The 144,179-nt window shown below is 37.1% G+C and overlaps 1 protein-coding gene and 3 pseudogenes across 2 annotated transcripts; 3 read left to right on the forward strand and 1 right to left on the reverse strand.

Annotated features, from left to right (window-relative positions):
• Positions 1–13,008: 13,008 nt before the first annotated feature.
• LOC119524119 lies at positions 13,009–94,652 on the forward strand (annotated as a pseudogene).
• Positions 88,133–88,232, reverse strand: LOC119524333 (annotated as a pseudogene).
• Positions 94,653–110,940: 16,288 nt separating the features above from the next.
• On the forward strand, positions 110,941–133,699 carry LOC119524158 (zinc finger X-chromosomal protein-like). 2 transcript variants are annotated; one of them, XM_037822799.1, is made up of 7 exons: positions 110,941–111,007; positions 115,864–116,433; positions 129,939–130,088; positions 130,328–130,471; positions 130,800–130,958; positions 131,470–131,610; positions 132,387–133,699. In XM_037822799.1, the coding sequence occupies exons 1-7, from the start codon at positions 110,947–110,949 to the stop codon at positions 133,568–133,570; spliced, it is 2,409 nt and encodes an 802-aa protein (XP_037678727.1). In that variant the 5' UTR covers positions 110,941–110,946; the 3' UTR covers positions 133,571–133,699. The 2 variants fall into 2 exon arrangements, with proteins under 2 accessions (XP_037678727.1, XP_037678726.1); XM_037822798.1 differs by lacking the exon at positions 130,800–130,958 and having other exon boundaries at positions 110,947–111,007.
• A 7,408-nt stretch (positions 133,700–141,107) lies between these two features.
• On the forward strand, positions 141,108–141,823 carry LOC119524120 (annotated as a pseudogene).
• Positions 141,824–144,179: the final 2,356 nt, after the last annotated feature.

The raw sequence follows: 144,179 nt of genomic DNA on the forward strand, positions 1-144,179 counted from the left end.
CTACCTTAGTCTTTACTGATGGTTCAGCAAATGGAACCGCAGCATATGTCATCCAGGGTCAAGCATTTTCTGTGCGCTCTCCCTATACTTCAGCTCAACTCGTCGAGCTCTATGCAGTCCTGCAGGTTTTCTCCCACCTTCAAAACCAACCTTTTAATTTATACACTGATAGTGCATACATAGCTCAGTCTGTACCACTATTAGAAACAACTCCATTTATCAAACCTTCCTCCAATGCAGTCCCCTTATTCTCACAACTACAAAAGCTAATTCTCAAACGACAGCACCCCTTTTTCGTGGGGGCACCTCCGTGCCCACCAAAATCTAACCAGGTTCTCTAGCAAAAGGCAATGCGCTAGCAGACGCTGCCACTCAGTTAATATGCCCCAATCTCTGTGATTCTCTAACCTTAGCTTCCCAAGCCCATGCTCAACACCACTTAAATGCAAACACCCTCCGCTTAAAATTCAATATTACAAGGGAACAAGCAAGGGGCATTGTTAAAGCCTGCAAAAACTGTGTAACCCAACTGCCAGTCCCTCATTTGGGAGTCAATCCAAAAGGACTCATCCCAAATGAAATCTGGCAAATGGATGTCACCCATTTTGCTGGTTTTGGGTGACTTAAATATATCCATGTTTGTGTTGACACATATAGTGGATTCATTCAAGCTAGTTTGCAAACAGGAGAAGCTTCAAAACATGTTATCTCTCATTTACTACATTGCTTCACTATTTTAGGCCAACCTAAAATCATCAAAACAGACAATGGACCTGGATACACTGGCAAAAATTTTCAAAACTCTGGATAATGAAGGACAATCTGCAGCTGACAGACATTGGCATCCCAAAGCACAGATGCAGCAAGCCACTGTTATGTGGCGTGACCCCTTAACGTTAGAATGGAATGGCCTGACCCCATTATCATTTGGGGATGAGGCTCTGCCTGCATATATGACCAACAAAAGGAAGGCCCTCGCTGGCTTCCAGAAAGACTAATAAGACATGTTAATCCTCCACTATCAAAACAAGCCCCCAAATCCCCCCTTCCCTTTAACAATAACCTTTCCAGGGAACAAACCCCTCCCTGAGAAAAAATTTTTCTTTTTCTCTTCCAGCACGTCGCCAACCTTGCTGTAGCCTGCCCAGAATACGTCCAACCTACGTGCAGCCGGCAACCGAGAGAAGCCCAACTTACAGGTTTGCCCCATCACTGAGGCCACATGAACTATTGGCTCTTACTAATTGGCTCTCTGGCCTTGCTGTTTGCAGCTGGATTGGCAGCTGTTGCCCCAAAACATTGGAGCCCGTTAGAACGCCTCCTGCTTGCTATAACATACTTGTGCGTTGTAGGGTGTATCACTCTGCTAGCTTGCTTTCCTTAACAGAACAAAAAACCTATAACCCCTATTAGTATGGCCTTGTTAAGCCTACTGCCATTTAAGGTTGCCACCTTACATTTTCTCCTGCAGAGTGTGCTTAATGACCCAGGTACCGCTATCCACAGTCCCAATCCCCACCAACCTTGGAAATGCACCTTAGCACAATGGGAAGATTCCCAGATTGTGCAAACCCACGTTACCGCAGGACATCCTTCCTTTGTTGTTTACGCCTGTGACCTAATCCTGTTCCCGGAGGGCACACCTTGCCTTAACCAGGCCCAATATTACATGTGCCCATGCTCAAACCCCGGGAAACAGTACTGCAATGCTCCCAACCAATACTACTGTGCATACTGGGGGTGTGAAACATTAGCCACTACTTGGAAGCCTCACGCCCCTGATCATTACCTAACTTTAAAATGGGCCCCTTTTGGCTGCAAGCCCCGTGACCATTCCATCAATCCTTATTACGATAAATATAATTGTCAAAAACTAAATCTCACTGTACAGCTCCATACTGATCCCTCTTGGCTAATCGGTCGAGCCTGGGGCTTCAGAGTCTATTTGGAAGGAGCTGACCCAGGGAGTCTTATGATAAAAAAGGAAGCGGTACAGCAAAAACCATTCGCCATTGGGCCAAATGTAGTGCTAGCTCCCCCGTCCCCAACATCTCCTCCTCGCAAAACTGCCAGTTATTCCTCCACTACCAACCCAACACTGTCACCCTCAAGCTCTTTCATAGAGCCAATCTATAACTCACTTTGGTCAATACTCCAAGCCACCTTTCTCTCCCTAAACTCCTCCCAGCCTAACCTTACTCGCAGTTGTAGGCTATGTTTCTCTGTCAATCCCCCTTTTTATGACGCTATAGCCCTTAAAACCTCATTTAATATTTCTAACGAAGACAATCCTCCCCAATGTCCTTGGAATACAACAAAAATCGGCTTCACCATGCAATCCGTTATTCACTCTGGGCATTGTATTGGTAACATTTCCCCTTCCTTAAAAAAGGTCTGTGCACAGTCGTCCTTTCCATCGCAGGGTAAATTCTATATTCCCCCAACAGGGGCAAAATGGCTGTGCTCTTCCACGGGGCTTACTCCTTGCGTATCAGCAAGAGCCCTCACTGAAACAAAAGAAATGTGCATCTTGGTGACTGTGTTGCCCCATATCCTTTTCCGTCCTAAGGAGGACCTCTATCACTATTGGGATGCACAGCTCCCAACTGCACACAGAGAAAAACGAGAAATTATTACTGCTGTTACCATTGCTTCTCTTTTAGGTTTTGCTGGCCTAGGCACCAGAATCGCCTCGCTTACCCTCCAACAACAGGGCCTCTCTAACCTCAGAGCTGCAGTAGACGAAAACTTAGCCCGTATTGAAACCTCTATCACCCATCTTGAAAAATCCCTTACATCTCTATCAGAGGTTGTTCTCCAAAATAGAAGAGGCTTAGACCTACTTTTTCTTAAACAGGGAGGGCTTTGTGCTGCATTAGGCAAGGAATGTTGCTTTTACACTGATTATTCTGGAATAGTTAGAGATTCCATGACCAAGCTTAGAGAAGGAATTGCAGACCGCAAGCGTGAACGGGAGGCCCAAGGAGGTCCCTCCTGGGGGTTCAATGGAATCCTCCCTTACCTCCTCCCTATATTAGGCCCCTTAATAACCATAATCCTTATAATATCTTTTGCTCCTTGGGCCATAAAAAGAATAATACAGCTAGTTAAGGATCAACTTGATTCTGCCCTAGGCAGGCCTATTCAAGTGCATTACCACCGGCTCCACCTCGCTGACCAAGGCATGAATCTAGACTACTTGAATGCTACCCACCCTGACGGGTAAAAATCCCCCTCCTACGGGAGCAGCATATAACTCAAAAGTATGCTTCTAGCTTATGCTATGATTGGTACCGCTGGGTGCAAGGCAAAGCACTGCAAAGGAGGGCCAAAACAATCAAAGGCCGTTTTTGAGCTCCTTGAGAAGTATGCCTCATTTGCATAGGGGTTTGCTCTGCACTAATCCCCCTCCCCAGAAAAACAGAGCCACAAACAACTTGGGGAATGAGGCCTCTATTTCCCCCAGCAGGTTAATGCCAAAGGAATGCTCAATCAGCATTCTTCCTCCATCCTTTTGAAAAACAAAGGGAGGAGATATTGGGGACAATTAAGGTAGCATATATAATATTCACCTTCGGTGATACCGGTAACATGCAACATGGCCGCCAGGGCTGATGCAAGAACAGCCTAAGCTATAATTAGCCTTCTTCAAGGAAGTAACAGTAGTTCCCACCTAAGCAGTAGCTAGTTCACGCCTAAACAGTAGCTGCCCATTGGCCATCCACCCCAGCAACAGCTTCCACCAATCCCAGACCCCCAGCAACAGCAACCGCCAATCCCCCCACGTTTGCCTTCCACCCTAGCAACAGCAGCAGCCAATCCTAGATCGCCACCCGTCCTTACTAGCCACTCCCTCCACCCTTAGAGTATATATACCCTGCCTCTTCAATAAAATTTTGCAGCTTGATCAGAAACCTGTCTTGCTGTCATTCCTCGTGTCTCTTGTCCCATACCATTCCTCCCTCACAGGACTCGGAGCCTCTGGTGAATGTCCCACGGGCCGGGACATACAGTACTACAAAATTTTAAAGTGAAATATGTAACGATAGTTTGTTTTTGAAAAAAAGAAAAATGTATTGTTGAAAGAGAACAGAGGAACATGCTATTATGAATCAAGATAGCTCCCCTTTTTAGCTTATGTATTTCAGTTTCAGCTTTTGAATAATGTATTTTCCAACTTCATCTCTTGCATTGGCTTTTAGTCTCTAGTAAAACTAAACTCCTCAGCAGTCCTCCATGCATAGTGTATTATTTTGCTCTATCATTTGCTTATACCAAACACTTATCTGGAATAACTCCCTCCTTTATCTTATCCTGGGTCTCCCACATCCTTCTTCCCCCACCCCAAGTGAATTCCTACTAAGACTTGAAGATTCAGTCTGGACTTAATCTTCTTTGATCTCTTTGATTTTTTTCACACCCCTTGCAGTTTGGGGTACCTTAGTATACACTTGTGGATATCTTTATCATTATACCCTCCAGGTTACCCTACAATTATCTTTGTGTGAGTCAATCAGCTCCAAAATACTGCATTCATCTAAGGATAGGGACATCTTATCTCTTTGTCCCCACTGCCCCGCATGTTGCTGATGGTCAATAAGTATTTGTAGAATGAATGAATGGGAGTGTGTCAGGGAATGGTAGGGAAGGCAGTGTGAGATTTGGAGAGAATGAAAGGGAAGGAAGATCTAGTGAATTGATTCAATCCTTTTTAATGATTCAATCCTTCAAAGGATTGAAATGATTCAATCCTTTTTAAATATAATGAAACATCTTTATGTGATGACCTATCCAGGCATACTCTCATTTTATTGCACTTTACTTAACTGGGCATATAGATTTGTATTTTTTTTTTACCAACTGAAGGTCTGTGGCAACCCTGAGTCAAGCACGTCCATCTGCACCATTTCCCAACAGCATGTGGTCACTTCATGTCTCTGTGTCCCATTTTTAAAATTCTCGTATTTAAAACTTTTTCATTATTATGAAATGTGGTCACTTCATGTCTCTGTGTTCCATTTTTTTTAATTCTCATATTTAAAACTTTTTCATTATTATTGTATCTGTTATGTTGATCTGTGATTCGTGATCTAAGTAATTTTCTGGTGTGCCAAGAAATGCCTCCATATAAGACAGTGAACTTAACTATGTTGTATGTGTTCTAACTACTCCAATGACTGACCATCCCCCTGCTTCTCAGGCCTCACTATTCCCTGAAACACAGCAATATTGAAGTTGGGCCCATAAGACTATAATGGCATCTAAGCTTTCATGTTTCAAGGAAGAGTAACATCTCTCTCACTTCATGTAAAAAGCTAGAAATGATTAAGTTTTGTGAGGAAGACATGTCAAAAGCTGAGAAAAGCCAAAAGCTAGGCCTCTTGTGTCAAACAGTTCACAAAACTGTGCATGCAAAGGAAGAGTAACTGGAGGAAATTAAAAATATTACTTCAAGGAACACAAAAATGATAAGAACGTTAAACAGCCTTATGGCTGGTACAGAGAAAGTTTTCGTGGTCTGAACAGATCATCAAACCAGTCACTACATTCTGTTAAGATTACGTCTAATCCATAGCAAGGCCCCAACTCTCTCCAATTCTATGAATGCTGAGAAAGTGAGAAAGCTGCAGAAGAAAAGCCTAAATATAGAAACGGTTGGTTCATGAGGTTAAAGGAAAGAAGCTGTCTCCATAACATCAAGGTGCAAAGTGAAGCAGCAACTTTTATGCTGACATAAAAGTTGCAACAACTTATCAAGAAGATCTAGCTAAGACAATCGATGAATATGGCTAGACTAAATAACAGATTTTCAATGAAATAGCCTTCAATTGGATGAAGAGGCCATCTAGGACTTTTCTAGCTAGAGAGAAGTCAATGCCTGGCTTCAAATCTTTAAAGGACAGTTTGACTCTCTTGTTAGGGACTAAAGCAGCTGGCATCTTTAAGATGAAGCCAATGCTCCTTTGCCATTATGAAAAGTCCTAGGACCCTTAAGAATCATGCTAAATCTACTCTGCCTGTGCTCTATAAATGGAACAACAAAGCCTCGCTAGGAAGAACATCCGTTTACAGCATGGTTTACTGAATAATTTAAGTCTACTGTTGAGACCCAAGTCTCAAAAAAGATTCCTTTCAAAAGATTACTGTTCAATGCACTGGGTCACCCAAGAGTTTCTGCTGGGATGTACAATGAGATAGATGTTTTCATGCCTGGTAAAACAACATTCTACTGACCATGGATCAAGGAGTAATTTTCACTTTTGAGTTTTACTGTTTAAGATACACATTTTGTTAATTGCCATGGATAGTAATTCGTCCACTGGATCTAGGCAAAGTAAACTGAAAAACTTCTGGAAAGGATTCACCATTCCACATGCCATTAAGAACATTCATTGATTCATGAGAGGAAGTAAAAATATTGATACTAACAGGAGTTTGGAAGAAGTTGATTCCAACCTTAATGGATGACTTTGAGGTATTGAAGAATTCAGTGGAGGAATTATCTGCAGGTGTGCTGGAAACAGCAAGAGAAATAGATTTAGAAGTGGAGCCTGAAGATGTATCTGAATTGCTGCAATCTCATGATAAAACCTGAAAGGATGAGGAGTCACTTTTTATACATAAGCAAAGAACGCGTTTTCTTGAGATGCAATATACTCGTGGATATTGTTGAAATTGCAACAAAGGATTTAGCTGATGACATAAACTTAGTTGATAAAGCAGCTTTGGGGTTTGAGAGGATTGACTCCAATTTTAATAGAAGTTCTATTGTAGGTAAAATGCTATCATACAGCATTGCAAGCTAAAGGAATTCTTCATGAAAGGAAGAGACAATTGATGAGGCAAACTTCACTGGTATCTTATTTTAAGAAATTGTCACAGCCATCCCAGTCTTCAGCAACCACCACCTGGGTCTATCAGAATCTATCAACATTGAGGCAAGATCCTCCACCAGAAAAAAGATTGTGACTCCCTGAAAGGTCCGATAATGGTCAACAGTTTTTAGCAATATTGTATTTTTAATTAAGGATGTACAGTGTTTTTTTAAAGACATAACAGTATCGCACACTTATTAGACTATAGCATGGAATAAACATAACTTTTATATGCACTGGGAAACCAAGAATTTAGTGTTATTCTCTTTATTATGATTTTTGCTTTATTATAGTGGTCTGAAACTGATAATTATCCCTGAGAATATGACTGGGCCTCATGCAATCAGTTGAACACCTTAAAAAACAAAAATCAAGGATATCCAGAAAATAACAAATGCTGCCTCAATACTGTCACTTAAAACTCCTGCCTGAGTTATCAGCCTGCTAGCCTGCCCTATACTTTTCAGACTGTAATCTGCAAAATGACCTTCTGCCTGAATTTCTGATTTGATGGCCTGCTAATTGGATTTTGGACTTGCCCACTGCTACACTTTCTCCCCTCCTCATGTATATGCAAGATTTTATATATATTATAATCTGTATGTTATATATATTATAATCTGTATGTTATGAATGTTTATGATCTATTCAGCTGCTTTTCTGGAGAACTCAGACTGATGCAAATGTGATGTGCTACAGGAAATAATACAGAAGGGAGAGCAGATTAGGAGTGTCAGTGGAGGAGATAGTCCAATTTTAACTGGAATGATCAAGGTAAGTGGTTATCACTTGTGCATCAACTTGAATGAAATGAGGGCCCAGACCATATAAAGCCTTAAAAGCCGTTGTAAGGACTTTAGCCTTTGAGAAATGGGATCCACTGGAAGGTTCTGAGGAGAAAAATTTGCTACTGTGTTTATACTAGAATTTAGACAGTTAATGATGGAAGCAGGGAGATTGTTGGGGGGGGTGGTTTGCAACAATTCAGATAAGATGATGCTGGCAACAGTGGGAACAGTGATAAGTGGCCAGACTCTGGAAATATTCTGAAGGTAGAGGCAACAGGACTTCCTGGATATATGTTGAGAATGAAGTCAAGTTTCTTACTTAGCAACCAGAAGGATGGAGTTGCCATTTTTTGCGAATAGAAAAACTGCAAGAGGAGCACAATGAAGGGAGTGAGTGAAATCAGGCTTTCAGTTAGGACTATGTCAAGACTGAGATACCTATTAAGTATCCAAGTGGAATGCTGAGTAGGCATTTGAACACGTGAGTCAAAGATCAGAGGTGGATCTATAAACATTTGGGGATCATTAGCATACAGATTTTTTTTTTCTACATTATGATGGTCTGAGCATAAATAGAGAAAAAGAGAAGGTGCACGTACAGGTCCCTGGGGAATGCCACAGTTAGGCAGCCATTCAGGATAATATTGGAGACCAGAAAAAGCACGTGATGTGCTAGCTATATAGAAAGCTACCATAGTTGCTATGACACAAAGCCCCTTTGTAAATGAAAAAAGTAGAAGAACAAACCCCCAAAATACTATTTTTATTCTTTTTATGGACAAAAGTACATGTGTACATTCTAGGGGTCAGGTTCTTAGTGTTCAAGTGACTGCAGGCAACAAAGAGCTGTTATATGGTATCTGTGACATCAAAAAAATGTGGAAATGCCCCCAGTACTTTCTGTTACCAGAAGCACAACTTTAGGGTTTAGAATTTAAAACTCTAAACTAAGTTTTAAAAATAAGTTCTTAAAAACAGTGAGAGCCTACCTAACTATCTTGGAAAACATTTTTCTGAATAAAGGGCAGAGAGGTAGCTTAAGTAACTAAGTTCTGGCCTCTTCTGCTTTGGGTGGGAGTACCTTAACAAGATGAAAGGAACAGTTTCACACAGGAACAGGGGCGGGGTGCAGGACTGGCTGATAGAGAGCTGAGTCATGCTGCCCAGTGACTTGGGAGCAGAAGCAGCACTGCCTGGAATGAGATATGTTAGAATGTTAAAGCATAGAGTAATGCAGTACAGCATAATGGTTACCAGCATAAGTTCTCAACTCTGGTTTCTTTGCTATGAATTCCAGCTGCACTATTTACTAGCAGTGGAACTTTGGCAAGTTAATCATCTGGGTCTGTTTCTGCTCCAAAAAACGGGAATCTATCTCAATATATAGCTATGAGGTAAAAGAAATCAATAGTTTAAGAAAATTATGACACTATCAAAATGATAGTAGTCAGTTACTCTTATTTAGCTTCATTAACATTTTTTTTTTTTTTTTTACTTTTTTTTTTCCATTTTTATTGAGATTGTTCAGATACCATACAATTATCCAAAGATCCAAAGTGTACAATCACTTGCCCCTGGGTACCCTCATACAGCTGTGCATCCATCACACTTAATTTTTGTTCAATTTTTAGAAACTTTTCATTACTCCAGACAAGAAATAAAGTGAAAGATGAAAAAAGAAAAAAAGAAAAGGAAACTCTAAACCTCCCCTATCCCTAACCAACCCCCTCAATTGTTGACTCCTAGTATTGATTTAGTACGTTTGTTACTGTTTATGAAAAAATGTTGAAATACTACTAACTGTAGTATGTAGTTTGTAATAGGTATATAGTTCTTCCCTATATGCCCCTCTATTATTAACTTCTAATTGTATTGTCATACATTTGCTCTGGTTCATGGAAGCGATTTCTAGTATTTGTACAGTTGATCCTGGACATTGCCCACTATAGGATTCAGTTTTACACATTTCTATCTTTTGACCTCCAACTTTCCTTCTGGTGACATATATGACTCTGAGCTTCCCCTTTCCACCTCATTCACACACCATTCGGCGCTGTTAGTTATTCTCACATCTTGCTACCAACACCCCTGTTCATTTCCAAACATTTAAGTTCATCCTAATTGAACATTCTGCTCATACTAAACAAGAGCATCTACATTTCTTCCACAAGGCAGGAGGGAGAGTCAAAGAAGGTAGAGAGGCAAAAGAAAGAGGAAGCAAAAAAATGACAGCTAGGAAGCAGCAAAAGGAAAAATAACCTTAAATCAAAGTAGAATAAAGAATCAAACAATACCACCAATGTCAAGTGTCTAACATGCCTCCCCTATCCCCCCCTCGTATCTGCATTCACCTTGGTGTATCACCTTGTTACATTAAAGGAAGCATAATACAATGATTCTATTAGTTACAGTCTCTAGTTTATGCTGATTGCATCCCTCCCCCAATGCCTCCCCATTTTTAACACCTTGCAAGGTTGACATTTGCTTGTTCTCCCTCGTAAAAGAACATATTTGTACATTTTATCACAATTGTTGAATACTCTACATTTCACCAAGTTACACAGTCCCGGTCGTTATCTTTCCTCCTTTCTTGTGGTGTCTCACATGCTCCCCACCTTCCTCTCTCAACCGTATTCATAGTTACCTTTGTTCAGTGTACTTACATTGTTGTGCTACCATCTCCCAAAATTGTGTTCCAAACCACACACTCCTGTCTTCTATCACCCTGTAGTGCTCCCTTTAGTATTTCCTGTAGGGCAGGTGTCTTGTTCACAAAATCTCTCATTGTCTGTTTGTCAGAAAATATTTTGGGCTCTCCCTCATATTTGAAGGACAGCTTTGCTGGATACAGGATTCTTGGTTGGTGGTTTTTCTCTTTCAGCATCTTAAATATATCACACCACTTCCTTCTTGCCTCCATGGTTTCTGCTGAGAGATCCGCACATAGTCTTATTAAGCTTCCTTTGTATGTAATGGATCGCTTTTCTCTTGCTGCTTTCAGGATTCTCTCTTTGTCTTTGACATTTGATAATCTGATTATTAAGTGTCTTGGCGTAGGCCTATTCAGATCTCTTCTGTTTGGAGTACGCTGCGCTTCTTGGATCTGTAATTTTATATCTTTCATAAGAGATGGGAAATTTTCATTAATTATTTCCTCTATTATTGCTTCTGCCCCCTTTCCCTTCTCTTCTCCTTCTGGGACACCAATGATACGTACATTATTGTACCTTGGTTCATCCTTGAGTTCCCAGAGACGTTGCTCATATTTTTTCATTCTTTTCTCCATCTGCTCCTTTGCGTGTAGGCTTTCAGGTGTTTTGTTCTCCAGTTCCTGAGTGTTTTCTTCTGCCTCTTGAGATCTGCTGTTGTATGTTTCCATTGTGTCTTTCATCTCTTGTGTTGTGCCTTTCATTTCCATAGACTCTACTAGTAGGTTTTTTGAACTTTTGATTTCTGCCGTATACATGTCCAGTTCTTCCTTTACAGCCTCTATCTCTTTTGCAATATCTTCTCTAAACTTTTTGAATTGATTTAGCATTAGTTGTTTAAATTCCTGTATCTCAGTTGAAGTGTACGTTTGTTCCTTTGACTGGGCCATAACTTTGTTTTTCTTAGTGTAGGTTGTAATTTTCTGTTGTCTAGGCATGGTTTCCTTGGTTATCCAAATCAGGTTTTCCCAGACCAGAACAGGCTCAGGTCCCAGAGGGAAGAAATATTCAGTATCTGGTTTTCCTGCGGGTGTGTCTTAGAAAATTGCTCCACCCTTTGATGCCTCGGGTCACTGTGCTTTTCTGCCCAGCAGGTGACGCCTGTTAGCCTAGAATTCTTGGCTGGTGTGAGGAGGTGTGGCCGTGTTCCCCCAGGCTCTGGGGTCTGGTTCTGAATGGGAAGGGCCCCACCCCTTTCCTCCTAGAGAAGACAGAGCCCCCAGGTGGAGGTCATTAGCATTTCAGTGGTCTCACTCTCTGCTTGTGCTGTCTCCACCCTTCTCTGCTTCACAGCCCTGGAAACTGAAAATGACTGGGGCTTTCTCCACTGAGCCGAAAAAGAATCAGCTAGCCCCCTTCAGACCCAGTCCAAGGCTCTCCAAGGTCAATCGTCACCCAAAGCCTCTGTCTGTTTTTTGGGGCTGCGTACCTGTAGTGAGCAGTTCACACTCGCTACTTAAAACCCCAGTTGGAGCTCAGCTGAGCTGTATTCGCTTGCTGGGAGAGAGCTTCTCTCTGGCACCACGCGGCTCCGCAGCTCGGGCTATGGGGGAGGGGGTCTCCCGACCTGGTTCCGCAGGTTTTACTTACAGATTTTATGCTGTGTTCTCGGGCATTCCTCCCAATTCAGGTTGGTGTATGATGAATGGATGGTCTCGTTTGTCCCCCCTCAGTTATTCTGGATTATTTACTAGTTGTTTCTGGTTTTTTGTAGTTGTTCCAGGGGGACTACTTAGCTTCCACTCCTCTCTATGCCGCCATCTTGCCCGACTCTCCCATTAACATTTTAAATTATAAACTCATGGTTACAAAAAATGTGTAAAGTATAGAAGTGCTGGCAGAAAAATAATCACTGCAACGTTACTGGAAATAAAACACTTGGCGTCGTTTCATCTCTATTTTTCAAACAGTAGATGGCAAAAGCAGCATAAAAATCTTTAAATTTTATAACTGTGACTTAGTAATCTTTCCATTAAATAAGTGGGTATTCTTGGATCGGTTTTTAAATAACCTTATAACTTTGGTGGCTGTTACGGCACCTTGCTCCTCTCTGACATTAAATTATTTGGAGTGCTGTCTAGCGACACTGTAAGTCACGTCTGTGGCCCCAGAAAACTGTTCCTGGGACTCCTGGCGCGATATCGAACTACCGCCCGAGGTCGCCCACCCCGCTGTCCTCTAAGATACGCGCTGCGCCGTGAGCGTTACACACTAGGCGTACAAATGGAAATGAGGCAAACAATGGCTGTCCCTTTTTATTCCCCTCACATATTCCCAAGCTCCAGGGAACTCTTTCGGCCATAAGCCCCGGAAACGGAAACGGCTTTTTCTTAACCAACGCACGACGCGTCGTTTTGCTGGGAAACTTTACTGGGGCTGCCCGTATAGTTGCCTAAAAATATCCTACATGTCTGCGGTTTTTAAATTCCGAGACCTTTTACGGCTCCTCCTAATAAGTCGGCCGGCACTGAGTAAGCCAAAGCGGGGAAAACTCCAGTCAGTCCCTTCCTTGCATCAGTCATCCGCTGTCCCAAGACCAGGGCCTTCGTCTGCCTTCCCCGCTTCCGTTGCTACGCCTCAAGGGGGCCTGCATTTGGTTAGGCGCGACTTATGGCGTCTTTTGTTTTTTTGGACAAGATGGCGGTGGTCGGGACTGGAGTGAGTCTGGGGCATTCCCATCTTTCTTGCCAGGATCTTGCCAGCTTGGTAAGGTTTTCCTTAGGGGAGTATGTACAGCGAACTCGGCAGTGAGGGTGGCCGAGCCTGCCTGGAAGCCTTGGCGCTGCTCATCTTCGGGAGCTTAATGTTAGGGCGAGCCCCCTGTGCCAGGGCCCTAACGCGCCTGGCGGAACTGATGTGTGAGTGTGCTCTCATAGGACCTAGAGTTCCAGAAAGATTCGAATGGAAAGTCACTGTGCTAAAATTTCATGTTTTTAAACACTTTCATGTCTGTTAAGATCTGTGTTTTCACTTTTACGGGAATGGAGAGTGTCTGCATTCTTGTAGGTGTTGATGCTTTACAAGATTTGGGGCCAAATCTTTTAAGTTAAGGTAGTCTTTTCTGGGATTTATTACAAGTTGAATATTGTTTTTTGTAGTTAGTGGATCTTTAGTCGTCTGTTTTAACGAAGGGCTCTTAGTGTTTCCTACCCCAAAGATTCTGTCTCTGAGATAAAGGCTGCTTTTATGGAAAGGACACTGCCTATAAGTAATAGCCTGCATATGTGGTGGCAAGGTATAGATGGTAAATCCAAAGCCAGAGGAAAAATCCTGATTTCTAGTATTTGCAGTGGTTTCAACCTGTAGTTGTAAAAGCAATTTCTGGAGTAAAATACAATGTTTCATTGCAGGATGTTAACAAGTTGACGCTACTTTCTAATGAAGTTATCGGCAGGCAAGCCACAATTAAAGGTAAAAGTAACTTCGCATAGAGTATGACGTTTTGGAGTCCTCAAGTACCTGAATTCTGGCAGTTAATTTTAATCTCCTATGTAATTAATCTAATAAGTTTTATGGGGATTGAGATAAACAAGTAATTTTGAGTCATTGCGAGAAAAGCACTTGCTAGAAGGCTCCAAAAATGATGCCCATTCCTATCTCACAGGATGGGTGTAAAGAAAAAAAATTACATGAAAAAGGCAGTATGTCCCTTTGCATTCGTAGTAGGAGTTTGAGGAAGAAGTGAAAATTCTTGCTGCTCAAGACTGTAAAAGCAGAGTTTATGAGGGTGTTTTTAATATATCAGGTATTATTAAGTAAAGTATACATTTTTCTTGATTTTCATCCTTAGTAATTTAAAAGAAGCTACATTTATTTATTGTTTGAGAGTGTGGGCCTGTACAGACAGTAAAACATGCAAGTACTGAAAACTTATTAAAAAGTTATAAAACGTGTTCTAACAGCATCACTTTAACTTGGGTTTTCAGATTATTATGGTTTCCTTTGTTGGTATCAGGGATTGTCATCTTTACTTCATTCTGGAAATACTAGTTTATTTTTTAATATCAAATACGGGAATTTATTCTTTTCAGTGCGTGATTATTTTAAGTGAAGGTAGTCTTTTGTGGGATTTTTTTACAAGTTGAATGGCTTTTATTATTGAATATGGTTTTCAGGTAAGGGAGTTACATGGACTTCAGTCATGTCAGAGCAAGTTTTGGAAAGAATAGGTAAGAGGGGAAGTGAAATAGTTTATTATAGATTGACATGGTTACAGTAAGTTATGGCTTTGGTTTTAAAAATAATTGTATTCAGGAAATACTTGGTGTAATTGGATGCACATAAATTGATGTTTTTGTCTTTGGTAGGTACAGTTGGTCATGTTACTCATGGAAAATCCACAGTTATAAAAGCAGTTTCAGGAGTTCACACTGTGAGGTTCAAAAATGAACTGGAAAAAAATATTACAATTAAGCTTGGTTATACTAATACCAAGGTATAGTGTGGAACTGGAAACTATTTTATTTAAATTGTAAAATACACAAATAATAAATTCAGTCTTTTCATTGAAACCTTCAGATTTATAAGCTTGATGAACCAAATTGTCCTCCGCCAGAATGTTATAGATCTTGTGGAAGTAATACACCTGATGAGTTTCCTGTAGACATTCCAGGGATCAAAGGAAACTTCAGATTAGTCAGGTGATCATTTTTTGCTCTAAACACACTTATTTTGTATTGAATTTTTTGAAATACTTGCTATTGAATAATATTGCAATAACCTACTGGACTAACCAGTAAATGTAAATGACCTTTATTCATTAAAGAAAATACATCAGGTAGAGAAATAACAGTAGTGGTAATTATAACACAAATACAGTATTAAGATAGAGTTGACATGGAATTGATCTCTTTCCAGTAAATGCAAATGATATTAATCCACTTATTTGAAAATACTTTTGATTTTAACCACACAGACAGACCAAACTCTATGCTGTAGATGGGAGAGCCAGCACATATGAAACAGGTAATTCAGTAAGGCTAACAATAAAGGAATGGACCAGGGAGTACCAGAAAAATGAAAAGGAAAACTGGGCTTGTGTCCTTGATATCAAACAAAGTAAAATTTAACTCCTGATCATTAAAGGAGCAAAAGAAAGACATTTTAATTTTAAATCCACCATTCACAATAAAAATATAAACCAGAAGATACAAGTATCTGACCACATAGCAACTTTGAAAAGTAGAAACTACAGTAGATTTGATAAGCTATAGATAGATATACAGAAATAATTAAAAATTTTAAAAGTAAAAGTACCAAACCACCATGATCAGCTTACAACAGATAAAATTAACAAAATATAAATAAGAAAGGATTTAGAATACTTAATTACATAATCTCTATGGGGTAGATTATTATAGATTTGTAAATTCAGTATATTCTTTTCATTTGGCCAAAAAATGTAGTCCCTACTTTTTGGAGTGGTGGAACTATTCATTATCTTGGTTATGATGATAAATTCGACATTTGTCAAAGCCATGAAAGTGTATACATAAAGTAGATGATTTTATTGACTATGTATTCCATCTTAACAAAGTTGACATTTTAAAAAGGAATTAGGAAATACAACATTGTGGAAATCTTTATTGTGATGAAGGCAGTGCTAGACACTTTAAATTTACATCTCACATAAAATCTACAAGTTTATATAATCTAAGGAGGATTAAGTAATGTTCTGGAGAACATACTTCTAGAAGGTGTAAGAGCCAGGATATCAACACAGGTATGATTGACACTAAAGAACATGCCCAAATTTAATCTAGGAAAATAGGTAAGACTTCAGGATCCATGATGCAAAAGCTTTTTTTTCCCTTCAAATTTTGAATAACTGAACTAATATTATTTAAAATCTACAATCGAATTCTTAGTGTATTTTATTGTAAGTATCAAACACCTAAAATTACAGGTATTTGCACATACAGTATTTTCTTTCATATTCCAAGAGCACTGATAACATATTTTTCTCATTTTTAATTTTGGAAGAGATCCATAAAAAGTTGCAAAGATGTTATTGAGACTTCTTTGCATGGTTGTTAGCTCGTTTTCGTTCTCTAGTTACAGTACAATATGAAACTATAGACTATCAAAACAAGGAAATTGATGATGGAGTAAAGTTTATGTATTTATTTCTGCTTCATTTTATTACATGTATATTCTTATAACCACTTCTGTATTCTAGATATAGAACTATTGCATCACTGTAAAGATCTCTTGTGATCCATTGATAGTCACACTACCTCCTCAACCTCACCACCTTTTCCTAATCTCTTGCTGTTAGGAAAAGTTATAATAAATAAATATATAGAACCTTCAAGTTTGACTTTTTCTCACTCAGCATAATGCAGTTGAGCCATCTAGATTGTTCAGTTTATAAATAATTCATTTTTATTACCGAGTAATAGTGCATGCCATTGATTTGTTTAACCATTCTCCTTTTGTAGAGTATTTTAGTTGCTTCCAGTTTTTGACTGTTACAAACAAATTAAGATTGTGTACAGGTTTTTATATGGACATAAGTTTTCGGAAACATGATTAAAGAGCTGTATGGTTAGAGTACATTTATTTTTTTAAGAAACTGCCAAATTATTTTCTAAAATGGTTGTCCCATTTTGACCAGCATTGTAGGATATATTTTAGTTTCTCCCATATCACCAACTTTGGTATTGAAGGATGTCTTATTTTAGTAATTCTTGTGGTATTGTAGTTAAACTCATTGTGATCTTAATTTGTATTTCCCTAATGGATAGTGATATTGAACCCAGTGAAAACAATGATGAAAATTTGTGAGCAGCTCATCAGTGCAGAGAGTAATTAATACAACTGAAAACTTACGTTAGAAAAGAGAAAAGACAAATTTATAAACTAAGCACCCAACTGAAGATACTAGAAAAAGGTCACAATTAATAGAAGCAAGCAGGATGCAATAAGTAATAGTGATGAGACAATGAAACAGAAACCAGAAACAATGGAGAAAATCAGTGAAACAAAAAATCTTACTTCCCTAAAAGATCAATAAAACTGACAAACCTCTGGAAAAACATGGGAAAAAAAAGAAAAATGAGAAGACGAATTTATTAGTACTGAGAGTTAAATAGGGTACCATACAGTACCTAATAAAAAGGGAATACCACGAACAGCTCAAAACGCATGAATTGGACAACTTAAATGAAATGGTGGAACTATTAGCAAAAACTAATTAGAAGTAGATAATTTGAATAGTTCTCTAGCTATTAAAAGAATTGAATTCTTAATTAAAAATTTGCCAGAGAACCCTACCACATATTTAAAGAACTCACACCATTGCTATGCCACAGGAGAACCTTACCAGTATACTTCAGTAAGTATCACCCTGATACCAAAAATCAAACAGAGAACAACAAAAAAGAAAGCCATAGCCCATATTCTCTCATAAATAAATATAGATACAATTAGTATTTACAAAGCACTAGCAGATAGGATTCAGTAATTTAGAAAAGAATTATACATCATTATCAACTCAGGTTTATTCCAGTGAAACAAGGCTTGTCCAATATTCAAGTCATTCAGTGTACCGTGATCATAGGTAAACGGAAGAAAATTGTATAATGTAAATTGATGAAGACTAGAACATCTGACAAAATGGAGCACTTAAAACTCTCAGATAACGAGGAATAGAGAAGAATTTCCTCAATTTGATGAACAACCTTTGCAACAAACCTACAGCTAACATCAAAAAGGAGTGCATAGTTTCCTGTAAAATCGGGAACAAGAAAGTGATGCTCTTATTACTGCCATTTTGCATAGTGATACAATTTCATGTCATGGGGCAAGAAAAGGAAATAAAGACATACAGATTGGAAAGATCAGAAAACTATTTACACATGACATGATTGCCTTTGGAGAAAATCCCAAGGGAAATACAAAAACCCTTAAGCAAATTTACCAGGGTTGCAGAATACATAGTCAAGATTCAAAAATCATTGGTAATTCTATATACCACTAATAAACCTGTGGACAGTAAGATTAATATATAAAACCTTTTAGATCTCAGAAAATGACATACTTAAGTGTAAACATGTACAGAACTTGTATGGTGAAACTTATACAATTCTGATGAAAGAAGTCAGGTATCTAAATGGAAAAACCTGTGTTCATGGATTGGAAACACAACAAAGTAAAGATGTAAGTTATGCTCAAATTGATAATTCACATTTAATGAAATTCTTATTAAAATCACAACAAGGTTAATGAAATTTTGAAATAACAGGAGCTACAATGGCTAAAATAATTTTGAAAAATGATAAAATGGGAATCATTCAACCAAATTTCAAGAAATAGCTACTACAATCAAGACAACTGGTACTGGTGAAGGGAAAGATAACAGTAGAATAGAGTAGAATAATCCAGAAATAGACTCACAGATAAGTTTTGATAAAGGTACAAAAAATAATTCAGTGAGGGAAGGATAGTGTTCTTAGTCATATGGCATGGAGTAATTGGATGTTTATAGGCGATTAAATGAGTCCAGTGCTAAGCCTCACCTTATAAGAAAATTAACTCAAACTGGATCAGAAAAACTAAAAAATGTTGAAGAACAAATAGGAGAACATCCTGGGGACACATAACTTTGTAAGGAGTTCTTAACCTTATACCAAAGTGTGATACATGAAAAAAAAATTGGTCAATTGGGCTTCATCAAAATAAAAAAGGTCTTTGTCCTACAAAAGATCCTGTTCAGAAGATCAAAAGACGAGTGTAGACTGGTAGATAATATTTGCAGGTTGCATGTTTATTGTGGTACTCAACATCTAGAATATATAAAGACCTCTCAGAACTCATCTGTGAAAAACAACCCAAATAGGGAATATGCAGAAGACATGAAGAGGGTTTACAGATGAGAAGTACAGTTTTTTATAATTCATTAGGTTTTAGCTTTTATTTCGATGATATTCCTAGTGTAAATTCTGTGAATTCTGTATCTTCATCACTTTGATTGTAATTTGGGGTTATTCAAAGCTTACTAGAGTCTTTTGTCTGTGTAAGTCGTTTCTGCACAGAGCTAATTTCATTTGTTCTGGAATGATTTTCAGTCATTTTATTTTTAGCTGGTAATCTTATTTTATAGTCTTTCAAACACTTTGTAGCAATAGGAATTATTTTAGCAATTTAAATTTTAGGAAATCTATGACTTGCACATTTAAATATTGTTTGATCTGGTTGTTATTTCTCAGTTGTTAGACATGTTTCCTTTGTTGACTGTCCTGGCCTTGATATTTTAATGGTTACTATGCTGAATGGTGCGGCAGTGATGGATGCAGCTCTTCTGTTAATAGGTAAGTAGCATCAGAATTGATCTGAACAGATCATTGTGGAGCAGATCCAAAACAGAATATTTAAAGGGGAATTAGGACCTCTAAGGGCATACCTATTACTTATCTTGGATGACAAAAATGGGAGCTGTAAAATGGTCCAGGATAATCTCTGCCTTCCAACTATTCTTAAAATACCAAAGATAGCCCTATGGGTTTTTTGTGAGAATTCTTGTGGTATAGTATACAAGAAAAAAAAGTTACAGGGCATTTTTAGTTCTACTTACATTAAGTAACAGATGAGGGGATTTATTGTTTTAATTTGAATTTTATGTACGAAAGTATGTTGGGTGATTTTCGTGTCTCTGGGCTGTCTGCTGCATTATTGAAATAATATAATTTTATTTATGGGAAGTGCTAAGTCTAGGCCTCTGTGGTGGTATACAAGGGTAGAATTGTGCTTTCATCCCTAAGTGAGCTCTTCAGAGATTTTGTTGTTAGAGGCTATAATTTTCCCTTTGTGCATAGTAGAATGCACCTGGGGAAGATGATCCTTGGAATGCTAAACAAAACGTTTTCCTTTAAAACACAGTTGGCTGTCCTCCCAGATAGGTGTTTTCCCCCTTGTTAGAGAAGAATTTTGAATTGTATTTGTTATCTATTGTAGTGTAAGACTTTGCTCCCAAAGTGAGTGGCTTAAAACCACAAAAATTAGTATTTTACAGTTTCTGTGTGTCAGGAATTTGGGTGTCTCTGCAGAGATGCGATTATTTCAACACTTTTCTGGTGCTGGAGAATCTGCTTTTATGCTCACTCAGGCCTTTTTTTCCTCTTTATTTAGGCCTTTCCTTAAATTATCAGAGTAATCATCATGGCATGGCAACTGGTGTTTTGGGAGTCTTAGAGCCCTCAGATTGCAAGCTGGTCTTTAACCTAATTTGAGAAATGACTTCCCATCACTTTTGCATACTCTGTTTTGTTAGAAGTGTGTCAGTAGGTTCATCCCACACTTTGGGTGGGGGTAGGGAGGCGTAGTTCATAAGGGAGTAAATATCAAAAGATGAGGTTACTGAGGGCCATTTTAGCAGACTCTCTGGCTCAGTAGACCTGCATGGTTATAATTCATACGGAGTATTAAGCATCTTCCCCTCCTAATCCTTCCACCCTTCAGGAGCTAGACTGGACCTGTACCAAATCATCTGAGAGATTGAATGGAGCTAGAGGGCTATATCTAGTGCCTAAACAAAAGTTGAGGGTATATCTGAGGAGCCAGACTTGTTAATTACAATCATTGTGCTTGGGATCAGGAATGGGAGTAAAAGGCTGGGAGGATCTAGAGAAAATGGTGTTGGAGTACAAGCAGGGACACACAAAGACACTTGGCAGCAGTGTTCCAGAATTTGCCTTGAGTACGGGTAGGATATCCAAAGGTTATTTTACTAGGTGCCAGGTAATTTTCATTACTAATCTTTCTTTTTTTACTTAAAAAATTTTAAATTTTAAATTTAGCTGGTAATGCATCTGGTCCTCACCCTCAGAGTTCTGAGCACCTGGCTGCTATAGAAATCATCAAGCTGAAACATATTTTGATTCTACAAAATAAAATTGATTTGGTAAAAGAAAGTCAAGGTAAAGAACAGTATGAACAGATCCTTGCATTTGTATGAGGTAAGAAACTGTATTATGTATTTTACCTAAGTACTTCGAAAGGCGTGTAATGTAATAGATTATGTAAAACTGAATTTTGGGGTCATATGTCCTACTTACACAATGTTTAACACTTTGTTACTTTTAGCAACGTGATACAAGCAGTAAGATCAGTTTCTGAATTTTATATATTGAAGTATGTTTTAACTAGTAATGAAGTTGTTTTGAAAACTTTATCATTTGAGTTAAAAAAAATCTTTCCAGTGATAGTGAAATGAATGGAACCGTTTTGTTGCTGTTGGCTTGCTTTTTAATTATTCTGTCATTATGTCTTCTCAATGAGTAGCTCTTTTCAGAATTGAAACTGACAATGATTTTTTTTAATCTTTATAGAATTCCTTTCTTTAACAAGAAAAGGTATTCATTTTGGGGAAGGCGTAATGCATGTTATTTTTGACATTTGATTTCTTAGACTTATTTCTTTTTAGATTGACTTTATGAACTCGGTTACATGGTAAAGAAAAGAAGTTATGTGTATAAAATCTCATTATACTTGATCCCATTCCTTTGATCAGTCTGTTAATTAGTAGGGAGCAAATTGTGTATATGTCAGAAGTCTTTGAGAGGAAAGGAATATGTAAATGTGATTTATAATTGATATTCTTGAGGTGTAAATTACGTTACCAGCAATCTTTGCAACTGGCAGAGTCTTTCCTAGTAGTGCTACTATTTATCCCTTTATAAATACTATATATATATATATATATATATATATATACTTTTATTGATTGATTGATGTATTATTTTTTTCTCAAAGAGAAATTATTAATTTTTCTCAAAGAGAATAGTGTTTTTCAGATGGAAAAACAAGAGAGTATTGTGGTCTTTCTAAATTGTCACTTTACACCTGTTGCTGTGATTTGTATAGGAGTGTTGGGGCATCTTAACTATTTTAATAATTTTAACTGGTTTATGTTAACAGATGTATAGAAAAATGTCTCAAACTGAAGAATTTTGATCTTTTTGAATTTTGTTGCAATAGGTACAGTAGCGGAAGGAGCTCCTATTATTCCAATTTCTGCTCAGTTGAAATACAATACTGAAGTTGTCTTTGAGTATATAGTAAAGAAAATTTCAGTACCTCTGAGAGACTTTGTTTCAGAACCCTGACTTATTGGTAAGGACTTTAAACTGTTCTTTAACTATTGACTTTGTCTTTTCTGTACCATTGATTACCTTTTTTTTTTAATGCTATTTTATTGAACTGTATTCACAGACCATATAATCCATCCAAAGTAATAGTCATTGGCTCACAGTATCATCACATAGTTGAACATTCATCACCACAATCAATTTTAGAACATTTTTCATTACTCCAAATATATATATATATATATATATATATATATGTATATATGTTTAAATATCTGTATATATAAAAGAAAAAATAATACCTCAAGTATCCCATACTTTATCCCTCCCAATTACTTATTTATATTTTTCTGTCTTTATTACTCATCTGCCCATTTCCTGGATCCAGGGAATGTCAGTTACAGGGTTTTCATAATCACACATCACGTCATAAAATCTATGTAGATAGTCATCATCAAGAATCAAGGCTACTGCATTACAGTGCAACAGTTTCAGATGTTTCCTTCTAATTATTCTAATACACTAGATACTTAAAGGAATAACTATATAACCTTAAGAATAACCTCCAGATCGACCTCTTGACTCTATTTGAAATCTCTTAGCCGCTGAAACTTTGTTTTATTTTTTTTCTGCTTTTTTGTCAAGAAGGCTTCCTCACTCCCACATTACAGGGCCAGCCAGGCTCATCCCTGGGAGTTGTGTCCCACATTGCTATGGAGACTCACACCCTTGGGGGTCAAGTCTCAACATAGAGTGGATTTGATTTTTTTTAAGAATGTTTCCTATTATTGACTTTGCACAGATAAGATAAAATTACAGTCTCCAAACAATTTTTGAATTTTAAAAAAGAATATTTTATTCAATCCAAGGACAGTATTACATTTAGAATTCATTGGATTGAAATTAGAATTTATATATAAATTGTAATTGATTTACTCTAAGATTGTATTGGCAATGCTAGATTCCACAACTAGATGAGGACGAGAATTAGAATATCGTAGGAATTGTTTATCATTTTGTGCTCAGTGTATGATATGTAATTTGATTAAGATTGGAGTAATACAGTGTCTTTGGAAAATAATAAATGAGGAATAGGATGTTAGTGCTTTTGTGCAAATGAATTCACTGTGCCAATTGAAAGATTTTCATGTTCCTTTCATTTTAATTTGTTTACAGTACCAATATCGAGATAGGTTGATATTGTAAGCATTTGAGTTCTACACAAAAATGTAAAATCATTCTCTGAATGGACATTTGAGACACTCTCGGCCTTCATCCAGGCCTATTATGTGGTTTATGGAAAATATTCTTTTGGGCGATTGTGGTGTGTGTTCCCTTTGTTAAGGATCATGGCTCTCTGCACCAACAAAACACAGAGTTATTTTGTGTGTGCATGTGTTTTAATGTAATTTTATTGAAATATATTCATATACCATACAATCATCCAAAGTGTACAGTTGTTCACAGTTTCATCATATAGTTTTGCATTCCATACCACAATCAATGTTTGAACATTTTCATCACTCCAAAAAATAAAAACGAAAATAAGAATAAAAGTAAGAGAACATTTAAAACATCCTGTACCCCTTCTCCCTCCTCATTTACTTTTCTTTTAATTGAAGTGTATTCACATATAGTACAGTCATCCAGAATGTAAAGAAGTTGTTCATAGTATCATCATAGTGTTGTGCATTCTTTACCACAGTCAATTTTTGAACATTTTTTTTTGTTACTCCAAAAAATAAAAATAAGAATCAAAATAAAGTTGAATGAACACTCTAAATATCCCACATCCCCTTCCTCCATATTATTAATTTACTTTTTTGTCCCCATTTTTTCTACTCGTTTGTCTATACATTGGGTACAGGGAGTGTGAGCGTAAGGTTTCCACAGTCACACAGTCACACCTTATAAGCTATATAGTTATATGCTTGCCTTCAACATATCTCTGATACCAGATTGCAATTCAGCAATTTCAGATAATTCTTTCTAACTATTCTAATAAACCAAAAATGGGTATCTATATGAGTCATCTCCAGAATTACCTCTTGACTCCATTTGAAATCTCACAGCCATTGAAACTTTATTTTGTTTCAGTTCTCGTCCCCCTTTTTGGTCCAAAAGGCTTTCTCAGTCACACTATGCAGGGTCCAGGCTCATTCCTGGGAGTCACGTTCCACATTTCCAGGGAAGTTAATACCTCTGGGAGTCATGTCCCCCTTAGTGGGGAGGATGGTGAATTTACTAGAGGCCACAGCTGAGCAACAAAGGAGGCCCTCTGGGGGTGACTCCTAGGCACAATGTATGAGTAGGATTAGCCTTTCCTTTGTAGTATCAAGTTTTGGAAGGGCAAGCTTCAAGATCGAGGGCTCTGCCCATCAAGCTAGTAGTTGCCAGTGCTTGCGAGAATATGAGGAATTCCCCATGTGGCGAAGTTTAGTATTTCCGTATTTTTCCACAGTCCTTCAAGGGAGCTGTTCTAGTTTGCTAATGCTGCTGGAATGCAAAACACCAGAAATGGATTGACTTTTATAAAAGGCGGTTTATTTGGTTACACGGTTACAGTCTTAAGGCCATAAAGTGTCCAACAGCAAAGGGTACCTTCACTGTAGAAGGGCCATTGCCATCCGAAAAATCTCTGTTAGCTGGGAAGAGATGTGGCTGGCGTCTGCTTGCTCCTGGGTTGTGTTTCAAAATGGTGTTCTCTAAAATGTCTGCATCAGCTTTGAACGGCTGTCTTCAAAATGGCAGTCTCAGCTCCAGCTAGCTATGAGCTGCTCCTGTCTGAGCTTACACAGTGCTCTAATAAACTAAAAAAGTCCCACACTGAATGGGCAGAGCCACACCTCCATGGAAATTATTCAGAGTTATTACCTAAAGTTGGGTGGGTCACATCTCCATTGACACTGAACCAATAGGTTCCAATCCAATCCCTACTAATACGCGCCCCCACAAGAATGCATTAAACAACCTGGCTTTTTCTAGGAGACGTAATATATACAAACTGGTACAGGAGTTTTGTAAAAACTTTTTATTCTCTGTCCAGATTACTCTGGGTTAAATCAGTGGGTCAGGCTTTATGCTCACCTGTACAAACAACAAGGTCTCACTCCCTAGTCAAGGTTCTATACAGTCATGGCATTTGTGTAAACTGACCATACAAGTTAAATTGTACATTGTGCTACATAAAATACAGATTTCGCACCATATAACCATCTCTTCCCTTGGTCCCACACAGAAGTCAAAGTTCCAAAACTTAGTTAGTAACGTCTTGTACCCTTTAGTCTAATCTACCTGAATCTCAGCCCTCCATTTTGTTCACATTTCTGCTTGAAGTCTAATCTCCTTTTCAGCCTCTGTAGCTGTTGATTTCATGGGGCAATGCTGTAACTCACAGCTGCCGAACCATGGCCCCGAGTCCCAGGTGCCACACAGACACCTGAAGCTCCAGGGATGACACTGTCAACACACAGCTCAGAATCCCTCCAATTTAGAATTAACTGTTACAACTCATGAATAAATGTGACTGCTGTAGGAGCTTACCATCTAGGAACCTCCACACAAGCCTTCCCCTTACAGCCCATGCTCCCAGATTCAGTTCTTAGAGTTTACACACTGTTACTAGTCCATATTAGTGAGGCTTTATAATGTTTGTGCTTTCAATTCTGCTTTTACTCAGCCTGCTGTCCTCATAGTCCATTCACCTCACTGCATACCTGACAACTTCATTCTTTCTTGCTGCTCCTTCATGCAAAAACATTGTTATATTTGTACATTTAATCACACATGTTGACCACTCTAAGTTTCCCCAAGTTATATGGTCCCAGTCCTTAACTTCTGTCTTTACTTCTGGTCATACAGATCGCTAACTTTCCTCTTTCAACCATATTCAAAGTCATCTTTTTTCAGTGTACTTACAGTATTGTGCTACCATCACACTGTATTGTTCTATCCATTTTTTAATCTTCATTTTATTGAGAGATACTCACATACCACACAGTCATACAAAACAAATCGTACATTCGATTGTTCACAGTACCATTACATAGTTGTACATTCATCACCTAAATCAATCCCTGACACCTTCATTAGCACACACACAAAAATAACAGTAATAATAATTAAACTGAAAAAGAGCAATTGAAGTGAAAAAGAACACTGGGTACCTTTGTCTGTTTGTTTGTTTGTTTTCTTCCCCTATTTTTCTACTCATCCATCCATAAACTAGACAAAAGGGAGTGTGGTCCTTATGGCTTTCCCAATCCCATTGTCACCCCTTATAAGCTACATTTTTATACAATTGTCTTCAAGATTTATGGGTTCTGGGTTGTAGTTTGATAGTTTCAGGTATCCACCACCAGCTACCCCAATTCTTTAGAACCTAAAAAGGGTTGTCTAAAGTGTGCGTAAGAATGCCCACCAGAGTGACCTCTCAGCTCCTTTTGGAATCTCTCTGCCACTGAAGCTTATTTCATTTCCTTTCACATCCCCCTTTTGGTCAAGAAGATGTTCTCCGTTCCATGATGCCAGGTCTACATTCCTCCCCAGGAGTCATATTCCACATTGCCAGGGAGATTCACTCCCCTGGGTGTCTGATCTCTATCCAGTTTTAAATCTCTGTAATCAATCCTGTAGAACATTCTGTATTCCTTCAACATTGAATGTCCAGTCTCTTCCCTCTGTCTCCTGCTATCTTTATTTCTACACGCTTCTCCAAACCTCTCTCTCCTGTCTTTTCCTGTCTGTCTGTAGCACTCCCTTTAGTATTACCTGTGAAGGAGGTCTCCTGTTCACGAACTCTCTCGGTGTCTGTCTGTAAATATTTTAAACTCTCCCTCATATTTGAAGGACGGTTGTGCTGGTATAGGATTGGCAGATTTTCTCTTTCATTATCTTGAGTATGTCACACTACTGCTTTCTTGCCTTCATGGTTTTTGTTGAGAGATCCATACTTAGTCTTTTCGAGCTTCCCTTGTGTGTTATGGCTTGCTTTTCTCTTGGCTGCTTTTGGAATTCTCTCTTTGTCTTTGACATTTGAAAATCTGATTAGTAAGTGTCTTGGAGTAGGTTTGTTTGGATCAATTCTGTTTGGGGTATGCTGTGCCTCTTGGACCTGTAATTTTATGTCTTTCATAAGAGTTGGGAAATTTTCATTGATCATTTCCTTTATTATTTCTTCTGCTGCTTTTTCCTTCTCTTCTCCTTCTGGGACACCTGTAATGCGTGTATTCATGTACTTTGTGTTGTCTTTCAGTTCCCTGAGACCGTGTTCATATTTTTCCATTCTTTTCCCTATCTTTTCTTCTGTGTGCAGGATTTCAGATGTCCTATCCTCCATCTCACTGATCTTTTCTTCTGCCTTTCTAAGTCGGCTGTTGTATGTCTCCATCTCCTACTATTGTGCCTTTCATTCCCATAAATTCTGCCATTGTTTTTTTGAGCTTACTAACTTCCTTACAATCACCAGTAACTTCTTTATATCCTTTATCTCTTTGTCACATTCTCTATCACCTCATTGATTTGATTTAAAGATTTGTTTAAACATCTGTACTTTTAGTTGTTTCGACTCCTGAATCTCAGTTGAAATGTTAGTTTCTCCCTTTGACTGGGCTTTATCTTCCCATTTCCTGATGCGGTTCGTGATTTTCTGCTCTTCTGACATGGTTTTCTTGAGCGGTTTATTCTGGAGGTTGTTTTCTCTCGTTTGTGTGAGGTTTTCTTGTTGGTTGATTCTGATCTCTATCTTGTCTTTGTTTCTCTCCTGGCCAGTTGTCAGATTCGCTCTGCTCCCCAATTCTTCCCTCCAAAATCAGGTGGCCATTGTGGCCTGCCACTAGGATGGGAGGTAGGCACTGGTCACCCCAGCAAGTTCACTGTGTGTGGTATTACAAATCTGTTGGCTTCCAGTGGTGCTCTGTTTTCTACCAGCTAGTAAGACCTGGGTTTGTTTTGGGTCCCTGCTTAACAGTTGGGTCTTCCCTGTTTCGCAGCCAAACAGTGCTGGTTTTCTGTACAGGGCGTGTGGACCTGCTTCTGTGTTCCTGTGAAAGGGCTGTCCAGCACTTGGCTTTATTGGTAACTTAGTCATCCTCAGAAGCTGTTCTGCCTTGGAGCTCAGCCGCTGACTGCTGCTGCTTTCAAGGATGAAGATGGGCTTTCATACCCTGGGCTGAAAATTCATCTATGTCTGCATTTTTTCAGTCTGTTTACCCTTCACTGATCTGGGCCTTGAATTGTCCTCCCGTCCACCAGGTCTTCAAACATTGAGGGTATTTTTCACTGTTGTGAGGTTTCAAAATCTATGTCCCCTGTGAGAGGGGTCCCATCTGATGCTTCTGTACCTTTTCCGCACAGAAAGACAACTGAGTAGTCTGGGATGGAAAATTCCTACCCAATATTTCTTCTCTTTCTTCAGTTCAGCATTTGCAGGGTCTTACTCAGTTTATGTCCTCCTCCAGCATTTTAAACAATTCAGTTTTGTCCCTTTTTTCCGTTGAATCTCTGAAGAAAAGTTTTCAGTAGCTGTTTATGTCACCATATTGATGATGTCACCTCCTGTTTTGTGTATTTAAAACTAATTTTTTATTCCAAAGGTGATACGATATAAAAATACATAAAGAAAAAAAATCAGTATCCTTGAAGTAAACTGGTATATTATTGCCATACCTCTTTCCCTCTGTTCATGTTCTCATATAAGCATGCATATGCATGTACTTTTCTCTCTCTTGTTTTTCAAATGGTAATGGGATTGTATTTTGGGCATTAATATTGTATGTTAATGTATATACTGCAACATGTTACTTATTGATCAAGTTATTTTCACTTTTCCACTGTAACAGAATAGTAAGCATTGGAATAATAATGATTTACTTTGCTACAAAGTCACCACAAATCTAGTCATTTTGAAAATTGACTTGGAAAAATATTTATTTTAATTAAAAAAATAAAATGAGCTTTAATGTTTGTTTTTTTCCCCCTTTCTGTCCCTCCTTAATCCCAGTTATTAGATTCTTTGATGTAAACAAACCAGGCTGTGAGGTCGATGACCTCAAGGGAGGTGTAGCTGGTGGTAGTATTTTAAAGGGAATACTAAAGGTAAATTTTTTTTAATCTCTTTTCTTCTTAAATAGAAAGAAAAGGTAAAACCAAATGAAACAGTAAAATTCTTTAAAAATGTACTTTTAATTTTAAAATGTATTAAAATATATTTTAAGTAATAAAGTACATTACATTTTTAATAATAGTTTTAAGTATGTCCTCTGTCTAAATGATAGGTTTGTGTTTTTCTTTTTAAAATTTTTATTTTGAAATCATTTCAAACTTCCCTAGTTGCAAAAGCAGTACAAAACACATGCAGAGGACTCTGACCTAAACACCTGTCTCCATATACCCAAATGCCAATTTTAACATTTTGTAACATTTTTTGTATCATTCTTTTTCTTTCCATCCATCCATCCATTTATGTGTTTTCTAAATATTTGACAATAGGTTGTGTACATCATGCTCCTTGAACACATAGTACTTCCATGTACATTTCCTAAGAACGAGTATATTCACTTATGTAAGTACAGTTATGAAGTTCATGAAATTTAATATTGACAAAAAGCTTACAGTCTTATGTGCCAGTGTTTTCATATATTCCAGAAACATCTTATTGGGCCTTTTCTCCTCCATTGTTAGATCCACTCTGGGATCAGATATTGCTTTTAATAGTTATTGTCACTTTAATCTCTCTCTTTTTAACCACTACCAAGCACACCATTCATTAGCAGAACTATCACATCACCCTAAATAGAAACCCCACTATATCCATTACATATTCATTCTCTATTCTGCCTGCTTCCCCAGCCCTGATAAACATATACTATATATCTATGAGTGCATACTCCAGATATTGTGTATAAATGCAGTCATATATAACTGTCCCTTTTTGTCTGTTTTATTTCATGCAGTAGTCTTCAGGTTCATCAATAGTAGTGTGTATCAGAACTGCATTCTTTTTTAAGGCTGAGTAATTCTCTATTATATACACCACAGGTTGTCTGTCTGTTCATTGCTGATGGAAATTTTGTTTCCTTCCACCTTTTGGTTATTATGAACAATGCTGCTGTGAACATTGGTATGCAAATATTTGTCTTTGAGTCCCTGCTTTCAGTTCGTAGTCCTAAGAATGGGATTCCTGGGTTATATGGAAGTTTTTAAGTTTAACTTGGAGGAAATACAGACTTCCCATAGCAGCTGCACCACTTTACATTGTACATTACCATTTGTTTGCCAACAGATTCTTTTTTTGTTTTAATAGACATCCTAGTGGAAATGAGATAGTTTCTCTCTGTGGTTTTGATATCTTTTTTTTTTTTTTTTTTTTGAGAAATGTCTTGTTTACATTCTTGGGCCTTATTTTATCTTTTTTGTTGTTGAGTAGGACTTCTTTAGATATATATTGGATATTAAAACCTTATCAGATACATGATTTCCATATATTTTCTCCTATTCTCTAGGTTATCTTTCTACTTTCTTGATAGTGGCCTTAGATGTGTACATTTCTAAAAATCTGAAGCCCAATTTATCTTTTTTCTTTTGTTCTTGTATTATACATAGTTCTGAGAAAGGTTCCCTATGTTTACTTTTAGCAGTTTTATAGTTTTAACTCTTATGTATAGGTCATTGATACATTTTGAGATAATTTTTATATATGGTATGAGGTATAGGGATTCCCTTTCATTCTTTTGCATATGCATATCTGGTTTTCCTGGGAACATAACATTGAAGAAATGATTCTTTCCCCATTGATCGGAATTGGCACCCTTGTTGAAGATCAGTTGGCCATTCATGTGTGTGTATATTTCTCTCTCAATTCTATTTCTCCCCTTGAGCTGGTGCCACCCTATTTTGATCACTGTAGCTTTGTAATAAGTGTTCAAATCGGGAAATAATGAGTACTACAACTTTGTTCTTTTTCAAAATAATTTTTGCTTCTCAGTATCCCTTGCCCTTTCATATGAATTTGATTATTGACTTTTCCATTTCTATGAAGAAGGCTAATGGAAATTTAATTGGTCTTTTAATTCTGTAAATTGCTCCAGATGGTACTGAAATCTTAACAATATTAAGTCTTCATTTCTTTTGGTCTTTTAAAATTTCTTTCAGTAATGGTTTATATTTTTCTGCATGTTTCTCTCACATATCCTTACTTAAATTTATTCTTAGATTATTTGCTTATGATTTTAGTTATTGTAAATGGAATTTTTTCCTTGATTGCCTTTTCATATTGTTCATTAGTGGTGTGTGGAAACACTTATGATTTTTGTGCATTGATCTTGTATTCTGCCAACTTTGCTGAATATATTTATTAGATCTAGTTGCTTTCCTGTGGATTATTCTGGATTTTCTAAATAAGGGATCATGTCATCTGCTAGTTAAGGGTAGTTTTATTACTTCCTTTTTCATTGCAAAGCTGAAATAAAAGTTGGGTGGCTTTTCTTTCTTACGTGATTGCCCTGTCTAGCACTCCATTACAATGTTGGGGATTAGTGGTGACAGGGAGCATACTTGTTTTGTTCTTGATCTTGGGGGTAAATATTCATTTTTTCACCATTGAGTATCTTATTAGCTGTGGGTTTTTCTACAAGACCTTTTTGTGTTGAGGAAGTCCCCTTTATTATTTGTTTACTAAGGGTTTTTTTTTTTATTTTAACCAAGAAAAGATGGTCAAGATTTGGCAAATGCTTTTACTGTTTCAGTTGAGATGATGATGTGGATTTTTTTTTTTTCCCCTTTCATTAAGACAGGAAGTCCATCACAATGATAGATTTTCCTCTGCTGAAACAAATCAGATTTGTTAAAGTAATTATTTACACTTGGGTGATGGTGGTTCCATAAGTCTTCCACATTTTCGTTTTCTTTGGTTTGTTTTTTTTAATACTTAACGTTTGAAATCATTCTTGCAAGTAAAGGAAGGATTGTCTTTTTAAAAGACGTCTAAGTCTTTGACTGTTACATATAAACAGTAATTGAGTTGTCCCAAATATATTAATTACTCATTTGTATGTTTTAGATGGGCCAGGAGATAGAAGTCAGACCTGGTATTGTTTCCAAAGATAGTGAAGGAAAACTCATATGTAAACCAATCTTTTCCAGAATTGTTTCACTTTTTGCAGAACACAATGATCTTCAGTATCCTACTCCAGGATTTATTGGTAGGAGTTTTATTCTCATCAGTAAGCTTGTATTTGTGGCTCTTCTTGGTACTTTTCATGTAAAATGCATTTCTGAAGATGTGTATAATTTGAGGTTTTAATTCAGTATGGAGTGGGTGAGGGGACATTGGTTAACTGATTTTAGATCGTAGCATGATTTTGCAAGTATGTAAAAAATTACTTTTAGTGTAGAGAATAATACATTTTGGTTTTATGTGTAGAATAACTTCAGCATTAAGAAAGTTTTATGATGTAGTTTTTAAAATCTGTTGCTGTACTTTTATCTATACAGATTTTGCAAAAGAAAATGGTTGCTTTTCAAGTATGTTTTTACCAGTGGCTATATTATCCAGAAATGTCACCTGGATTGTGACAAATCCTTTACATGGGGGATGGGAATAAAGGAAAAGGTAACTTCTGTTTTTAGGAATTATGGGAAGAATTTATGGGCTTTCTAATCCATTACCACTTAGTGTAATCACAATATTTAGAAAAAGACACGATCTTGTGGAGTTAATCAGAGGTGCTTACCATTTTTTTTTAAAGAAAAACACACTTTTATTTTGAAATGATTTTAGATTTATAGAAGAATTGTAAAGATATTACAGAGTATTCCTGTATGGCCTTCACCCAGCTTCCCCTAAAGACTACTTCTTACATAACCATTGAATATTTGTCAAAACCAACAACTTGATATCGGTACAATACAATTAGCTAAACTGCAGACTTTACTGCGATTTCACCAGTTTTTTTCCGGTAATGCCCTTTTTCTGTTCCAGGATTCAATCCACGATACCAGATTGTATTTAGAAGACCTAGTCTTTTTTTTTTTTTAATCATCATTTTATTGAGATATATTCACATACCACGCAGTCATACAAAACAAATCGTGCTTTCGATTGTTTACAGTACCATTACATAGTTGTACATTCATCACCTAAATCAATCCCTGACACCTTCATTAGCACACACACAAAAATAACAAGAATAATAATTAGAGTGAAAAAGAGCAATTGAAGTAAAAAAGAACACTGGGTACCTTTGTCTGTTTGTTTCCTTCCCCTATTTTTCTACTCATCCATCCCTAAACTAGACAAAGTGGAGTGTGGTCCTTATGGCTTTCCCAATCCCATTGTCACCCCTCATAAGCTACATTTTTATACAACTGTCTTCGAGATTCATGGGTTCTGGGTTGTAGTTTGATAGTTTCAGGTATCCACCACCAGCTACCCCAATTCTTTAGAACCTAAAAAGGGTTGTCTAAAGTGTGCGTAAGAGTGCCCACCAGAGCGACCTCTCGGCTCGTTTTGGAATCTCTCTGCCACTGAAGCTTATTTCATTTCCTTTCACATCTCCCTTTTGGTCAAGAAGATGTTCTCCATCCCACGATGCCGGGTCTACGTTCCTCCCCGGGAGTCATATTCTACGTTGCCAGGGAGATTCACTCCCCTGGGTGTCTGATCCCACGTAGGGGGGAAGGCAGTGATTTCACCTTTCAAGTTGGCTTAGCCAGAGAGAGAGGGCCACATCTGAGCAACAAAGAGGCATTCAGGAGGAGACTCTTAGGCACAAATAATAGGGAGGCCTAGCCTCTCCTCCGCAGCAACCGTCTTCCCAAGGGTAAAACTTACGGTAGAGGGCTCAACCCATCAAACCACCAGTCCCCTATGTCTGTGGTCATGTTAGCAACCATGGAGGTGGGACAGGCAAATACCCCTGCATCTCCACAGGCTCCTCAAGGGGGCACTACATCTTTTTTTTTTCCTTGTTTTTCTTTTTTTTTTTTTTTTAACTTTCCCTTCTTTTTTAAAATCAACTGTATGAAAAAAAAAAGTTAAAAAGAAAACAAACATACAATAAAAGAACATTTCAAAGAGACCATAACAAGGGAGTAAGAAAAAGACAACTAACCTAAGATAACTGCTTAACTTCCAACATGTTCCTACTTTACCCCAAGAAAGTTACATAATATAGCAACATTTCTGTGAACTTGTTCCTACTATATCCATCAGAAATTAACAGAGCATAGTCATTTCTGGGCATCCCCAGAACGTTAAATAGCTTATCTGTTCTTCTTGGATTATTGTTCCCCCTTCCTTAATTGCTCTCTACTGCTAGTTCCCCTACATTCTACATTATAAACCATTTGTTTTACATTTTTCAAAGTTCACATTAGTGGTAGCATATAATATTTCTCTTTTTTGTGCCTGGCTTATTTCGCTCAGCGTTATGTCTTCAAGGTTCATCCATGTTGTCGTATGTTTCACGAGATCGTTCCTTCTTACTGCCGCGTAGTATTCCATCGTGTGTATATACCACATTTTATTTATCCACTCATCTGTTGAAGGAGATTTGGGTTGTTTCCATCTCTTGGCAATTGTGAATAATGCTGCTATGAACATTGGCGTGCAGATAACTGTTCGTGTCACTGCTTTCCGATCTTCCGGGTATATACCGAGAAGTGCAATCGCTGGGTCGAATGGTAACTCTATATCTAGTTTTCTAAGGAACTGCCAGACTGACTTCCAGAGTGCCTGAACCATTATACAGTCCCACCAACAGTGAATAAGAGTTCCAATTTCTCCACATCCCCTCCAGCATTTGTAGTTTCCTGTTTGTTTAATGGCAGCCATTCTAACCGGTGTTAGATGGTATCTCATTGTGGTCTTAATTTGCATCTCTCTAATAGCTAGTGAAGCTGAACATTTTTTCATGTGTTTCTTGGCCATTTGTATTTCCTCTTCAGAGAACTGTCTTTTCATATCTTTTGCCCATTTTATAATTGGGCTGTCTGTACTATTGTCATTGAGTTGTAGGATTTCTTTGTATATGCAAGATATCGGTCTTTTGTCAGATACATGGTTTCCAAAAATTTTTTCCCATTGAGTTGGCTGCCTCTTTACCTTTTTGAGAAATTCCTTTGAGGTGCAGAAACTTCTAAGCTTGAGGAGTTCCCATTTATCTATTTTCTCTTTTGTTGCTTGTGCTTTGGGTGTAAAGTCTAGGAAGTGGCCGCCTAATACAAGGTCTTGAAGATGTTTTCCTACATTATCTTCTAGGAGTTTTATGGTACTTTCTTTTATATTGAGATCTTTGGTCCATTTTCAGTTAATTTTTGTGTAGAGGGTGAGGTGTAGGGGTCCTCTTTCATTCTTTTAGATATGGATATCCAACTCTCCCAGCCCCATTTGTTGAAAAGACCATTATGGCTCAGTTCAGTGACTTTGGGGTCCTTATCAAAGATCAGTCGGCCATAGATCTGAGGGTCTGTCTCTGAATTCTCAATTCGATTCCATTGATCTATATGTCTATCTTTGTGCCAGTACCATGCTGTTTTTGCAACTGTGGCTTTAGAATAAGCTTCAAAGTCAGGGAGTGTAAGTCCTCCCACTTCGTTTTTCTTTTTTAGAGTGTCTTTGGCAATTCGAGGCATCTTCCCTTTCCAAATAAATTTGATAACTAGCTTTTCCAAGTCTGCAAAGTAGGTTGTTGGAATTTTGATTGGGATTGCATTGAATCTGTAGATGAGTTTGAGTAGAATTGACATCTTAATGACATTTAGCCTTCCTGTCCATGAACATGGAATATTTTTGCGTCTTTTAAGGTCCCCTTCTATTTCTTTTAGTAGAGTTATGTAGTTTTCTTTGTATAGGTATTTTACATCTTTGGTTAAGTTTATTCCTAGGTACTTGATTTTTTAGTTGCTATTGAAAATGGTATCTTTTTCTTGAGTGTCTCTTCAGTTTGTTCATTTCTAGCATATAGAAACATTACTGACTTATGTGCATTAATCTTGTATCCCGCTACTTTGCTAAATTTGTTTATTAGCTGTAGTAGCTGTATCGTCGATTTCTCAGGGTTTTCTAGATATAAGATCATATCATCTGCAAACAATGACAGTTTTACTTCTTTTTTTCCAATTTGGATGCCTTTTATTTCTTTGTCTTGCCGGATTGCCCTGGCTAGCACTTCCAGCACAATATTGAATAACAGTGGTGACAGCGGGCATCCTTGTCTTGTTCCTGATCTTAGAGGGAAGGCTTTCAGTCTCTCACCATTGAGTACTATGCTGGCTGTGGGTTTTTCATATATGCTCTTTGTCATGTTGAGGAAGTTTCCTTCAATTCCTACCTTTTGAAGTGTTTTTATCAAAAAGGGATGTTGGATTTTGTCAAATGCTTTTTCAGCATCTATTGAGATGATCAATTGATTTTTCCCTTTCGAGTTTTTAATGTGTTGTAATACATTAATTGTTTTTCTTATGTTGAACCATCCTTGCATGCCTAGAATGAACCTCAGTTGGTCATGGTATATGATTTTTTTAATGTGTCTTTGGATTCGATTTGCAAGTATTTTGTTGAGGATTTTTGCATCTATATTCATTAGGGAGATTGGCCGGTAGTTTTCCTTTTTTGTAACATCTTTGCCTGGTTTTGGTATTAGATTGATGTTAGCTTCGTAAAATGAGTTAGGTAGTGTTCCATTTTCTTCAATGTTTTGAAAGAGTTTGAGTAAGATTGGTGTCAGTTCTTTCTGGAAAGTTTGGTAGAATTCCCCTGTGAAGCCATCTGGCCCTGGGCATTTATTTGTGGGAAGATTTTTGATGACTGATTGGATCTCTTTGCTTGTGATGGGTTGGTTGAGGTCTTCTATTTCTTCTCTGGTCAGTCTAGGTTGTTCATATGTTTCCAGGAAATTGTCCATTTCTTCTACGTTATCCAGTTTGTTGCCATACAGTTGTTCATAATATCCTCTTATAATTTTTTAATTGCTTCAGGATCTGCAGTTATGGCACCTTTTTCATTCATTATTTTGTTTATATGGGTCTTCTCTCTTTTTGATTTTGTCAGTCTAGCTAGGGGCTTGTCAATGTTGTTGATCTTCTCAAAGAACCAACTTTTGGTGATATTTATCCTCTATTGTTTTTTTGTTTCTCTATGTCATTTATTTCTGCTTTAATCCTTGTTATTTCTTTTCTTCTACTTGGTTTGGGATTGGTTTGCTGTTCATTTTCTAGCTTCTTCAGTTGATCCATTAGTTCTTTGATTTTGGCTCTTTCTTCCTTTTTAATATATGCATTTAGTGCTATAAATTTCCCCCTTAGCACTGCTTTTGCTGCATCCCATAGGTTTTGGTATGTTGTGTTCTCATTTTCATTCGTCTCTATATATTTAGCAATTTCTCTTGCTATTTCTTCTTTAACCCACTGATTGTTTAGGAGTGTGTTGTTTAACCTCCAGGTATTTGTGAATTTTCTAAGTCTCTGATGGTTATTGACTTCTAATTGTATTCCATTGTGGTCAGAGAATGTGCTTTGAATAATTTCAATCTTTTTAAATTTATTGAGGCTTGTTTTATGTCCCAGCATATGATCTATTCTGGAGAAAGTTCCGTGAGCACTAGAAAAGTATGTGTATCCTGGTGATTTGGGATGTAATGTCCTGTATATGTCTGCTAAATCTAATTCATTTATCAGATTGTTTAGGTGTTCAGTTTCCTTACTGGTCTTCTGTCTGGTTGATCTATCTATAGGAGAGAGTGATGTGTTGAAGTCTCCCACAATTATTGTGGAAACATCAATTGCTTCCTTTAGTTTTGCCAGTGTTTCTCTCATGTAGTTTGTGGCACCTTGATTGGGTTCATAACATTTATGATTGTTATTTCTTCTTGCTGAATTGCCCCTTTTATTAGTATGTAGTGGCCTTCTTTGTCTCTCAAAACATCCCTGCATTTGAAGTCTATTTTATCTGAGATTAATATTGCTACACCTGCTTTCTTTTGGCTGTAGCTTGCATGAAATATTTTTTTCCATCCTTTCACTTTCAGTTTCTTTGTGTCCCTGTGTCTAAGATGAGTCTCTTGTATGCAACATATTGATGGTTCATTTTTTTTGATCCATTCTGTGAATCTATATCTTTTAATTGGGGAGTTTAATCCATTTACATTCAACGTTATAACTGTGAAGGCATTTCTTGAATCGGCCATCTTATCCTTTGGTTTATGTTTGCCATATTTTTCCCTCTCTCTATTAATATCCTTTATTGTACCCATACCGAATCTCTTTAGTACTGAACCTTTCTCCAAGTCTCTCTGTCCTGTCTTTGTTTCTCTGTCTGTAGGGCTCCCTTTAGTATCTCCAGTAGGGCAGGTCTCTTGTTAGCAAATTCTCTCAGCATTTGTTTGTCTGTGAAAAATTTAAGCTCTCCCTCAAATTTGAAGGAGAGCTTTGCTGGATAAAGTATTCTTGGCTGGAAATTTTTCTCACTCAGAATTTTAAATATATCGTGCCACTGCCTTTTTGCCTCCATGGTGGCTGCTGAGTAGTCACTACTTAATCTTATGCTGTTTCCTTTGTATGTGGTGAATTGCTTTTCTCTTGCTGCTTTCAGAACTTGCTCCTTGTCTTCTGTGTTTGACAGTGTGATCAGTATATGTCTCGGAGTGGGTTTATTTGGATTTATTCTATTTGGAGTTCGCTGAGCATTTATGATTTGTTTATTTATGTTGTTTAGAAGATTTGGGAAGTTTTCCCCTACAATTGCTTTGAATACTCTTCCTAGACCTTTCCCTTTTTCTTCCCCTTCTGGGACACCAATGAATCTTATATTTGGACTTTTCATATTATCTATCATATCCCTGGGGTCCATTTCGATTTTTTCAATTTTTTCCCCATTCTTTCTTTTATGCTTTCATTTTCCATTCTGTCATCTTCTAGGTCACTGATTTGTTGTTCACCTTCCTCTAATCTTGTACTATGAGTGTCCAGAATCTTTTTAATTTGGTCAACAGTTTCTTTAATTTCCATAAGATCATCCATTTTTTTATTTAGTCTTGCAATGTCTTCTTTATGCTCTTCTAGAGTCTTCTTGATTTCCTTTATATCCCATACTATGGTCTCACTGTTCATCTTTAGTTCTTTGAGTAGCTGCTCTAGGTGCTGTGTCTATTCTGGTCTTTTGATTTGGGTGCTTGGGCTTGGGTTATCCATATCGTCTGGTTTTTTCATATGCTTTATAATTTTCTGTTGTTTTTGGCCTCGTGGCATTTGCTGAACTTGATAGGGTTCTTTTAGGGTTTGTAGGCCTATTGAAGTCCTTATCTCTAAATTATCAGATCTACAGCTTCGTGGAGTACACTTTCTCTAACTAACCAGCAGGTGGCGTCCACGAGCCACCTGTTCTCCACAAGCAAGTTCTCCCCTGCTTAGCCTTTTTGGTGAGTGGGGGAGTGATCTTGTGGGGCCCAATTGGTGTACCAAGCTTGCGTGTGTATTTGGTGTTGCCTGCCCTGTATGTGGGGCGTGTTTCTGGGCAGTCGGGGAGGGGCGGTGGCCCTAACAATCAAATCTCCCTGGTGATCCTAGAGTTTTAAAGCTGCTGCAATAGTCTAATCCTTCAGTTCAGTCCTGCCACAGTTTGTCTCTGCCACTGACCCACTAGTCCTTGGTATTGGCGTATGGCTCCTGAGACTTGCAAGTGGGCTCCTCTTCCAGGCTGTGCACCCCGGGTCCTCTGTTGAGGGATGATTGTGCTATGTCACAGGTGAGTGCCTTATCCCCCCAGGGCAGTTCTGGGCTGCTGGGCTGTGTAGGGAGGCTCCCAGTCTGCTCAAATGATGGCTGAATGGGGCTTTGTTAATTCACACTGCTCCACCTTCCCAACTCTGGGACAATCTGCTGAGGTTGCAGGGAAGGCTAATGTCCACGCCCGGTTTTGTGGTGTGTACCTGTTATTTGAAGCACTTCCGTCACACTGGGTTGTCTGGGGCATCTCTGGGCTATGGGGCTGGCGATGGGCAGGAGTGTTTCCTGTCCACCAGGATGGTGGCTGTGAGCAGACACCCCCCTTTTCTTGGGAAGTTGTGGTGTTTAGTGAATTTTCTCAGCCACTGGATTATTGCCTTTTGTCTCAGAGCTCTCTTAGTTCTGCTCTTGACTTGACATGCCCAAATTTCAATTCTTTGAAGCTTTCTGTATTGGGCTTCTTAGAGTAATTGTTTTAGAAAAAGAAAAAGATTAAAAAAAAAAAAGGGGGCCCTCCTCAGAGATCTAATGGGTTATTGAAATGCTAACAGACAAAGCAGCCAGGGCCATTAAGGAAAGGTCCACAGGGCAGAGAGATCAGCTTTTCTTCGGGATTTGCATATGCGCCTCAAGGCCTGAGCTCCGCCCTTCCCCTTTCTGTGTTCACCAGAACTCCAAAAATCCTCCACTTTTATTTTGGAGTTTTTCGTGTTGTTTTTTTTTCTATGCCTGTCTCCTGTCTGCTGGGCTGGCTGCTCTCAGATTCTCTGGTGTCTGGTGTCAGTCTATCTATGTTTGGAGTTTGGATCAGTAGAATGAGTTTCCGATAAGGGCTGCCACTGCAGTTCTCCCTTCTCTTTCCCGGAGGTGACAGCCCCTCCTCCCACGGGACTGAGCCTGGCAGGGAGGGGCTCGGGTCCCCTGGCCGCAAAAACTTACAGATTTCGCTGATCTCAGCAGTTCGACATTTTCATGAGTGTTGTATGAAGTATGCCCAAAGACAGATTGCTCTGTGGTGTCCAGTCCACGCAGTTCCTGGCTTTCTACCTACTTTCCTGGAGGAGTAACTAAAACATACAGCTCACCAGTCTGCCATCTTCCCCCGCCTCCGCTTACCTTTTGTATTTGGATTAAAATTCAAAATGTTGGGTGAAGGAATAGTTTGTCTTTTGGTTCTCTACTTTTTCACGTTTCTCTTAGCACTTTGAATAAGTCGTCTTTCTGCACTCTGGCTTTCTCATGGTTTCTGATGAGAAATTAGTTGTTAATTTTATGAGGATCTTTTGTAGACGATGAGTTGCTACTCTTTTGCTTATTTTGACAGTATGAATATGGAGAATTTTAGTGTGCATCCTTGTGAGTTTGTTCTGCTTAGAGTTTGTTGAGCTTCTTGCATGTGTAGATTAATATTTTTAAAACCACATCTGGCAAGTTTTATGCCATTATTTCTTCACATGGTTTTTGTATCATTTTGTCTCATTTGCTATTATTCCCATTGTTTACTTTTTCTGCATTCTTTTTTACTCGCTACAATTCAGAGTGGATTATTGTAAATGACTCATTTTGAAGTTGCTGATTCTTTTAAATGTCTATTGAACTGTCCTATTGTGGTTTTTTTTTTTTCTTATTTCAGTTGTATTGTTTAAAATTGCTGTTGTTTCTGTATATGGGATATACTTCTTGTTTGTCTCTTTGTTTTTGCATATCTTGTAAGTTTTAGTTGAAAACGGAGTGTGAATGAGATTAAGTTTAGCTTTCACACACGATAGGTGTGCCTAGCAGGGTAGAGCAGTTAAAGAATTGGAAGAAGGTTCAAAAGACAAACTGTAATTCACAGTCAGTCCCCCTGCTTATCTGCCCACTATCTACTATCCTTGCAGGGTGGAGTCTCGGAATAGAGGTTCTCAAAATAGCCTCTTAACTTGTTACCAAACTAGCCCAGGCTGGCTTTAAAGAGGCCTGGGCATAACCATTATAGTCAGGGGTGGGGATTTGTTTCAGTGGTTCCTAATGTTGCCAATTTGCAAGGAAACCTATTTCAAATGTTTCTAATTTGGGCGGGCTGCATGTTTCAAATTTGCACAGGCTAGTTAGGCTTATCGAATAGAATGTAACCTCTGGAGTATCCAGCCAATGGAGAAACGGGAGGGACTTGCGGTTAGGTTTAGGAAATAAATACTGGTGAATTTATTGTTCTGGGCGCCAACCCCCACATTTGGTTGGGCGCTGGTTCTTGCAAGACCGTGATAAGTTCTTTTCTTCTCCACAATCGGGTGTGTGTTTGTTCCTTTTTAGGAATAGTGCTTGTTTCTCAAAAGAGCATTGTGGTAACTCTGGAAATTATATTTTCACTTTTCTCAAAGATGTAGCCTTTGCTGATTGTTAGAGTAGTAGTTTTTATTTAGTGACTCTTCTGAGCTAATTATGTAAAGTCTGTATTCTTTGTGGTTTAATGATCAATTAGTAGTTGGGCAGAAATTTCTTAAATATCTGAAACCCTTAAGTCTCACAGTCTTTGCCTAAGGGTTCTGTGTATGTTGGGGCACTACTTTACACTCAGACAAGCAGTTGTCAAAGTTGCCTTAACATTCACTTCAGAGAGGTGGGAGCTCAGGGCTTTCTTTGATTTTACCTGAATATGCAGGTGGCCTTTTAGAGTCCCAGGAATAAGTTGGAGATTTCAAAACCCCTAAAGACAAATTAGGCCAAAGCTTTGATTAGTCTGTTGTTTACCTCAACTGTTATTAACTGATGTTAAACAGTTGCCTCATTGTTTTTGACAAATGTTCCCAGGTAAAAGGCTTTTTATACTGGACATAGACACAGCCTTACAAATGGGGTCTCCAAGGAACTATCATAGAAACCAAATAATAATTTTCTGGGAGTGAGGTTTTGAAGGAGTTCCAAGCACTGTTTTTCTCCCAGGTTGCTGATTTTTAGTGCAAAGCACATTGCTTTTTCTCAGTGCTGTATAAAGCTGGAAAATGGGGGATGGAACAGAAAATTAAAATGCCACAAAGATTGTGTTTTTATTGAAATTGAGGCATTTTTCTTGAATAATGCCCCCCAGATTGTTGGAAGCCAGAGTTTTGAAATTTCCAGAGTTTTGAAAGCATTAATTCTAACAATTGTCCTTTTTGTAATTGCTTTTTTTTCCAATTTTACTGAGGTATGTTCACATACCACACAAATCATCCAAAGTATATAGTCACTGCCTCACAGAATCATCACATAGTTGTACATACTCCCCCATGATCAATTTTAGAACATTTTCATTCTCCAGAATAGAAATAATTAAAAAAACTCAAATCCTCCTGTACTCCTTACTCCCCGCCATTGTTGACCCATGGTATTTGTTTAGTAAATTTGTGACCATTGATGAAAGAATATTAAAATTTACTATTAACTGGAATCCATAATTTGCAGTAGCTATGTTTTTTCTATATACCCATTGGTATTTTTTTTAGTTTTTAGTAGTTCATGCAAGAACTTATTTATATTTGTACTGTTAACCAGTGACGTACATGACTTTAAACAACTACTTTCATTCAGATTCCGCTACAATATGGCACTATTATTTATTATCCCAATAATGAGCTACCATCACTTCTGTCTATTTCCAAACATTTAATTTCCATCTTATTAACAATTCTATACAAACCAGGTAACCCCTCCCCATTTTCTAATGTCTGTCTATCTCTCATTATCATTGCTTTTATTTTTGTTTTAAAATATTTCTATATTGATGAAAGTTATTAATTCAAATATGAATTAAGTGCCTTAAAATATTTCTATATTGATGAAAGTTATTAATTCAAATATGAATTGAGTGCCTGATATGTGCTAGTCACTCCCCTAGCTTTTGGATGTCAGTGAAGTTGCGATGAGGTGTGGGAGCCACTAATGATAATTAGCTGACAACCCATGTCTGCAGGATATCATGTTGCAGACCTGTTTCTTCCAATACATTAGAAATGCACCTCACTTCATGTTGTTGAATATGGAAATGTACATCAAAATTTCCTTTAGCACTTTTTTTCACCGAGATCCCCTACAATATAAAACAGTTATTTAACATTTTTCACAGAATTCATATTAGTGATAACATGCAATATCTTTTTTGTGTCTGGCTTATTTCACTCAGCATTATGTCTTCAGGGTTCATCCATGTTGTCATATGTTACATAACCTCTTTCCTTCTTACTGCTGCGTAGTATTCCATCATGTGTATATACCACATTTTGTTTATCCGCTCATCTGTTGAAGGACATTTGTTTTGTTTCCATCTCTTGGCAGTCAGTAATGCTGCTTTGAACATCAGTGTGCAAATATCTGTCCTTGTCACTGTTCTTGTATCTTCTGGGTATATACCGAGGAGTGAAATTGCTGGATCAATACCTACTGTTTCTAAGGAACTGTCAGACTGTCCTCCAGAGTGGCTTTACCATTATTCATTCCCACCAGCAATGAGTAAGAGTAACCATTTTCGCATATCCTCTCCAGCATTTGTAGTCTCCTGTTTGTTCAATGGCAGCCAGTCTAATTGGTGTGAGATGATAACTCATTGTGGTCTTAATTTGCATCTCCCTAATAACTAGTGAAGATGAACATGTTCTCGTGTCTTTTTTAGCTATTTGTATTTCCTCTTCAGATAATTTTCTTTTCTTTTTCCCATTTTATAATTGGGTTGTTTGTAATATTGTCGTTGTGTAGTAGGATTTCTTTGTATATGCAGGATATCAGTGTTTTATCAGATTCATGGTTTCCAAATATTTTTTCCCATTGAGTTGGCTGCCTTTTCACCTTTTTGACAAATTTCCTTTAAAGTTATCTAGTTTTTTGGTGTACAGTTGTCCATAGTATTCTTTTTTTTTGTTTAAATTCAGTTTTATTGAAATACATTCACACACCATACAGTCATCCATGGTGTACAATCCACTGTCCACAATATGATAACATAGTTATGCTTTCATCACCACAATCTATCTCTGAACATTTTCCTTACATCAGAAAGAACCAGAACAAGAATAAAAAATAAAAGTGAAAAAAGAACACCCAACTCATCCCCCCATCCCACCGCATTTGTCCTTTAGTTTTTATCCCCATTCCTCCACTCATCCATACACTAGATAAAGGGGGTGTGATCCACAAGGTCTTCACAATCACACTGTCATCCCTTGTAATCTACATTATTATATAATTGTCTTCAGGAGTCCAGACTGCTGGGTTGGAGTTTGGTAGTTTCAGGTATTTGCTTCTAGCTATTCTAATACATCAAAGCCTAAGAGGTGTTGTCTATATATTGCATAAGAATGTCCACCAGAGTGACCTCTTGACTCCATTTGAAATCTGTCAGCTACTGAACCTAGTTCGTCTCATTTTGCATCCCCCTTTTGGTCAAGAAGATGCTCTCAGTCCCATGATGCCGGGTCCACATTCCTCCCCGGGAGTCATATTCTGCATTGCCAGGAAGATTTGCAACTCGGAGTCGGGTCCCACATAGAGGGGAGGGCAGTGAGTTCACCTGTCGAGATGGCTCAGTTAGAGAGAGAGAGGGCCACATCTGAGCAACAAAGAGATACTCAGGTGGAGACTCTTAGGCACAATTACATGCAAGTTTAGACTCTCCTTTGCAGTAACGAGCTTCATAACGGCAAGTCCCATGCTCGAGGGCTCAGCACATCAAACCTCCAGTCCCAATGTTTGTGACAACATCAACACCAGTCCAGGTGAGGATGTCCAACACATCTGCACCTTCCCCCAGATCCTCGGGGCTGGGTAGGGGGAGGCTGTAAATATATTTTTTATTATCTGCCTAAATTACTCTGGGATGTGTCACTATTTCACTCCAGCCTATACTAACCTACCGTATCTCACTTCCTATTCAAAGTTCCATGCAATTGTGGTGTTTGAACAAATCGACTGTAGAGTTGTACTGTTTAGAAAATTTAGATCCTGTACCAAATAGATATCTATTCCCTTGGTCTCATATGTCCATAGTATTGTTTTATGATTTTTGTAATTTCTTTGGGATCAAAACTAGTGCCCCCTCCCTTATTTTTTATTTTGTTGAGTCTTCTCTCTTTGATTTTGTCACTCGAGCTAAAAGGGCTTATCAATCTTGTTGATCTTCTCAAAGAACCAGCTTTTGGTTTTATTTATTTTATATTTTTTGTTCTCTATATCATTTATTTCTGCTTTAAACCTTGTCATTTGTTTTCTTCTGCTTTGTTTAGGATTAGTTTGCTGTTCCTTTTCTCGCTTTAGTTGTTCCATTAGTTCTTTGATTTTATCTCTTTCTTTCTCTTTGATGTGTGCAGTTAGAGCTATGTGTTTCCCACCCAATACTGCCTTAGCAGCATCCTGTAAGTTTTGATATGTTGTGCTCATTTTCATTTGTCTCTAGATATTTGCCAGTTTCTCTTGCAATTTCTTCTTTAACCCACTGATTGTTTAGGAGTGTGTTGTTTAACTTCTAGATATTTGTGAATGTTGTAGATCTTTGATGGTTATTGACTTCTAATTGTACTCCTTTGTGATCAGAGAATGTGCTTTTAACAATTCAGTCTTTTAAAATTTATTGAGACTTGTTTTATGGGCCAGTGTATGATCTGTTTTGGAGAAAGTTCAGTGAGCACTAGAGAAGAATGTGTATCCTGGTGATTTGGGATGTAGTGCTCTATGTATGTCTGTTAAATCAACTTCATTTATCAGATCGTTTAGGTTTTCAGTTTCCTTATTGATCTTCTGTCTGGTTGATCTATCTGTAGGAGAGAGTGATGTATTGAAGTCTCTCATAATTGTTGTGGAAACATCTGTTACTTCCTTCAGTTTTGCCAGTGTTTGTCTCGTGTACTTTGGGGCACCTTGATTGGGTGCCTAGACATTTATGATTGTTACTTCTTGTAGAATTGTCCCTTTTATTAGTATATAGTGTCCTTCTTTGACTCTTGTGATATCGTTGCATTTAAAGTCTTATTTTATTTGAGATTAATATTGCTATTCCTGGTTTCTTTTGGCTGTACCTTGCATGGAATATTTTTTGCCATCCTTTCATTTTCAATTTCTTTGTGTCTCTGGGTCTAAGATGAGTCTCTTGTAAGGAGTGTATTGATGGTTCATATTTTTAAATCCATTCTGCCAATCTCTGTCTTTTAATTGGGAGGTTTAATCCATTGACATTCAATAGTACTGTGATGGCATTTCTTGAATCAGTCATCATATCCTTTGGTTATTTGTCAGATGTACTTTTTCCTCTTTCTGTTTTCTTTCTTTTAACATACCCTTACTAAAACTCTCTAGTTTTGTGCCCTTCTCTAGACCTCTCTCTCCTTTCTTTTATTCTCATCCAGTAGGGCTCCCTTTAGTATTTCTTGTAGAACAGGTCTCTTATTAGAAATTCTCTGAGTATTTGTGAAAATTTGAAGCTCTCCCTCAAATTTGAAGGACAGCTTTGCTGAATAAAGAATTGGTGTTTTTCTCTTTCAGCATTTTAAATATGTCATAACATTGCCTTCTTGCCTCCATGGTGGCCGCTGAGTAGTCGCTACTTAGTCTTAATGTTGTTTGCCTTATATGTGGTGAATCACTTCTCTCTTGCTGCTTACAGAACTTGGCTTCTTCTCTTCAGCATTTGACAGTCTGATCAGAATATGTCTAAGAGTTGGTTTGTTTGGATGGATTGTATTTGGAGTTGGTTGGTCATCTATGCTGCGTGTAGTTATATCATTTAGAAGGGTTGGGAAGGTTTCCCCCACAATGTCTTTGAATCCTCTTCCTAGTCCTTTCCCCTTTTGAAACAGGAATAATTCTTATATTTGGGTGCTTCATGTCCTCCATCATTTCCCTGGGATCCAGTTCAAATTTTTAGATTTTTTTCACCATTTTTTCTTTTTGCTTTCACTTTCCAACACACTATATTTAAATTCACTTATTTGTTCCTCTTCTTCTTCAAATATGGTGTTATATGTGTGAATAATCTTTTTAATTTGATCAACACTCTATTTCCGTAATATCCATTATTTTTAATTTACTTTTGCAAATTCGTCTTTATGCTCTTCTAGGGTCTTCATGTCCTTTATATCCTGAGCCATGATATTAGTGTTTATGATTACTTGTTGATTATTTGTTACAAGTTGTGTGTCTCCTCTGGTTTTTTTAATTTTGTTGTTTGGTTTATCCATATCTTCTGGTTTCTTCATATGCTTTACAATTTTCTGTTGATTTTAGCCTTTTGCCATTTACTTATCTTGATAGGGTTCATTTAGGGTAGACAGGCTCATTTAAACAATTATCAATAATTTAACAGGGCTACAGCTTGGTGGAGTGCACTTTTCCTGACCTACCAGCAGATGGCGCCCCCCCCCCCTCCAGCCACCTATTACCCTCAAAACAGTTCTCTCCAACTTTGTGCAGCCATTTGTGGTCCAAAGTATGGGGAGGTCCAGTCAGTGCCCCAATTTTCCATGTGTATTTGGGAGTGCCGGCCTGTGAGTGGGGGGTGTGCCCTGTGCAGTTAGGCAGGGAAGATGGCTTTAAGACACAGAACTCTCAGCCATACCCGGGTCTGCAACTGATATCCTAGAGTTGTTGCACGAGTCCAACCCTTCAGCTCAGATTCCTCACAGTCCCTCTCTACCATGCGCCCACATGTCCCTGGGATTGTTTTGCACTTTGCGGGCCTCCTCTGAGGAGTACTGCACAACATCAGAGGCATGCAGAATACCCCAGGGGCGCTGTCAAGACACGGTGCCATGAAGGCCCGTCTCCTAGCATGCTGAAAAGATGGCTGTACGTTGATTGGTAACTTCCCACATCTACAGTCCTTCACCTGCTGCAGCATCCCATTCCTGTTTCTGGGACAATTAGCTGTGGGTGTGTGAAAGGCTGTCACTCACGCCAGATACTTAGGTGGGTGCCCAGAATGTGGAATGCAATGCCTACCATGCTTGACTGCACGGCTCTCACTACCAGATCCGCAGCTGCTTTTCTGGTTTTTAAATTAATCTACCTCGAAACACCAACCCCAAGTTCTCCCCACTGCTGCCACTGATCACTGTTTCCCCAGCAGCTCAAACACTCACTTGATTCCAAACACAGTTTCTTGGTTTCACCAAGTACACAGTCCAGCCTGTGGAATCCTGGAACTGTACTTCTGGAGCACTTGCTATCTTTTATCTAGTTGTTTTCATGGATGAGAATTTTGCTCTATCTCTCCTAATCCACCATCTTGGATCCTCTCTAATTCACCATTTTGAAGCATACAGTTCGGTAGTTTTGAGTACATCCATGAAACTGTGCAATCATTACTCCCAAATTTTAAAACATTTTCATCAATCCAAAAGGAAATTCCTTACCTATTAGCAGTTATTCCTCAAATCTTCCTCCCCCTCTCCCTAGTTGAAGGCAGCCACTAATTTTCTGTCCCTATGGATTTGTCTTTTCTGGATATTTCATAAAAATGAAATCATATGTGGTCTTTTGTGACTGTCTTCTTTGACTAAGCATGATGTTTTCAATGTTCATTCGTGTATTAGTACTTCATTCCCCTTTTTGGCTGAGTAATATTCCATTATATGGCTAGATGCCTGTTTTCTTTATCCCTTCATCAGTTAATGGACATTTCAGTTATTTCTCCCTTTGTCTAATTTGAATAGTGGTACTTTGAAAAGGCAGGTGCAAGATATTGTATGGACATACACTTTCCTTTTTATTGGATTTATAACTATTCAGTGGTCTGCATGGTTTTAAATATCTTGTTCGGGTGTGTAAATCTTTCCAACCCTGATTTGTAAGACAAGTCATTGTTTTACTGAAAATTCTGTGACTAGCTTCTCTTCATCTCAGAAGCAGTCTGATTAAATTAAACAGTACATATTCTGTACTACATTTATCTACGACTATATGCATGCATGCATGCATGCTTGCTTACATACATATATAAAACTTTATTTTTTTCTGAGTAGGTTAAATCCTGCCTCTTAATGTCTGTGTATTTCAGTGTGTATTTCCTAAGAAAAAGGATATTCTCTTACAGAACTAGTTTAAGAATTTTATTATTGATTAAAATACCAAAGTTAATTTTTTATTCCGGTTTTGTCAGTGTTATAATGAGATCCTTTAAAGCATCTTCCTTTCCGAGGTCTAGTATCATGCATTTAATTATGTCTCTTGGATCTAGTTCAATATGAATTTTTGCAGCCTTTGTTTTTCATACATGAATTGACATTTCAAGAATACGTTACAGTGTAGAGTGTTCATCAGTTTGTGTTTGTTGCTATTTTCTCAGTAATTAAGGTTATGTATTCCTGACTGTAATGCTAGATAGGTGGTGATGTATACTTAAGGTGGCATAATCAGAGGCACATAATATGTGGCTGTTCCTAATTGGTGGGAATAATTTTGTTCATGCAGTATGCGATCTTTGTTGGGAAGTTTTTCTTTTAATCTTAGAATTAATAAGCAGTCTTAACTTGATATTCTGAGTGATACAGTAACCCATATGATTATTTCACGTTTATCAGTTTATCAGTAAAAAAAAAGTTTGACTTGGGCATTCCTGTTTTTTTTTTTTAACATTTTATTTTGGAATAAATTCAAAGTCATAAGAGCAGTTGCAAAAACCGTAAAAACCCCATACACAGAACTCCAGCATTCCCCGACCCCCCTGATACCCCCCGATACCCCCCGATCCACAAACTTTAACATGTTGTCCCATTGCTATTTCCTTCCCTCCCTTTCTCCCTCCCTCCCTCCCTCCCTCTTCCCTATCTGTCATCCATCATCTTTTGCTCTGTCTTCTGAACATATGAGAGCTAGCTGCACACCTCCTTGAAAAAACACTATAATTCTCATGTACAATTCCCATGAACAAGAACATCCTTTTATGCAATCCCATTAAGCACAGCTAAGAAGTACAAGAGATTCAACAATGACACAAAGCTTACATTCTCTATTTCCTTTTCCTTATGTCTCAACTATGTCTCTTTGAGCCTCTTGTCCTCCATTGTCCGATCCTATCCAGGGTCATCCTTGGCATTCAATTGTTGTCTATTTAGACTTTTTTTTTCTCAACTGTGGAAACTTACATACAGCCTAAATCTTCCCATTCCACCCCCTCCCTAGCATTCCATTAGTGGGTTTAATCACATTTAGAATATTGTAATGCTATCACCTTCCCATCCTCCATTGCTAGAAATTTCCCTTTACCTCAAACAGCAACCTTACACTCATTTCTTAACTCCCCATTGCCCCTCCCCCCCTTTCTCTTTGATACCAGCTTAACTCCTATAGGACACATAGACTATGTTCCTATTCTCCTCCATCCCCCCACCTTTATATAGTTTGTGTCAAAAATTACATATTTTACGTTGAGTTCAAAACCACTGATTTTGTCCTTAGAGTCTGTGTATTTTATATCATGTAGGAAGTAAATAGTGGAGTTACAATTCAAAAAATTATTGACTTCTATTTGTATTCCATTGTGGTTGGAGTGTGTGCTTTGAATATTTTCAATTTTCTTTTTTCTTCTTAAATTTATTGAGGCTTGTTTTATGTCCCAGCCTATGGTCCCTTCTGGAGAAAGATCCATGATCCCGAGAGAAAAATGAGTGCCCTGCTAATTTGGGATGTAAGGTTCTATATATGTCTGTTAAAATTCTCTATATCTCTTTCTACTTTCTTTGTTTCTCTGTTGGTGGGGCTCTCTTTAGTGTCTGGGGTAGGGCAGGTCTTTTATTGGCAAACTCTCTCAGCAGTTGCTTGTCTGTGAAAAATTTAAGCTCTCCCTCAAATTTGAAGGAGAGTTTTGCTGGATAAAGTATTCTTGGTTGGAAATTTTTCTCTGTCAGGATTTTAAATATGTCGCCACTGCCTTCTCGCCTCCATGGTGGCTGCTGAGTAGTCACAACTTAGTCTTATGTTGTTTCCTTTGCATGTGGTGAATTGCTTTTCTCTTGGTGCTTTCGGAACTTGCTCCTTCTCTTCAGTATTTGAGAGTCTGATCAGAATATGTCTTGGAGTGGGTTTATTTGGATTTATTCTGTTTGAAGTTTGCTGGGCATTTATGCTTTGTGTATTTATATTGTGTAGAAGGTTTGGAAAGTTTTCCCCAACAGTTTCTTTGAATACTCTTTCTAGACCTTTACCCTTCTCTTCCCCTTCTGGCACACCAATGAGTCTTAAGTTTGGATGTTTTATTTTATCTATCATATCCTTGAGATCCATTTCGATTTTTTTGATTTTTTTCTCCATTCTTTCTTTGGTTTTTTCATTTTCTGTTCTGTGGACTTCTGGGACTTTGAGTCATTGTTCAGCTTCCTCTAATCTTGTATTGTGAGTATCCAGAATCTTTTTAATTTGGCCAACAGTTTCTTTTATTTCCATAGGATCTTCTATTGTTTTATTTGCTCTAGCAATGTCTTCTTTGTGCTCTTCTAGGGTCTTCTTTATGTCGCTTATATACTGGGCCATGGTCTTCTTGATGTCCTTTAAATCCTTTGCCACATTTTCATTCCTTGATTGTAGTTCTTCGATTAATTGAGCCAAGAACTGGGTATCTTCTGATATTTTGATACGGGTCTTTGGACTTGGGTTCTCCATATCATCTGGTTTTATCATATGCATTGAGATTTTCTGTTGTTTTTGGCCTCTTGGCATTTGCTTTGCTTGACAGGGTTCTTTCAAGTTGTTAAAAAAAATGCCAATCTAGTTTTTCAGAAACACAGGTTTGTGGTGTACACTTTCTCTAGCTAACCAGCAGGTGGCGTCTGTGAGTCACCTATACCCTTCAAGTCAGTTCTCAACCTTGTTCCTGCAGTGTGGGGGGGAAATGATTCTTGTGTGGTTCAGTTGGAGAACTCAGATTGGGTGTGTTGCTGGAGCCAACCATCCTGAATGTGAGCATGTGTACAGGTGGCCAGGGAGGAAGGGCATCTTTAATATTCAAATCCCCTGGGTTCCCGGAGATTCAAGGCTGCTGCAAGAGTCTAAGCCTTCATTTCATTTCAGCCCCAGACCCTCTCTCTTGCTGTCCCATAAACCACTGGACTTGGTGTAGTGTCCCTGGGTTCTCTGAGCAGGTCCCCCATCCCAGCCACTGTCCTCCAGGAGCTGTACTGAGGGAATGCTGTATTACATCACAAGTGTGCACCATCCCTCAAGGGAAGCCCCAGGCCACTGGGCTGTGCAGCGGCGCTCTCCACCTGATGCAGAGATGGCCAAATGGGGCATCTCAACCCCCCTCCTCACGCAGTTCCTCCTTCCCAGCTCCGGGACAACTGGCGGGGCTCTTGGCTGTGGACATGGCTCCCGGCAGGAGTTTATCCAGCCCTCTGGGGAAGCAGCTATAAGCCATGGGGCTTCTCCCTCCCTCCGGCTCTCCCCTGCACTCCCCTGGTCCTGAGGGTGTCTGCCGTGATCTATCCTCCATGGCCAACACCGAGAGGCCAGCTCAGCTCGCTGCTCCTGTCGTGTATCGCTACATGGTTTCCACCATCGGCAACTGCAGCTGCTCCTGGGTTTTTTCCCTTTTTCTTTTCTTTTTTTTTTTTTTTTTGAAAGAACCAGTCTTTCTCCGGCAGCCAACCCTGGCTTCCCCGCACTGCAGCATGGCTGCAGGTCTTCCGGCCAGCTTACTCACTCGTTTCGAAACGCGGACTCCTGGTTACACCAAGTATACTGCCCCTGTGGTGCTAGGAGGCTTCATCCAACTGGCACATCGCTGAAACTGGTACTCTGGGTCACCTTCTTTTTTTTTTCTAGTATTTTTCATGGAGATTTTTTTTTGACCTGTCTCACCTAGCCGCCATCTTAGGTTCCTCTCGGCATTCCTTTTTGAATGATTTTATTGCCTAGTCAGATTTAATCTTCCTAAAATATTTCCATTATATGCTGTTCTCAAAAACTGCTAGTAGCTCCTTCTCCTTGATGTTTAAAACCTTTAGGGAAGCCTGCTTAAACCTGTTGTACCTTTATTCTCCTTCTTCCAGTATAAACTCTCTAAGTAATACTCTGTTCTTATTGTTCCTATTATTATTGAACTCACCCTAACTTGTATCTTCTTTATTGAGCTTTCCCTGAATTGTATGAACCATGATAATATCTTATCATTAATTATCTAGAAGATTTGTGTGACCTATCAGTAATAGTAGGAATTACAGCTTTACTGTTTTGTAAATAAATGATTCTGTTCTTTGGTAATATATGCTCCTTGATTTATTCTTTTGTTTTATTATACTATTTCAGTACTGTATTATGAACATAATTTCCATTATATTTATATACATGTATGTATATATTTTTAATAGACTATTTTTGGTGGACTTTTATGTTTCTAGTATATTGCAAAGCATACAATTTTCTTTTATTCCCAACACAGTATTCTGTAAAAATTATTCAACATGAAATTTCCTATTTTAACCATTTTCAGATATACAATTCAGTATATTAATTACATTTACAAAGTTTTGGTACCACCAGCTCTATCTGTTACCAGAACTTTTTTGTCATTCCCATTGATTGTGCATGCAGTAAGCATCAACTCCCTATTCCTCCTCTCCATACACCAGCCCTTATAACTTTCCTATTCTTGATATTCAGATAAATGAAGAACATAGAATACTTGTCCTTTTATGTCTGCCTTATTTCATTCAACATGATATCTTCTAGGTTCATCCATGTTCTAGGACATAGCTGAACTTAGGTTCTCTTTATGGCTAAAAAATACTTTGTTGTATGTAAATACTATATTTTGTTTATTGACTCACCTGTTGATGCACCCTTGGGTTGCTTCTACCTTTTGGCTGTTGTTACTAATACTTTCTGAACATTGGTGTACAAATATATGTTCAAAACCCTGCTTTCAGTTCTTTTGGATTTGTACCTAGAAAAGGGATTGCAGACTTCTAGTAAGTTTATCTTCCATTTTTTAAGGAATGTTGATCTGTTTTTCAGGAGCCATACCATTTCACATTCCCACTACAACCTTTGAGGGTTTCTGTTTCTCCACAGTCACGCCAATCCTTGTTATTTGTTTTGAATAACAATCACTGTAGTCAGTGTGAGGTGATTGTTTTTTGTATTTCCTTAATATGATCAGTGATATTGAGCATCTTTACAAGTACTGCTTGGGTGTGTGTTTATACTCTTTGGGGAGATGTCAACTCAAATCCTTTACCCACTTTTTAATTGAATTATTTGTCCTTTTGTTGTTGAGTTGTAGTTGTTTTTTATGTACTCTGGATGTTAAACCCTACAAAATATGATTAGCATATGTTGCCATTCTTTAGGTTGTCTTCATTTTCTTGATAGTATCCTCTGATACACAAAAGTTTTAAATTTTGATGAAGCCTGATTTATCTAATAAAGTTCCTGAAATTATTTCCCTATGTTTTCATTGAGTTTTATGGTATTAATTCTTACATTTAGGTTATTGGTCCATTTGAATTGTTCTTTATGAATGCAGTTTTATTGAGATATAGTCACACAGCATGGGAAACATCCAGAGTATACAATCACTGGTTCACAGTATCTTGACAGAGTTATGCATATAGCCCCATGATCAAATTTAGAACATTTTCATTACTCGAGAAAAGAAATAAAAAACAAAACTCGGTTACCTTCCGTTCTCCTCATCCCCCCTTATTATTGACTTAAGGCTTGTATATCATATGATTAAGGGCCCACTTTCATTCTTTTGCCTATGGGTATCCGTTTCTCCCAGAAACACATTTTGAAGAGCCTGTTAGTTCTTATTGATATACTTGCACCCTTCTCACATATCAGTTGGCCATAGATTTGTGGGTTTATTTCTTAACTCTGAACACTGTTCCTTTGGTCTAAATGTCTGTCCTAGTGTCAGTATGACACAGTTTGATTACTGTTGCTTTGTAATAAGTTTTTGAATTGGGAAGTGTGAGCCTTCCAGTCTTGCTCTTTTTCAGAATAGTTTTGGTTCTTCAGTGCCTCTTTCCCTTACATACGGACTTGATGATTGTTTTCCATTTTTTGCAAAGAAGGCTCTTGGAGTTTTGATTTAGAATGAATTGTATCTTTGTATCATTCTGGGTAATACTGATATGTTAACAAGGGATCTAGACTTGCTTTTTGGGAGATTTTTGATTATTGATCCTATCTCTTAACTCATTTTTGGTTTGCTGAGATAACCTGTTTCTTCTTAAGTTTGTTTAGGTAATTTTGTGTTTCTGTATCTAATGTTGGCATACAGTATTCTCATTTAATCCTTTTTATTTCTGGAGGTTGGCAGCAGTATCCTCTCTTTAATTCTATTTTAGTTATTTGCATCCCTGTCGTTTTCTGTTTGTCGATCTAGTTAAAGGTTTGCCAATTTTATTGCTCCTTTACAAATAACCAGATTTGGCTTTTATTGATTTTTTTGTTTTTTGTTTTTCTGTTCTCTGCTTCATTTATCTGTTTTCTAAAGTTTATGTTCTATAAAAGAAGTCAGCTGGAAATTGGATAAGAATTGCATTAGAGCTATGGGATCAATATGTGGGTTATCGTTTCCTTTCTTCTGCCCACTTTTGTGTTGTTTTTTCTTTTTTTTTAGTTCTTCCAGGTCTGAGATTAGGTTACTGATTTGAAATTTTCTTTTGTGTTGTAAGCATTTACATCTCTAAATTTTGCTTGGAGCACTGCCTTTGCTGTTTCCCATGAGTTTTGGTGTGCTGCTTCTCATGATTTTTGGTGTGCTGCATTTTCATTTGTCCTCATTACCCTTGTGATTTCTGTTGAGTGTATTGTTTAATTTCCACATATTTCTGTATTTTCCTGTTCAATCTTCTGTTATTCATTTCTAGCCACCATTGTGGTCTGAGAAGGTAACTTTTTATTATTTCAGTCTTTTAAAAATATTTGTGATTTGTTTAGTGTCTAGTTGTGGTCTATCCTACCGAATTATCCAAATCACTTTAAGAAGAATGTTTATTTTTATGTTGGGTGAAGTGTTTGTACCAGTTTCTATGTATTGTGGCCTCCAAACGCCGTTATCTTTGATACAGTCTTGTGGGGACAGGCGTATTAGTGTTGATTAAGTTGGAACCTTTGGATTAGGTTGTTTCCATGTAGATGTGACCCACCAAACTGTAGGTGATAATGCTGATTAGACAATTTCCATGGAGGTGTGGCCCAGCCCATCAGCATGGGCCTTGATTAGTTTACTGGAGCCCAATGAAAGCTCACAAATAGGAGGACCTTGGAACTGAGCAACTGAGAGTGATATTTTGGAGGAGCTGTAGCTAAAGAGAGGAAAAAATGCCCCAAGAGCAACATTTGGGAGAACACCATTCTGAAATGCCACCTGTGAGCAAGTGGACGCCCATCATGTGCCTTCTGAGCTAACAGGTTTTCCAGACACCAGTGGCCATCCTTCATTGAAGGTACTTGATTCTTGATGTCTTACCTTGGACACTTTATGGCCTTCAGACTGTAACTTTGTAACCAAATAAACCCCCTTTATAAAAGCCAATCCGGAAGGTGGGGCAAGATGGCAGACTGGTGAGCTGTATGTTTTAGTTACTCCTCCAGGAAAGTAGGTAGAAAGCCAGGAACTGCGTGGACTGGACACCACAGAGCAATCTGACTTTGGGCATGCTTCATACAACACTCATGAAAACGTGGAACTGCTGAGATCAGCGAAATCTGTAAGTTTTTGCGGCCAGGGGACCCGTGCCATTCCCTGCCAGGCTCAGTCCCGGGGGAGGAGCGGCTGTCGGCTCCGGGAAGGAGAAGGGAGAACTGCAGTGGCAGCCCTTATCGGAAACTCATTCTACTGATCCGAACTCCAACCATAGATAGACTGAGACCAGACACCAGAGAATCTGAGAGCAGCCAGTCCAGCAGAGAGGAGACAGGCATAGAAAAAAAAAAAAACAACACGAAAAACTCCGAAATAAAAGCAGAGGATTTTGGAGTTCTGGTGAACACAGAAAGGGGAAGGGCAGAGCTCAGGCCTTGAGGCACATATGCAAATCCCGAAGAAAAGCTGATCTCTCTGCCCTGTGGACCTTTCCTTAATGGCCCTGGTTGCTTTGTCTCTTAGCATTTCAATAACCCATTAGATCTCTCAGGAGGGCCCTTTTTTTTTTTTTAATCCTTTTTTCTTTTTCTAAAACAATTACTCTAAGAAGCCCAATACAGAAAGCTTCAAAGACTTTCAATTTGGGCACGTCAAGTCAAGAGCAGAACTAAGAGAGCTCTGAGACAAAAGGCAATAATCCAGTGGCTGAGAAAATTCACTAAACACCACAACTTCCCAAGAAAAGGGGGGTGTCCGCTCACAGCCACCATCCTGGTGGACAGGAAACACTCCTGCCCATCGCCAGCCCCATAGCCCAGAGCTGCCCCAGACAACCCAGTGTGATGGAAGTGCTTCAAATAACAGGCACACACCACAAAACTGGGTGTGGACATTAGCCTTCCCTGCAACCTCAGCTGATTGTCCCAGAGTTGGGAAGGTGGAGCAGTGTGAATTAACAAAGCCCCATTCAGCCATCATTTGAGCAGACTGGGAGCCTCCCTACACAGCCCAGCAGCCCAGAACTGCCCTGGGGGGATAAGGCACTCACCTGTGACATAGCACAATCATCCCTCAACAGAGGACCCGGGGTGCACAGCCTGGAAGAGGGGCCCACTTGCAAGTCTCAGGAGCCATACACCAATACCAAGGACTTGTGGGTCAGTGGCAGAGACAAACTGTGGCAGGACTGAACTGAAGGATTAGACTATTGCAGCAGCTTTAAAACTCTAGGATCACCAGGGAGATTTGATTGTTAGGGCCACCGCCCCTCCCCGACTGCCCAGAAACACGCCCCACATACAGGGCAGGCAACACCAAATACACACGCAAGCGTGGTACACCAATTGGGCCCCACAAGACTCACTCCCCCACTCACCAAAAAGGCTAAGCAGGGGAGAACTGGCTTGTGGAGGTCAGGTGGCTTGTGGACGCCACCTGCTGGTTAGTTAGAGAAAGTGTACTCCATGAAGCTGTAGATCTGATAAATTAGAGATAAGGACTTCAATTGGTCTACAAACCCTAAAAGAACCCTATCAAGTTCAGCAAATGCCACGAGGCCAAAAACAACAGAAAATTATAAAGCATATGAAAAAACCAGACGATATGGATAACCCAAGCCCAAGCACCCAAATCAAAAGACCAGAAGAGACACAGCACCTAGAGCAGCTACTCAAAGAACTAAAGATGAACAGTGAGACCATAGTATGGGATATAAAGGAAATCAAGAAGACTCTAGAAGAGCATAAAGAAGACATTGCAAGACTAAATAAAAAAATGGATGATCTTATGGAAATTAAAGAAACTGTTGACCAAATTAAAAAGATTCTGGACACTCATAGTACAAGATTAGAGGAAGGTGAACAACGAATCAGTGACCTCGAAGATGACAGAATGGAAAATGAAAGCATAAAAGAAAGAATGGGGAAAAAAATTGAAAAAATCGAAATGGACCTCAGGGATATGATAGATAATATGAAACGTCCAAATATAAGACTCATTGGTGTCCCAGAAGGGGAGGAAAAGGGTAAAGGTCTAGGAAGAGTATTCAAAGAAATTGTTGGGGAATACTTCCCAAATCTTCTAAACAACATAAATACACAAATCATAAATGCTCAGCGAACTCCAAATAGAATAAATCCAAATAAACCCACTCCGAGACATATACTGATCACACTGTCAAACACAGAAGACAAGGAGCAAGTTCTGAAAGCAGCAAGAGAAAAGCAATTCACCACATACAAAGGAAACAGCATAAGACTAAGTAGTGACTACTCAGCAGCCACCATGGAGGCAAGAAGGCAGTGGCACGATATATTTAAAATTCTGAGTGAGAAAAATTTCCAGCCAAGAATACTTTATCCAGCAAAGCTCTCCTTCAAATTTGAGGGAGAGCTTAAATTTTTCACAGACAAACAAATGCTGAGAGGATTTGCTAACAAGAGACCTGCCCTACTGGAGATACTAAAGGGAGCCCTACAGACAGAGAAACAAAGACAGGACAGAGAGACTTGGAGAAAGGTTCAGTACTAAAGAGATTCGGTATGGGTACAATAAAGGATATTAATAGAGAGAGGGAAAAATATGGCAAACATAAACCAAAGGATACGATGGCCGATTCAAGAAATGCCTTCACGGTTATAACGTTGAATGTAAATGGATTAAACTCCCCAATTAAAAGATACAGATTCACAGAATGGATCAAAAAAAATGAACCATCAATATGTTGCATACAAGAGACTCATCTTAGACACAGGGACACAAAGAAACTGAAAGTGAAAGGATGGAAAAAAATATTTCATGCAAGCTACAGCCAAAAGAAAGCAGGTGTAGCAATATTAATCTCAGATAAAATAGACTTCAAATGCAGGGATGTTTTGAGAGACAAAGAAGGCCACTACATACTAATAAAAGGGGCAATTCAGCAAGAAGAAATAACAATCGTAAATGTCTCTGCACCCAATCAAGGTGCCACAAACTGCATGAGAGAAACACTGGCAAAACTAAAGGAAGCAATTGATGTTTCCACAATAATTGTGGGAGACTTCAACACATCACTCTCTCCTATAGATAGATCAACCAGACAGAAGACCAGTAAGGAAATTGAACACCTAAACAATCTGATAAATGAATTAGATTTAACAGACATATACAGGACATTACATCCCAAATCACCAGGATACACATACTTTTCTAGTGCTCACGGAACTTTCTCCAGAATAGATCATATGCTGGGACATAAAACAAGCCTCAATAAATTTAAAAAGATTGAAATTATTCAAAGCACATTCTCTGACCACAATGGAATACAATTAGAAGTCAATAACCATCAGAGACTTAGAAAATTCACAAATACCTGGAGGTTAAACAACACACTCCTAAACAATCAGTGGGTTAAAGAAGAAATAGCAAGAGAAATTGCTAAATATATAGAGACTAATGAAAATGAGAACACAACATACCAAATCTATGGGATGCAGCAAAAGCAGTGCTAAGGGGGAAATTGATAGCACTAAACGCATATATTAAAAAGGAAGAAAGAGCCAAAATCAAAGAACTAATGGATCAACTGAAGAAGCTAGAAAATGAACAGAAAACCAATCCCAAACCAAGTAGAAGAAAAGAAATAACAAGGATTAAAGCAGAAATAAATGACATAGAGAACAAAAAAACAATAGAGAGGATAAATATCACCAAAAGTTGGTTCTTTAAGAAGATCAACAAGATTGACAAGCCCCTAGCTAGACTGACAAAATCAAAAAGAGAGAAGACCCATATAAACAAAATAATGAATGAAAAAGGTGCCATAACTGCAGATCCTGAAGAAATTAAAAAAATTATAAGAGGATATTATGAACAACTGTATGGCAACAAACTGGATAATGTAAAGGAAATGGACAATTTCCTGAAAACATATGAGCAACCTAGACTGACCAGAGAAGAAATAGAAGACCTCAACCAACCCATCACAAGCAAAGAGATCCAATCAGTCATCAAAAATCTTCCCACAAATAAATGCCCAGGGCCAGATGGCTTCACAGGGGAATTCTACCAAACTTTCCAGAAAGAACTGACACCAATCTTACTCAAACTCTTTCAAAACATTGAAGAAAATGGAACACTACCTAACTCATTTTATGAAGCTAACATCAATCTAATACCAAAACCAGGCAAAGATGCTACAAAAAAGGAAAACTACCGGCCAATCTCCCTAATGAATATAGATGCAAAAATCCTCAACAAAATACTTGCAAATCGAATCCAAAGACACATTAAAAAAATCATACACCATGACCAAGTGGAGTTCATTCCAGGCATGCAAGGATGGTTCAACATAAGAAAAACAATCAATGTATTACAACACATTAAAAACTCGAAAGGGAAAAATCAATTGATCATCTCAATAGATGCTGAAAAAGCATTTGACAAAATCCAACATCCCTTTTTGATAAAAACACTTCAAAAGGTAGGAATTGAAGGAAACTTCCTCAACATGATAAAGAGCATATATGAAAAACCCACAGCCAGCATAGTACTCAATGGTGAGAGACTGAAAGCCTTCCCTCTAAGATCAGGAACAAGACAAGGATGCCCGCTGTCACCACTGTTATTCAACATTGTGCTGGAAGTGCTAGCCAGGGCAATCCGGCAAGACAAAGAAATAAAAGGCATCCAAATTGGAAAAGAAGAAGTAAAACTGTCATTGTTTGCAGATGATATGATCTTATATCTAGAAAACCCTGAGAAATCGACGATACAGCTACTAGAGCTAATAAACAAATTTAGCAAAGTAGTGGGATACAAGGTTAATGCACATAAGTCAGTAATGTTTCTATATGCTAGAAATGAACAAACTGAAGAGACACTCAAGAAAAAGATACCATTTTCAATAGCAACTAAAAAATCAAGTACCTAGGAATAAACTTAACCAAAGATGTAAAAGACCTATACAAAGAAAACTAAATAACTCTACTAAAAGAAATAGAAGGGGACCTTAAAAGATGGAAAAATATTCCATGTTCATGGATAGGAAGGCTAAATGTCATTAAGATGTCAATTCTACCCAAACTCATCTACAGATTCAATGCAATCCCAATCAAAATTCCAACAACCTACTTTGCAGACTTGGAAAAGCTAGTTATCAAATTTATTTGGAAAGGGAAGATGCCTCGAATTGCTAAAGACACTCTAAAAAAGAAAAACGAAGTGGGAGGACTTACACTCCCTGACTTTGAAGCTTATTCTAAAGCCACAGTTGCCAAAACAGCATGGTACTGGCACAAAGATAGACATATAGATCAATGGAATCGAATTGACAGTTCAGAGATAGACCCTCAAATCTATGGCTGACTGATCTTTGATAAGGCCCCCAAAGTCACTGAACTGAGTCATAATGGTCTTTTCAACAAATGGGCTTGGGAGAGTTGGATATCCATATCCAAAAGAATGAAAGAGGACCCCTACCTCACCCCCTACAGAAAAATTAACTCAAAATGGACCAAAGATCTCAATATAAAAGAAAGTACCATAAAACTCCTAGAAGATAGTGTAGGAAAACATCTTCAAGACCTTGTATTAGGCGGCCACTTCCTAGACTTTACACCCAAAGCACAAGCAACAAAAGAGAAAATAGATAAATGGGAACTCCTCAAGCTTAGAAGTTTCTGCACCTCAAAGGAATTTCTCAAAAAGGTAAAGAGGCAGCCAACTCAATGGGGAAAAATTTTTGGAAACCATGTATCTGACAAAAGACTGATATCTTGCATATACAAAGAAATCCTACAACTCAGTGACAATAGTACAGACAGCCCAATTATAAAATGGGCAGAAGATATGAAAAGACAGTTCTCTGAAGAGGAAATACAAGTGGCCAAGAAACACATGAAAAAACATTCAGCTTCACTAGCTATTAGAGAGATGCAAATTAAAACCACAATGAGATACCATCTAACACCGGTTAGAATGGCTGCCATTAAACAAACAGGAAACTACAAATGCTGGAGGGGATGTGGAGAAATTGGAACTCTTATTCACTGTTGGTGGGACTGTATAATGGTTCAGGCACTCTGGATGTCAGTCTGGCAGTTCCTTAGAAAACTAGATATAGAGTTACCATTCGACCCAGCGATTGCACTTCTCGGTATATACCCGGAAGATCGGAAAGCAGTGACACGAACAGATATCTGCACGCCAATGTTCATAGCAGCATTATTCACAATTGCCAAGAGATGGAAACAACCCAAATCTCCTTCAGCAGATGAGTAGATAAATAAAATGTGGTATATACACACGATGGAATACTACAAGGCAGTAAGAAGGAACGATCTCGTGAAACATATGACAACATGGATGAACCTTGAAGACATAACGCTGAGCGAAATAAGCCAGGCACAAAAAGAGAAATATTATATGCTACCACTAATGTGAACTTTGAAAAATGTAAAACAAATGGTTTATAATGTAGAATGTAGGGGAACTAGCAGTAGAGAGCAATTAAGGAAGGGGGAACAATAATCCAAGAAGAACAGATAAGCTATTTAACGTTCTGGGGATGCCCAGGAATGACTATGGTCTGTTAATTTCTGATGGATATAGTAGGAACAAGTTCACTGAAATGTTGCTATATTATGTAACTTTCTTGGGGTAAAGTAGGAACATGTTGGAAGTTAAGCAGTTATCTTAGGTTAGTTGTCTTTTTCTTACTCCCTTGTTATGGTCTCTTTGAAATGTTCTTTTATTGTATGTTTGTTTTCTTTTTAACTTTTTTTTCATGTAGTTGAATTAAAAAAGAAGGGAAAGTTAAAAAAAAAAAAGAAAAACAAGGAAAAAAAAAGATGTAGTGCCCCCTTGAGGAGCCTGTGGAGAATGAAGGGGTATTCGCTTACCCCACCTCCATGGTTGCTAACATGACCACAGACATAGGGGACTGGTGGTTTGATGGGTTGAGCCCTCTACCGTAAGTTTTACCCTTGGGAAGACGGTTGCTGCGGAGGAGAGGCTAGGCCTCCCTATATTTGTGCCTAAGAGTCTCCTCCTGAATGCCTCTTTGTTGCTCAGATGTGGCCCTCTCTCTCTGGCTAAGCCAACTTGAAAGGTGAAATCACTGCCCTCCCCCCTACGTGGGATCAGACACCCAGGGAAGTGAATCTCCCTGGCAACGTAGAATATGACTCCCGGGGAGGAACGTAGACCCGGCATCGTGGGACGGAGAACATCTTCTTGACCAAAAGGGGGATGTGAAAGGAAATGAAATAAGCTTCAGTGGCAGAGAGATTCCAAAACGAGCCGAGAGGTCGCTCTGGTGGGCAGTTACGCACACTTTAGACAACCCTTTTTAGGTTCTGAAGAATTGGGGTAGCTGGTGGTGGATACCTGAAACTATCAAACTACAACCCAGAACCCATGAATCTCGAAGACAGTTGTATAAAAATGTAGCTTATGAGGGGTTACAATGGGATTGGGAAAGCCATAAGGACCACACTCCACTTTGTCTAGTTTATGGATGGATGAGTAGAAAAATAGGGGAAGGAAACAAACAGACAAAGGTACCCAGTGTTCTTTTTTACTTCAATTGCTCTTTTTCACTCTAATTATTATTCTTGTTGTTTTTGTGTGTGTGCTAATGAAGGTGTCAGGGATTGATTTAGGTGATGAATGTACAACTATGTAATGGTACTGTAAACAATCGAAAGTACGATTTGTTTTGTATGACTGCGTGGTATGTGAATATATCTCAATAAAATGATGATAAAAAAAATTATAGGCAGAGTTTATAAATACTGTCATTTACCATTTCTCCCTTATAATATTTTCCTCTTGCTTTGAAAAGTCATGAATGGTGAAGATAGTACAGGGAAGATCTTTTCTTCTGCATTTGTCATGGGTGTCCACATGACATGGTGATTTTTTGTTCAAATATAGCCAAGCTTTAGAGTTTATGTTGGTAACCTAGAAATAATCTAAAGGTCCCAAAACAAAAATAACTGCAGTTTAATTAAAAATTGAGAAAAAGGGAAATAGGAACATATGTAGGTTGTCACAGAGTAGTGGTAATAAGGAATTCTATATTTGGATTCTAAGCAGGCAAGATAATATTTCATAAGTTAAATTTTTGCTGTGGGCTTTTTTGTTTATTGCGGTAACATATAAAACATAAAATTGTAACCATTTTCAGTTGTACAGTTGGTGGCATTAATTACATTTATAAATGTTGTCCTACTATCACCAGCTTCCCTTTACTAAAACTTTATCTTTCCTCTAAAGAGAATGCTATACTCATAAGCAGAAATTCTGCATTCCCCTCCACTAATTTCTAGTTCATCTTATTTACTTCTGAAATTGCTTATTGTTATTTCATATAGCATACAGTATTTGTCCCCTGGTAACCTAGATTCTGACACTATGATTTTTGTGTATTCTAATTCTTTCATATCAATGAGTTCATACAATATTTGTCCTTTTGTATCTGGCTTATGTTACTCTGCATAATGTTTCAAAGTTCATTCATATCACATGTTCATACATGTATGTTCATAGATGTTGTCACATGTATCAGAACTTCTTTCATTTTTATGGCTGAATAATATTGCATTGTCTTACTGGCCATTTGTTTATCCTCTTAGAGAAATGTGTGTTCTGTTTTTGCTCAATTTTAAATGAGTTGTTTGTCCTTTTGTTGCTGAGTTGTTGGAGTTTTCGTTGTATTCTGGATGCTATGCTGATACCTGATAAATGATTTATAAATATTTTCTCCCATTGTGTAGGCTCTCTTTTCACTTTCTTGATAGTGTTCTTTGATGAGAAAAGTTATTTTTGAGAATGTTAAAAAGTCCTAGTGTCTTTTTTATTGCTTTTGCTTTTATTATCACCTCTAAGAATCCACTGCATAATCTAAGGTTCTGAAAGTCTTCCGCTGTTTTCTTAGAAGATTTTTGTTCTTTATAACTCTAATTTTTAGGTTGTTGAACCATTTTACTTTAAATTTTTGTATATGATTTGAGGAAGGGCTCCATTTTTATCCTTTTAAGGATATCCAGTATTCTCAGCACCATTTCTGGAATATACAGTTCTTTTTCCATTGCATAAACTTGACACTCATGCTACAAGTAGTTTGAAACCCTGTTACTCACATAACAAGTTGAAGATTCTTATGTTTACTTGGAAAATTCAATAAATTATCATTTATTGAACCTTGATAAGAATCCTTGTTCTGAGCTCTGCTTTGTCCAGGATTAATAAATATATTAGTTTCTTTTGATTAGTGTTTTCATGGTACATTTTTCTCTGTTCCTGTGTGTGTGTTTGGATTTTGTTATTTTTTATATGTTTACATATATGTTTATATATTTTTACAGAAAAACTATGTGAAAAGTGGAGTTACTATGTAAGTCATCCCATACATTCAATTTTCCCTGTTGTTAAGATTTTGCATTATTGTGGTAGCTTTTTTATAGTTGATGAACCAATACTATTATAATTATATTATTAACTGTGAGCCATAGTTTACATTAAGGTTCATCTTTGTATTGTACAGCTTTGTGATTTCCAATTTTTATTCTGGTAACATATTTACAATGTGTATATTTGGAGAAATTTGTATTAAAAGTTCCTGGCCCATTCTTTAGTTGGGTGTTTGAATTTTTGTCATTGGATTGTAGTTTTTTTTAATGAATTCTGGATATTAAGCCTTTTTTAAGTAGTTTTGTTTCCTCCACCCTGAGCTGTGGGGTGATAGGGTTCAAGCCATCAAGAATACCACAAGGTTTTCCTGCTTTTCTAAGTGGCCTTCCTCTTGCTTTGGTGCTGGCCAAGTTACTGCAACCCTCTAACTATAGTTTCTGGAGCAATAAGGAATTGGTTCTTCAGTTTTTGCTTGTTCAGAGACTCTGTGGGGCACATAATGGTGAAAATTCATACTCTTCTCTTGGCATCCTTTGATATCACCCCAGAAAGGATAGAGAAAGACTTTATTTGCTGATGAAATGATCGATCAGGCTCCTCAGTATCCATTTGCGGGTTGAGGGGGTGTTTCTATAGTTATAACTAAGCCAGGTCAAAATCCAGGCTTTAACTTGACCTCTTCTGCATGAGATGTGTGTATGTGTACCATGTGAACCAGATCAGCCTTTTCTAAAGACTGAGAGGAGTGGCTTCTACTGTTCTGTTCTGAGGTTTATTGTAAGGTGTTTATTTTATCATTCCTCAAGTCCCAAATTCCCTAGCCAATCTTCCTCTTTTCTCAACATTTTAGAGTATTTTATTTCTTTTGTTTGTTTTATATATAATATTCTGAGTGTGAAGCTGTATTTAGTGGGACAGACGAGTTGAAATGTGACTGTTTCCTCTTGTCCAGAAAGGCAATTGAAACATTTTAAAAAATTATTGTTGATATAATTGGATTAAAATCTACCATCTTTCCAGCTGTTTTTATGTTACATTTGTTCTTTCTTTACTCCTCCTGTTCTCTTTAATTGAACACTTTTTAAACTTCGATTTTATTTACACCTTTTTTTAAAAGGAAATAATTACTATTTTTTTTAGTACTGTCCTGTGTTTTACACTATGCCTTTTAAAATAATTTGATTTCAGTTTGAAACAGTATTATACCTCTTCAGGTGTACTGAAAGGACCTTGTAACAGTAAATTCCAAATTCCTACTGTCCATATCTGTAATATATGTCACTTTTACATGTGCTGTAAACACAAGAATTTTTACTATTATGTTTTAAACAATCTTCTGTCTTTTAAAACAATTATAAATAAGAAGGAAAAAGACATTAAAAGTGATTTAGTCCAGTTGTAACATCACTCATTTCTTTTTTTAGATCCAGGTTTCTGAACAATGACAAATTTCTCTAAGTGCTGCTTTCACTATTTCTTGTGGAATAACATATTTTGTTTTTCTGAGAAAGTCTTATTTCACTTTTAATTTTGAAGGTTTAATTTCACTAAATGCAGAATTTTAGTTTGCTGGGCCTTTTTTTCATGTCAGATCTTTCAGTTTACTCTCGTTATGCTTCATAGTTTTTGACAAAGAAATCACCTGTTCTTATCCTTATTCCTTTGAAGGTAAACTGTTTTTTCCCACTGGTTTCTCTCAAGATTTTGTCTTTGATTTTGATTTTCATTGGTTTCAATATAATATTCTTGGGTGTTGATATTTTTTGTTTGGGCTGTGTGTGTGTGTGTGTGTGTGTGTGTGTGTGTGTGTGTGTGTGTGTGTGTTTGTATTTTGTTTTTTGTTTAGTCTATTTGATTCTCTGTGCTGCTTAGACCTGTGATTCTATTTCTGTCACTAACTTTGGAAAACTCTTGTCCATTCTTCAAAAGTATCTTACTGTGTGTTTAGTCATATATAGGGTATGTAGTTTGATGTTAAACACTGTAATTCTTGGATGCTCTGTGTATGTTTTCGTCCTTCACTTTTTCTGTTTAGGTTTCATTGTGTAAATTCTGTTGACTTACCTTTCGGTATGCTGATGTTTTCCTTCTGTATGTCTAGATGTTTTTAATTTCTAGTATTTCTTTTGGATTTTTTAAGGTTTTCATGTCTCTGCTGAAATAACCTATTGATCTTTCATGTTGTCCACCTTTTCAATTCTCATATTGATGATAGTTTTTTAAAATTTTAGGCCCAATACCTGTGCCATATTTGAATCTTTTTATATTGCTGTCTCTTCAGACTGTCATCTGTTCATATGCCTCATTCAGTTTGTGTGTATTCCTCATAATTTTTGGTTGAAAGCCCTTGTTTTAATTTCCTAGGTTTACTATAGTGACATACCACAAATTGGGTGGTGTAAAACAACATGTTTGTTCTCTAAGTAGAGCCTGGAGGTCTGAAATCAAGTTGTTGGCCGGGCTGTGCTCCCTGCAGGACACTAGGGTAGAATCCTTCTTACCTCTTCCTACTTCTGGGGTTCTTATGTATTCTTTAAACTGAGTACCCAACGGCTTTCTGAAGTGTTTTAGAAATAACCTGTTCCATGTCTCTCTTCTAGCTTCTGTGGCCTTTGGCTGCATAGTTTCAGTGTCTGCCTCTGTCTTTACTTGTTCATATCTTATATCTTTTCTATCTGTGTCTAAATGTTCCTTTTTTAAAAAAAAATGCTGTTTTATTGAGATATATTCACACACCAAATTATTATCCAAAATGTACGATTAATAGCTCACAGTTTGATCATAGAGTTGTGCATTCATTCATCTTTATTACTCATTACCCCATACACTGGATAAAGGAGTGTCAACACAAGGTTTTCACAATCACCTAGCCCCACAACAAAACCTATATAGTTACACAGTCATCTTTGAGAATCAAGGCTTCTTGATTACAGTTCAGTAGTTTCAGGTTATTTCCTTCTAGCTATTCTGCTACACTAGAAACTAAAAAGGGATACCTATGTAGCTCATAAGAATAACCTTCAGAATGACCGCTCGACTTCATTTGAAATCTCTGAGCCACTGAAACTTCATTTTTTCATTTCTTTTCCCCCTTTTGGTTAAGAAGGCTTTCTCAATCCCGGGATGCCAGAACCAGACTCATTCTCTGGAGCATGTCCTACGATGTCAGGGAGACTTATATCCGTCACATATCCCTTTTTTAAAAAAGTAAGGACTTACCCAGTTTGACCTTCTATTACCACATCTTCACCGACCCCATTTCCAGATAAAGTCACATTCATGGGGGATTAGGACTTGGGACTTAATTTTTGAGGGACACAGTTCAACTCTAATAGTCAGACATGTTGTGTCTTCAGTGTTGGACTTCTGTTAATATGGTTAAGTGTTGGGATTTGTTTGCAAGTGTGTTTGGTTATCAGTATTGAACATCGGTTCTAGTGTTGCTGTGAGAACTGGAGATGTCAGTCTTTGCGGTGACTTTTATTTGGTTGCTTATTTTAGATTTGTGCCTTCTCTTTGTGTTATCCCCTGTAGACAGACTATCTCTTTTAAGCCTCCCAGCTGTTATTGACTAATTTTTGCTTAAGACTTATTAGGATGAGAGTGAAATGTGGTGGAGTAGTGGAGTTCTCTGATCTTCTAATTCATTCTCAGAAATGTGGTCCTTGTAAGTATTTTATTTCCTTTTCTTACTGGGATAAAACCCCCCCCACCATTCTTTTTCCATACCTGCAGCATTGTTCTCTCATGTGTTGTCTATGCCATGAAGTACTTCTTCCTGCCGATTAAGTCTTTTTTGTTTTTTTAAGTTGAAGTGGGAGGAATAGGTGCTGGAGGAATTCGGTTCCACTACCTGTAATTATATTCCACCAAGGAGGAATACAAGGCTGGAGGTTTATGTGCCTTTTCTTTGCAGTTAAGCCTTTTATTTTTTAAGGGATATGGGCCTAAGTGTATTTCACAGAGAATGTATTTTCCCTTCCCCAGCTAGCAGCATCACCGGTATGCTTTCTGTATGTTCTCCCACATTCTTCCTTCCTGTGAGAGCTTGGTGCGATTTGGAGGAAAAATTTACAAGAGTGGGAACTCCCCTGTGATAGGCACTTAGAATTTTCTTTCTGTCATGCCTTTCCACCTTATACTCTAGCAGTTTGTGAACATTTCTAGTTTCATCTTCCTATTGGTATAATTATAATTACGTATATCTTCTGGGAACATTTGCCCATGTAAACAAATTCTTGGGTCTTGTGTTTCCTTGCATCCACCTGTGTCTCTAGCTTTCAGGATGGTATTTGCCTGTGACCATACTTCTCTGGTGAGTTAGACTATTATTTGCAGTCTGTCCATTTCGTAAGGATAGGAGCTATATATTTCTAGCTCTTTGCATCTCTGAGGTGAATCAGAAAGTGTTTTCAATTCACTATTTTTAATATTTTGCCACACTTGCATTATCCTCTCATATATATAGCAATGTTATGAGACAATTATCCACCTATCCATATATTTCTTTACTGAGCCATTTGGGATTATGCTGGGTACAGCATGTCCTTTAACTCTTAACACTTAAAAACTATTTCTTCTGTAAGAATCTTCTTTACACAGTCACAGTGTATACTTATTGAACTTTAGAAATTTAACATAAATACAATACTTTGATCTGTTTATCATATTCATTTCCTCCATACTCTCAATGTCCTAAACAGACTTTTTCTCTTGAGTTTCTAATCCAGGAAATTTAATTTAATTTTTAATTAGAAACACGACAGTCTCCTCTAATCTACATAGGTTCCTCAGACTTGGACCACTTATTTTATACAATTCATTTTGGGTTTGTATTGTTGTTTCCACATTATTAGATTCAGCTTACTTTGCGCTGGAATAATAGTAGGTTTTGGTGTATGTGTGTGTGTTTCAGAATATCACATCATGTGCCTTTGTCCCTTATTTGTGGTGTTTATTTTTAATCACTTGGTTAAATGGTTTGTTTTGTTTTTCTTTCTTTTTTGGTTAAGTGGTTTTATTCACTTCTATCTCTACATGTTAAGAGTTTCATATTAAAAAATGAAAAAATGTTAATATAAAACTGGAAAATAGTAGCATGCACTCTTAGAGAACATAGTGTATACTTTAAGGTTAAATACTTAAAAGTATCTGGTCTTACTTAGAAGGGCAGTCTCCTTAGAGGAAAACCATTCAATAAAAAAATATTTTTATAACTTTAAATTCATTAGGTTTAATGGGTTTAATAGAAGAATTTTTAAACATCTGTTAGCTTTAAAATCCAGGAATTAGGTATGCTTGGTTTTATATCAGTATTCCCGAGTACATACTAACTGCTTTTTTTTTCTTAAAAATTTCAGGAAAGCTTTTTTTGAATAATAACTTAATATTTATTCACTTGCATTGCTTTGATATTCTACATAAATGACAATTATTATATAAACCATAGATATTCTTTACTGTCTTCAAAATCTACTTTCTCTCAAATCTGTTATACCTCTTAGTTTCTCTTAATATGGTTTTGAGGCAATTTTACATTTATGGGAAGTTAAAAAAATAACATAAAGAAGTTCTGCAATTCCTTCACCTGTGTCCCCTAATGATTTCATCTTACGTAACATTAGTACAGTATCAACATCAGTAAATTGACATCACAACAGTGTATGTCTGTACTTATATGTGTTTAATCACATGTATAGTTTTGTAACAACCATGCCAATCAAGGTAAAGTTATGTCTTATGTAATCATGGTCACATGTGCTCTACCAATATCTCTAGTCCCTGGCAACCACTGAACTATTTTCCATCTTAGTAATTTTGTCTGTCAGCAGTTTTGCTTTTTGATATTGACTTCTCACTTAGCCTTCTGCCCTTGAAATCCAATGAAGTTGATGCTTATATCAATAATGTGTTTCTTTTTTATTGCTGAGTAGTACTTCAGTTTGTGAATTCAGTGTTGCCAGTTTTGTGTTATTAAAGAACTGCTATGAATATTTGGGTTCGAGTTTTTTTTCGTGTGCATATATGTAACTTCATTTCTTTAAGAAAAATATCCAGGGGTGCCTTTGCTGGGTTGTATGCTAAGTGCATGTTTAGATTTTTAAGAAACAGCCAAACTGTTTTCCAAAATGACTGTACCGTTTTCAGTTCTATCTCTTGGTGAAGGAAATGGAATTTCTCCAAATCCTAGCTACAATTTGCTTTGGTTACGATTTTTAATTTTTGGCTGTTATAATATTGTGTGTAATATCTCATTAAATTCTTTATTTCTATAATCATCTGTGATTTTGAACATACTTGCATGGGTTTCTTTGCTATCTATATGTCCTCTGGTGAAATACTTCATCATGTCTATCATTTTATAATTGCATTGTTTATGTTTTTACTTTTGAATTTTTAGAATTCTTTATACCACATATGGTTTCTTCCTGACAATGTGTGATCTCTGGTTATTTTTTTTTGCATTGGCTATATCTGATTTTAGTATCAGAGTAAATACACTGACCTCATAAAATGTTCCCTGCGGTCGCAGTTGATTCGTCTGAGGGGGGGGGGGGCGGCCGGTTGCTGAACCCTCGGCTATCGGCGTTGCTTGGAGGGTACCGGCGGCGGGGGCTCTTTCCCGGAGGCGAGGGTGAGGCGGGGGACTTGGCCAGGTCCCCGGCGGGAGGCGTGCAAGGTGTGGAGGGCGGCGAGAAGGGAAAGATAAGACACTCTTCTTCCAGTAAGGGTAGAACAAAAGGACTTTTATTCCGGGGTGAGCACAGGTTATATGGGCTGGCATAGAGGGCGGGGGTTGTTACAAGCCAATGCTGAGGGGATAAAGGCTAGGATTGGTTCTGAGAGGGTGCGGAGGTTAGGATTGGTTCTAAGAGGGCACGGAGGTTGTTCTAAAAGGTGCAGGAGTTGCTCTGGCAACGGTGTCTGGCAACAATGTATGCGCACTGGTGGTGATGGGAGTTGCATTGGCAACGGGGAGTGTACGGGCAAGATAAGGAAGTGGGGGAAAGGGCGGTTGGGGGAAGGGCGGTTTCCTCCGGCAAGCCTCCCCCACCGGTGGTATTTTGGGTGAGGAAATGGGGCCTGCCTTCGACCTCGCTTCCTTAGGTCCAGGGGGCTGTGGAGGACACTGACCGCCCGTACCCACTACCCTCCCTAGGGGTTGCGCAGGTCCCCTAGCCCAGACCTGGTAAGTCGAGGTATATGCTCAGTAACCCGCAGTTCCCTCCTTTTATTTTCTGTAAGGCATTTTATAGAATTTGTCTTCATTCTTCTTTAAACATTAGGTGGAATATTCTAGAGAAACCATCTGGGCCTGGAGATTTATTTTTTGAGTACTTTTTTTTTTACGTTAAAAATGAGACAAAATAGTTTCAGTGGCTGAGAAATTCCAAGTGGAGTCGAGAGGTCACTCTGGTGGACATTCTTATGCACTATATAGATAACACCTCTTAGGCTTTAATGTATTGGAATAGCTAGAAGTAAATACCTGAAACTACCAAACTCCAACCCAGCAGTCTGGACTCCTGAAGACAATTATGTAATAATGTAGATTACAAGGGGTGACAGTGTGATTGTGAAGACCTTGTGGATCACACCCCCTTTATCTAGTGTATGGATGAGTGGAGGAATGGGGATAAAAACTAAAGGACAAATGGGGTGGGATGGGGGGATGATTTGGGTGTTCTTTTTTCACTTTGTTTTTTATTCTTGTTCTGGTTCTTTCTGATGTAAGGAAAATGTTCAGAGATAGATTGTGGTGATGAATGCATAACTATGTTATCATACTGTGGACAGTGGATTGTATATCATGGATGATTGTATGGTGTGTGAATGTATTTCAATAAAACTGAATTTAATAAAAATAAAAAAATAAAAAAATAAAAATAAAAATAAAAAAAATTTAATTGTGGCAAAATATACATAAAATAAAAATCATGTTACTCGTCTTAGGGAATAATTGTTTTACATTATGTACATTGATAGCACTCTAGTACTTTCACCATTATCTATTTCCAGATTATTTTCATCATCCCAATCAAAAATTGATACTCATTTAGCAATAATTCCCCATTTGCTTCTCCCCCCACCCCAGCAACCACTGTTCTGCTTTCTGTCTCTATGAATTTGCTTTTTCTAAGTATTTCCTATAAGACATACAGTATTTATCCTTTTATGTCTGGCTTATTTCATACAACATAATATTTTCAAGGTTCATCAGTGTTGTAGCAAGTACTAGCTCTTTTAACAGGTGAAGATTATTTCATTGGTGGATAGAACATATTTTATTTATCTATTCATCTATTGATGGACACTTAGGTTGCTCCCGTCTTAGAGTTACTTTGTTTATAAACTCCAATGGACGTTGGTGTACAAATACCTGTTTGAGTCCCTGCTTCAGTTCTTTTGGGTTTATACTAAGGTATAGAATTGTCAGTCACATATTGATGGCATGTTTACTTTTTTGAAAATAGTCAAGCTGTTTCCTACAGTGACTTGACTATTTTATATTCCCACCAGCACTGTACAAGGGTGCCTGTTTCATCACATCTTCGTCAACACTTATTTTCAGTTTTTTAATAATCATCCTAATGTGTGAAGTATTACCTCATTGTGATCTTGACTTGCATTTTCCTAATGGTTAATAATTTGACTTTTTCATTTACCTGGCATCATTTTAGAAGAAATGTGTATTCAAATCATTGGCTCATTTTAATTGGGTTGTTTGTCTTTTTTATTGTTTAAATGTAGTAGCAATTCTTTATGTTTTCTGGATATTAAGCCCTTAGTAGACTTATGCTATCCAAAATTTTCTCTAATTCTTTAGGTTGTCTTCTCACTTTATTCTACTGTCCTTTGATGCCAGTAGTTCTTAATTTTGATGAAGTCACATTTATCTGTCATTCTTTTGTTACTCTTGCTTTTGGTGTAAATTTAAAAATTCATTGCCTAGTTCAATGTTCCTGTGTTTTTCTGAAGGGGTTTATTGTATTAACTCTTAGGTCTTTGATCAATTTTAAATTAATATTTGTATATGATGAGAAGTAGGATCCACATTCATTCTTTTGTAAATGGATTTTCAGTTTTCCAAGCACCATTTGTAAAAGAAGCTCTTCTTTCCCTCTTTTTTAAATGCAATTTGCTGACATATAATTACATAACATACAGTCATTCAAAGTGTACAATCAGTTGTTCACAGTATCATCATATAGTATTCTTTCTTTCTTGAGTGGATGTGGCAATTTTGTCAAAAATCAACTGGCTGTAGCTGTCTGTATTTAAATCTTGATGCACGATTGTAATCCCATTGATTTTTATGTCTGTCCTGTCTGTACTGTTTTGATTACAGTATCTTTGTAGTAAGCTTAGAAATCAGGAAGTTTAAGTCTTCCTACTTATTTCTTTTTTAAGATTCTTTTGGCTACTGGGGGCCCTGGCAATTCCATATGAATTTGACAATGAGCTTATCTATTTCTGCAAAAAACTCTTTTGGAAGTTTGATGGGGATTCCATTGAATTTTGCAGTTGCTGTTGAAAGCAATTTGCTGTTCCTCAGGAAATAATGATACTAAGCTTTCCAATCCATGGACATTTATTCATTTATCTCGGGCTGCTTTAATTTCTTCCAGCAATGTTTTGTGGTTTTCAGTGTATGTCTTTCACCTTCTTGGTTAAGTTATCCCTAGGTATTTCATTCTTCTTATGCTCCTGGAAGTATATTTTTCTTCATTTCCTTTTCAGATTGTTCATTACTAATGTTCATTACAGCTGACTTGTATACATGTATTTTGTGTTCTATAGCTTTGTTAAATTTATTAGTTCTAGTAACTTTCTTGTGGAGTTTTCTTTCCCTCTCCATCCAGTCACCTGCAAGTAGGGATAATTTGAAATCTTCCATTCCAATTTGGGTGCCTTTTCTTTCTTTTTCTTTCCTGATTACTCTGGGTAGAACTTCACTACAGTAATGATAATAGTGCAACAGTAAGCAGCCTATCTTGCTCCTCATCTTAGGGGGTAAGCTTTCAGTCTTTCACGTCTTTAGTTTGATATTTATTGTGGATTTTTCCTAAATGTCGTTTATCATGTTGAGAAAGTTCCTTCTATTGCTAGCTTTCTGAGTGTTTTTATCTTCAAAGGATTTCGGATTTTGTCACATGCCTTCCTTGTATCAGTTAAGATGATAATGTTTTTTTTCCCTTCATGTGGTATATTTCACTGTTTGATTTTCTTATGTTGAACAATCCTTGCATTCCTTGAATACAGATATACCTTATTTTACTGTGCTTCGTTTAATTGTACTTCTCAGTAGAAGGATTGTGGCAATCTTGTCAAGCGATCCTTTTGGCACAGTTTTTGCAACAGCGTGTGCTCACTTCATGTCTCTGCATCATGTTTTGGTAATTCTTGTAATATTTTGATATTGTAACTGTTATAGTGATATGTGATTTTTTTTCCTTTTTATGTAATTTTGCTGAGATATTTGCATATTTTATGGTGCATCCAAAGTATACAGTCACTGGCTTACCGTATCATCACGTAGTTATGCATTCATCACCACGATCATTTTAAGAACTTTTTCATTCTTCTAGGAAAGAAAAAAAAAGAAAAGAAAAAACCCAGAACACTCTGTACTCCTTTTTTGTCCCTGTCATTGATCTCTAGCTTTAATGTGGTACATTGGTTACTGTTGATGAAAGAATATTAACATTATTGTTAACTCTAGTCCATAGTTTGACGTAGTTGAATTTTCCCCATATACCACTCTATTATTAACTCTTTTCTAATAGTTTTGTACATTTGTTCTAGTTCATGGAGGAAGTTTTTAAAATATTTTTACTGTTAATCACAGTCATCGTCCACTACAAGATTTACTGAGTTACATAGTCCCATGTTTTAACCTCTGGCTTTCCTTCTGGTGATATATGCCCCTAAACTTCCTATATCAACCACATTCACTCACAATTCGGCTCTGTTAATTGTCATAATAATGTGCTACCATCACATCTATCCATTTCCGTTCTTTAAGTTCAGTCTAGGTAAAAACTGCAGATTTCAAGCCGCTGCTCCCGATTCTCTGGCCTCAATCTATCTTCTGGTAAACTATATTCTAGATTTTATGCTATGAGTTTGCATACTATAAGTAGTTCATATTGGTGATATCATGCAGTATTTGTCTTTTTTTGTCTGGCTTATTTCACTCAATATCAAGGTTCATCTATGATGTCACATGCTTCAGGACTTCCTTTTTGCAGCTGAGCAGTATTTTATCATGTATATACATTTTGTTTATCCATTCATTTGTTGATGGACATTGGATTGTTCCCATCTTTTGGCAGTTTGTGTTCCTGTTTTCAGTTCTTTTGGGTATATACCAAGTAACAGGATTGCTGGTTCATAGGGCAGTTCTGTGTTTAGTTTTCTGAGGAACTGCAAAACCATCTTCCACAGTACATATACCATTTTATATTCTCATCAGCAGCAAGTAAGTGTTCTGTTTCTCCATATCATCTCCAACCCTTGTATGCCAGTTTGGATGTATTATGTCCCGCCAAACACCATGTTCTTTAATGCAGTCTTGTGGAGGTAGATCAGTTAGGATTGATTAGGTTGTAATTGTTTGATTGTTTCCATGGCCATGTGACTCAATCAACTATGCGTGACATGTCTGATTAAATTATTTCCATGGAGGTAGGACCCCACCCTGAATGGGTGGGTCTTTGATTTGATCAGTGGAGTCATATAAAAGCGCATCTGAAAGTCACATTTTGGAGAGCAGCTGAGAGACACATTTTGGAGATGGCTGCTGAAAGCAGACTTTTGCTGACACTGTGGAGATTCTAGCCCGGTGTTTGCTCCAGAGAAGCTGAGAGAGGACAAAACACCCCAAGAGCAACATTTTGAAGAAAGCATGGGGGCTGAGAGAGGAGCTGGAACAAAAACCTGGGATCAGTTGACACCAGCCCTGCCTTCCCAGCTAACTGAAGTCTTCCAGAAGCCATTTGCCTTCCTTTGATGAAGGTATACTCGTGTTGAATTGTGGAGAGCCGTCTCCCGGGACGGGCATAGCGCATGCGCTGTAAACCTGCTCCAAAGTCCCCCCGCCCATCGAATGAGCCAAGATGGCGCCCATATCCTGCTTCCGCTTATGACGTGCACACTCACTATTCCTATCTGCCAATTGAGTGCATATGCGCGGCGCTAGATCATTGGTTATGAGTAGAGTACTTAAGAGTTTGCCCAAGCGAACCTCGGAGAGACAGCCCACTAGGAGCCGTACCTGACGGCCACATCGAGGCTGCTCTCCCGCGAGGCACTCTGCCCCGCGTGGAAACCTGTAACAGAGAATGCTTATCTAGCTTCAGTAAAAGACTTGCTCTCGCAACCGCCGTGTGGCTCGAGTCGTGACTTCCAGCCAGGTCAGTTTGCGTGGTCTGCATCTCTCTCTCTCTCATCCCTTGTTTCTCCCCTCGCCGGCCGGGGAACAGGGGTCGAGCGGGGCGGCGCTGGACAAGTGGTGGCCCGTACGGGGAACGCTCCTCCTCCTGCCTCGCTCTCGACGGTCCCTCTGTGAGGAGAGCAGCGCTGCGCATCGAGCTTACGGCGGACTTCCCGCGCCTGATCAACGCGAGAAGGTGAGTGCGTCTTATTACATGATAGTTAGGGCCCGTGGGTTTTCAGGTGACCCCGGGGGACTCGGAAGAGCTCTCCGAGTGACTGAAGTATAGTGCCGACTGCAATCATGGGGCAGTCCGGAAGTTCACCTCTCTTAGCTCCCTTAAAGAACCTTTTGAAACAACGGGGTATCTCGGTCAGGAAAAGCTCCCTTCAGCGTTTTCTTGATGATGTTGATACTTTTGCCCCTTGGTTTGCCTGCACCGGCAGCCTTAGCCTACCCTCTTGGATGAAGCTCGGTCGCGACATAGACCGAGCGCGCCAGACGGGCGTGTGTATGGACCCGATTCTAGTACCCATATGGGAGACCGTCCGTGCGGTCCTTGAACTAGAATCGGCTGCCGGCCTAAGCCCGTCCTCTGCCTTGCAAGAAGCACGGTGCGCGCTCCAAGAAACCCAGTCAGTTTCGTCAGCGGACGGCTCCTATAAGGGCAAACCGCCGGAGTCCAGTGACTCTGACTCAGAGTCAGATAGCGATACTGGCGAGGAGGCGGAAGCATCCCCGCTACTTGAGTGGGAGGAGCCTCCCGCCACACCCGTGCGGCCTTCCGCCCCGCCAATGTCTACCGCTGCACCCCCAGGGACACCCCAGCTCCCAACTGACGCCTTGGGCGGTCCCACCAAAGGACCTCGCCGAGAGCTCCCTCTAGTGGCCATGCCCAGTAAATGTAATTATCCTTTGCTGCCAGACCCGGAAACCTCGATGGGCCGGTCAGGGGAGGGGCAACCTTTGCCGTACCCCCCGCCCGAGTACACAGGCCCTCAGGACCCTTTGCCATTAGGTAGTGGTGGGAGACATTTCTGGAGATGGAACCCTTTCACAACATTTAGACCTTTTGGCATGCTGGGTGGCTACCAGCCACTTGAGCCGCAGCCAGTCTCAGAAATGTACCCGGTTATTATCAATCCCCAAGGTGGCAATCAGCACGAATCATATGATTACAAACTATTGAGGGAATTGAGGCAGGCCGTCCATCAGTATGGCCCCAATGCCCCTTATACCTTGAACATGATCGAGAACCTCTCTGCTCTAAATCATACACCCGCAGATATTTTTCAGCTAGCCCGTGCTTGCTTGCCGTCAGGCCGATTCATAGATTGGAAAGCATGGTTTGAGGAGTTAGCTGAAGAGCAGGCCGCAAGGAATGCGGCAGGGAGACGTGGCGGGTGGAATGCTGACATGCTGTTGGGGAGAGGCGCCCATGCCCAGAACCAAACGGGTTTCCCACAAGAGGTCTACGCCCAGATCTTCCGCTGTTTTGTGGGTGCCTGGAAAAAGCTAACAGGTAAGGGAGAGGCTCAGGCCTCACTCAGCAATATACACCAAGGCCCCACAGAACCATTTGCGGATTTTGTAGCCAGGATGCAAACCGCAGCTGAGAGAATCTTCTCAGATCCAGGAGTAGCAGAGACTGTGGTTAAGCAAATGATTTTTGAGCAGTGCAACAAGGAGTGCAAAGTTATCCTGGCACAAAACAGAGCAAAAAATTTGACAGAGTGGGTCAGGCTCTGTAGAGATACTGGCAGCCCTTTAACTAATGCAGGTCTAGCTGCCATGCTAGCTAGCTCCCTACAGGTGGCTACAAAAGGCCCGAGAACCTTAGGGGCAAAGTCTAACGGGTGCTATGGCTGTGGCCAATCAGGGCACTTTAAGAGAGATTGTCCCAATAGACGTCAGCCCCCTGCCACTCAACGGTTTGGCGAACCAGGTGCAGTAACCAGGCCGTGTGGCCGTTGCCACAAAGGCCCCCACCGCGCAGAAGATTGTAAATCGGTTTTCGATGCGCAGGGTAGACGCCTCTCTGGCCGCCCCGAGCAGATTCCAAAAAACGGGAAGAGGGGGTCCGCCCTTTCGACGGACCCCCTTGCATGCCATTCGACAACACAGGATCCGATCAAATTCGTGCGTCCCCCGGCTCAGCAGGACTGGACCTCTGTGCCACCTCCAGACTCGTACTAACCCCCTACATGGGTGTCCAATTGAAACATGGCATCCCCTATAACCCTCAAGGGCAAGGAATCATTGAAAGAGCACACAGGTCTCTGAAAGACTTGCTCAAAAAACAGAAAGAGGGGATAGGTCACGGCCTATCCCCAAAGGCTCAACTGTCTGTAGCCTTATTCACGTACAATTTCTTAAATGAAAATTCACAGGGCATGACACCTGCCCTTCAGCACACCTCCCCGAGTCCTCAGCATAGAGGTCTAGTCCGTTGGAAGGATGTCCTGTCGGGGCAGTGGAAAGGCCCTGACCCGGTGCTCAGCTGGGCCAGAGGCTCTGTTTGTGTTTTTCCCCAGGAACCAGGACGTCAACCAGTGTGGGTTCCGGAAAGACTGGTGAGAACCGTGACATCACCTGAAGAAGCCAAGGAACAGCTGTCAGAAACGCCAACGAATATACAACCTGAACCATTAGACCAAGCCTCCGACCCTGCTGATGATGGCGACGACCGACAAGACGATAATAGTAGGACTGACCACCCCGCGGTTGCCCAAAAAGAGGATCGGTAACTCTGTTCTTTGCTCTCCTATAGCAATCCTTCTAATCTGCCTTTTTCTTTTTTTAGTGGAACTGTGGTAGCGCAGGAGAGTGGTCTTTGGGGCCTGTGGCATCATCCCCCGACCCTGGCCCCATTCTCTGCTGGGTCTCCCGCCTCTCCTGTGTTTTTCACTCGTACCCTGTCTCTAGGTCTCCACCACCTGCCTTCTGACAGAAATATTTCCTCCACAAGCTTCAACGAGTCCTTCCCCCTCACCAATGACACACTGATCCTCTCTTTTGCTAACCTCTCTGTCAAGGTTGTCAACACCACAGTTGCGGCGAATGCTACTTGTGAAACTGGTAATGGCGAGTTAAGTAAGGGAGTCTTGCTTGAATTTCTTAACGTTACAGGGAAGAGCCGCCAGTCTTGTGAAGGGATCTTGAGTAAAAATGAGACTCAAAGGTGCCTTTTCCTTCCGGGGTTTGCTCCTACAGTCTGCAACCGTTCCAAAGACCCGGATGCCTCGCCGCCCCGCTATCCTAGTGTATCGCCCAAGTTATGTCTGGCTCCCCGTCAAGGCAACCGACTGGGTTGGCCCTGTTTCTCAAGTTGTTTCACTTAACAATATCCCCTTCTCTAAGTCTAGGCGTCCAAGAGGCATACCTTACCCGAGACGTGCTACGCCGCCACAATCAGATGCTGAACTTAAATTTCCAGGCCATTCAGAAACTCCTAGCGGAGATAGATGAACTTGGACTAGAAATAGATGGACTCTGGAGAGTTCTCCAGCAGACGTGTGATACCCGATGGTTATTCGGGAGGCTTTGTGTCACCCCGGTTAGGGTGAACTTGACAGAGGAGCAGCAAGATGTCGCCGAGTGGCTCAAGGACACTTATCTCCCCAACTTCACCAATCTCTCCGACCAAGTGAAATCCGACCTTCAGGGACTTGAGAACATTAGGAAATTGAAGCCTGTTAGTTTCGACCTTTCCACACTGGGCGAGACTGTAAAAAATCTGTGGGACCAAGTCACCTCTTGGTTCTCTTGGCCCAATTTGACTAATTGGATTCTCTTGATGGAGGGACCATTGGTGGGATTAGTCATTGTTAAATCTTTGCTAGAACGCCTGTTTCAAGCGCGGCAGTACCGTGTTACCACTATGATGGCTATGTCCTCCACCTTTGATACCCCCAACAGCGACCATTCTGATGGCCATACCCCATCCTGGCCGCCTCGGGCGGGGCACTCGGGAGCGAGGTTTGTAGCTAAGCGCGCAGCTGTGTCCCGGGTATAACGGGCGACGCCAGCAGTCATAATTTTTGTCTCAGGTAGGTCCCTAAGGCAGAGTCATAGTTGTGGCCAGACTTGACTCTAGCCAATGCATAGGGACGCCTAGTGACGCCTCCGACTCTGGTTAATGCTATCCCTGCCCCCGCCTTTGTCCCCCAGTTGCAAGGCAAAGCACTGCAGGGAGAGTCATGTTGTTTCCAGCTCACGGACTCTCCTGTCTCCATATGAGGTGAGCATTCTGGTCGGTGCTAGAGGCTCCGCCGCTAAATGGCTGAGACCTAGTCCAGACTCCCCAAAGCACCGGAACAAATTGTGAGCCATCTGGGTTCACGGGAGCACACTCATCACTGGGGACACTGGGTCGATATAAATAATAAAGGGGGAGATGTGGAGAGCCGTCTCCCGGGACGGGCATAGCGCATGCGCTGTAAACCTGCTCCAAAGTCCCCCCGCCCATCGAATGAGCCAAGATGGCGCCCATATCCTGCTTCCGCTTATGACGTGCACACTCACTATTCCTATCTGCCAATTGAGTGCATATGCGCGGCGCTAGATCATTGGTTATGAGTAGAGTACTTAAGAGTTTGCCCAAGCGAACCTCGGAGAGACAGCCCACTAGGAGCCGTACCTGACGGCCACATCGAGGCTGCTCTCCCGCGAGGCACTCTGCCCCGCGTGGAAACCTGTAACAGAGAATGCTTATCTAGCTTCAGTAAAAGACTTGCTCTCGCAACCGCCGTGTGGCTCGAGTCGTGACTTCCAGCCAGGTCAGTTTGCGTGGTCTGCATCTCTCTCTCTCTCTCATCCCTTGTTTCTCCCCTCGCCGGCCGGGGAACAGGGGTCGAGCGGGGCGGCGCCGGACATTGAATCCTTAATTTGGATATTTTCATGGCCTTCCAACTGTATGCATTTGTAACCAAATAGACACCCTTTATAAAAGCCAATCCATTTCTGGTATTTTGCATAATGGCAGCATTTGCAAACCAGAACACTTTGAAATTTCCTGTTTTTTTTAATAGTCACCATTCTAATAGATGTGAAATGATATCTCACTGTGATTTGATTTGTACTATTCTAATAGCTGTTGAAGGTGAGCATCTTTTCATGTGCTTTTTAACCTTTGTATTTACTCTTTGGAACAGTGTCTAATGTTTGTATGTCCTCTTTAGAACAATGTCTATTCATATAATTTGGTTCGTTTTCTGTTGTTGAGTTGTAGAATTTCTTTGTATACTCTGGATATCAAGCCCTTATCAGATACATGGTTTCCAAATACTTTCTCACATTGAGTAGGCTGTTTTTTCACTCCTTTGACAGAGTCCTTTGAAGCACATACATATTCAAATTTGAGGAGGTCCAATTTATCTATTTTTTTCTTTTGTTCTTTGTGCTTTGAGTGGAGAGTCTAGGAAATTACTGCCTTTTGCTAGATCTTTAAGGCATTTCACTGCATTTTCTTCTAGGAGTTATGGTATTGTGTCTTATGTTTTGGTCTTTGATCCATTTTGAGTTAATTTTTTTATAGGGAGTGAGATCTGGGTCCTGTTTCTTTGGATATGGATATTCAGTTTTGCCAGTGCTGCTCACTGAAGAGACTGTTCTGTCCCAGTTGAGAGGATTTGGAGCCTGGTCAAAAATCAGTTGACCATATATCTGAGAATCTATTTCTGAACTCTCAATTTGATTCCATTGATCAATATGTCTATCTTAATGCCAGTACCATGCTGTTTTGACAACCATGCCTTTATAATATGCTTTAAAGTCAGAAAACATGAGCCCTCCAACTTCATTCTTTTTTCAAGGTGTTTTTGGCTATTCAACTCCTCCTTTCTTTTCAATGTGTAAAACAGATGATGAGCCCTTCCATTTCAATTGAGTAGACTTGGAATTTTGATTGGTATCACATTGAATCTCTAGATCAGTTTAGGGGGAATTGACATCTTAATGATCTTTAGCCTTCCAATCTGTGAACGTGGAATGTTTTTCCATTTGTTTAGTTCTTTGATTTCTTTTAGCAATGTTTTGTAGTTTTCTGTATACAGCTCCTTTATATCCTTGGTTAAGTTTACTCCTGGATATTTAATCTTTTAGTTGCTGTAGTGAGTCGAATTTTTTTCTAGATTACCTCCTCTGATAGTTCCTTACTAGTACACAGAAACACTACTGATTTGTTAGTGTTGTCTTTATGTCATGTAATTTTGCTAAACTCGTTTATTGACTCCAGTAGCTTTGTTTGAGGCTTTCTAAATATTGGAACATGTTATCTACAAATAGTGAAAGTTTTTCTTCTTCTTTTCCAATTCGGATTCCTTTTCTTTTTTTTTCCTCCCTAATTCATCTAGCTAGGACTTTTAGCAGAATGGTGACAATGGGCATCCTTGACTTGTTCCTGATTGTAGAGCGACAGCATTCAGTCCTTCATGATTGAGTATAGTAGTAGCTATGGATTTTTCATGTATGCCTTTTATCTTACTGAGGAAATTTCCTTTGATTCTAGTCTTTCCTAATGGTTTTATCAAGACAGGATTCTGGATTTTGTCAATGCCTTTTCCCCATTGATTGAGATGCTCATGATTTGTTAATGTGGTGTATTACATTACTAAGATTTTGTTGCATTGAGCCTCTCTTGGCATACCTTGAATCAAACTCCCTTGTTCATGGTGTTTAATTCTTTTGTGCCTTTGGATTTGGTTGCAAGTATTTTGTGAAGAATCTTTGCACCTGTATTCATTGGCGTTATTTGTCTGTAGTTTTCTTTTCTTGTAGGATCTCTATCAGGTTTTTGTTACAGGGTCCTGTTGGCTTTAATAGAATCAGATTGGGAGTGTTCCCTCCAGTCTTTTGGAAAAGTTTCAACAGGATTGCCTTTAATTCTTCTTGGAAAGCTTAGGAAAATTCACCCATATAACCCTCTGTTCCTGGATGTTTCTTGTTGGGAGGTTTTTAATCTCTTTGATTACTTTGATGAGATCTTCTGTTTCATCTTATGTTTAGGTTAGTCATGTGTTTCTAGGAAACTGTACTAATAAGTTGTTTGCTTTTTTGGTGTACAGTTGTTCATTCCATCCTCATATGATCTGTTTTATTTCTTTTGAGTTTGTTGTAATGGCCCGCCTCTTAATTCTGATTTTATTTGTATCTTCTATGTTTGTCATTGTCAGTCAAGCTAAGGGCTTGTCAAGTTCATTTATCTTCCCAAAGAACCAACTTTTGATTTGTGTTTCTTGCTATTGCTTTTTTGTGCCCCATTTCATTTATTTATTCTCTGATCTTTGTTATTTGTTTCCTTTTGCTTGCTTTGGGATTAGTTGACTGTTCTCTCTGTAGCTTTTTTTCAGATGTTTAGTTAGGTCTTTGATTTTTGCACTTTCTGGCATTTTAACATAGGCATTTGGGGTTATAAATATTACTCTTGTCACTGCCTTTGCTGCTCCATGGTTTTTGATATGTTGTGTTCTTAATTTCATTTGTCTTGAGATGTTTACTGATTTCTTCTGCAATTTCTTCTTTGAGCCACTGATAGTTTAAGAGCATATTGTGTAACATCCATATATTTGTGAATTCTCTAGTTTTCAGCCTGCTGTGGATTTCCAGCTTCATTCCATTATGATCAGAGAAAGTGCTTTGTGTAATTTCAGTATTTTTAAATTTTTTAAGATTTGCTCTGTGCCTCAGCATGTGGTCTATCCTGGAGAACGTTCCATGAGCACTTGAGAAGAATGTATATCCTGCTGATGGGGTGCATTGTTCTATATATATATTTTAGGTCTAGTTCATTTATCATATTATTTAGGTTCTCTCTTTATATGTTCTGTCTATTGAAGAGAGTGGTATCTTGAAGTCTCCCACTATTATTGTAGAGATGTCAGTTACTCCCTTCAGTTTTGCTAGTGTTTTCCTTGTATATTGATTAGGTGCATAAGTATTTATGATTGTTCTTTCTTGGTGAATTTTCCCCTTTAGTTATCCTTACTGATAGTCTTAATTTCTATAGTCTCCTCTGACTTCACCAAGCCTCTTTCCTTTTTTTTTTCCCCCAGTTGGCAGTTCTCCCTTTAGTGTTTCTGGTAGAGCAGGTTGCTTGTTTACAAATTCTCAACTTCTGTTTATAAATATTCTAAACTCTCCCTCATTGTTTGAAGGACAGCTTTGCCAGATTAAGAACTTTTGGCTGGCAGTTTTTCCCTTTCAGTATCATACACTATACCACTATCTTCTCACCTCCATGGTGTCTGATGAGAAGTCCACATTTAGCCTTATATGGCTTCCCTTATATGTGGTAAATTGCTTTTCTCTTGTGCTTTCAGTATTCTCTCCTCTAGAACATTTGACAGTCTGATTAGTATGTGTCTTGGAGTGAGTCTGATTAGTATGCATTGCAGAGTGCGTAAACATGGATTTTTCTATTTGGAGTATGTTGTTTCTTTAATTTGCATATTATATCTTTTTCAACATGGATTTTTCTGTTTGGAGTATGTTGTTTCTTTAATTGGCATATTATATCTTTTTCAACAGTTGGGAAGTTTTTAGCCCTTATTTTATCAAATATTCTTCCTAGCTTTTTTCCTTTCTCTTAAAAATGTGGCATGTTTCACAAATTTGCATGTCATCCTTGAGGAGGGGCCATGCTGTTCTTCTTTATTCTAATTTTAGTAGATGTGCTGCTGAAGTGATCGGTGATTTTTGATGTTGCTGTTATAGTTGTTTTGGGCACTATGAACCGTGCCCATATAAGAAAGCCAAAGTAGGCCAAAAAGTAGGTATCTTGCACCAAACAGTAGCTAAATTGTGAACAAAGGAGAAAAGATCTTGAAGGAAATTAAATGTGCTACCCAGGTGAACACATAGAAGAGAGAAAAAGAGCCTTACTGGTGATATGGAGAAAGTTTTAATGGTCTGAATAGAAGATCAGACGAGCCACAACATTCCCTTAAACCAAAGCTTAATTCAGAGCAAAGTCTCTAGTCTCTTTAATTCTATGAATGTTGAAAGTGTGAGGAAGCTGCAGATGAAAAATTTGAAGCTAGCAAATGTTGGTTCATGGGGTTTAAGGAAAGAAGCTATCTCCCTAACATAAATGTGCAAGGTGAAGCAGGAAGGGCTGATGTAGAAGCTGCAGCAACTTGTGCAGAAGATCTAGCTAAGGTAATTGATGGGAGATGTACCCTAAACAACATATTTTCAATGTAGATGAAATAGCCATCTATTGGATAAGGATGCCATCTAGAACTTTTCTAGGAAGAGAGAAGTCATTGGCTGGCTTCAGATCTTCAAAGAGCATGTGACTCTGATGTAAGGGGCTAATGCAGCTAGTGACCAGTATGATGAAGCCAGTGCTCATTCACCATTTTGAAAATCTTGGAGCCCTTAAGAATTACGCTGAATCTACTCAGCCTGTACAGTATAAATGGAACAAGAAAGTCTGGTTGGGTAGAACATATATTCCAATATGGTTTTAAGCCAACTCTTGAGACCTATGTTCAGAAAAAAAGATCCCGTTCAAAATATAATGCTTACTAACAATGACCTCATTACTCAGTAGCTCTCAGGGAGATGTACAGAAAGATTAATGTCTACATGTCTGCTAATATAGCATCCATTCTGCAGCCCATCGATCAAGGAGTAATTTCACCTTTCAAGTATTATTCTTTAAGTGGGGTATTTTGTAAGGCTGTAGCTGCCTAGTGATTCCTCTGATGGATCTGGGCAAAGTAAATTGAATACCTTCTTGAAAGATTTACATTCTAGATGTCAGTAAGAACATCCATGATTCACTGGAAGAGGTTGAAATAACATTAATAGGAGTTTTGGAGAAGCTGAGTCAACCCTCCTGGATGACTTTGAGAAGTACAAGACTTTAGTGGAAGAAGTATCTGCAGATTTGGTGGAAATAGGAAGAGAATTTGATTTAGAATTGGGGCCTGAAGATGTGACTGAATTGCTTCAGTGTTACAAAAAAACCTGAAAGGATGAGGAGTTGCTTTTTATGGATGACCAAAGACAGTGATTTGTTGAGATGGAATATACTGGTGAAGATGCTGTGAATATTGTTGAAATAACAACAGAGGATTAGACTATTACATTAACTTAACTGATAAAACAATGGCAGGGATTGAGAGGATTGACTCCAGTTTTGAAAGAAGTTTTACTCTGGGTAAAGTGCTATTAAACAGCATTGCTTATTATAGAGAAATCTTTAGTGTAGTGATGAGTCAGCTGACATGCAAAATTCATTGTTGTTTTATTTTAGGAAATTGCCATAGCCACCTCAGCTACCACCACTACCACTACCACCACTACCGTGATCAGTCAGCAGCCATCAAGTCAAGACCCTTCCACCAGCCAATGATTATGACTTACTGAAGGCTCAGATGATGGTTAGCATTTGTTATCAGTTATGGATTTTTAAGGTAAATATATTTTTAGACAGATTGTTACTGCATACTTAATAAACTATAGTTTAATGTAAAAATATCTTTAAAGTAGGCACTGGGAAACTAAAAAAAATTGTATGACTTGTTTTATTGCAGTATTATCTTTATTGTTAAGGTCTTAAACTGAACCCATAATATCTCCAAGGTATGCCTGTAAACCTGACTTACTAATGGCTTATAATCCTTTTAATTTACTGTTGGATTCTGATTGCCTTTGCTTTTCTTCGGGATTTTTGAATCTATGTTCAAAAGGAATATTGGTTGGTCACTCTCTTATCTATATCTAGCTTTTGTATAGAGGTAATGCCAGCCTCATAGAATGAGTTAGGAAGTAATCTTTCCTATTCTATAATTTGGAAGTATTTGAGAAGTATTGGAGTTAAATCTTCATTAATTATTTGGTAGAGTTTAGCAGCAGTGAAACATTTACTTTTAGACTAGACTTTTCTCTGTAGGGATGTTTTTAATTACGATTCAACCTCTTTAATTATTACAGATCTGTTGAGATTTTCTTTTTCTTGCATCAGAGTAAATTGTATATTTCTAAATTCTATTTTTTTGATAATTCTTAATGTACAAACCTTTTAATATTGATAGGGGGTTCAAAATATCTATTTCATATAGGATGAGTTGTGGTAGTTGGCGTTTTCTGAATAATTTGTTTGTTTTATCTGAGTTGATTTATGCATGTAGGTTTGTTTGTATTCTCTTTTATCCTTTTGATGGTAATAGGGACTCTAGCACTTTGTACTGTTTCATGCTGCTATCTGTAATTTTTGTCATCTTTTTTCTTTGTCAGTCTTGCTTTAGATTTTTTGGTTTTCTTTGATGAACAGTCTTTTTGTTTCTTTGATTTTCTCCATTCTTTTCTCAGTGTCATTAGTTTTGCGCTTTTCATTATTCCCTTATGTTAGTTTGCATTAAGAGTATAATGTGCTGCTTTTGCTAGTGCCTTAAGTTCATAGACTTTGCTCATTTGTTTGAGACACTTTCTCTTTTCAGCTGAAGCATTTCTTGCTCTATTTTTTCTTGAAACTGCCAAGTTCTATTTTACCAGTTGTTTTACTTGTATTTTCATTCAGGTAAAGATAATTTTTTTTTCCTCTTTGACTCCTATTGTTTATAAATAAATTGTTAGGTAACGCTGCTGTGAACATTGATGTGCAAATGTCCTTAGTTTCTTTTTCTTTTCTTGATTTTGCTGAGGGTTTGACCCTGGTACTTTTGTCCATTGCATTGCTGCTGTTTAATATATCGTTTATGACTTTTCTGGTTTTGATTTCCCTTCTAATTTTTGTTCTTACAGTTTATCCGATGAAGAAATGAGGATATTTGTCCTGTAATTCACACTATGTGGATTTTGGCATTGTATCTCTGTGGTTTTATTTGTTTCTCCTGGCCACTTTATATACTGTAAATCGGTAGTTATGTAAATTAGTAGATATACAGCATTGATAGGCAGAATAAATTATAGGTAGTATTATGGACAGCCATTGTGAGGTTTGTATGTGGTTGTCTCTTTTTAAAAACATCATTCATGATCATTGCCTAGATTTGTTAATATATTAATGAATTTAATTTATTTTGGCATTACTTAGAATACTTGTATAAAGAGGAAATGCCCATCATGAACTCTTAGGTTAAAGAACAGTTTATGTAAGCTAAATGCAAGATTCTTTTAAAAATGTGTCATTATTAACTAGTGAGTTTGAACATATTGAATATGTTTAAACCCATTGGCATAATTGCAGTATTGTTACTAACATTTTCTCATTTTTGCTTATGGAACCCTCTTCAGATTGGCTCCTGAAACCTTTTGAGACATCTTGATAGTCTTAATATTTTCCTTTCTTGCTTTTTGATAGGTTCTAGATCAGGAATTGCTAATTCTCTAAGAAAACCTGGATACTTTTAGTGGGAATTTGTACATAGAAGCTCCAACCTGGGAGCTAGGCATGCTGTTTGGTACTGAGCACTTTCCTAGACTTCAGGTGTTCATTTTCACCTCTTTGATGATACTGGGTTTTTTTTTTTGTTTGTTTGTTTGTTTTTTTTTGTTTTTTGTTTTTTGTTTTTTGTTTTTTTGTTTTTTTTGCTATCTCATGTGCTAGAATTTGCCTCCTTTGAGTGTCAGGAATTAAATAATATTCATCTAGTGACAAGTGACAATTTGTGCTTGAAAATCACCTAACCGCCAGTCATTAGTTTTGACTATTTTGGGGGGGGGGGGGGTAATGTGTATGGCTTAAAGATGCATATTAAAAATTATTTGGCATTGATTATAGCTATGTCTATTTCAGTACAACATAGAACTTGTTTATAGTATGAAATAAATGTTTGGTTTTTATAGGGCCTGCTTCTATAAAACTTTTGGGGACTTTCTAGGGAATATGGTTTAATTTTGAAATACAAAAGAATGAATTCCACCTTTTACCCAAGAAAAATCTCCATTTTCTCAGAAACTAATAATTGTAATGTTTCTTATTTGGATTTCCATCAGTTAGTAATACAAAAAGAAATTCAGCAGCTTTTTTTCTGCTTTATCTTTTAGAAAAAGATTGAAAAACCCTATGCTGTCTCTTGGCACATGCTGTTTTTGTTACCTTGTTAAAACAGTATGGAAATCTTTGTTAGCTTGTATCTGTTGCACATTAATAGCTTTTAAGGAACTTATAAATTTTAGTAACCATCAAAATTGCTCTACATGCTTTGAAATCAGTTATTTTACATTAACTATTTCTGCTTTTGAAAGATTATGCTTTCCAACCCCCAAGTAAATTTGTTTTTTTTTTATTTTACTTTGAGAAAATGAAAGCACTTTAGAGTGTTTTTATTCTGCCATACATGGATTCCTTAAATGGAGTACTCTGAGTACAAGCACTACATCTTTGTTACTGCTCCGTGCCCAGAATTCTATGGGTTCTTTATTCTAAATAATGATAGGGTGTGTAATGTCCTTTAAAAAGGTGCAAGGTGTAAGGTGTTTGATCACCACATGTTCAGTTATCTTACCTGTATTCAAGGTCCTATATTTACTACTTTCAAAAATTTTATATTTTACATTAAATGAATTCTGATCTCTGCTGTTAACACTTCCTTTGTCATTACTTTGTCAGTTATCTAACAAAAATGCTGACGTTAAGTTTTTGTGTTCTGCTGTTTATAGGCTCCATTAAATGAAGAAGTTTGGAAAATACTTAAGTACTGTTTATCAGTATTTTGAAAGTGTAGTAACAAATTTGAAATTAAGCTAGGCCGCCTCCCCATCCCCACCTGCCCCCCAGCTTTTAACTTGAAAATATGGGTTCATCTCCCTTTCTGGAAGTACATTGTATGGCATGTGATGGCAATTTCTGGGAAGGATAAAGATGCCATTTTGAAATGAATTTAATCACTTGAAGAAAAGGCTGATGGCTAGAGAACAAAATTACTATCCAATACATTCTCAGATTTTTTGTCACTATACCTTTATTTATTTTGAATGCATTTCCTGATTGATGCTTGAGGGAAGGTACAACTTGCTTTGAGTTTTTCCTTAAAAGATTGATGGTAAACTAAAGTACATGGCCAGTATTCAAAGAGATTTCACAGCAATATGCTATTTGCTTTATATTTCGTGTTAATGTTTTAAAATGTTCTTATCTGACATTCTGTGCTGTGTTGAAGAAATACAGCAGTTAGATTCTGGATCAATGTAGAATAAGATCACACTCCGTAACTTTATACGAGTAACTTTTACACTTAGTTCGGGTCCCAAATTCAGTATGGAAGGGTAGCGTAAAATTTAAAGAAATGAAAGGCAAAATTCACATTTGTGGAGTTAAATGCAGTTTGTTCACTGAAATACGTATTTCCCTTCTCCCCAAACTTCTATCAGTTCTTTATTGAAGAAAGTGGAAAAATTCAATACTTATAAAAGTTTAGTCTTCGATTTCATAGGCTACCACACACTGAAATACGAGTAGACGGAAAATATACGTTAAAAATTCTTGTTCATTGCAGTGTACTAAATCACTTTCGGACTGTAAACCCTTTCATTTCATTTGCAAAGTAATAAAATCAGTTTTTCTGAAAGCACGTTTAATTGAAAAAATTAAACTGCTAGTTTTTTAGGATAACCCTCTTCCCATCTTCTTACCTACACATCCATTTAGAATAGCAAGCCCATTTTCATTGATTGCAAAAATTTTTTTAATGGAGGCAGCAGGGAATGGTGGGGGCTACTGAATTTATCTTCTTCCTCAGTCACTGGGGAGGAAGAACTTGCTGTGGGCGGGGGGTCTGAGTGCCTGCAAACTCGAGCTTTCGCCTCAACCAAAAGGAGGCAGGTCTCCGGGGAGGCTCAGGGACGAGAGATGCGGGGAGTGTTTGCACCGGGTGCTCTTGGTTATTCCTAAGAGGGTTCAGCGAACTGTAGCCCGGTGCAGTATAGGCTGCAGCAGCGCGTGTGCGGCGGCTGCGGCTGCGGCAGGCGGGAGCGCGGCGGAGGTGGAATTCAGAACGTTGGGTCCGAGACCCGCTCGCTGCTAGACCGTAGGTTCCGCGGTCGCGGAGCGAGGGCGGGCGTTCGCCCCAGACGCCAGGGAGACCCGCTAGATAACACTGGGGGCCCATTTACCCTTCCGCATTTGCCTGGGTTTGTCTCCTGGGCGGTGACGTGACGTGCTGACGGCATTGTGCCGGGGAGCTCGGCCACTCCTCCCTGTTCCCACCCGTCCCACCACGGAGCCCAGCCCAGTGCCTCATAGAAAGGCCGGCCTGCAATACTCTTCGCCGTCGCTGACCGCCTGCACGCCCTCTCGGTGAGTGCCTGGCGGCGCCGCGGCCGTGGGGCCTAGCGTGCGCGGCGGCCTAGTTGGTGGCCCGCGAGGCCTTGCTCTCGCGCTAGGCTGCCGCTGTTAGGCCGGAGGAGGCCGTCTGCCCCAGGCGGGGCGGAGGCGAGCTCCGCAAACGGCCGGGGGTGGGGGATGCCTGGGAGGCGGTTACGTGGCTGGGGGTTGGCGCACCTGCCAATTCAGGTAACTCACAGGGCTGAGGCCCGGCGCGGAGGCCAAGGCTGCAAGCGTGAGGGAAAAGACGCAGGCCTGCCCGGCTGACTTTCGCTGTGTATATATCGGGAGGGATGGGGGACAAGATGGCGGAGGCTTGGCGCCTGCTGCTGGGGACTTCACAGTTCTGTTGCCGAGTGGAAGGATCGCCATTTTGAAGGCTGTGTATGGCGAGGAAATTCCGCTACAACCCGTGAGAGGTGTGGGAGAGGGCGGTGGCGGTCGCAGGGGTGCGGGTGATGGGTTCCCGGGATCCGGCGCGGTGGAGGGGGCGTGGCTGTTCACCGAGGCGGCGGTTGCGCTGGCAGCCATGATGAGTGTTCTGGCTTTAGGCGCTGGACTGCAGCGCCACCTTCGTACTCTGCCTTCTGCATTTTAACTGAGCTGCCGTAGGGGCTCCTATCCTCTTCGCGACTCCGATTCGGCGCTTGACTTGTGTTTGTAGTCCACCCAAGTGCTGTCCGGGCGCATCACATTTTACTTGAAGGTTTACGCAGGCGTTAGGCTGCCGTCGATACGGTTTTCTGACAGTCCTCGAGTATCTGAATTTAAAAATATAATTTCATGGGAAAGATTTCTCAGAACTCTGGTCCAATATGAAAAGAATGTCAGATTGCACATCACGAAGTGCATACAGAATAGTTTTCTGGAAACTGCTTACTTGGAAGACTTTATTTAAACTATCAGTGAACTCGATTATCATTTCTTGGATAAAAAGGCAGAAAGTTTTTGTTGAAGGACATATGTGGTACAATGTATTACTAATGCTCTTCTGGTGTATTTAGATTTTCTGTCTTATCTGACATTTATATAGTTGAGTTTCTTCCCTTAAAGAACTTTGATAGCATACTGTATAGTCTGCCTGGTAAACTCAGTGGAATGCGACCGCTGCTCTGGGTCGAGGGTTAAGGAGGATTTAAAAGGTTCTTATAATGCGCCATAGCTGCAAGAAATTCACTGTGGGGCTTCCGATGAAGGTGAGGTTTCCATAAGCAGGTGGAATTTGGGGAGGCTTTCTGAAGGATGGGTAGGACTTTGTTAGAAGTGGCGATGGGAAAAGGGCTTGTCAATGACGAGGCTTTTTTTTAGAAAATGCCAAGTATTTGTATAGTTTGGCTAGATTAGGTGATATAGATAGGGAAGGGTGGTAATTCTGGTAGATTGTGAAAGAGCTCCCTTTCCAGGTATATCGACTTATTTTCAATTGAGGTAGAAGGGTAGCTCTAAAGTAGCAGTGATCAAAATACCTGAACTGTACTTTCTATTCGCTTAGCAGTTCTGGCTCCAACCATTGAACTAGGAAGAGTTTCATAGTTGAGAAATGTTGCAAAAGTTAATCAGTTTTCACCTCTAAAAATTTTATCAAATTGTTGCTTTTTGAAGGAGCCATGTCCATGAGACAGCTGCACTTTTTTTCTCTTTAACTCTCACCCCAAATGCTGTTTTGCTCAGAAGTAAGATGATTTCTGTGGTAAATAAAGCTTCTGCAAGATATTCACTGTGGGGGTACAGAAATAGCACTTTGGATTACTTCACCCAAACAAGGGATATATCCAGTAAGTGTGCCAATAGAATTTTTTAGAAAGCTTTTAAAAGTAAGTTACAGGAGTGGTTGCAGAAAATGAGGTGACTTTCAGGTGGCCTTATGCAAGTCATGTCCGTCCTAATGAAAGTAATCTTTTGGTTACTCTTCACTAAGTCTAGCTTTTAAGCTCATATATTGGTTTATATTTGAGTGTCCTAGCTGCAGGGCATGGGAAATGTGGAGCACTTTTTTAGATATTTACAGTATAAACAAGTTTTTCCATTTTCTTAGAGACCAACGGGTCATAGCAGTGAAACTCAGTTAAGAGGAACTGAAAGGACTAGAGATCCTCACATTTATCATAAAGGGTCATGATTTTTAAAATATTTGAGAAACAGTGGCTTTCAGGAGGCACACTTGAAGGAAGTTGCTATGCAGACTCTGGTTGTTGAGGTGTTAAGGATATACATAAACTGGAGAAGGACTTAGAAAGTTGCTTTATATCTTGATTACTGGGAAGAACAGAAGAGTGGTAAAGAAGATAAAATGATACATAATTTATTAGCTTGGTGTGGCGGCAGGTTTCAGGACAGTAACAGTGAATGTTCAAGGTTAAGATTAAGTTAGACTCAGATTGTGAAATTAAAATAAGTTTATAGTTTTAGATGAGATTTTGCATCATAAATGGTTAAATGTAAAATATTTTTTACCTGAAGGGGTAGACCTTGATGATTTGGAGAACTTAATGGTGGGACACCATCTTGGGTGAATGCAGTGTTCACTTGAAATTTACATGTATTTTTCAGAAAGATGCAAATTAAAAAAAAAACTGGTAATAACACTATTTGTAAATGCTTTATCTTCATATGGACTTCAGTTGTCACTGATTAATTTTTGTATTATTTCAAAACAATATTTTATGAAATCCGTGTCTTATAATTATACAATAAAGCAATAAAGAAGTTACAAAATTCAAATCAGCCCCCCTTTACTGAGAGGAATTTTTAAGGTCCATACCAAGGACTCTGTGCATCCTTGAAGGCTTTGAAAATAATAACACCATTAGCATTACTATGCCTATCAATTAAATTACAGAATCTTTCAAATTTGCTTGAAAGTGCTACTCAGATGTAATGCATTCTAACATTTATTTAATATCTGCTTTGTAACTTTCTTATTTAAAGAAATACAGTGTTGGTGATCCAGTTTAGGGGTGCATTCCTATTCCTGCCTCTTTTTCCCCCAGAAGCAACCTGTGTTCTCATGTATATTTACCCAAAACTGTTTGCATTTTAACTTTAAATAAAAGATGCACGGTATGTTTCAACCCCATTCAAAAATGTGTTTTTGATATTTTACCCATATTACATGTGAATGACATTCTCAAAACATGGTCCCAGGAACTTCTGGGGATTTTATATCTTTTCCAGGTTGAAGGAGAGTGTCTATGAGGGAAAAAGTGTTTTATAATAATGATAAGAAGCAATTTGCCTTTTAAATTTATTCTCCCATGAATGTAGTGGAGTTTTTCAGAGACTGTATAATGTGTGATGTTGCAAAAAATTGAATGCAGTAACAGAAGGATCCAGTTGTCTTATATTAAAGTAGACGTTAAGGAAACTTGGAAAAATTTTATTTTTCTAATTTGGAAATTTTTTTAATGTAAGTGTTTCCAAACATTAATGATTTATTTGTATTTAATGAATTAATAAACAACTTTTAAAATTACTCAGCTTTAATTTCTAAGGTGGCAAATATTGATAGAACTCACATTATCAAAAGGTCTTTGAGATTTTCTAGCTTTAAGATTGTAAAGGAATCCTGAGGTGAAAATGACCCCTAATCTATTTCATTCATGTTGCCTGTATGTAAATGTATAAATATACTGTAAATTATTTATCCATTCCTGGGTTCAGTTAGGTTTTACGTTTTTTTTGCGATTTCAAAACATTGTGCGATGAACAACTGGTTGTAACCTGGTTTATAGGAGCCAGATTTCTTATAATGTGTTCATTAACTTTTTTGAGTATTGCCAAATGCTTTCCATTGTGGTTGTAGAAGTACTTAATTGATGCTAAACTGTATATGAGCCTCTGTTCCTCAGTGTCATGGCCAAAGATTAGACATATTTAATTCCTGCTAGTCTTTTGGGTGTGACTGTTTTAACTTAGCAGGGTGGTGTTATGGGTGAGTTTGAGCTTTTAAATTTTTCATCTTCACTTGACTTTTCAGGGAATTGCATATGCATATCTTTGACCTATTTTTAAAAAAATGTTTCTTACTGATTTATAGATTTTTTTTCCCTAGGTAACAAAGTTTTGTTGATTACACTGCAGATATCATTTCTCAGTTGTGGCCTGTCTGTTAGTTTAGTTATGGTATGTTTTGTTCAATAGAATTTGAAGATATGATATTTATTTTGTATCTCTAAGACATTATTCCTCTACCACAAAGTCAAAAAAAATTGTCTTTTTTTTATATTTCTTAGATACAGGTTTTAAAGTTTGCTTTTTTATATTTGGGTCATTAATCCATCGGAATTGTTTTTCTGTATTGTATGATGTTGGGTTGTAGTTTATCGTTTTCCATATGAATATGTTAGCTAGTTTAGCCTTTCCCTCCACCAATTTGCAAAGTAACTCCTGAGGTATATCAAATTCTTCCCTATACCTCTATTTTTTGTGCCTCTCTTCTTGATTTTAAAAACTAGTTTAATTATTAATTCTTAATATTTATTTTCCCTGTGGATCCTTTTGTCTACCTTTTCATCTTTTACTCATTTTATGATCAGTTTTTCAATTTTCATGAAAAGAAAGTTAGATGTTTATTGTATTTGCATTTAATTTGTAGAATAGATATATAAAGACATACAGATACATTTTGGGTAAACATACTTACATCTCGTTATTCCTTTAGACCTTTTTATGTCTTTCTGTGACATTTAATTTTCTCCATCTTCAGTCATCGCAGATATCATTGCACACACTTACATTGTAATGGCCTATTCTTGAGGCTTAAAATTTGTATATATATATGTGTGTGTGTGTGTGTATATATATATATACACACACACATGTACACATGTACACACATGTACCTCTTGATGTAAATATATTATTTAATTTTATTTTTCAGATGAAAGTCGGAAGCCCGGAGAGAGTAAGTAACCATTAGATCATATAATATAGTTAAATGGTGAAGCTGGGATTTGAATTTGGCAATTCTGACTCCAGGGTTTATATCTGTGCATTGCTATATTGCTTTTTCTTAGAGCTCTTGCAGAAATTTTGTTAAATATATTGCTAGATATTGTGTAATTTTAGTTGTAATTGTGAATAGCATTTAAGAATTATAATTTCTAATTGATTATAATTGTAGTTATAATTTAAGCAGCAACTTTATTGACTTTCCTGTACTGATCATAGAGTCTGATGATTAAACCTTCTCATATGATCATATTTTGTGGATTTTGACATGCATTTTCCCCCTTATATTCTAACATCTCTGAAACTGGAAGCCATTTTACTATTGATGGTGTCCGATAATCACTGTTGCTTGGCCAGCAGTTAAGATGTAGTTATCAGTGCTTGTGGCATTCATGAACTGTTTCTTTTGTCATCACTCAAATGAGTTGTGTTCATTGTTGGTGTTAACATGTATTGCTAATGAATGCCAAATTATGCAGATGAAGATGAAATAAATTACTGAGTCCCTTGGAATAGTTTGAAAAATTTTTCAAAACAATCAGAGGCTGGTTTTATTGATTCGTGATTATCATAGATAATTGATAATTCATATGTTGAATGTCTTGCAAATTTTCCAGTTTTGAATTATTTATATTATCTGTTTATTTATATTATCGTGTTTTATGATATCACTGTTTTATTTATATTATCATGGTTTAATGGAAGGGAAAAAATAACTTGAGACAAATAGTAAAGTGCCAGCATCAAAAATAGAATGATATATAATTTAAAAAAAAATCTAAGTAAGTCCAAAATAGTATGTGTAAAATAAAAATTCCAAGTGATAACAGTGTACTAATATCAGTTTACTTGGCAATATTTTCTTGGTGGTACATAAAGTAATAGAGCATCTTGCCGTATGGTGCATTCTTAGATGCAGTGAAATATAGCAGAAATATAGTTAGTAAATTTTTTTGCCTTTTCTATACAGTTATATTTTCTGTGAATAAATGACATATTTCTTTTCCAATGAGCATTCTTGGCTAGGATACTTTATGGAAGAGCTACAGTGTTTTTCTTTACATATGATATTGTGTTTACTTGAGTTGATCATATGTTCCCTTGTGTTTACAATTCAAGAGTTTTCGTCAAAAGTAGTTATATTTTTTTAATATTTTTTGCAGTCTCTATAAAATAGTCTTATATTTTCCTTTTCCAGTCTGTTCTCTCTTTTCTTTCTTTCTTTTTTCCTTCCCTTCCTCCCTTAATTATTAGGTATATTAGCTTCATAAAGTGAATTAGAGAGTGTCTGTCTTTCCTGAAACAGATTGTATTAAAAAGGAGGTTATCAGTTTCTGGAAAGTAGGTAGAATTCAACTCTGAAATTGTCTGTACTTGATTGCCCCTTTTTTGGGGGGGTGGGATAGAATTTTAACTGTTGATTTATTATTAATTCCAAGGTGAATGAGTTTATGGCTTTTCTTCTTGACTGTTTTTGTAACTTACACAGTATTAAAACTTGAGAAAAAATATGTATTCAAAAATATGATATAAAATATTTATGGATTTTTTATATAACTTTTTAAAAAGTCTCATATTTATTTTTTTCTCTAATATTGCCGGTAGTATCTCTATTTGATTAGACTTCTGAACGAGATTTTTTTATTTTCTCTGTTCACATAATTGATGTATCTTTCTTTTTGCTTTGATTTATTACCATTTAAAAACTTTTTTAGTTGGAGACTGAGCTCTTTAGTATTTAGTCACTTTTTACAATATTTGCATTTAAAACTATATTTTCCTTTAATCCTCAAAGTAAATGGTAGATGAATATGGTGATTTTAATATGAATTGGGATTTTATTATTGCTTGGTTCTAAATATATCTTTTCTGTGGCTATTTTTCTTAAGTTATTCAGGATTTTTCCCTGCTGTGTTCAAACTTTGGGGTTTATTTGTTGAATAGTATTATTAGAGACATGTAGATTCAAGATTATTACATTTTACTGACAGTTTTGGTTAGCATTAAGAAATCACGTAATCTCTAATGATTCTTTGTCTTAAAATCTATTTTATCTTATGGTAATGTATCTACATGGGTTTCTTTTTGGTTAATATTTGTATCTTTTTTTATCCTTTTCATGTGTTATGCTTTAGGCCTACCTCTTTTAGAAGAACCTAAAGACTTCTTTTTTAAAATAAAATATATAAAGTTTTTTAAAAAGTACTCTGTTTTAAGATCTGTTTTGCCTGTTTTTGAACTTTGTATGAATGGGCTCATGTAATATGTATTCTTTATGTCTGGCTTTTTAGAGCAGCATTATCAATGTGAAATTAATAGTTCATGCTTTCTGATTGTAATATTTAGTTACATAAGCAAATATACAATAATTCATCCTTTCTCATGAAGGATGAACATTTTGAGTTCTCAGCTTTTGGCAATATGAAATAATACTGCTATATGTGCATATTACGTGCTTTGGTGGACATATGTACATATTTCTGTCAGAGATAAAATATGTCCACCAAAGTATGTAATTCCACTCCTATCTACAGGTTTCTGTTAGAGATATACATAGGAGTGGAATCTGCTGGGATTTTAACCTAGGTAGAATTGGCACTACTTACCTAACTTATTGAAGAGCAAGACTGATTTCTCCATTTATTTGCACTGATTAAAGAAAAAACTTAATAGAATTGTCATTCTTGTCAGTGGGATATTCCACTTTTCAGTTGATTAGTAAAAAAGCTATTGGTTTTAAAAATATTCATTTCCTACTTAATTTTTGATTTACACTTTTTAAATTCATACTAATAGTATCTTTTCAGTTGGTAACTTTGGGTTTTCTAGTTAAATGTTTTCAGAATACGAATTTGACTTGTGGTTTTTAGCGTTTTATTCAGGGCAGCAGCAAGGAAACCAATCACTTAGGAAAAGGAAAGTAGCTTCAGGGCTCCTAGGCTAGGTTCTGTTGATTGAAACGGGGATCTCTTAGTCTTTTAAGAGTGGGTTTAAGTGTAACAAGAAACTCACTTTTATTTGGGCCATATGTTCTTAACTAAAGGCTTAATTTGCTTTTGGGGTTGAGCATCTTGGTAGGGACTTTACAAAGAACGTGTTTGTCATATAATTCTATGCTAATTTGGGGAACTTTTTCCTTCATTCTGGGAAAATCAAGCAGCTATTTTATTATTATTATATTTGTTAATTCCTCTCTTTTATGCATTCTCTTAGTTAAAAGGTTTTGAGCAAGGGCATTGCTTATCTTTCATTCACACTAGTGGCTTCCTTTGTCTCAGACATTATTTGTCATTCTTTAGATCAGTTTCCCAGAGCTCTGCAAGGTCATTTCGGTGTCATTGTTCTGAAGTCTTTCTTGGTCATTGTTGAATTAGTGGCTTCACAGTAGAAGTTAACAGTCAACAAACCAGACAACAAATGGGGACTATTATGAGCATCATGACTAAAATTATGACAAGTGGTATTAGAATATTTCTGTGCCAAGGTAACTCAAACCAAAATTTGAAATAAGTCCCCTGTGCCAAGGGGGGAAAGCCAAGTAGCCTGTTTCTTAGGTTAGTGGATAGCCTCTTCAGCTTTACTCTTCCAAGTACAGATTTAGGACAGTGGCAACTTTCTGAGAATACCTATAGATGGCCTTCAAATAAGAAGATGTAGCTCTTGTTGGGAGGATTAGGTAAGATGAAAGAAAAAAGGGAATTCATTATAAATAGTGTCAAGTCTCTGAGATAAAAGCTTAAAAAGAGACAGAGAGGCACAAAAAGAAAGGAGGAGATGTTTGCTCTTTTGGGGGGTTCTCTGGTCTTGATTAAAATCATCTTGTTCTGCAGATTTGGAGTTAGCTGTCCCTATCAGATGCTGTCTGCTTCTAGGATCTTCTGCTCAATTTTAGTTCAAGATCTGAAATGGGAATGACTAACCAAGAGCTTGGAAAATGTTTTAGTTGTGCCATATGGGCCCAGGGATCAATTCCTTCTAGTTTTTACAACTATGGTAGTTGTAAGACTTGAGAAGGTCCTTGTATCTAGATTTAAAGCAATCTTTAATTAGTGTCTTCCAGTACACCAAGTCTCTGCGTTGAAGATTATGTAAAGTTTTCTGTGGAGGAACCTTAGGCATCTTGGGTCTGTGAATGATAGAAATGGGAATACATGATTAGTTCTTGAGAATAATTAACAATTTTAAATTGTAATGGACAGGTGTCTGGTATGGTAAGAGAAATCATAAATCTCATGGATTTTCCCATTATGATTTTATAGAGGAATAGACAGATCTTATGGCCCTTAAGAGTAAAGGAGGAACAGATGGCCAAGGAAGAGAGTGGTTTAGGTAATTTAGCTAGTTTAAGTTTTAAGATACCATACCATTTGTTTTCTTTGTTTTTCTTGAGGATTGAGGGTGGTAGGTACAGTGAAGCTTTTGCAAAGAAACTTGCAAAGTTCTTTGATTTCAGTTACAGTAAAATGTGTGCTTCTGTCACTAGAGAAAGTAATAGGGGCTTCTGGTGGGAAGCCAGAATGTGTGTAGCTACCGTGAGGATAATAGAATAGCCTTGCAGCAAGAAGCAGCTTTTATCCATCTAGAAAATATACTGGATAACAAGGACATATTTATATACTGTAGAGGGAAGCAACTTTGGAAAGCCCATCTGAGGAGTCCTGTTAGTCAAGCTACGTAACCTTGCCCCACCTTCACAATTTACCGGGATTTTGCGGTTGAAAGGTAGAACAGGACTTATATACTCAACTTTCTTCTTCTTTAAAGTCCCTTGTTTGTTGGAAGTTAAGCTCTGACCTGTAGCTGTCTGCAAGGGGAGCATTAGTGTGAAACAATGTAACTGACAAGGAAATTTGGTCATTTCTATTTTTCAGAAATAACTGAAATTATGCCAGATAATGGTACTGAATTGTTTAATAGCACTGGCAAATCCTGAAGAATTTTATGATTTCTGAGATACCTGTATTAATGACTTTTTACTTATATAATTTTAACCATCCAAAGGTCAGAAAATCCCTTTTAATTTGATATATCTCCTGTGTAACTCGTAACATATCAAATAAATATAACTATTTCTAGCACTTTTCTTACAAAGTGAAAGAACAGAGATTCTTTTTGGTTTTTCCCCAAAGACAGTTTGATATCAAGAAGATAATTTAAGATTTGATCTGGGGGAGGCAGAATGTCAAAAGTTGTAAGATTTGACCACTTGGTTAATTAAATATGACCATAGATCATTATAAAACAAAATTTGGCTTTTTATTTAAAGAAAGTGATAATGAAAGATTTTAAAATAGAGGACTTGTTAGGATTACAGAAAAAAACAAACTTGTGGGGTTTTTTGAAGTGAAAAGAATTGTTCTGTTAAGCAAGGAGGGTGAGGTTAATATAAGGCACATCAAATTGTACTGAAAAGAGACAGAATCTTCCTTTTAGGCAGGTTACTCAGATGGTGTGTCATTTTAACAGAGAGAAAACCATGTGATAGTTTTGCATGAATATACTATTTGTTATAAAACCTTTTTTAAAAAGTCTTATAGGTAAACCTGTCAAATCTTAGCTAGCTTTGGCCACAACAAATAAAATTCTTTTTCTTGGAACTTTTTACAGCTTTCCATGTCCATTCAGGTTTTGTTCTGGTCTTTTCTCCTCTTACTGGAACAACTGTCATTATACTTTCAGACAAGTTTATTTTTTCTTTTTGTCAAGAGCAGCCTACATATCTTATATATTTGAGTTATCTAAAAGATCTTGGAAACTGTCTTTAGACTGATAAAACATAATTAGTATTGATATAAAGTTTGCTAAAATAATAACTTTGCTTAAACATAAATTTATATTTTTCATCATCTTAAGTATCAGATATAATGCTATCTTATTTGATTATAAATTTAGAAAGAGCATATGCAAGTAGACTAATAGTTTGTGCTTTTATGTATCTGATATTGATAACTCAGAAAACAGAGCTGTTTAATTAAACCTTGATATTGTAACTATACTGTTTTTTAATTCCTAGTATTTTAGGAGTATTTACTTTATGTAGGTGCTGGTTTACCTTAAGTCAATTTCAACAGAGTTCCTTTAAGAAATTTGTAAGTTAATGTTGGGTTAAGCATCTGAAGTTCCCACAAACATGTGCTAGCTAATGTTAAGTCAGGAATCCTTGATCTTATGGAACAAAATAATTCTAAGTTTTTCTATGAATATTTTGTGGTCTTTGGGTTTAAGGAAATCTTTTATTGTAGCTCTGAGTTCTGCTCAAGTCCAGTATTTGAATTTTATGGTTGCCTGCATACCTGGTTTATAAAAGGGATGGAACTTTAGAGGTAACTGGGCTACCTTTGAGAGTCATTCAGGTTGTTGAATGCACCAATGATTCATTCTTTTTTTCTATAGTATTTGGGTTATTTCCAGTTTTGACTATTACAAAGAAAACTTCAGTGAATATTCATTGGCAGGTTTTGTGTGATTTTTTAAAATAAAAATAATTTAGTAGGTGGAATGAATACCAGAATTTAGATGACTAAAGATCATGTTAGTGAACTTAGGAAAATGAGCTTAGGGATTCTCTTAGGAAGCATTAGAAGGACAAAGATGGAAAATATGGGATACCAGTTAAAGTGATACAGAGGCTAGATGTTATTACATCCTGGAATAGTAATGTTATTGAAAATGAACCTAGAATATGAAGGGAAATATGGAAATAGTAGAAGGAAATTTCCCTGAACTCTAGAAAGAGAAGTTCAGATCTTTTAATTGAAAGATCTCATTGTGTCTAGATGAGAGATAATAGAGCTTATTAGAAAGCAGTGACAATAAGTTATGAATGTCAGAGAGACTAATTTTAAGTCCAATTGCATTGAAGAGCTAACATGGCAAGAATTGAAAAGAGCCTTTTTGTTTTGAAGATCAGATATCGGGAGAAATGATGGTTACCGTTGAATAACATGGAAAAATAATTGGAAACAAAATGCTACTTAACAAGAAAGAAGATTGAAGACTTGGAACTTAAGTAACTTTTTACCAGTTACAGTTTTCTTCCTATGAAAAAAAATTGTTATAGACAAATTTACTTCTCTTTGATTTTGCAGTGACTTGAGTGATCTTTTCTATCATATATATTATAAATTTTAGTTCTCTGAGCACGACTAGGGAATTGAAGTAGAGTTAAGTAATATTAAAAAAAATTGAATGTTTGGGAGACCAAAATCAGAAAAATGATTTTTGCATGCTTATGATACACTTTGTAAGAAGCAAAGTGATACACATGCACTATTTTGCAACTTGCCCAAGAGGGAGTCTAGGCATCAAAAGATACATAATGTAAATAAATTATATTCCTTATTAATCTAAGATGGATAAAATATAATTGCTTTACTGTTAACTTGGTGTGGTGTTTTTGTTTTTTCCTTGTAAATTTTTCAACCGTAAATTCTTCCCAGAAAGTTCATAATCTTAATTTCAGGGTCAAGGTCTCAATTTTCAAGATTGTGATTTTTGCAACTAAGAAAGTGATCTTATACTCATTTTGAGGTGATATTGTGGTCCAAAACTAGAAGTATTTTGAGGGTATTTGATAATAACAATATTAGAGTTCATCAATTTTTTTATTTTTAATTTTTTGATTCTTGGGCCTGTGAATCATTCTGTTGGTCTTCAGATTCAGCTGATATCATGGTTTGGTTACTGCTGCAAAGGCATGGTCAATTTCAGTTAAAATAACAGAGCACATTCTTTCACCTTTACTGCTCAATCTTAGGCACTCTTCTGGGTATACTGCATTTTAAGGTTGTGGACTCATTCCAATTTTTGCAGGAATTTAGCAGCTCTAACTCAGAAAGCATTTCTAAAGTAACGCTTTGAAAGTGCAAGATTCGGGGGGAACTATTTCAAATTGTTATAATAATGAAACAGAGGGGAAGATAACCAGTCAAAGGCATTGCTGAACAATGATTGCTTACTTTAGTAAAATAGAATAGTGTAGTCTCTCTGTAGGCCAGATTATGTATATGGAAATGCATATGATATGAAATTTTGGTTAACCTCAATAGTTGAAGTTTTTGTATGAGCAGTAGTCTTTGCTGAGTGTAGTTCTGGAGTGGAATTCAGCAGTTAATGGTGGATATTTTGCTGTTTAAGCACTTTCCTCTATTGACGAATTCAGAAGAGATTAAAACCATATTAGGTATCTGTGGCCTATATGCCTAGTTATGTTTATCACTTGCTGTTACCACGCTGTGAAGTTACTGCCTTGGCAGCACCATCCTGCATTTGAAAATATTTGTGCAATTATTGGCCTTACTTCTGAGAGGAAAATAGGCATATCTCCACTTTTTCAGGGGATTCATTTTCCAGAAATATCCAGGATATTAAGTGCCAAAATAGAATGTTAAGGAAGCATGAAAGATTCATTTGAAGAATGGCATGCTGTCTACTTGGACTGCAAAATTGGGGAATAACAACAAATAACTCTTACTAGGATAGTTTGTGTAATACTGTACAACACTACTGTGGAAGTTTGTTGAGCAGCAAAGTTGCATGATCAAAGCAGGGCTTTAGAAGGATTTATCTGCCTGCAGACTATGGGGATGTCTCAGTATTTGATAACAGCCTTTACTTTGCTCAGTTCCTAGTAATTTGTTTTAAGAGTGGTAGAAAAGAGTAAGGCCTGTTGAGACACTGTGGTCATCTTCCAGGCCTAGGGATTAGGAAATAATGGAACTGAGAGTGAATAGTAACACTTGGAATAAGAAGAAAGGGTCAGATACCTGAAAAGTGGTGGAGAAGGTATTGACATGTCTTCCAACCTAAATAAATAAGCAGGGGAAAAGGAATTGTCTACAGTAATCGTGTCAAGAGTAAAGCTGGGTTTTATCCAGATAAAATTCAGCAGACACCATGGTAAAGTTTAAGGTCTCATATTGAATAGGTGAATTTGGGAACTGTCTCAAAGAAGTTATTGGTGAAACAACGGGAAGTGATAAGAAAGCACAAAAGAAGAAGGCTGCCTACACAAAGCTGGGTAAAGGTGAGGAGAGGGAGAGTGACCAGCAGTTAGAAAGAACTAGAATATGACTTGAGGAAGGGGAGAATTTAAATATTGAGGGAATTGATTATCTATCAAACTCTTTAAAAAAAAAATTTAGCCAAGGGGGAAGAATGTTAGAAGAAGGAATTCTGCAGTATAAACTTTTGTTAGAGCTAATGGGATAGGGTTTATGGAGGGAAATTGGAGGAACCTTAAATACCTTAATGAATCACATTTATTGCCTCCTTACTTGACTTAGTTTCATATAGTCTTACTTCATTATGCATAGAGGATTTATTTGCATTTATCCTGTTATTTATATTGTTGAAAGGGAGAAATAACTATATAATCAGAGAAGGTATTGGGGGAAGGAGGCAGTGACAACCAGAGCAAGTACACTTTCAATTTTTTAAAATATTTTCATATGTTAATGTAGTAATTATCATCTTTATCCATTGAAGCAATTTGAATAAATGGCATGAAACATAACTTTTTGTAAAAATGTATGGGATGTGTCTCGGAGTTGACAAGTTGGAAATGCATTTGTGTATTATGTTATGTTTGTGTTTCTCATATCATGTTTCTATAAATGTATATAATGTGTGACGATTGAAACATAACTAAGAAGCCATATTTATGCCAAAATAAATACACTAAGAAAAAAAATAAAATACTGTGGAAATTCAGAGGAGACAGAATAACTAGCTTTTTCTTTTTCTTTCTTTTGCCCTTTGAGGGACAAGGGGATAATTTCAGGTAGAAGGAACTCAGACCAAATAATACAGTTAAGGTCTTAGGGGGAGACATTGGATGTTTTTGTTAGTGTGTTTCTTTTTGTAACTAATGTGTACACATGTGGGATGTGGTGGGAAGGAGTGTGAAAATGAGTGAAGGAAAGTCTGGGAAGAATGGAATGGTGACCATTCCAGAGGATTGTAAACCAAATAGCTTAAACTTAATTTAGACAGCAGGAAGCCATTAAACATTTCTGAAAAAAGGACTGGCATCGTTTCAGTTATGGTTTAAAAATTCACTCATTTCTACATTAATTTGAAATTTAAGCAAAAAGTTTGCATTATTTATATCAACAACAAAATAAAGATAAAAGAAACTGCGATAATAGCATTGTTAGAAAGTGAGAATGTAGAGGAGAAGAAAGGAAAAGAGGCATTTAGGAAGGTTTGTGGTTCCAGGGAAGCTTCTCCTTCCCTTTTATCTTCTGCCTTAATTTGGATACATATTAAGGGAATTAATATTAATTAAATTAATTAATTTAATTTTTGGATTTTAATTTATTTTCCCCTCTGTAAACTGCCTGTTTCTTCTACAAACTAAATTTGAAAAATGACCTCCTTCACCTCTGTTTGTTCATGGGGCCAACAGAAGTGAGTGAGAGAGAGAGACTGTTGTTCATGTTTCTACATTATTTTAGGGATGGAACTTTGATTTTATTGTGCTCAAAGATGAATTTGCATTTGCCATTTTAAAACAGGTACCAATTGATCTGTGACTGGGAGAATATAAATACACTGGGAATTTTCTCTGTAAATCAGTAGTTCAGAAGAGAGGTCTTAAGGTAGACCAAAATCTTGAGTATTTACCATAATTATGGTAACTTCAAATTTTTACCATTTTAATTTTTTAGTAGGAAGATCTTAAAATATTTTAAATCCAGAGATGAAAAAGAAAATCTAGAAACTTGCCCAGTAACATAAAGAATGTGTTAAAAGTTGAAACTTAAAAAAAATAGTGCTGGTAAAAAGGAAGCAAGAAGAATCTGCAGAAAATGTTCTATCAGTTATACTGGTGATACAAGTTTAAACGTATGTAATTATTCATTAAGCTAAACACTTAAGAATTGTGCATTTATGTAAGTAATGACAATTTAAAAAAACAAAACCTGTAACCCATTGTTCACTCAGCGTCGACCTCCTTGATTTAGCTATCCTTTCTTGTTACATAGGTGCCTGAATATCGTTGAAAATCAGTCACTTCCCTTTTTATTTTGAAAGGTTTGGCAAATCAAACAATTTGAGTGTTTCAGAAATGTAAATAACGTGATGACATTTTAAACACAGGATATTAAAAAATTAATGTTTGGTATACTTTATTCTCTGGTTTAGGAGCTGTGACTAATGAGAATTAAAGGCCATGGATGAAGGTGAACTTGAATTGCAGCCACAAGAGCCAAACTCATTATTTGAAGGAATAGGTATTACTGTTTCTTGGGTTGTTCCACTTCCTGTCTGCCAAATTGGAAGTAGCTTATCAAGAGAACAAATTGCTACATTTGATACTGACTCATACTTAGTTATCTTGGTATCCTGTCACAGTTCCAGAGCCAACTCTTATGTTCTTGTCAGCAATAACATCACTATCAAAATCTTACTGTTATCTTCAGTTTTTCTCATTTTTCCCAGTTTTACCACAAAGTCCTCTTGGTTCACTCTTGAAAATGTTTCTTGTTTAATCTCTTGTAGTTTTCCATTACATTAAGTAACCCCCAAAATCCAATGCATGTTTATTATCTCTCAGTTCTGTAAGATCAGAAGTCCAGATACAATGTAGTTCAATTGAATCCTGTGCTTAGAATTTGATAAGGCCAAAATCAAATGTGCAGGACTACATTCCTTTCTGGAGGCTCTGAGGAAGAATATACTTCCAAGCTCATTGGGGTTTTTGGCCAAATTTAGTTACTTGAATTTGTAGGGAGGGATGACCAAAAGCCATTTTTTGCTCCAGTTACTATCTTCATTCCTTCTCATCTTTTCCCTTTTCCCTCCAACAATAGCAGGTTAAGTCTGTCTCACTCTCTGATCTCTCTGACTTCCTCTTCTGCCACGGTGTTTCTGATTCCAATCAGAATAACTACTCCTTTTGAGAGCATGTCAGGCCCTTCCAGACAATCCAGGATAATCACCCTATTTTAGGTCCATATCTTAATTTATCTGCAAAGTTTTCTGTGTGTGTGTGTGTGTGTGTGTGTGTGTTTGCCAATCATATAAAACATTTAAAAATCCAGGGATTAGGATATAGAGTCTTTGAGGGACTTCTTTCTGCCTACCGCAGTTTGCATTCTGGCCCCTAAACATTAATGTTCTTGTTGAATGCTAAATATTTTTGCACTATGCCACACTCTCCAGGCTTAAAGTAAAAAAAATCTTATCTAAGAATATTCAGCCCAGAAATCTCAAATATCATCTACATCAGGTCTGCATAATGCTTTGTGTATTGTTCATTAAATACCACTCTTGGTGTACAGAATTCCTCTTTATCTTTGGATCTCTGAAACCAAAGAAACAAGTTCCTGCTTTCAACATGCAGTGGTAAAATAATTTTAAACATTCTGGTTAAAACGGACAAGTGGAAGGTGAAATGGAATTACAAGTTCAAACAAATTTTAAAATATATCTGGGCAAATTCCATTAAGTTTCTAGGCTTGAGAATAATACTCTGCTCTGCAGATCCTTTATTTGAGTCATGCTTGCTTTTTTCATGACAATAACATGTATTTGCAGCTGAGTAGTTTTATCAGGCCTGCTTCTTACCCCTGGAAATTTGGGGGTCCAACAGCCTTTGTTCATATTGTGCTTTCTCTGTCCAGGCTAGCAGTGTTTCTGCTGATATAAAATTCTGAAGTATTTGTCAGGCTCTTGTTTATCGTGGGTATTTGCTGCCTTGGACAGGAGGTTTGATCCACATATCTTTCTCAGATAATTCTGTCTCTTATTTCTGACTTCTGCAACACCCTTATTATGGCAACTTAGCAGAGTCTTTAACATCTGTTTGTCTACTGACAGTTTTCCAAGGGAACCTAGACTTTTCTGTCATGCTCCTTAAAATTCTTCCGCCATCCACCCACTGTCCAATTACAGAATGCTTCACATTTTTGGGTACTTGCAGAACTCCGGTCTCTGCTACCAAAATTTGTATTAGTATTCTGTTCCTACATTAAATATTACCACAAACTTGGCAGACTTAAACAATAAAATTAATTGTTTCTTAGTTTGTAGGTCTGAAGTCTAGCATGGTATGTTTGAGTCTTGTGCTTGGGGTTTCATATGGCTGAAATCAAGGTAGGTGTTAGGCAGGGCTATTTTTATTTATTTATTTTCGTAGAGCTTTGGAGATTAGTTACCTTCCAAGTGTTCAGTTTATTAGCCAAATCCCTTTCCTTGTAGTTGTCAGACTGCAGTCTCCATTTCCTGGCTGTCAGCTGAGATATGGTCTTTGTTCATTGAGGCTGTCCAAGTTCTTTATTATCTTCTCTTGTGGTCCTGTTCCAGCAAAGTGGGTGTCTTTCACACTTGCCCACTTTTTGAATTGTCCTTCCACTGCTGCTGTATGGCTCCAGCTAGAGAAAGTTCTCTGCTTGGAGAATTCATGTTGTCAAATTAGGCCTTTACAGATTATTATTTGTATTTTAAAGTTTTAAAAATCTAAAACTTAATTACATGTTACATCTTAAAGTCCACATGGCACATGCCATAATGTAGCATATTCACACATTCCAGGGATTGGGGTGTGGATATCTTGGTAAGGGTCTACCTGTCATATTGCTCCTTTTCGTGCCAGTTGTACCACCTAACCCAGGTTCTGTTATCTCATTCTTCATCTATAAATATTAAACTGTTTTCTTAGTCTAATTCTCTTTCATCTGCCCCACCAGAGTACTTGTCTTAAAGTAATAGACGGATAATATCATGTCTCTGTTTTCCATTGTTCAGCAGATAAAGTATTAACTCATGTCCTCTACATTCTGACTTTAACATAGTTATATTTCTATAATCCTGTCTCTCACAAGTTCACAAAAGATGTCTGCTTAAGACAATCTTACCCCCAAACTGCACAAGGAAAATTATATTCTGAAATTATAATAGGAAAAAATTATTCACAATTTTAGATTACACATGGCTCCACATACATAATATTATAAATTGATTGCAGTAGATTTTTATGATATAGTGTGGTTATATGCTACATCGCTTTCTTATAAATTAAAAATTTAAATGACCAGATTATAGAGATACTAACACACTTAGTAGAGAAATGTAAGGGGTTTTTAATGAAATTTCTAGATCCTTTGTGCATGTGTGTTTCTTAACAACTTGAGATAATCTTTTGACTCATTTGTAAATTTCAGTTTGATAATGGTAAATGCAAAAGTTATAGTTCTTTTCTTCATTGGAACATGGTGAAATGTAATTAATTTTCTTGAAAGAGACACTTTATTTAGAGAAAAATGTATTTATGGGCTTAATTTTGCCATAGCAAGTATGGATCATGGGCTAATTGGTAGATTAATGGCTATTGCATTTTAGTCCTGATTATTAACACTTAACGGTATTTGTTTATCTTTGAGCAAGTCACTTAATCTGCCAGTGCCTCTGTTTTCATATGTCATAATAATGATGAATCCTCTCCTTACAGTTTTTCAGAAACTTCCCATACATTCCATTTGATCATCACAACAATCCTGTAAGGTATGCATGGCATATGCTTCTATGCTCATTTTACTTACGAGGAAACTGAAACTCAGAGGTTAAATGACTTGCCCAAGGTCACAAAACTAATAAGTGTCCAAACCCTGCTCTCTGATTTAGAGCTTTTGACCAGAAGTGCTCTTGCCACTAAGTGCTTTCATATTCATTTCTTCAAACTCTCCAGTTTGCACTGAGCAATTGCTTGATGTAAATATTGCAAATACCAGAGAAAAGTAAGTGTAAAGCGTTTTGTAAAAGTTCTATAAAAATGAAAGTAAGCGTATTTTTCATTATTATTTCTGTTTGTAAGTAGATATTAACTGATTTTAAAGACTTCTATGAATTTTATTATTCTTTGGACCTTGATTGATCATTTTTGGGCACTGAAGAAAGCCATATGCTTTTCTGAAGTCCACAGTTATCAAGTTAGGTACCTTATCTAAATTATAACTAAAAGCATGAATTGACTGAATAGCTTTTTTTATATGATATTTTAATAAAACTTTGGCTGTTTTTTTTTCTGGACTTGGAACCAAGATACTGGATTTTAAAATTTTTATTTATTCTTATTTTATATTTTTGGTTAAGATATATGAATTCTGTTCCCATTTATGGCATTCATTTATGGTAACATGTCCTGAGCACTGTAAGCTGTAAAAAATTGTGTGATCTTGTTTAAGTCATTTAATCTCACTTGCTAGGATTGATTCAGTGCTCTACCTTCATTCCTTAACTGCATAGTGGACTAGATTAAAGTTTTTTATATTCTGACAAAGTGCCTCGGTTTGGATTCTGGGCAGGTGTGGTAAATTAGGGGAAGGAAAAGGCTAAATACCTGGGTGAAATTGTAATAGGCTTCTCTAATTAACCTCACTTTCCACCACAGTACAGCAGCTGTTTTTATTCATCTTTTCAACACAGGTTCCTGAACAATTTTCCTTATTCCTTAGCTGTGGCTTCATATCCCTTTTTTCACTTATACCTCAATTCTCTAAGTACTTAGTTCAAAGGATGGATAATTTCTAAATTTCCATAGTCATAGATGGATATTAGTGGGATATTGCAGAAAAACAAAGGGGTAAGAGTATGAAGGTAAAAACAAAAAAAGGAAGAGAAGAAAAGATATTAGGAGTAAAGGAAAGAAGAAAAATTTATGTTGAACAGGGAAATGGGGAAAGAAGGAAAAGAAATCAAACTTGTACAGCGAAGGAAAATGGTATGTTTTCTGAAATTTTGTTAATTTTTATAATCATTAATTTTAGTGGCTTGGGAAATGTTTGTTGATATTCTCTTATTTTTTCATGAATATTTTTCCTCTGTGACTGCATTACACAGTTTTTTGTTTTCCTTGTATTTGATTACCTGTTAATTGATTAGGGATAAGTTTTAGAAGTTCTTGTGTTAAAAATACCTATTACTAATATGAATAAAAATAATTCCTTCTTTTTTCTTTAATCTATTTAATGTTTGAGAAAACGTAAAGAGTTAGCCTGATTTCCTGGTAGAAATTAAATAAACTTTACAGATTTGAGACAGTCATCGTCGCTTACCTGAAATTTGTCATTTTAATTTTTATTTTTTTAAGGAGCTGATGCTACACACATGGATGGTGATCAAATTGTTGTGGAAGTTCAAGAAACTGTTTTTGTTTCAGATACTGTGGATTCAGACATAACTGTGCATAATCTTGTTCCTGATGACCCAGATTCTATTGTAATCCAAGATGTTATTGAGGATGTTGTAATAGAGGATGTTCAGTGCTCAGATATCTTGGAAGAAACAGATGTGTCTGAAAATGTCATCATTCCTGAGCAAGTACTGGAGCCAGATATCGCTGAAGAAGTTTCTTTAGTACATTGCACAGTCCCAGGTGATGTTTTAACTTCTGACATTACTTCAGCATCAGTATCTATGTCAGAACATGTCTTGACAAATGAATCTTCTCATGTGCCTGATGTTGCACATGTTGAACATGTGGTTCGTGATAATGTAGTAGAACCAAATATGGTCGCTGATCCTCTGACAACTGAGTTAGTTTCAGAAGAAGTGTTAGTAGCAAACTGTGCCTCTGAAGCAGTCATAGATGCCATTGGGATTCCAGTGGACCAGCAAGATGATGACAAAGGCAACTGTGAGGACTACCTTATGATATCCTGTAAGTTTGGGGGTAAAGTGATTGCTAAAGATGTCTTTGAACGCTGTCTTTTTTTAACATACATCAGGGTTAAAATTTCCTTGACTTAAACCTCAGTAAAATTAAGGGAACCTTCTAAATCTACCTGTGTTGTTCTTTCAGTCTGACTCCTGTAAGATAAGGCAAAGTTAAGGAAAGGGAAATGGTACAGAGTTAAAGAGTTTGTTGTGTATAAGGATGATACAAAAAGATAAGGTTGCTTCAGTAGAAACATAAAGGCTGAAGGGAATAGGACTAAACTTTATGAAAGTATGAAAGATTAATCTAGGCTATTACCCTACCTTACCATTTGAAAGTTGGAAGAAGTACAACTGAAAAAAATGTATCTTTTGTTTTCCTTATCATTCACTAATTCTGTACATTTTTTTCTTGCATCTGCCCCAGTGTCTATTTTCCTTTTAAGTAATGTTCATGTTTTAAAAAGTTATTTCATTACTCGCTTTGGAAATAAATTGCTTGGATGCCTTGAAATAAAATAGCCATGTGGAAGACCAGGTAGAGTTTATTTTGATTAGAAATTTAACATATTGGCTTATTCTCTTTATACTATGCCTTATGTAATGCTCATTTAAAAAACTACGTTTACTTCTTATCTACCAGAACATGATGGGACATAGTTTTGCTTAGGTAGCAGAATATTATGATAGTTCTGTGTCAGTAAAATCCCTGAATTTGGTGTATTTAATATTTGGCTTCTAGTTTAGGGATGTTCTTAGTATATTATTGAGGTTCAACTTTATAGGCCAGTGTCATTGTCTATCTGCTGATTTAAATAGCTTAGTTATCCTAAATCATCAGCTCACATGACTGCTGGTGTCTTTGGTATGAAGCTTCGTAATGTAGTTTGAGTTCAGTATTCCCATTAACACTAAATACATGTTCGCCCATCCTCTGGTGTCTTTGAGCATGGCGTACGATGAGTTTGTAGGAATTCGACTAGGAGCAGGGAGAATAGGCATTTTTACCTCTTACATGATCAGATATACCATCATGGCCTAATTTATTAATAATAATAGGTTTTTACCTTCAGCTGTAAAACTTTAAAAGCTTTCAAGAGCCAAATTTTACCATTCAATTAATATTTATTGATTTTCTTGTCTGTAAGCTCTGTTATTAGATACTTAGATGCTGTAAGTTCTTGACTTTAAGTTTGTAATCCTTATAAGGTAAATTAATTTTGAAATTTCCATTTTTTAGCATATTTCTTGTTCTGCCACTCAGGAAAGAAAATCTCCTATAACACTTCACTGTAACATAAAAACTTTTCTGTTTCGCATTGACAGGTTTTTAAACATACGGAGAAATTATGGCCTGACTTTATACATGTTCGAGAAAACTGAGATGGTATTATTGACAATTAGCTTAGTGGTTTTCATAATATCATGATGGTAGTATCTTTGAGTTCCTATGATATATTTATGCAGCATAAATAGATTGAAGAATGTAAACATAACGTTAATTACTCTTCCCAAAAATTACAGGAAGATATTGGATCTTAGAGCCTAGTAGATGGCTTTTATAAAGTCTTTAGTGACTATTTTGGCAAATTTATTCCATGTGAAGTCTTCCTTAAAATGATGACAAAGAAGAGCTCTCATTCTTTATATTGTCATATTAGTTAGTTGTACCTAGACACAAATGATGTTTGTGTAACCCAGCTGCCTTTGATGTAGAAATGACCTCTTTTTGTCTTTGCAGTCTGTATGTTACATGGCTTCTAAATTGATGACATTTTTCTTGAGGGGAGGATCTGATGTTTCTTAGTGACCTCTGTATCTTTTCCATCCTGTTTTATGTCTATTAGGTGTGAAATATTTGTTGAATAAACAAATACATGAATGTTATAACAAATTCTGTAGACATCTTGCCTCACTCAAAGGCTATTTAATGTTTTGACCAGTGTAGCTGGTGTTAGTTCCTAACTGATTATACTTTCGTCATAATGGACATGCAATTAAAAAGTGGTTCAGGGAATGAATGAATAAATGAAGCCCAGCTCCCCATGTTTAATGCGTAAACTGTGAGGATCTATACAATCAGGTGTTTTTTGTTTTGTTTTGTTTTTAATTACCATGACTTTTAAGAGAGAAAAAGGTATTTTATTAATTTTACCCTCTATAAGTATATGTATATTTATTTATTCTTTTGTTCTCTAGATAATTGTTTTGGGAAAAATGTATACATTATGCTCCCTACAGTTTTGTTTTGTTTTGTTATGTTTTGTTTTAAGTCATTTGGTAAAACACAGAATAAAATTTTGGAATTTTAAGAATAGATACCTGTAAGGAAATGTTTCTGAAAAATGAGAAAAATCTTACGTATTGAACTAAGGATACTTTAGAGAAGATGTTGTTCTGATATAATTTGTTTTTTTCTTCATCACACTAGAATTTGTGTTTTTGTGTAAGAACTATAAAATGTATTTAGAGAAATCTCAAAGCAGACTGAACTATTTCAAAGATTTTGCAAAGCAGTAAAGGAAGATTAAAAAGTAAACTCTTAGAACTCTGGAAAAAAATTGAAGAGAAAAATAAAAATGAGCAAGGTAAAGGCTGTGGTAGAAACAACAATGAAATAAATATAGCTGAGTATAATCAATAACCTTACAGCCAAGCTTTAGGAAATAGTAAAAATGAAAAGCAGAAAAAAAACAAGCTGTAAAATTGATTGTGGTGAAAATCAATAGATATAGGAGGCAAAAACTGAGGAAAAGTAGAAAAGTAATGACAGAAAAATTTCAAGGTTATGAGAGTTTTTCCTGAAATAAGGACTGATAAAAGAATTTTGGTGAAAGAGTCACTAAAACTCTTCTCTGTAAGAGGAAAAGTACACTGAAAATAATGATTAGGTTCAGCTTTTGCAGAACTCAGGAAACTAAAGTTTGAAGCAGCACAGGCAATGTTTATTAAAGGAAAAAAAGGCTATTTTTTGGTAAACTTAACAAACTTTGTGGCATTTTAACTTGCTGTGTTCACATCTGCCCTCCCAAGCAGTATGTGCTACTCTTGGAAACTAGTAGACCACAAATACAGTGAAACAGTAGCCACTGGAGGAGGCAGAACAGTGTTGGGGCTTTCGTTTTTGAAAGCTCATTCCCAGAGACATGTCATTACTTGTCTGGTGGTTTTCTCCAAGACCTCACTTGCAGTCTGTCTTTATTGGACCTAACCCAGAGCTTGCCGGTGCAGACAGCCTTTTCTCTAGAGGCATTTGTCTAAAATTATCAGAAGCAGTAGTTGAACATCACTGCTGTCTATGGCAGTGGGTAGTAGTTGGGACAAACAGTAGAATAACTGATGGGATGTTGGTAGACGGTTTTAACTTGCTCCAAGATGCTTGGGAATCTTGAAGGCTGTATGCATGCCCAATGCTAAGCGTGTGCCCAGGTCTGTTCATATGCTAAGGAAAGACCAGAGAAGGACTTTAGCTTTCATCTTTGGCTAACCTTCAAGTTCCGCCCAAGCAGGAAGTGGATGCTAATGTAAAGTTAAAAGTGCTTAGGTGAGTATTGACAGTGTGTTTCAACATGCACACAGAATCTGTGGCAAAGATTGGGGGACTCAGTTGATTTTGGACATTTAAAAATATGCCTGTCCAGTCATGAGCTGACAACTAACAGAGCGGAGACATTAGTGGTCACACACAATACAATAAAATATGCAAACTTTCAGAATTAGGTCAGCAAATAACACTAACAAAAACCACAACAGCAAACCCTGGATAGGAGGAGAATCTGATTTTAGAGTTGTCCCTTTGTGCTTTTTAAAATACCCAGTTTTCAACCAAAAGTTAAGAAGCGTGAAGCGCAACAGGAAATTATGGGCCATACACAGGAAGAAGAGCAATTAATGGGAACTTCCCAAGGAAGCCCAGACAGTGATCACTTGACAAAGACATTAATTAGCTATTTTAAATATGTTGAAAGAGCTAAACAAAATCAAGCATAAAACATCAAAGGAAAATATGAGAATAATGGATAAAAAATACAAAAAATGGGAAAAAGAACTAAATACAAATTCTAGATTTCAAAGTAGAAAAGCTAAAATGAAAATTTTGCAGTGGCGCTCAAAACAGATTTGAGCATGCAGAAGGAAACAAATCAGAGAAAGTGAAAATAGTTGAATTGAGATTATCTAGTCTGAGGAGAAGGAAAAAAAACAGTGTACCTTGTGGGACACCAATAAACGTACTGGAAGTTGAAAAGGAACAGAGGAATATTCAGAAAATAATGACTGAACAACCCAAATTTGATGAAATACTTTAGTCTCCGCATTAAACTACGACACTCAGTCCACTCCAAGCGTGATAAACTCAGAGATCCATATTTACACATAACATAATCAAATTGGTGAAAGCTAAACACAGATAATCTTAAAAAAACAGCAAGAGAGAAGTGACCCATGTGTACTCATGATTAACATGGACAAAAAACTTGGAGGCCAGAAGCCAATGGAATGACATATTCAACATACTGAAAGAAAGTAAAGATTGTTAACCGAGAAGGCTATATCCAGTAAAACTATGTTTCAAAAACAGGAGAAGCTAACATTCCCAGAGAAACAGGAAAGTTTCAGTAATCCAGAATGTGTGGTACTGATTTAGAACTGAGATCCCAGAAATAAATCCATACAAACATGGTCAATTGATTTCAATGCTGGTGCAGACTGTTTATCAGTGAGAAACAGTTCAACAAATGATACTTGATGTTCTAGTTTGCTAATGCTGCAGAATGCAAAACACCAGAGATGGATTGGCTTTTATATAAAGGGGGTTTATTTGGCTACACAGTTACAGTCTTAAGGCCATAAAGTGTCCAAGGTAACACATCAGTAATCGGGTACCTTCACTGGAGGATGGTCAATGGCGTCCGGAAAACTTCTGTTAGCTGGGAAGGCACCTGGCTGGTGTCTGCTTCAAAGTTCTGGTTTCAAAATGGCTTTCTCCCAGGATGTTCCTCTCTAGCAAGCTTGCTCCTCTTCAGAACATTACTCACAGCTGCACTGAGTTCCCTCTCTTTGAGTCAGCTCATTTATATGGCTCCACTGATCAAGGCCCACCCTGAATGGGTGGAGTTATGCCTCCATGGGAATATCCCATCAGAGTCATCACCCACAGCTGGGTGGGGCACATTCCAAGCAAATCCAATCAGCACCAAAACGTCTGCCCCACAAGACTACATCAAAGATAATGGCGTTTGGGGGACACAACACATTCAAACTGGCACACTTGGACAACTGGATATCCACATGCAAAAGAATGAAATGGGTTTCCTTCATTCACTGTATGAAACATTGAACTCAATATGAATTAAAGACATTAATGTAAAAGCTTAAAGTATAAAACTCTTAGAAGAAAACTTAGAAGTAAGTATTTTTGACCTTAGATAAGGCAGTGGTTTCTTAGAAACCAGAAAGCACAAACAACAAAGGGAAAAACAGGTTTACAGAACTTCATTGAAATTGATGAATAAATATGCTAACTGAAAGATGTGTATGAAATGTCTAGAATAAGTATGTTTATAAAGATAAAGTAACTTTATGATTGCTAGGACTGGGGTAGTGGCAAGTTTGGGGTTGATTTGATAGCTAAACACTGTGGAGTTTCCTTTTGGGGTGATGGAATATTCTGGAATTAGTGGTGATGGTTGCATAGCCATGTTCATATACTAAAAACCACTGAGTTATATACTTTTTGCACTCCTTTTTAAAAGTTAGTTTTTATGGTATATGAATTATATCTTAATGAAAAAAAGAATGGAATCTTCTGAGGCAATTCATTGTTCTAAGAAGTTGACAATAATAAAATCTTAAAATCACAGTCATTCATTTATTAGTGAACATTTAAGTTTTGTGGGCATTGCATCAGAATACTCAGCGACATAAGACAGTGCAACAATGTGAACTAATTCTGAGAAAACTAACCTATTAACTTTTATACTCAGCCTATTTATTTAAATACGAATCATGGATAGGTATATATTAGAATTCAGGATTTTAGGGACTATAGCACAGATGAGGATTGGGGAACCATTTGGTAGTGAGTAGAGCAAAATCAAAATAGTGAATCAGTAAAAATAACTCAAGAATGGAGAAGTTGTTAAAGGAGCTGTAGTGAGTGTTCAGTTAATTTAATGTAAAAAAATGACTGAGTATGATGTCTAAAATATTAACTATGAAATATTTGGAATTGATTAGGTGCTTAAAATGATTCCAGTCTTCTATTGGTTATATTTTTATCTTTAAAGGGGCATTTAAAAAACTAATGTTTTGGATTAATAAACATTTAATTAGACATAGCATTTGAATATTTAACAAATTAATGTTGGCAAATTACTGTGTCAGGCACTGTTGTAGGGACTTGTGTGAAACCTGAGTGAACAAAATGGGAGAGTTCCTTTCACAAAGATGGCATTCTAGTAGAGGTATATAAACATAAAATTAATAAATGAATTATGTATTCCATTAGGAAATGCTTTGGAATAGATCAAGAGCTGGAAAAAGAGGACTTGTTCTTGATGATATGGTCAGGAGATTCTTAATGAGAAGATGACATTTTATCAAAGACTTCAAGTTTGAGGTGACTTAGCAGACATCAAAAAAGAAGATGCATGTACTAATCTGAGGGCAGGAGAGAGATCTGGACTAGAGATAAAATTGGGAGTTCTTGGCATATACCTGAAATTTAAGTCATAAAACAGAAAGAGATTGCCAAAGGAGTTGATTATAGATAAAAATTAGATGACCAGAGAACAAGCCTTATGGTTTGCTACATTGAGAGGCTGGGGAAAGGCAGCACCATTAAAAGCCTGAGTGACCATTGAGGGAGGAGGAAAGCCAAGAGTGAGTAGAGTCATGGTATACTAGTGAGGAAAGAAAATCACAGAAGTGAGCAAGCATCTTTGTTAAATATGCTGCTGGGTCAAGTCAAATGTGGGCTCAGAATTGGTCATTGACAGTTTTGATGAAGTCAGAGGCAGAAGCCAGATTGAATTTCTTTTCAAGATTATGGAGTGAGAGGAATTGGAGAAATGGAACTGTCCTATCAAGAGAAAAAGATTCAAGAGAAAGATGAGGAGTTTTTGGTTTGGTGTTTGTTGCTTTAAGAGGGAGAATTAAAACCTAATTGTTGATGGGAATGATCCTTAGAAGGTGATAAATTGATGATGTGGGGGATAATTTCTGGAATAATAAAAAGGTGTTCAAGTGGAGGGATTTGCTTTAAATAGTAGGAGCTCAAATAATTTTGTACTAACACAGAAAGACAAAGTTGGTAAGTTAAGTTATTGGTCAGTGGGTGATGATTAGGTCATCTTTTCTAATGCTTCGATTCTCGGTGAAGTAGGATCAGGCTGTTAAGGGGGCGTTGGAAGTTTGATAGGTTCATTGTCAAATACTTAAAATGAGATGATCAGCTTTGTTTTATTTATTTATTTTTCCCAACCAGATTTAACTGCATAGATGCAGGTGCAGAGAGAAAACTGCATTAGTTAAGTTTGTGGTTTTGCAAGTGTGAAGAATTGATAGGGATGTTAAGAATTTAAAGCATTTAAAGGGAATAGTTAAAATTACCAGCCTTGAAAGTAAAGCTGTCTGTTGTTCATTTTGTCACAAATTTTTGACTAATAAAATTAATTTTTCATAGAAATTCTCTATTCATCTATTCTGCCTTCCACTCCTTTGATATATGCACAGAGAAATTTATGAGTAATGTTTTGGAAATTCAACTGATAGTGCTGGAGGATGTAACTGTGTGTGTGGTAATATTGGGTAAAGTGATTTTGAGCACATTTTAGTTTCTTTTTATATCTTTTCTGTATTCTGCTTAAATAGTAAGCTGCATCATCCCCACAAAAAAAGGGTTGCTTTGTTCTGTTCTTTTTTAAGGAGCAAAGTTGAAGCATAAAGGAATGACAGATAATATGGTATTGTGTAGATTTAGGGCACATGAAGCAGTGTGGGGAGATGTTGGGTCTTGAGACAAAACTGAAGACAGAAGGAAATTTGGACAGCTGTTGGTTGCTAGAGTTTGTCATTTTAATTTCATTTGGTAATACCATTCTGGGCTAGAATAAGGGGAGACAGGATTTTGCTTTTGGAAGCCTGACTGATGACAATGTCTAGGGTGTTTTATGGGAAACCTGGAGAGGAAGATCAATTAAGAGACATTAGTTTTGGTCCTCAGGAGAGGTAAAAAATCTTTAAATAACCTGATTATGTAGAATTAGGCAATTTGAGTAAATGGAGAAGCAAACCATGCTCTTACATAGATAGAAATTACAAAAGTAATTTCAGTGCAAATTCAATACTGTATTTTTGTTTATTTTAACAATTACAGTATATTTTCTGTAGTGGTTTAGAGACATAAGAGATTAAAATGAAGGTCTGGATTCCAAAGCCAGGCATTATCTTCTCTCCTTTCCCGTTTATTTATTTAATAGGTCACTGACTTTGGATAAGTCATGTACCATCTCAGAGCAATTTTTTCTTTATCTGGAAAAACATGAGTTAAAAATATGTAGAAATGTGAAAGAAATTGTAAAATGACATGCAAATGTTATTATTAGAAGCAGTCGTTATTGTCAGAAATTACATTGTCCTATTTTGGAGAGTCCTTGGTATAAGGCTCTAATTCTTAATCATTACTACATTTTTTAAAAAAAGCATTTTTTAGAAATCATATGTATGAAGATTCAGTCTTATCCAAGATTCAATTTTTAAAAAGTTTTGGTAATAGCTGGTGATAGTTGGTAGCAAAATATGTGCCTGGATTGTACACTTAAAATGACTAAATTGGCAGTTGAGATTATCTAGTCTGAAGAGCAGGAAAAAAAAATTAATATACCCTGTGGGACACCAATAAACATACTGTAAATAGAAAAGGAGCAGAAGGAATATTTAGGAAATAATGGTTGAAAACATCCCAAATTTGATGAAATACTTCACTCTCCACATTAAACTAAGACAGTCCACTCCAAGCATGATAAACTCAAAGAGATCCATATTTACATGTAACCATAATCAAATTGGTGAAAGCCAAACACAGAGAATCTTAAAAGGCAGCAAGAGAGAAGTGACCCATGTGTACTCACTTGTCAATATGATTAACAAAATACATGGAGACCGGAAGTCAATGGGATAATATGTTCAGCAAACTGAAAGAAGGAAAAGATTGTTAACCAAGAAGTCTATATCCAGCCAAACTATGTTTCAGAAATAGATAAGTTAACATTCCCAGATAAACAGGAAAGTTCAGTAATCCAGAATGTGTGGTTCTGGCATAGAATTGAGAGTCCAGAAATAAATTTTATTTTATGATTACCTACAAACTAACAGGTAAAAGTATCTAGCCTGTCCTTGTTCTTTCTAAATACAAGGACATTTGATTTCCCAGTACTGATTAGAAACAGTTTTGATAAACCTTACCAAAGGAGGCCTTTTTCAATATCAAACTATTCGAGTGAACTTCTCTGAAAAATTAGGTTTACTTTGGATTCTTCTGCCCAGTTTTCTGAGATCTCTATCTTTCTAAATGCTTTCTCAGTTTGAAATTCGAAAGCCACCTTTAAAAAAATATCCATGGCTCAGTCTACAGGGGTAAAAAGTATAAATTTAGCTTCAGAAATAATAGGCTAAGTACACATTATACCAAAAATATGTATATAGTAACTATTTTTTCCCCATGCAAACTATTTTATAAAATACAGGATATTTTCTATAGTTAATTTCAGAGTTCAGGGAAGGATAATGGCTTTATTTACTTATTTTTAATTTAAACGAGTTTTAACTGGATATTTTGAACCTTGGTGTTTTTAAGCTTGTCCTGTTCAGTCAGTACATTCTTTCTCTACCCTGTGGCTTCTCAAGCTCTTACCTCAATTTGCCATTCTCTTACTATTAACCAAAATCCCTGTTTCTTATTTTGTAAGTATATTTGGAGACCACAGCCATGATTTCCTACTGTCCGAACATCCTCCTAATCTCTCTACATAATTTATTTATATTCATATCTGTAATTACCTTCCACCCTCTGGTCTCAAAAGGGCAGTGTAGTTTTCCTCCTATTTAAGGAAAATTCCTTCATCTTTGTTCACAGTTAACATCCCTCCCTTGTCCTTGCACATCTAGACCCAGCAGTATCACTGTGTCCTTTAGCTTAGCTTCAGCCTCTCACTTTATTTTCCCCCACAGATTATTAGAATGTTGAAGTATTTTATCAGTTGAAGGAAAAAGCCTGATCCTATAATTCATTCTAGTTACTCCTTTTGTTCTCATTCTTAAAATTAAACCTTTTGAAGAAATTGAACCATCTGGTGAATCCTCAGGTTCCTTCAGTCTGAACCTATACATCCTTCACTAAACTGCTTAACACCAAGAACATCAGTAACTTCTGGGTTACTACAGCCAGTATAAATGTTTTTGACTCACGTGCCTGCCTTTATTGCTATATACCTAATAAGAGTTCATGAAACTTTTAACTCCTAGTGTCTGTATGCCTTTATGCCAACCTGTTCAGCTTTCCCCAGGGTTTCCTTTGTGAACTTTTCTTCTTTCCCTTCCCTTAAATTATTCCATTCCTGAGGATTCTTAGTTACAGTTCCAGTGGCACAGATACTGAGATTCTTGCATGATGTATATAAAACAAAAATTTTCTGATTTCCTTTGTAGGAAAGGCTCAGATTGCTGTTTATAGTCAGTTCTCTGCAAGTAGTTTATTTGGGATATGGATGGTCTTGATTCCTAGTAAATGAAAAACCAAATGAGATAAATTGTCATTAATAATTGGCTTTTGAAAGAACGAATTATTCACTTTAATATATTCTCCATAAGAATTTTAATGCAATTTTGGATCTTTTGAAAGGATATTGGGAATTTCTAGCATTTTATTTTCTTTCCAATTTTTTATTGTGAATTTTAACATATACGTAACAGTGGTAACTTTCAAAGTATGATTTCACAGGTAGTTAAAGACCATATCTGAAAGAATGTCATGGGTCACAGTTCCACAGCTTCAATCATTTGCATTATTATAAAATATAACATATATACAGAAAGGTGTCAAATATCGATGTACAGCTCAACAAGCAGTCATATAGGTAATTTCAAAAACTTAACGGATTTCAGTTCCAGTCTCAGTCCCTTCCCTGCTGTTGCAATAAAAGTTATAGACAGAACAGTGAAGACCTTCAAGGAACAATTCAGGGGTAGCTATAGAGCAAATCTCAAAGGATGCTGAAGGCTACAGTTCCACCATGTCATTTACCTCCTTCCAGCCAATCCAGCACCCCAACTTCCAAAAGTAAATATGTAAAGTTTCAGTATTCATGGACCTTTCTTAAATCTTATCTTGTTTGTTGCTACCCCTTCCCCTCACTTAATCTCTTTATCTTCAGGGGTGTCTAGGCAGTGAGCACCCTAACTTGTTCATATTAAAAGGGAGAAGGGAGCTGCATCTGATTGTTGATCTTAAAGAGGCTGTTGCGTCTGGGTTTTAGGACTTGTCTGGTATAGGAACACTCTGGTGGATTTAAGTTTCTCCAGCAGTTTCATTTCAGTGTCAAAATCTGAGATGTCTTTATTTGCCATTAAAATTTAGAATTAAGAATTGAAAATTCTGTAGTGGTCAAAGCCATCATCAAAGCTTTAGCTGAGAGAAATTGTCTATGTTTGAGTCATCAGCACGTTCATTTTATGTACAGTAATGGAAAGTATCATTAGATAGTTGCTACTTATTTTTTTTCCCTTCAAAAATTTCCATTGATTCTTAAGAGTTTAAAACTCGTAGATTCTTCAAATCCCAGAGGTTGATGAATATTAGTTGTGAGTCACATGGCTCAAGATTTGAATCCTGCCTTTGCCAGTTACTAGCTATGTGATTTCACGTAAAGTTACCCAACTTTTTAATAACTTCAGTTTGTTCTTCCATGAAATTTTGTCAATATTACACACCTTCATAACTGTAAGTATTGCAAAGTGCTTGTAGTACTTAATTAATAGCTGTATTATTATTATTACCACATTTAAAAATAATCGTTTATTTACTTGTCTGCTTTCTCTGAACTGTAAACTTCTGAAGTTTATCACTTTTTCCTATTTGTATCTCTTTGGCTAAACAAAAGCCAAAGAAAATGAGAAGACCCAATTCTAGGCAGTACCAGACAGGCCTAGAGTCTGATTTGTGGTGGTTATTCAGTGTATATTGAGTAGAATAAAACTTACTGCCCAGTCAAAATAAAAATCCAGTAGAGGGGATAGCATAAAAGGAACTAAAAGGAAAAAGAGGTAATGAAAACGATGGAGGTATTAAGGACAATTTAAATCAGCCTTCTTTTCTGGGTCTTATTCTTACTCCCTTCTGCGTGGTCTTCAGATAGGCCAACTCTGTTTCATAATAGCAGAGATAACATTCCTTTGTCATTTCTTTAATGGCTCAACATTGATAGATCTAACTTTTTGATACTGACTATAAAATATAGCTATATTGCTAGGTTTTTATTTATCTTTGCCTCTTTTATGCTAGAAATAGCAGTGGATGATCATTAGCAGTGTGTAATGTAAGGTTAAATTAAATGGGAATTACATTTTTTGCCACTTAACCTATTCCAGAATGTGTTGTTTTTTACTTGTGTTAATTTTCCAAGTCCTAAGGATGAGAGCACCCTTATTTCTTTTGCTACTTATAAAGCTTAAAATTCATATTTGTTGTATTTTCATGTCGTTACTATTCATGTATACCTCCTTTGTATTTTTTAAACATAAAATAGGCTGTTTCATTAAAGTATATGAAAAATGTTTAAATATACATTTGACTTCATTTGCCAGCAAGGACCCAGACTCATTAAATCTTTTCCTGAATTCACAAGGATGTGCATTTGTGTGTGTGTAATGTGTAAGTTGTGTATGGTGTATGTGTGTGTAGATTTCAATTTCCGTAGGTTGATACTAGAATTTACATGGACCAACTCATTACAGTTTACCTTTCTGACAGTCATAATTTGATAATTTTAAATTTATATTCTAATGGGAACAGTTACGACCAAATAATATTTTGTAGTGCTCATGATTGGGGTAGTGCTGATAAAGTAATAACATTAACACTAGTTTCAGCTAATTTTACTACCAGAACATTTTTCCCCAGGTCTTCACTGTAAGTATAATAAAAATATCCATAGTTTAGTAATTTTTTACCTCACAGATAAGAAGAAATGAAGTTTATACCCATACAAACTTTTGTTAGTTTTCCAAACTCTCAGAAATTTTCTTTATATGGCATATTTTTTACCTTACTATCTCATCTTGTTTGAAGTTGTAAGTATTGTATTTATCGAATCTTACTTCCACTTATCTAGATAAAAATCATCCAATTTTATGTGAATTAAATTACAGTTTATATTGATGAGAAGCACAAAATTGAAATATTTTATCTAAGTGAATGCTACTATTTTTGTGATGTGTTTTCTGCCTTTTTAGTGGATGATGCTGGCAAAGTAGAACATGTTGGTTCTTCTGGAATCACCATGGTCACAGAGACAGAAATTGATCCTTTTAAAGTGGATGGCACATGCCCTGAAGTCATCAAGGTTTATATTTTTAAGGCTGACCCAGGAGAAGATGACTTAGGTAAGAGGGCACTTTCCTTCGGCATATTTGAATACATCCTGATCCAAATTTTCGAATTTCATTACTTTTGGGCTATTTAGATTGAGAACATTTGAAATCTTTTTCTGAAGATAATTTTTTTAAAAACAATAATTGCAATGTAGTAATGTAAAGGGTAATTAATTATAAAAGGTAGTTAGTAAAACAGATAGAAATGAAGTTTGCAGATAAATCTTCAAAGCTGTAATCTTCCCTGACAGGTGGAATGGTGGCTATTGTGGAGAGTGAGCCTGAGAATGACCATGGAGTTGAATTACTTGATCAGAATAACAGTGTTCATGTTTCAAGGGAAAAGATGGTCTATATGACTGTAAATGACTCTCAGCAAGAAGATGAAGATTTAAGTAAGTAGGTGGCCCTTTATGGGAGAGAGTTTTGTGTCATTGGAAAGTTTTTTTTCTCCCCACATTTTTATGGCATATTCTGGCAAATTATAAGTAAGAACATCAGTGACTTTTCATGTATGTTTAGAAAGTTACTTTAAAAACAGATTATGATGAAAGTCAAGAAATGATTTATTTAACATTTATTTAAAGTGTGCTTACTATGTGGAATCAGTGTTCTAATATTTGAATTTCTTTTCTATTTATTTATTGAATTGAAATCAAAGTATTTTTCCTATGTGAACTCTTGAAACCTGGCCACAAAGTTTTAAATAATTTTTCTATATAGATGTTACTGAAATTGCTGATGAAGTTTATATGGAAGTGATTTTGGGAGAGGAGGATGCTGCTGTTGCAGCTGCAGCAGCAGCAGCAGCAGTACATGAACAGCAAATGGATAATGACAAAATCAAGACCTTCATGCCAATAGCATGGGCAGCAGCTTATGGTAAGTTATATAGCAACTCTTATGATTGAATTGTTTTGAACATGAATTATTGGTTTTGAACATGAATTCATGATTTAAAATCTATTTCCGTGATTTAGATTTCTGAAGTACCGGTACTCTGATACAAGCAAGAGTATAGAGGAAGATTTATAAAGTCTATATGTGCCTTTAAATTTAACAAGAATTTCCTTCTTGTCTATATTATGTTGAAGGAGCTATTTTAAGAAGTGCACAGGTTATCAAGGTGAAATCTTTCATCTTGATTATATCTGATCTATGATTTTACAATTTTGGGAGACAGCAAAATACTGACGTGTTTTTAGCATAGAAAAGGTAGGCCTTTCCTACAGTGTCTCTATAAACTTATTCATAAAACCTGTTACAAAGAATAGGGAATTTCAGTCATTTATGAGTATCATGGCTTATTTTTCATTATTACAGTTAATAAAGAATCCCTAATTCTTCATAATTTATAATGCTGTAAAATTTTGTTTTTAATGCACAATGTTAGGTAATAATTCTGATGGAATTGAAAACCAGAATGGCACTGCAAGTGCCCTCTTGCACATCGAGGAGTCTGCTGGGCTTGACAGGCTGGCCAAACAAAAACCAAAGAAAAAGAGAAAACCTGATTCAAGGCAGTACCAAACAGGTGAGGGCACAAAATTCCGTAGCTCAGTGTTTTCTGCTGTCTTTCAGATTGCACTTCAGTATGTATCCACAGAACAGTTGTAAGGCATCTTAGGTTTCTGAACCACATGTAGCTTTTGTGTATAGAATTTAAAAATAAATTTTAAGAATTTAGGAATATTCATGAATGATTTCTGAAGTTAAAAGGAAACAAGTAGATCAGATATTCAGGAAGAAGCATTTAAAAGGTTATGTTAGTGGATATGAAAAGAATCCTCTGAAATATATTACTTCACTTTAAATGAGTAAATTTAAAGAATTATATCAGCATAAAGGTTTCATAATTTACACAGAGACAAGGCTAGTACTTTATCTGTTCATTGTACATACTCTTTTTGGTATATTCTTGTACACAGATTTGTATATTAAAAGTATTTTTTAGGTGTATGTAAACTTTACTGTTATGAAAGCTTAAATTTGGTTTTCCATAACCAAAACAGAAATGTTAAAATTATAGTTTTATGAATGACTTTCTACAGATTTCTAAAATTAAAGTAGCTTTAATCTCAAGTTTATTTATTTATTTTAAACTGAAGAGTATGAGATTGGTGCAGAATTTTCCACACAGATTCAGGTTGCTATAACTCTTAGGTTAAAAAAACAACTAAAGGAATGTTAAGAAGCAATTAGAAAATTTGAGAGTACTTACTCAATAATGGTCAGAATACACAATTTAAATTCTTAAAAGAAAGCAAAACAGAACTTTGATCGCTGATACTCCTTTGTTTTCCCTTTTAGCAATAATTATTGGTCCTGATCGACAAGCCTTGACAGTCTATCCTTGCTTGATTTGTGGGAAGAAGTTTAATTCGAGAGGTTTCTTGAAGAGGCACATGAAAAACCATCCTGAACACCTTACCAAGAAGAAATACCATTGCACTGATTGTGATTACACTACCAACAAGAAGATAAATTTACACAACCACCTAGAGAGCCACAAGCTGACCAACAAGGCAGAGAAGGCCACTGAATGTGATGAATGTGGGAAGCATTTCTCTCACACGGGGGCTTTGTTTACTCACAAAATGGTGCACAGGGAAAAAGAAGACAATAAAATGCACACATGTAACTTCTGTGAATACGAGACTGCTGAACAAGGGTTACTGAATTGTCATCTTTTGGCAGTCCATAGCAAGAACTTTCCTCATATTTGTGTGGAGTGTGGTAAAGGTTTTCGTCATCCATCAGAGCTCAAAAAGCACATGCGAATCCACACTGGGGAGAAGCCATACCAATGCCATTACTGCGGATATAGATCCGCAGACTCCTCTAACTTGAAAACTCATGTAAAAACTAAGCATAGTAAAGAGATTCCATTCAAGTGTGACGTTTGTCTTTTGACTTTCTCAGAGACCAAAGAGGTGCAGCAACATGCTCTTATCCACCAAGAAAGCAAAACACACCAGTGTTTGTATTGCGACCACAAGAGTTCTAACTCAAGCGATTTGAAACGACACATAATTTCAGTTCACACAAAGGACTATCCCCACAAATGTGACATGTGTGATAAAGGCTTCCACAGGCCTTCAGAACTCAAGAAACATGTGGCTGCCCACAAGGGTAAAAAAATGCACCAGTGTAGACATTGTGACTTTAAGATTGCAGATCCATTTGTTTTAAGTCGCCATATTCTCTCAGTTCACACAAAAGATCTTCCATTTAGGTGTAAGAGATGTAGAAAGGGATTTAGGCAACAGAATGAGCTTAAAAAGCATATGAAAACACACAGTGGCAGAAAAGTGTATCAGTGTGAATACTGTGAATATAGCACTACAGATGCCTCAGGCTTCAAACGGCACGTTATTTCCATTCATACAAAAGACTATCCTCACCAATGTGAGTACTGCAAGAAAGGGTTCCGAAGACCTTCAGAAAAGAACCAACACATAATGAGACATCACAAAGAAGTTGGCCTGCCCTAACAGTTCTTCTACAGACTTGTAGACATTCTGGCCTTGAAACAGAAAATTCTTTTTAAAGCCAGTTAGACTTGTTCACGTAAAATACTGTACATTTATTCATGCTGCGTACAAATAGGAATATTACTTCTAATTGACTTTTCTTTACATTTCCTTCCATGAGTGTCTGAATTCTATTCAGTTTAATAAATTTGGAAAAGTGGCAACAATCAAGTTGCTTTTAATAAATAGTCTCTGATTCTCTACAGAATTTTTCAATCTTAGAATTGAAATTCTAAGATTATTTACTATTTATTTAAATATTTACTTTATTTACCTTGAATGGTATTCTTCTAAGACCACTTAACAAAAAGTAAAAATAACTTAAGAATGCTAATTCTGACAGTATTCATTTTCACTTATTTTTCCTCACAAATTTTTTCACAAAGATGGAGACATCTGCCATTGTAAGTAGGAAATTTACTTTAACATGCAGTTATAACATGGGAGTCATTTCCTTGTCTTAATATTTTCAAGGAAATGGAACTTTGATCCTCAAGCATTGCTGAATGTTAAACAGTGGCTTGATTTGTATTTAATTTCCATTTTGTCTAGTCACCATTACATACTTCCTTTGGCTTTTGTTGTAATCTTTACATCTTTTGCCAACATAGCAAATGTGTAGAAAATCTTAACTGAAAAGTTTGTTCTTTTTACTTTTGATTGTTTTGTCTATGCTGCTTCATCTTGGAGTAGTTGTGTTCTATAACATTTATTACAAATTGAATTTCAGAGTCTCTTAGAGGTAAATTGTGACTCATTGAAACTTTTACAACTTGTAAGTGTACCCTAAATTTTATAGATATGTACATGTTGCTTATTTTACATATTTATACACACAGTCCCAAGTCTAAAATTTATAAGGAAAGTATTAAATTTCAATAACCTGAAAGATAAAGGGATGCATGAAAGCACATTTTGTAAATGTGTTATTCAGCGAGTTTACTCAGGTGAAGAATTAGAAGAAAATAAGGACATTAGTATTTAAAGAGTCAAGAAGCTATTTTCTTTTAAATATCTTTGGTAATTGAAAATTAGAAGTTAAGATATTTCTAGGTAGAATGTTTTCATACAGTTAACTTCAAACCTTAATATTTTCTGAAAGCTAATGAGTATTCAGGCATAGCTCCCTTAGAAATCTGAGAAGCCTGTAAGAGAACGCCGTATCTTAGCAAATAAGATGGACTAAGGCAGCAGTGGTTCTTTTGTTAATTAATGACTTAAACTTGGCAAGTTAAACCTGTTTTTTAAAATTATTTCTTAGCTACAGTTAGCAAACAAAAGATTAATACATAGTTTAGCTTTGATTAAAAGATAAAGGTATGTTTTAAGTGTATAATGAAAATCTGAGGCCTTATTTCAGTTATCACCCAAGTCTTTTGCAGTTTTATTTTTCATTGACAGTTGACATATTTTCAGCAGTTGGTAGGTAAAAAATATGAATATAAAATGAATTCAACAATTAGAACTTGATTGTGTTAGTATGAATTTTAGAGAACTGACAGTTTTTAGGTTCCTTAAATTAGTTATTGGCACATATATATCTGTTACGTCATCTGGAGATTAGAAATTTTCTTCTCACTGGATACCTACCTTGGCCTTTTGTTATGGTGGTCTATTTCATTTTTGCTATCAAGTTCTTACCTGTCTCTTTTCACCTTTCTTTGTGCCACTCACGGATACTCATTCATATTCAGACATTATAGTTATAGGATTAGAAATTTAAGTATTTCATATTTTGATAGCCCCTGAAGTGCTAGATTGATTAGTCTAGTTTTAAAGCAAGTACTTTAGGAGATAGGAATTCAAACCTAATGCCAGCCAAAGCCAAAGGATGGATTTTGGCATTTCCTGTGCCCTCTTGGGCTCCATACAGCCTCCCTTGCCCTTTCTTTGTCATCCATTGTCCTGCAATATTACTCTCAAAAACTTTTTTTGGGGATATGGGAATCTTTTAAATCTCTCTTGAATTTGGTTTTCCCTGTAAAGTAGTATAAAAAGAAATTCCTAAATGAAAATTAAAATTTTAGAATTTAAAAACATTCTACCAAATTATTATAGAAAATATAATTAGTTATTTAACTATATTTTTTAAATAAACTGAAAGAATACAACAGTTTACATGCTTTATTTCTCTTATATAATCTGGAGTTATAGACAGTTATTTTGTTTTTTAAGTACAGTATTGAGACCTTTTACAGGTAGTTGGTTTGGTCAAATTAATAAAAAACATTTTTCTGTATCAACTGAATACGAAATTGTAGTTACTGTTATTTACTGGTATTTAATTACATGCTGGTTTCAATTCTTAATTTGATTAGCAGAGCTAAAAGTAGATGTTTCAGTTAAATGTGTTAAAGAGGTGCAAATTTTTACAAGAGCATTAAGTTACTGTTTTGTTGAAATATCTTCTTAAATATTGTGTGTCCCTTCCTCTGTACACAATGTAAAAAATAAAATACGTAAAAAGAAATACGTAAAGGAAATGACACTTACTGTAAATGTGTACATGAAATAACATAACAAAAATAAAGATCAGAATATTTTCCTGTTAATGAATGTCTAATCTATTTGATACCAGTAGTAAAGTTAATGCTTCAGAAAACAAAATCTGCAGGTTTTTAAAATCTGATAAAGAGAAAACAGTGGATTTGATTTCATTTCCCCATTTCTTAATACATTCTGAACTACAGTGGAATGCAAAATACAGTTAATTATTTTGGGTTTTGTGACTTAGATGGAAATATTAATCTTGTGAATTTGCAAGTGATATTTCAGAGAAATTAAGAGGTAGTTGTTGAGTCTTTACATGGCCATGCCTTAAAATAATCCTTTTATCTTCATAAAGTGTTTTATTAGCATCTCAGGTTCCCATAAGATAAATTTCCCTGCATACAGCGATTTTTTTTAATTGCACTTAACATTTATTTCAGTATAAATCCCAACATATTTAATCAGTGGGTATTGTCATCACCATTTCCACAGCAGAAGAGACCCTGTCCTAAGATATATTAGTTTGTACCTTACTCCTTTGTGTTCACATTGGAGGGCTTTAGTAGATGGGAACATACTATAGAATAGGACATCATCATAGTAGATAATTGAAAGTTAGATCAAAGTTATCAGGAGACAGATAACATAAGGAGAATTGAAACAAAATTTATGTAACAAAGTTAAACAATTTAGTGTATAATTCAGTGGTATTTAGTATATTCACAGTGTTGTGCCAGTATCATCTCTAGTTCCAAAATATAATCTGACTTTTAAAGATGAAAATTTTGCAATTCTTCAGCTACGTAGCAACAAACTGTTTGTGTAATAGTTAGAACGAATCAAAATGAGTTAAGTGAACAAATGATCATGGTGAAAGTCAATATCCAGAGCAATAATCAGACAAAACCAGACAATGCTGAATAACTTGGTTGTTATGAATACCTACCAATCCAGGCCTACAAATAATTTACTGTCTTGTCTCTGGAATATCAATATTAATAGTTTCCTTGATTTCCCACAAATTTAAGGATTTGTGTAGGGAACTAGATGGTCATTCAGTTTCTTAAAGGTGTGATAATTTGAGCAGTAGCTTTCAAAGTGTAGATTAGGCACTGCCACCATTTGGATTACCTGGGAGCTTGTTAGAAATGTAAATTCATGGGCCTTTACCTAGGCAGCTAATCAGGAATTTCATAACACCTAGTAGTCTTGTTTTAACAAATCTTTAAGGTGATAGTGGTACTCAAGTTTGGGAATCCCTGGTTTAAAGCACTATAGGGGAATTGCAAAATTGTGCATCATTTTGTGTTATAATTAATAAATCAAAACAAACCTACCAGATAAAAATAGTGGAGGTGAAACAATTTATACCTTTGGTTTAACCTGCATGTAGGGTGCCCAGTTGGAGATTGATTTTTAAGCAGGCTTATTTCTTTGGCTTGTGTGTATAAGTGTGTATGTATGCATATACCTGTCATATTTTGCAGATTAAACGGTTGTTTCAGTAGATGGGAGATTTTTTTATTAGAGGAACTGTGGGTTTACAAAACAAAACTTATTCATAAAATACAGAGTTCCCGTATATCATCCTATAATTTAAGACCTTTCATTGGTGTACTACATTTGCTGTTAAGTGTTGAAAGAACATTTTTGTTGTAATTGCTTTCTTAACCATGGACCATCACTTAAATTCACTGTGTTGTACAATCCAATGAATTTTTATTAATTTTTGTCTTGTTAACATACATACAACCTAAAATTTCTGCTTTTAACCACAATCAAATATATAATTACATTCCAGTGTTGTGCCTAGCATCACCACCATTTTGTTACCAAAACTTTACAATCAACCCAAATAAAAACACTATACAATTTAAGCATTAAATCTCTGTTCTTTATCCCCAGTCAGCCCCTGGTAACCTATAATCTAGATTCTGACTATAAATAATTTGCTTATTCTCATTTTTTCATCTCTTAGAATTTATAAAATATTGGTCCTCTGTGTCTGCCTTATTTTAGCCACTATGATGTTTATAGTTGTTGACTAAAACTGATGTTGGCATGAACCAGAATGTCAATCCTTTTTCTGAATAATATATTGTATGTATACACCATATTTAATTTATCCAATCATTGGTAGATGGACCTTGTGTTGCTTCTACCTTTTGGCAGTTGTGAATAATATAAACATGAACATTATTGTGCAAATATCTGTTCCAGTCCCTTCTTTAAAATCTTTGCAGTATATACTTAGAAACAGATTTGCCAGGTCAAATGGTAATTATATACTTAACTTTCCAAGGAACCACCAAACTGTCTTCCACTGTGTCTGCACCATTTTACATTCCTGTCAACAATAAATAAGCATTCCTATTTCTCTACATCCTCTGCAACACTTGAAATTTTCTGTTTTAATAGTTGGTGTGAAATGCTAACTTGGTGTGGTTTTGATTTACACTTCCTTGATAGCCAATGATCTTGAGCACCTTTTCTTGTACTTTTTTGAAAATTTGTATTTCTTCTTGGAGAGAGGTGGGAGGTCCTCGAAACAGACAGCATCCATATCCATTCACTCCCTGCAGAATTGGTCCTCAGTGGCCTGTATCCTTCCTTTGGTTGCAAATTATGGAAGACCTGCAGGGAGTATGGCAGAAAATGCTCCTGGAAAATAATTTTTAACTCTTGGCCAACTCCCACCACATCACCGCAAAGTGACCTTTAGCTTGTGAAATCGTAAAGGTCGGATGTTAGGTAATGAGTAGACGCCAAGTTTTTTGTTATAGAACCTCAAAGAACTTTTAATTTGTACAAGAGTCTTACTGGGTTCTTACTGGGCTGGGAGTGGGGGTGGTGTGGGGAGGGGTGGGGCGATTCTCAACAGTTTTCTATTTCCTGTGTCATCTAGCCAAATTTCAGTCCCTTCTTTACTGACAGTAACTTTGTCACCTAACCAGCCTTCACTGAACAGAACATTGAATTCAGAAGATAAGCTTTTAGCTGGCTTTGGAATGAAGGCTTTATCATTTTCTGAAGGAATGCAGAGAAGTGTAAAAATCACTAAAGCTCAAGAGGAGCTCTTACAAAAGAGAAGAAAGATGTATTACAAACTGTTGCCCACACCTCTGTCTTTTAATTGATCAGTAGTTTTCTAGGTAAATTTGGGTCATATACAAAGAAACCAAATCTAAAATATTGCTTATAATTTTGAAGTTGGGAAGCCTAGTTTGAAAGAGTCATTTAAATAGTTACAATCTGTTCCAGTTTGCTAATGCTGCTATTATGCAAAATACCACAAAGGGATTGGCTTTCATACAGGGGTTTATTTGGTTACAAATTTACAGTTTTAAGGCCATAAAAGAGTCCAAACTGAGGTATCAGCAACAGAATACCTTCACTGGAGAAAGGCCGATGGCATCCAGGACACCTCTGTCAACTGGGAAGGCACGTGGCTGGTGTCTGCTGGTTCTCTGCTCTCAGGCTATGTTTCAAAATGGCTTTCTCTATGTCTCTGGGCTTCTGTCTCTCTTAGCTTCTGCAGCCACTGTGTATCTAAGTGTCAGAGGTCCTCTCAGTTTCTCCAGAGCAAACTCTGGGCTATCATCTCCAAATGTTTCCAAGTATCTCAAAGCATTAGCAACCATCTCTCTTAGTTGCTCTGAGTTCTTTCTGTCTGTCCTCTTTCACAGGACTTCGGTGATTTAATGAAGACCTACTCTGAATAAGCAGGGTCCACATCTCCATGGATATAATTAAATGAAATGTTTCTACCCTAATCAACAGATTAATCTATCTGCTCCCACAAGATTGTATTAAAGAATATGGTTTTGTGGGGGGGGGGGGGCATAATACATCCAAACCAGAATATTCCAGTCCCCGGACCCCAAAAAGACATGGTCTTTCCATATACAAAATACATGCATCCCACCACAATATCACAAAAGCTTAAATCATTTCAATAACAATAGGCAAATACAAGATCTTATCAAAAGCAGTTACAGGCATGGTCTCTCCTAAAGCAAAATTCTCCTCTAGCTGTGGATCTGTGAAACTCAGAACAAGTTATCTGCTTCCAATATACAGAGGAGGGACAGTCATAGGATTAAACATTCTCATTGCGATAGGGAGAAATTGAAAGGAAAACTGGGTTCATGGGACCAAAACAATTCCTAAAACAAGCAAGGCAAACTTCATTAGATTTCAAAGTCTGAGAGTCATTGATAAAATGTCATTTTATCCTTGGGGCTTGAGAGAGGAGTCTAACACTTTCCAAGGGCCTTCATGGCAGCCTTTTCCTCTCCAAAAGCAGGAATGATTAGTCTGATTAACTGATTAGTCTGTTGATGAGGGAGGAAATGTTTGGTTAAATTATTTCCATGGAGACCTCGCCCATTCAAGGTAGGTCTTAATTAGATCAGTGGAGTCCCTTAAAGAAAGTTCACACAGAGAGCAGAGAGGGAAAAAATGCCCCAAGAGAAGGTGAGAGAGACATTTTGGAAATGGCTGTTGAACACTGATGTTTGGAGATGTTTGTGTTTGGAGACATTTGGATTTGGAGATAGAGACAGAGGATGTTTGGAGATGCTAGTCCAGAGTTGGCCCAGGAGAAACTTAAGAGAACACTTGCAGATGCTTAGAGAGGAACTTCTTGGGAGAAAGCAATTTTGAAACTAGAACCCAGGAGCAAAGGAAACACAGATACCAGCCCCATGCCTTCCCAGCTGACAGAGGTTAGCTGGATGCCATCAGCCATTCTTCAGTGAAGGTATCCTCAAGTTGAAGCCTTAGTTTGGATACTTGTATGGCCTTAGAACTATAAGTATGTAACCTAATAAATCCCCTTTATAAAGCCAATCCATTCTTCGTATTTTGCCTAATGGCAGCATTACCAACCTGGAATACTATGTAACTGGTGACTAATGTAGAATATAAATATTATTCAGGAGACCTGCTGGCATGCAGCATCCCACAGTAATATTTGTTAAGAGAATATGTCCTGAGCTGCACTAAAATGGTGACTCCCATGTGCCATCTCGTAGCCCAGAGAAAGGTAAATGAGGGCCCGAGTTGGGCATCAGGGGTGTCTGGGAGCCAGGAGACCTGCGTCAACTGGCTAGTGAGCAGTTGGGATGTGAGGCCAGTCTTGAATCCACAGTGGGGAGTGGGATAATGTAGCCATTTCTGTTTCACAGTGCCTGCCTCCAAGGAGCTCAGGCCAGTGATGGAAGAAAATAAGCAACATGTAAATGTCATAAATGCTTAGAAACTGGGTATCAGATTTATGAATGCACAGGAAAAAGACAATACCTACATCAGTCTTCATGAACAGCAGAACTAAAGAAAGCTTTAAAAGAAAAAGAAAACGGATTATTATTACAACAAAGCATTGGAGAAACTGATGTAGAAAAAAAGTCCAAGAAAAAAAGTCTACAAGTGTAACCAGTTTCAGAATCAGTAGCAGTGACTACTACTACAGCCAGTGATTCTTCATCAGAAAGTGAAAAAATGTCTACCTCATCCTCCTCAAGGGATAGTGACACTAATGGGAGCTCTTCTTATCCATCATCCTCAGCCTCCTCCACATGCTCTTCCTCCTCCTCTGATTCAGACTCAGATTCCAGCATCTCCAGTAGCAATAGCACTAGCACAGATAGCAGCTCTGAGGACAAAGCACCAAAGAAGAAGAAAAAGAAACAGAATTCCATCCATATTGGACTGATGGACTGAAAACATTAAAGTGATTCTCTGAAGGGAATTTAAATTTTATTAAGGCCAAAAAGGTTAACTGGTCAAACTTTCTAGAGATCAGAAGTTTCTAAATGTTTTATATTGTACAAGCATAAAAAGTATTAATAATGGATTACATATATACTTTATTTTAAGAGGTATTTTGTTTTGCTTTTGTATGTTTAAAATATATTTCTAAATTCAAAGCTGAAATCCAGTAAATCTGTTTCTGTGATGAAACTTTTCTTTCCCTGTGAAATAAATGCCATATTTTGTTATATGTTAATGGTATGTATCTATCAGACATGTTTTCAGAATAATGCATCAGAGTCTCAGGCAATGAATTTCTAATGCTTTTGACTATGCGTTATTCTGTAAGATTTAATACCTTGTTCTTATGTGAGGAATGTAAGTAGGTTACGAGTTTTCCTATTGTTGATAAATGCACTTGATTTGTGCATTTCCACTCAGAAATTTTTTCTGACTTCTTGTCCTAAATGAAAAGTTCAAGGAACTTATTATATGTTCATACATTTTTAATGAAGCAAGTTTCACATTGTTTTTTGTATCTTTCATTAACTTATGGTTCCTTATGTTCTCAAAGTCATGCTTGTCTGAGGAAAATAATTCTAGAGGAACATTCCCTAAAAAGTTCTCAAAAAACTGGAAACTACTTAGGAGTCTAATCTTGGTGTCTTTTGATAAAGTCAGTATATCAAAAAAGAAAACAACCTTGTAAAAAGCTATCTTTGTTCAATGGCATGCTATAGGAAGTACCATTAGAAGAAGAAAAGAGGTAGAAGGAAGAGGTAATTTTTACATAAAATTATGGCAGTATTGATTGCCTTTTATTAAAAGGATTTTTTTTTGTATTTCATAAAGATTGCCATTTCTGCAATTATTTTATGACAGTGTATATGGTAACTGGTCACATATGATAGTCTACTGCAAAAATATGAATGACTTGGATTAAATCTGGTATGTTTACATAGCATATCACATTTGAAATCTAACATAAAAGTAGGTTTAAAAGGAAAGACTGCACAATATTTCCTACAAGTAAAATACTTTGTAAAAACTATGACTGCTAAGTCTTTTTAATATTTTTATGAAAAAGTAATAGAAAATTACCTTTGAAGAAAATGGACTTCTATTTAATCTTGAAATATGTGTATGTTGTGAGTTTAAGGAGACTATAATTACTTGCAAGGTTTATAGAACTATCTCCTTTCAATGATTATAAATAAACTCCCAGAATACCATTTCAAAGACTCCATACAGAATATATCATTTGACACATAAATTTTATGAATTAATAATCAAACACATTCCACAATATTTGTAGTCTTTAAGGGTAATTTTGGCAATTGAAGAACCTAGAAGAGGAAAAACGTGTACATACACTGAAATACTTGCAGTTACTAAAACTCACAGTTTGTACTCACAAGCGTAAAACAAAACAAAAAAAGAGAGAATATGTCCTCATGTCATATCTAGGGAAACACGTCACCTGGAGGATGGGTTTTGAGTTTAAATTGAAGGGCAAACTTCTAATAAGAATTGGTTATAGATTAGAGGAAAGTCAGCCAGAGGAAGTATCTTAATATTCTAGATCCAAAAATACCTGACTGTGTCAGAGAAAGCATTTTCAACGTTGTCATGCTTGGGGAGGTGGGTATTAGGGCAAACCTGAGGTGCTGACCTGGAATGAGAATAGGTTTCAATGAAAACCTTCCTTTTCAGATATCCTGTTTGCTCTATTAATTAAAGATGTCTAAAATTGAGGGAGTAAAGGGAGAAAAGACATGGGAAGGAAGACTAGCTATTTCTAACCCAACCCAAATTGAAAACCAATCACAGCTGTAACTATCATAAAAACCTGGGTTCAAAAAGCAGTGTATTTTCAGTCAGGCTTATATGTGAGGTGGTGATTCTTGGGTCAGGTCCTTTTGTGAGGCTTTCACAGGCAAAAAAAGAAGGACTTCAGAAAGGGTGGCCTACAAACATGTATTGAAAACCTATAGCGGAAAAGGCAGGAACAAGAGCATGAACTGACTAAAAACCTAGAACTCTTAGTAGCTCAGTGGGCTGGTGCTTTCGAGTCCTGTCACAGATGTGACAAGACTTCTTGACAGGCTAGAGACCCTGAATCATTGACAGAAGGAAGAGTTCTTTTTTATATACGTTCAGTTTTAATGAGATATGTTCACATACCATACAATCGTCCATGATGTACGATCAACTGTTCACAGAACCATCTTATAGTTGTGCATTCATCACCCCAATCTATTTTTGAACATTTTCCTTACACCAGAGAGAATCACAATCAGAATAAAAAACAAAAATAAAAAAAGAA

This window comes from Choloepus didactylus, chromosome Y (genome assembly GCF_015220235.1).
Source record: "Choloepus didactylus isolate mChoDid1 chromosome Y, mChoDid1.pri, whole genome shotgun sequence".
NCBI classification, from domain to species: domain Eukaryota; kingdom Metazoa; phylum Chordata; class Mammalia; order Pilosa; family Megalonychidae; genus Choloepus; species Choloepus didactylus.

Coding starts and splice junctions, on each gene's coding strand:
- LOC119524158 (XM_037822799.1), top strand. CDS start 110,947: ATGGATGAAGGTGAACTTGAATTGCAGCCACAAGAGCCAAACTCATTA. Junction 111,008..115,863: donor CTCATTATTTGAAGGAATAG/GTATTACTGTTT, acceptor TATTTTTTTAAG/GAGCTGATGCTACACACATG. Junction 130,959..131,469: donor AGCATGGGCAGCAGCTTATG/GTAAGTTATATA, acceptor GCACAATGTTAG/GTAATAATTCTGATGGAATT.